This window comes from Equus przewalskii, chromosome 3, assembly GCF_037783145.1.
Source record: "Equus przewalskii isolate Varuska chromosome 3, EquPr2, whole genome shotgun sequence".
In the NCBI taxonomy this organism is placed as follows: domain Eukaryota; kingdom Metazoa; phylum Chordata; class Mammalia; order Perissodactyla; family Equidae; genus Equus; species Equus przewalskii.
In genome coordinates, this window is record NC_091833.1 from 80,877,402 (window position 1) to 81,021,580 (window position 144,179).

General features: G+C 38.4%; 2 protein-coding genes and 1 long non-coding RNA gene across 14 annotated transcripts in view; 2 read left to right on the forward strand and 1 right to left on the reverse strand.

Moving 5' to 3' along the window:
* Positions 1-4,132: 4,132 nt before the first annotated feature.
* Positions 4,133-55,675, reverse strand: LOC139082593 (uncharacterized). 2 transcript variants are annotated; one of them, XR_011538762.1, is made up of 3 exons: positions 55,448-55,675; positions 54,802-54,943; positions 4,133-4,539 (listed from the first exon to the last, which is right to left on the reverse strand). It is a non-coding gene; the product is annotated as an uncharacterized lncRNA (long non-coding RNA). The 2 variants fall into 2 exon arrangements; XR_011538761.1 differs by lacking the exon at positions 4,133-4,539 and adding an exon at positions 50,087-51,227 and having other exon boundaries at positions 55,448-55,620.
* NFXL1 (nuclear transcription factor, X-box binding like 1) lies at positions 8,167-64,146 on the forward strand. Of its 4 annotated transcripts, none has more exons than XM_070615032.1 (23): positions 8,167-8,539; positions 8,944-9,189; positions 11,639-11,812; positions 15,913-16,022; positions 18,569-18,702; positions 22,045-22,223; positions 22,461-22,622; positions 22,726-22,826; positions 26,405-26,519; positions 27,703-27,827; positions 28,539-28,661; positions 32,157-32,247; positions 37,344-37,464; positions 37,694-37,853; positions 38,594-38,685; positions 41,510-41,531; positions 41,942-42,082; positions 47,697-47,863; positions 51,022-51,091; positions 56,896-57,000; positions 60,007-60,093; positions 60,916-60,969; positions 63,023-64,146. In XM_070615032.1, the coding sequence occupies exons 2-23, from the start codon at positions 8,946-8,948 to the stop codon at positions 63,194-63,196; spliced, it is 2,751 nt and encodes a 916-aa protein (XP_070471133.1). In that variant the 5' UTR covers positions 8,167-8,539; positions 8,944-8,945; the 3' UTR covers positions 63,197-64,146. The 4 variants fall into 4 exon arrangements, with proteins under 4 accessions (XP_070471133.1, XP_070471131.1, XP_070471132.1 ...); XM_070615030.1 differs by having other exon boundaries at positions 8,444-8,539; positions 11,636-11,812; XM_070615031.1 differs by having other exon boundaries at positions 8,479-8,602.
* Positions 64,147-71,068: 6,922 nt separating this feature from the next.
* CORIN (corin, serine peptidase) overlaps positions 71,069-144,179 on the forward strand; it is a 211,759-nt gene continuing 138,648 nt past the window's right edge. For 3 of the 8 annotated variants that reach the window (XM_070615020.1, XM_070615021.1, XM_070615022.1), the window contains exons 1-4: positions 71,463-72,026; positions 102,566-102,710; positions 114,944-115,144; positions 137,591-137,798. In XM_070615020.1, the coding sequence (XP_070471121.1) occupies positions 71,463-72,026; positions 102,566-102,710; positions 114,944-115,144; positions 137,591-137,798 (1,118 nt within the window). The other 5 variants (XM_070615025.1, XM_070615028.1, XM_070615026.1 and 2 more) reach the window with 3 other exon arrangements.

The window sequence follows — 144,179 nt, forward strand, 5'->3', positions numbered from 1 at the left end:
TAACACCACTGACCTAGTCTCATTTCTATCTTTTCCTTTTTTATTTTTCTGTGTTTTGAGGAAGACTGGCCCTGAGCTAACAGCCATGCCCATCTTCCTCTACTTTACATGTGGGATGCCTGCCACAGCATGTGTAGGTCCACACCGGGGATCTGAACTGGTGAACCCTGGGCCGCTGAAGCAGAATGTGCGAACTTAACCCCTGCGCCACTGGGCCGGTGCCCCCCACCACTTTCTTTTTAAAGATTGGCACCTGAGCTAACATCTGTTGCCAATCATTTTTTTTTCTTCTTCTCCTCAAAGCCCCCTAGCACATAGTTGTGTATTCTAGTTGTATGTCCTTCTGGCTCTGCTATGTGGGATGCCACCTCAGCATGGCTTGATGAGGGGTGCTAAGTCTGTGCCCAGGATCCAAACCAGTGAAACCCCGGGCCACCCAAGCGGAGCACGCAAACTTAACCACTCGGTCATGGGGCTGGCCCCCTATTTTTTTCCTTGCCAAGGGGGCCTGCTCCCCTGGCCTCCATGCCAAACCAGCAAGGCTTTGCTTAAAGGCAGCTCAGAGAGGGTGGTCAAAAATAACTCACAAAAAAATACAAATACGTAATATAGATTAACTACATTTCAAACACTTATCTACAATCAAATATAGTACGTCATGAATATTGGCAACGTGGATTAATCATTGGCCCCCTGAGCCCAGTTAAGATCTCTCTCTTCAAATTCTATGATCCTCTCAAACTTTAAATTGTATATAAGATTTAGAACAGACATTATGCAGTAAAAGATAAAGATAAACAGATTCTCGATGTATTGATCCTGATGGGACTGGTCGTACTTAACATGTTTAAACACGATCATAAAACCAGTGGATGAGCCTCAGTATAGAGAAGTTCCACTGGGGGTAAAATAATTCCAATTATAATTTTAAGATGATTGCATCTAAGCAATCAAATGCGGAAAAGGCCTAGATAAGGAGCTTGTAATGTTTTATAGCTTGTAACGTTCCCAGTGAGGATTTACAAAAAGATCACAAAAAGACTATGTCATTAGGAAGTTTTAAGAAGAAACTTTCTTGCCTTTGTGGAAAATCATGAGGCATCCTAACTTAGAAACTTGTCCGAACTTCTGTTTAGTGAACCCTGAATATATTTCACTAGAGGTGGATGAGCTCTTAAGAATGACTAAAAGGGTGACGTGTGAATAAATGGCCGTAGGGGAAGGAGCATGGGACTCTAGTCCAGAGAGACAAAGCTGACAGAATTTCTTATGCTTAAAAAAACCCCAAACAACAACAAGCAAAGAAACCTAGATGATCATTAAGAGAATGGAAAGACTTACCACTGACTAATTCGTCTGATACTCCATCTGTAAAGTTCCCTGGGAAACTGAAAATTCCCAGACCTATCTTTGACGACTAAGAGAAAAGGAACATCTAATCTCACTGTGGAAAGACACCTAAAAGCTCATCTAGCTCTGAAGCCAAATGTGAGAAATGGAGCGATCCAGGAGCCCCTGACTTTGCTTTACTGTTTGGACTTTCCTGAGTGTTTGCTGCACTTTTAAGACACACTACAGACAACATGGTACAAAAACTGTTCTCACTGGGAGCAAATGATTCTTAAAAGCGAATATTCAGCAAAGTTTTGAAGAAAAGAAAAAAATATTATTTCTGAGCAGAGAGGACAGGTGCAATAATGAGAGTAGCTGTTTCTAGGGCAGTCTGTTCCAACTTCCTTGATTATGACCCACAGTAAATGACCCATATAAAATGCATTTTATGTGACCCAGAAAGCACACAGCTGTAACAAACCTTTCAGAAAAGAATACTTACCCTTATAACATGCAATGCACTCAGGAACTTCCTTTTTTATCTATTCTATTTTAGTTCTTTTGAAAAAATGCTTGTTGCAAACTACTAAATTGATTTAATGATTAATTAATGGGTCACTACTGGAAATTTGTAAAGAAAGCTCTTTTCCAGAGAAGGGTAAGTAGAATTGCCTAGAAGAGGAAAGAGTTCACGTTAGCCTAGGCAGAGCTGAGGGAAATCATGTAATGGGAAAGGGGAGGGGAAAATACACAAAAGTGGAGGTTGTGGCAGTCTTTTCATATGAAACATCAGGACGATAACTCCTCACAGTGCTTTTGTGGGAATGAAACACAGCTTATTTAGAGTGGTTGCTTGTTATTTCTTGAGATCATAAAGTACTGGTGAATTATTCCACTCCCAGCCAGTTATATCTTTTTTGTGTGTGTTAGGAAGACTGGCCCTGAGCTAACATCTGTTACCAATCTTCTTCTTTTTTAATTGAGGAAGATTGTCACTGAGCTAACATCTGTGGCAATCTTCCTCTATTTTTTGTATATGGGACACCACCACAGTCTGACCTGAGGAGCGGTGTGCAGGTCTGCACCTGGGATCAGAACCAGTGAAGGTGGGGCCGCCAAAGTGGAGTGTGAACTTAATCGCTATGACACCGGGCCAGCCCCTATCTTCTTCTTTTTTAAAGTGATATCTGAATGTCAATCCCACTTTGAGGGGCTTAGAGAATTTTCTTTCAACACATTCAGAAAATACTGAATCTTTTACTAGATTGCAGGTGAATGGCATGCATGTTTTTACAAGGTACGTTGAGTTTACTTGAACTAGAATTTCCCAGATTTTTTTTCTCTTCAAGAGGAAAACACAGTAATTGTGAAAATGAATGCACCTAATAACTTTAGGAGCCTTAGACACTGTTTGGGGGCAGGATCAGTCTATAGCAGGAACTAATAGGTTTCTAGTGTCACGGTTTTGAAGCAAACCCTGGAAAAATAAACATAACAGAATAATCCAATAACAATCCTAGAAAGCATCTTCAGATGTCAGGTTAACTACTGCTGAGCTCACCTGATTAATACCCAACAAAATGATGTCTAATCGATTGCAAAGATCTCCAGGAATTGAAAATTTATCACCCCCTTTAGCTAGTGATTCTATTCTCTGACAACCATCTCATTTCCTCTGAATTTTTTTTTTTTTTGAGGAAGATTAGCCCTGAGCTAACATCGGTGCCCATCTTCCTCTACTTTATGTGTGGGATGCCTACCACAGCATGGCTTTTGCCAAGTGGTGCCACTTCCGCACCCGGGATCCGAACCAGCGAACCCCGGGCTGCCGAGAAGCGGAACGTGTGAACTTAACCGCTGCACCACCAGGCCGGCCCCTCCTCTGAATTAAAAAAAAACTCTTTTAATGACATTTGATTACAGGTTTATATTATAAAATTTATTGAAAGTGAATCATTGCCTTTCTTTCCTCCACAAAACTGGATTATTTGTACTTTGTATTAGTCTAGCAGTTGGTTCATCTGCAAACAGAAGCGAATAGTGGCTTAGCAGAATTCAGGAACTGTGCTTTAAACATGATAGATCTATATTTACTACTCATGCTGACGTCCAGATGTAGGCAGACCAGGACTGCCATGACATTTTGCTCAATGAAGTCCTCGGGGATACAAGCTCCTTCTATGTGGATGCTTCAACCAGTCTGGCCTCCATTCCCTAGGCGTCCTCTCCTAAGATCACTTCATGGTCTGAGATGGCTAATCCAGCTCCTGCCGTCCCATTCACACCTTAGGCATTGGGAAAGAGAAAGGCAGGAAGAAGGAGATCCTGTCTCCCTTCAGGACACTTTCCAGAAGTCACACAACCCACTTCCACCTACATCTCACTGAGAAAAACTTACAGTGTGGTGCTGGGCTACACTCAGCAGCAAAAGAGGCTGGAACAATATGGTGTTTACTATAGGATAAATAATATATATGAGATATACATAATGCCCATAATATTAGGATAACATACATAGTATATCCAATATATAATAATACTGAAGCTGGGTCCCTGAGGCTTACAGTAAATATTCAATAAGATTAGCTTTCGACCTTGTTATGAAAAGAAGTTAATCTTGGCAATTAGCTGTTTTCCTGTTTAACCTGAGGAGTAACTCAAGGGTCACAAGGATTTATGAGCTTGTTTTACAGAAGATAAGAATGGCTTCAAGGATCGCTAGATTACCAGCCCCTCGTGATACTGAACCTGAAGTGAGTTCGCTCACCTGTTATGCAGCAAGCCAATCTCTGACACCGGGTGTGGTGGAAGAAAGTAGAAATTTTATTATTGCACAGTGCTGAGCAAGCAGAGAGGGCAGCTAACGTTGAAATCCCAAACTCCCCGAAAAGCTCAAAGGAAGGGTTTTTACTTGGGGTTTTAGGTAGGGGAGGGGGTGCATATGGCCTTGTTGGTTGGAGCTTTCCCAGCAGCCTGTATGTCCGTGGCAGGGAGGAGATAGTGAATGCAGGTGCTTGTCCTTGGTGGTGTCTGTGTCCATGGAGGATAGTGGATTCTGGAGCCAGGAAGCCAGGGAGTAAGCAGGGAATGAGTGCTTTGGTTTTAACCCCATATATGCTGGGTTTAATGTAGGGAAACTGATATCAGGGTCAGTAGGTATCACTAGCTGCCACCAATGCCCAGAAGTCAGATTGCCCAGGGGCTTATCTGGAATGAAAGAAACACGGATTACTCTTTTGTTTCTCTGAACCTCCTCCTGCCACACCCCTTAGCTCTATAAACCCCCCTGCCTTCTTCTCTTAAGGCAGATTTGAGAGAATCCATGCTCCTGCTTTCTCATCTTGGCCAATGTGAATAAACCTTTCTCTGTCTCCCAGCACTGATGTCTCAGTGTTTGCTTACTGCACATCAGGCACACGAACTTGAGATTAAGAGGTTTGGTACCAATATTAACATAAAAAATATATATTTATACATAATATATTCTATTATAATATACTAAAGTCTAGCAGAAATATCTGTCTTCTTTCTTTAGAAATAAACCCCCTGGATTTATATATATGTCCCATGTACTTTAATTATTGCTCTATTTCCAGTGCCTAGAAAGTGTCTTGGGCATAATAGAGACATAATTATAAATAGTTGTTGAGGGGCCGGCCCAGTGGCACAGCAGTTAAGTGCGCACATTCCGCTTCGGCAGCCCAGGGTTCACTGGTTCAGATCCTGGGTGTGGACAAGGCATTGCTTGGCAAGCCATGCTGTGGTAGGCGTCCCACATATAAAGTAGAGGAAGATGGACACGGATGTTAGCTCAGGGCCAGTCTTCCTCAGCAAAAAGAGGAGGATTGGCAGCAGATGTTAGCTCAACGCTAATCTTCCTCAAAAAAAATAAAAAGAAAAAAATTTAAATAAATAGTTGTTGAATGGATTAATGAATGCATGAATTTTCCAACCAATCCTGGGAAGATAAAACTCAGAGCTCAAATTAAGTTAAAGACTATGATTACTGAAATGTGATTATTTGCACATCTAAGTTTGTAAACTGAGAGTCACAGAGACTATAGTTTAATTCTAGGTAGCCATTCTCCCACAAGGCCCTTCCCAGCTCAAATTTCATTATTATTTTTACATTAATTTTCCTGAAAAACCTTGATTTATGATGTTACCTCCTTTCCCTTGTACCTCATAGTAGCTACTTACTGTCAACATTGAGATCAACATTTTCTACTTCTATTTTCAAGGCCTCTTTAACCCTGTTTATTACCTTTGCCTTGGGATTCAACAGAATTTTCTCTTTTCTGGTTCAAATATGTGCCATGTTTATTTTCACTTCTAAGCTTTGGCCCATGCAGCCCCTACGGCTTGGAACACCTCCTTCCACCCCATTCAAATATTACTCCACCCTTAACAATTTTCTCAGTTCTCAGCATCTTCATGAGCCTCTTCATCCCTATCCTGGTACTTTAGTTAGTGAACTCTTCTCATCTCTGACTATGAATGTCCGGCACTTGACAGTGTTGGGTATTTGTTAGACTCAGCTACAGATTGACGGATAGATTATTCAGTGGAATATTTGAAAACAGTTTACATTAAATATGAATAAATGTTTGGTTGACTTTGTCTCTGTTGTGAAGGTTTTCCTGAAAAAAGTAAAATGATATCCCAGTTAAAAAAATTTCTCTTTTTCATTCTCATGAAATTTGCATCATACAATACCATTTTTATCATTCAATTCTGAATATTACTAAGTAAAACAAAAAAGGAATCAGTCTCCTAAAGTTACATGCATTTTAACCTGGCTAGGAAAATCATTCTGATTGTTTAATTTTTCTAGTTCTCCTCTGCCCCACATATGGCAGAACATCATTTTTACTTATTTTGGCTGGTATATTTTACACTTTATGTTGTATCCTTTATTTTACTTAACACTTTTTCCTTTTTTTTTAGTTGCAGTCTGAGCGGGTCATACCCAGTATGCCAACTGACATATAAAATGTTTATAGCGCCTTTGTCAGTCTGGGTCAAATCAGGAATAGAAACCACACAGGGGTTTAGTTTAACAAAGAATTACTAAGCTCTCATAAAGGAATGACGATGAGGAAACAGTATATGCTACTCTAGGACTGAGGGACAGTACTCAAGGAAGGACAAACTTGGAAGGGTCCCCCTCCCCAAGGCTGGGGTTCAGATCTTATCGGAGAAGGTGAAGTTCAGCCCACTGGAGAGCAGATAACCTTACTGGTTCCTTCTGGCCGCAGCTGTTCTGCAGTCTCTCTTGAGTGGGGTGGGCGTGCAGAGGAAATGGGGCTGAGGCACAGGTGAGCTGAGCCTGGGTCTGCAGAGGGAGTGATGGCAGATGCAAGGGGCGGGGGTCAGGAAACAAGTAAGGGGCATCTCAAGGCACCAGTGTGAGCAGGCGGCCTTCGGACCAGTTTCCATGTTGAGAAGGCTGCTGGGAAGGGTGAGGCCAGGCAGGGCCAAGGCTGCAAGTTCGCTGACCCGCTGTGAACCAGCGGGAAATACCAGAACAGGGTCTTTCTTTCAGTGTCTCTCCAGCGCCCTCTGCTGAGAAAACTTCACATTGTGCTATCCGTGGAGATCTTTAAAGAAGTCCTATCCATTATCACAGAGAATATAGTGAAGGGTTAATTGGACCTGAGAGGCAATAAGTTGATAACTGGCACAGTGTTTACCTAAGTACAGATTTATTTGTCAAGGATAGATGTAATTGGGGAGTTGTGTATGGATATTCTAGCAAAAAGAATTCATATCAAGAGGTTACGTCAGTAATGGAAAAAACAATTAAATCATTTTTCAAATGACTGAACAATAGAGGCATTCAGATATCTTTTTTCTATATTTTATTTTAGAATTCTTTTCAAAATTGAGGTGTATCATACATATAGTAAATTGCACAAGTCATAAACGTGTAATTGTTGAGTTTTTACATATGTACACACAAGTGAAACTACTACCCAGATCAAGATTTCTCATGTTCTCCCCCCGCTTTTTTTTTGGATGAGGAAGATTCACCCTGAACTAACACCCATGCCAATCTTCCTGAATTTTGTACGTGGGATGCCTCCACAGCATGGCTGATGAGCAGAGTAGGTCCTGCCCAGGATCCTAACCTGCAAACTCCGGGCTGACCAAGCCACGGGCGGAACTTTAACCACTTGGCCACGCCCTCCGCCTCCCCATGTTCCCTTTTGATAAACACAAAGAACTCTTGTTTTCCTCAAATACTGTCTGAAATTTCAAAGTAGAAATAGCAGCAGTGGTAACTTTTGAAAACACATTCTCAATTTACACACCTCTACATTATGATATATATTAGCTCTCCATTACAAAACTTTACTACGATACTATCATAAATGCTCATTCAGAGAACACATAAGATTCTTTCCGATTCCAAAGTAGTATGATTCCTGATTCCCAAGGTGAAGGGTTGTATAAGCATTGTGTAGTCCCAAACACGATGACTATATTTCTCAATCCCAGACAGATTCCCACAGTTTTGAAATTTCTCTCTCTATAACTAGGTCCCTTATTGGAAAACTCAGCGAAGTGAGACGATTTAGGTCTTGGCTCTCAACTACTTTCCTTAATAAAATCTACTTTAGGGAGCTGTCGTGAGGGTAAAAATCGGCCTGCTTCAGTACAAGCATATTGTAAACTATAAAGGACTATGATAATAACAGGCGTTAGATTTATCTTCTACATTGCTTTAGCAAACCAGAAAGGGCGCTTTCTCCATCCAATTTTCCGCAACAGTATCCCAGCTTTCCCTCCCTCTTTCCCGACCCCGAAGCGTTTTCACTTTCCCGTCAGTGAGACTCCTCCTGCCACCTGAAAGCCCGAAGGCGAGGCTAGAGATGGCAGGCAGTCAATTATGGCCCTCCGGACAGAATCCTGATACCCAGCTTGGTTTAAGGTAGCCGCAGGAAACCAGAAGCACCCTCCGACATCAACAACGCTGCTGGGGCGACTCACCTTCCGCCCACTTGCGCCCTCTCTGGGCGCCGACCTCGCCTGAGCCCCAGAGCACGCCGGGAACTGTAGTTTCCGAAGGCCCGACGCAGTCAACTCACGCGCCCGGAGCCCCTCCCCCATTCCCGGATAAGGAAGCGGCCAGCGGTGCCACGCATTCTGCGGGCGGTGGACGGGGGTTTCTGGGAGTTGTAGTCGCTGGGGGCGGGCGCCGTCGGTAAGGAGACGTAGCTTTCCGTAGGGTCCGCTACTGCAGTTGGTTCCCGGCGGGGGCCGCCGGGTCAGTCTGCAGCTCTTCCCCCACCGCGGTCCCCCTGAGGCTGAGGAGGCGGTTAGCGTCTCCCCGGCTCTCCCTCTCCGGTTCCTTGGATGCTCCTTGCCCCGCAGTTCATTTCTCTGCCCAGTCCTCTCCCTCTCCCTCTCCGTCCATCTCCAGCGCCCGGACTTAGAGGGGACTCGCCCTCCGGGAGCGTAGGGCCGCGACCTGCTCAAACTCGGTCCCTGCCCTGCGGAGACCTTCCTGGTTCGGCCCTCCGACGGGCTTCCCCCACCGCCCCTCTCCCCTGCCTCGGCGCCCCTGCGCTCACGCTCCTTCCACTCCTTTTTTTTTTCCTTCTACAGGGATGGAAGCCTCCTGGCGCCAGGTGGCCGGTGGCCGAGGCCGAGCCCGAGGACGGGCCACCGCGGCCCCCTCCTCGGGAAATGGAGTCCATCTCCGCGGCGCCGGAGGAGGGCGAGAGAAGGGGTCGGTGGGCGCTGCAGGTCCTGGCCCCAGCCCCGGAGGAGCGGCGACCGCCGCGGCTGCAGGTAGCTCCGCCCGGCGCAGCCCCTCGGGACCTGGAGCCCCGCAGCCTTCCGCGGCCAATGGTGAGAATGGCTCCCGTCCTCGCTCTCACCTGCGTGCTCACCAAGGCGCTTGCCGGGCAGAGCTGCCTCCGCCCTTGCTCTCACTCACTTTTCTTCTCCTTCGGGAGTTTATCACGGGCCCCATTTCTCGCACGTTTCACGCAGCTCCTCTTTTCGGCATTCTAGGCAGATTCCCATCACACCTCTTTCATTTTAATTTTACTTCGTATTGATCTTTGTTACTTCTCAGTCTAGTCTTCTGCCTTTCCCTCTTTTTGCCTACTAAATCCCTAAACCAAAAGTTGCCAGTTGTGGCCCGGGGGTCTGATTTAGCCTATAATTTGGTTTGGTTAACACAATCCTTTGTCTGAATTGGTTGCCTGCGATTTTTTTGTTTCTTTTTAAAATCTGATAAAAATCTGGTGAGCAACTTTCCTTGTAAAAGATCTTGCGGCTTTAGTACTTTTGTGCGTGGCAACGGTCGGCTGGACTGAGGCGCAGAAATCCCCTTTAGATTGGGTTTAGGCACTCCATTTCGCATTCTCTCTCCTACTTCTGGGACCAGTTGTCATTTTGCATCTTTACCTGATTGCCTTATTTTAGTGACTTTAATTGTCTATGCCCTGTAAGCGCTTGAGCTTGTGGTGTGGTTCCTATTCACAAATTTCGCGTCCTTTCCTGGATGTAGCTGGTGTGGCCTCCTCCCGCCTGTCAATATCCTTCATCCAAGGCTGTGTGTAGTGGAGCCTAGGAGCACACAGACAGCTCTTAGTTGTCCATACTCATGGAGGAGTACATGAGGCCAAGGGGATAATCCTCGCAATCATTGTATTTTTGTTTTTGGAGTATATTTTTCAGAATATATTTTTTGGGGGAAGGAGCAAATTAAGCTTCCAGGTGTTTTCTCCTAAGCTAATTTTAAAGTTAGGTGGTATTCTTTTAGCTTGCAGTTACTGAGTTTATGTTATGGTGGTGGTAAGGTGTGCAAGTTGGAGACCTGTGAACAGTTTTGGTAGACTTTCTTGGGTTTTGTGCATAATAGAAAAGCAACCATCCTTCACCTAGATAATTGAGATTTGATTGTAAGAAATAATATGTGGGACGGTTGCTTTGTCAGTTTTCCTTAAGATGCTCTTATGTGGGTACATTGATCAGTTTATGAATGTTTTTTATTATATACGTCTAATTCAGCCATTTAAAAAGTGTATCCTTGAGCGCTAGTTTCCCAAATTAATGACGTTTATTATCTCTCTTACTGTATAAGTTTTGAGTCACATCTTATAGCCATTACTCTTCTCCTGACACTCAAAGATTCCTATGTAGGCACTGTACATTTTCCTCCACTTTTACTTGAAATACTACATAATCTCCAACCAAACTGGCTGCAACAAGAAAAGGAAAACATTTCATGAGGGAAATAAAAGATAAATTATCATTAAGTACAAATACACCACCTGAGATAAGAAACTTTATCTCGGTAATGGCTCATCAGTTTCAAGCATAAAGTGAATTTTAATTTAGTAAATTTAAAATCCTCTCAATATGGGCACTAATGAATTCAGATCAGTTCAGTGTGTTTGTGGTTCCTTTCTTAAACTATAGTTATTGTCCATAAGAGTTCATTAACACCGACTTAGTGCTTGAAGAAAATTCCCATGCTCCTGGCTCTTGAGGAGTTTGAAGTCTCATTGGGAATGTGCTATGAAATAATCTGATTCTTTTTCCGTTATTATTTAACCAAGGAACAAAATGAGAAGGACAGACAGTGCTAAAGAGCATAGTGGAAGAACTACCCAGAGCTTAGTTAACATTTCTTTTGAGAATGAATTTGTTATGAGAAGCACATTGTCCATGTGAGCAACATTTTGTGTGGATTAACATTGAATATGTATGTTTTGTGACCACGTTTTAATAAAGGCAGGAAGTCCTTGAGCTTTCTTAGAAGCAGGTTATAAACATAGTGGGTGTACGTGAATATTGTTTGTGCAGTCTTTGGTGGGCCAAGCCAGGCTGGGCTGTAGTTTGGAGGAAGGTGGTTTGAAAAAGCACGGGCCTCCACTGATTCGGAGGTGTTCTCTGCGGGCTTGTTTCCCACCCATCACTGTGTACAATTTACTGTTAAACATCCTATTGTAATTTTTGTTAATGTCCTTATTTTGAGGTTGATCACTAGTTTTTTGATACTTTTATCATACCTTTCTAATTTTCTTCATTGATTTGTTAGTCACTCTGTTTCTAAAACAATTTGCCGTGTTTAGCAGGCTATTTAACCAAAGTGAAAGATTTTATTGTGGTATTGTTTTTTAGTTGTGTAGCAAGAAATTTGAAAATACGTTTTTTCATGGTAGTAAAATAGAATGCTCCAAAGGTGACTTTTAAGTCTGTATTTTAAAGCAGTGTGTTGGTACATCATGCCTTGCTTTTTGAGAGAGTGGTGGAAATGAAGCTCAATGTTTTTTCTTTTAAGCAGAGCTCATGTCTCAAAGGAAATTTGAGGAGATCAAGAAGGCTAATCAAGCTGCAGCCAAAAAACTTGTTGAAGAACACTTTAGCTCTTCCTCCGAAGAAGAAGGGGACGAAGATTTTGAGGGAAAACGGGGGAAAATAGTTGCAAATACGTTTATAACCTACACTACTCAGACAGGTACTGTATGGTCTTGTAAATTTTAACTTTTTTGACATCAATGAAAATATATTCCTGACTTTTTAAAAACACCCTTACTCTCTATGGAATAGTTTTTGCATCATAAAAATGAACATTTTTGTGTTATAGAGTTGAACTTTAGTACATTTTACTACTTGAGTTATATGTGGTATAACACTAATCTTTCTGTAAAGCAAATAGAATAGCAGTGTCTCTCAGCCTTAGAAGTTCTCCTGTGTGTTTAATTGGCGTTCCGTTAGAGAGCTGGGAGGGGGGTGCCAGAACTCCCTGTGACATGAGTGGGGTCAAGTCATTCTGCTTATGATTTGATTGGACTTGAGGACTTTGAATACTTCTTAAATCTCTTCTTCATTTTTCTCTCTTTTACATCATGGTAAATGCATCTTGAAGTCAATTTCATTTTTTGGCTTTATTCCTTTATTTTATATCTTACAACTTCTGATTTTCATTCTTTTTTTTTTTTTAATGAAATCTTCTCAGGTTTGACATGTACCATCATATTATATGTTGTATATAATTGTATGTTGTGTATATTTGGGTTACTCTTAAAGTCACATATTTTTACGAGAGGGAGGGTCAAAGTGACGCTGCTGTGAAGGATTTGGTACTCAGTGTAAAAATAGATTATTTTATAAATATAAATGCTTTTACACTTTCCACATTTTATACTTAAAGTCATTAATTAGAAACATGCTTGCATGTATTATCAACATTAGTTAGTTGCCTGAGTATGTTGATGGCACATCGTCAAGTGGCTTTCCAAGGAGTTTACCATATCTACTGAGGAATCAAGATGAGGAAGCTTGACTAAGAAATCTGACTCAGCCAGGTAAAACTTGATAAATTAGGGTTTTCAGCTTTCTTGCTTCTAGAGGACTTCATAGAAAGTAACCTTAAGAAGTTTCCTGCCTTCAGGAGGACCTCACTTAAGCCACTCTATAGACAGGTTTTATTTTTTTTAAAGATTGGCCCTGAGCTAACATCTGTTGCCAGTCTGTTTTGTTTTCCTCCTCCCTGCGAAGCCCTCCAGTACATAGTTGTATATTCTTGTCGTAGGTTCTCCTAGTTCTGCTATGTGGGATGCCACCTCAGCATGGCTTGGTGAGTGGTGCTAGGTCCCTGAGACAGGTTTTATTTTTAAATAGGAAATTTAGTGATGTAACACAGTATTTCTTCCTATTGGTTAGAAAGCATTCATCATTTGTAAGTTTTATTAATTTTTAATCTGACTTTCATCTTAAAGTGTTAAGGCAATTTTTCTTACGCTGTTTTGTGTCAAATCCATAAATATTTTGATTCTTGCTCCTTTGTGTTCTGCACTTTGCCTATACCAAAGTAAGGAAATCTGACCACCTGATTTAAGAAAATAAATGCCAGAGTAATGAGGTGGTTCCCATCTCATGTTAGTGAATTGAACACCAGGACTTTACCAAAGCAGTTCTTTTTTTTATGAAGAAGATTGACCCTGAGCTAACATCTGTGCCAATCTTCCTCTATTTTGTATGTGAGACGCCACCACAGCATGACTTGATGAACGCTGTGTAGGTCCATGCCCAGGATCTGAACCCGTGAACCTCAGGCTGCGGAAGCAGAACACGCGAACTTAACCACTTCGCCACTGGGCCGGCACCAGCAGTTCATGCTTTTAATCTGAGCACAGCCTTTGCATGTTTGTGATCCTTCTTTCAAATTTCAGACTTGCATAGTCAACTTGCTGATGGATACCTCTGTCTTGCTGGCCCATGGCCACTTCAAACATATGTTGAAAGATAACTTATTTCTTCTCATATTTTCTTTATCTCAGTTAGCAGCACCAGAATTTTCCCAGTCACTTGCCCACGCCAGAAATCTGGGAGCAGGAATGGCACATAGATGGCCTGAGTGTGTTTCATTCAGCTCCACTCCTCCCTCTGCCAGTGGCAGACATCTCGTCAGACAGCACTCGTTCCTTCTGAATCTTGACATGAGCATTGACTTTTTTTGTTTTGTTTTATTTTTTTGAGGAAGATTAGCCCTGAGCTAACTATTGCCAATCCTCCTCTTTTTGCTGAGGAAGACTGGCCCTGAGCTAACATCCGTGCCCATCTTCCTATGCTTTATACGTGGGACACCTACCACAGCATGGCTTTTGCCAAGCAGTGCCATGTCTGCACCTGGGATCGGAACCCGTGAACCCCGGGCCGCTGAGAAGGTGAACGTACGAACTTAACCACTGTGACACCGGGCCAGCCCGGAGCATTGACTCTTGAAGGCAACGCAAGCTGATTGTCACCAAGTCCTGCTGAGTTTTGCTTCTTAAATTTCTTAAACCTCCCTCCTCCCCACGTAGTCTCATTGCCTTAATTCAGGCTGCCACAGCTGTTTAATATGTAGATTAACTCTACATAGTAACTCTGTGAGGTAGAGACTACTTTTATTATTTTAAAAATGAGAAAACTGAGACAGACACTTAGTTAACTTGCTCTAGGTCGTTTCTTGCTTTATCTGCTGTAATTACCTCTTATCCAGTACTTTATGCTTCCGGTCTTGGTCTCGTCGTACTCATTTTTCTTTAGTTGCCAGAGTGATCTTTTCAAAATGCACGACTTCAAATGCCGTGTTATCTACCATGACATCTTGGGCAGTATACTTTATTGCTGCAGCCAAACTTTAATACAATTTCCAAAGAAATCTTACATGAATTTAGTAAATACAAGGTTAGACTTTATTTTGTTAAAGCCTATTCCATCTTTTTCTTAATTTCTATTTTACATGTTAGCTGTTAAATTAGATGGAATTTAAAATGTTACGTATTTGTTAAAGCTAGCTATGCTGAAAAGCAAAATAAGCGCACACGATATGATTATTAAGTCTGCCTTGAAGGATACTCTTTAAACTTCGATGTTTATTTAAAGTAAAGCAATTATCTCTAGTGACTTTTTAATATCTTATAGTTTGGGGAGTGATTTTATCTATATTTATATCCCAAATTACATTTGTGTTTATACTATGGTAGGGCAAGTTTTTCTAAGTGCTGTATTTACATGGGTGATGTTAGAAAGTAAAGAATTATCCAAGTGTCCTATTTATTTAATTTTTCTTTTTTGGTAACTTAAAGTTTGGTTTGAACCATTGTATTGCCATGGTAAGTTCCGTATGTATGATACTGTATGCTATTAATCTACTTTTTCTTAGACACTTAGTCAAGCTCTGTTGGACAATCTTTACTAAAGGCATATAGGTTTATTTTTCCTATGCCAAAGGGACTGAGATTACAGCCCTTTTGGTGTCATGTGTGCTTTGGGGTAGTTTTTCTGCCTTTCATTTTGCTGTCACGTGTTATTTCTTGGACACTCCTGTAGTAACCCCTTGCTGTGCGTAACCTGGTGGATAAGAGGGCTCACTTTGGAGTCACACTGAAGTTACCTAATTGTTCTATGCCTGCCTTTTCTCATCTGTAAAATGAAGACAAAAATAGCTCATTTAATCCTATTGAAATACTAATAGTAGAGTGCCTAGCAGATAAATACTCAGTTATTGCTTAGAGAAAATATGATCTAGTAATTTTTCCTAAGAAGTTCATTCTACCTTTTTAAGAGAAATAGTGAGTGTGACTTAATGAAACAAGGCTGTTGTGCTGTAATGACCTCAAGATCTTTTCATTCAACAAGTTTTTATTAAGAACATTCTGTGTGTGAAACAGAAACACACACACACACGTGCAGAGCTTGACGTTCAGTTCCTTTCACTTTGCTTTTTGCTGTGCTGGCCGTGTTATTGACATCTTGCTTCTCCTGCCTGTGGCTCTGCCGCCACCACATTGCTTAAGGACCGTAACAGCAATAACACTGCTGTAATAGCGTTATACTCTGAAAGAAGGCCGTGGTACTATTTTTGAATCAAGTACGTAAGATTAATGCATGAACTTTGTGACCTCTGGGCAGCTCACTGGTTGCTTTTTTTAAAAACTTCTCATTTTTAACCTATATTTTGAGCAACTGGTATTGCTGGACACTTCTCACATAATGTGGTGCTGTTAGTGAGTTTGTGTTATTTTCAGATGTTGGTTAACGTGAAGTTTTCAATTTTTAAATTTCAAGATGGAGATATACGTGAATTAGAGCGAACAAAACAGTACGTAAATGAAGCTTTTCAAGCAGGGGCTATGACGTGCTTAATTTGTATTGCTTCAGTGAAGAGAAACCAAGCAGTAAGTTTTTTTCCTTATCTCTATTAATGTATCTTCTCAAAGTACCTTATTTTCCATTTACAGAACTTAACCATTTATTATTCTTATGCTTATTTTTGTTTAGAAATGCTTCATTTGAGAATGTTATTTACGAATTGATCATTATTTTGTAAATCTTTAATTTAAAAAATTACCTCTAAGTGAGCATTCAATATTTTTAACACTGTTAATATGACCAAAGCAAATATCTTCAGTTTTCATACATATGTCAATTTGATAAAGCATTTTTAGCATCTGTACTTTAAAGAGTCCCACAAATACTGAAATGTTGAAATGCACTGTATTTCATTACTTTCAGTAGGTTTAACAAAAGATATATGGTCCATGCTTTAAAGGACACAGAACCCAGCAGTGACACTTATGGTTTATTAGGGAGCTTCTCTTGTGTTGAAGATACTGTGGAAAGTGGCTAGGGTCACTGGGGAGAGATGGATTCAGATATAACTCATGTACTTAGAGGTGCTCTGGCCTAATGGTGAAGTTATCTACATGTAAATTTAAAAGTGCATTAATGAAGCAATTAAGGGCAAGTGATGGCTGAATGTGATAGACTCAACATTTAGACCTCAGATTAATCCACTGCTATTACTGCAGCATTAGAGCAAATTAAGCCTGAACTGTTGCTGGAGGCAAAAATGATAAAACTGAGGCTGTCTTACTTTGAGCACATCATGAGAAGGCAGAATTCTTTGGAAAGTAGAAGGCAGCAGGAAAAGAGGAAGACTGTGTATGAGATGGGTTGACTCCATAAAGGAAGCTATAGGCATGAGTCTACAGAAGCTGAGTAGGGCTGTTGAGGACAGGATGTTGTGGACACCACTCATTCATGGGGTGGCCAGGACTCGGAGCCGGCTTGACGGCGCATGACAACATTATAGCAGCATTGCCTAGAGAAAGAAAATCAGGCCAGATGAAAAGAGTTGGTCATGTAGAGTGAGTTAGAAATTGAACATACGTTGGATGGCACACGGTAGCAGATGCAGGTACCTTTGGTGCCTGGAGTCACATCTGGTTGGCTTACTCTGATTTCAGCTGCAGTGGATGAATTGTCTTTCTGCCTGTGGTTATAGTCCCACCTTAGACCTTAAACACTTACTGTGTGTGTGGATTCTTTTGCTTTTTAACCTCAGTGCGTTCTCCTTGGGAACTAAGTCAGGTAGTACACAGGTGTAGCGCAGAAGCAGAAGGGAGTTAATGCCCCTTGGGGCAACATTCCACCAGGTGGAATTGATCGTTGAGTGCTCCAGCCTCCTCTCTGCTAGGGGGTGGGGTAAGGGTAGTCCAAGGCATGAACACACATGGTTCTTCAGAGGGCCCCTAGTCGGAGTGAACTTTGGCCCTTAGTGGGTAATATACCATTTATTTGTATTCCTTCTTCCTCATCTTGGCCCCTCATTCCTGCATCCCAATTCTAATTTCAGACACTGCTTTGAGCGGAACTCAAACTAAGAAGTTGACTTCTTTTTTTTATGCTGTTGCCAGTTTATGCAGTCTACTACGTGTCTGATTTTATTAAACAGTTAGAAAATTTATAATGAAAGGAGAACTGATTTTTGTCGGTTATATCAAAGTGTGGGCAGGTTTTAAAAATTAATTTACTACTATTCCTTAAGTTTTTAAATCATATATATATTCTCAAGTTTTTTGCTCACCTAATGTTTAGAATTTAGCATTATTAAGTGCTAAATTAATAGGTTTTATATTATAAAAGAACTATATATGGATACAGGTACATATTTATGTTTCAGGATTCCTTTGTAGTGTTACTTATAATTGGAAATAATCTAAATGTCCAAGAAGATGTTGGTTAGAAAAATTATGATATATAAATCCACAGGATATACTGTATTGCTATAAACATCATATCTTATGAATGTGTTTGACAAGGGTAAATGGTTATACTATGTTAAAAGAAGAGACTATAAAGTTACATATCAGTCATGTGACCTCATTTTTTGAAAAGTATGAAATATACAAAAAAATTGGATGCCATCCAGAATGTTAGTAGTAGTTCTAAATGAATCTGGGTGATTAATAATATTTTTCTTGCAAGTGTTCTATACTTAGATAATTTTTTTTTAAAGATTGGCACCTGAGCTAACAACTGCTGCCAGTCTTCTTTTTTTTTTCTTTTCTGCTTTTTCTCCCCAAATCCCCCAAGTACATAGCTGTATATCTTAGTTGTGTGTCCTTCTAGTTGTGGTATGTGGGACGCTGCCTCAACGTGGCCTTATGAGCGGTGCCGTGTCTGCGCCTAGGATTCAAACTGATGAAACCCTGGGCTGCCAAAGCGGAGCGCGTAAACTTAACCACTTGGCCACGGGGCCGGCCTCTGAGATAAATTTTTATAAAGAATGTTTATGCTATTATAGTGGGAGGCAAGATTTTTTTCTTTACTTCTTAGCTAGCTCTTCAAAATAATTTAGTGTGATGCTCATTTTAAAGTATTGTGGAATTATCAAAGAAAACCATTGCATGCATGTTAATTTGTGATACCTCTGTCTTAGGTTTGGAGCTGTTCAGGATGTTTCTGTATATTTCACATGCCCTGTATCCAGAAGTGGGCTAAAGACAGCCAGTTTCTGATCTCTTCTCCTTTGACAGATGATGATTTTGGGAAGAGAGATTATTCCTGGCCTTGGTAACTTTTCTAATTTGGTTGGAATATTAAATTGTAAAATAAATGAAAATTATAGCTCATAAATTGTTTTATTGGCAGTTTCAGGATTCATGTTGGACCTTCAATTAATCATTTGGTTTGTGAAGTTATGGGACTTTGGTAATGGCTTCCCCCTGCCCCCAATTTGTATAACTACTTGTTCCTTTCAATAACTAATAAATCATTCAGACTTTATATTTTCCTCTGCAAAACAACTCCTTAATTATACGTTTTGGAAAAGAACTTTCATTTCTTTAAAATTCTGTAGGACTAAACTCTTCATAATTCTGGTACTTCTCTTCTGGATTTCCTATTAGTGTACATTAATTAGTATCACATTATACCAGACTGCCGTCTACCCAATTTTGATCATAGGCTTCTGAATTTTATTCTTGAACTCTCTCAAAACTGCAAGTGTGTTGTATCCAGTCTCATCAATTTTTCTACAATTATTTTGTTAGTTTGGCTTATTATTGATGAATATTTGATTGTGAACTTCTGTTATATTTCTAGAAAGAGTTGGGGAGTAGAAAAGTTGTATCTCTACTAGATAAACACAATAAAAATTTATCCGTACTGGCAGCCCAGAAGGTAGATTTATTGTCAAAGTATTGAAGTATAAATTTCAGGGGCTCTGTGTTCACATAAATATTCACTTTTGTAACTAATTTTATATTTGTAATTTTGTGTTCTTTTTCTTAACAGAGGCCCCCAAATTGTATAAGATTTAGGCATCAGAAAACCTGGATCCATATCGGACCTCCCCATATTGCCATAAATACTGATAGATTTGTAAAATTGTGATAGTGTAGTTTTTCAAAAACATTTTAGACCTACTAGTTACTTTGTAAAAATAATTCTCAGCCATCCGTGGGAGATTTTATTCTCATGTCACCAATGGGGATATTGAAGTTCGTTGAAGCAAAATGATGTCTCAGGCTTCTCTTACCCTTAAGTGGTGCTGCTAGGATTTGAAACCTAGGATTTCTGACTTCTAAATTGAGTACTTCTTCTGTTCTCCTGAGTTCTCTTATAATATTACTTTTAGAGATATTGTTGGTTTTCTTGTCATTGAATATTAGCTTCTCTGAAACCATTTAAAATTTCAGTCTTAGAGGGCCAGCCTGGTGGGGTAGTGGTTGGGTTCATGTACTCTGCTTCAGTGGGCTGGGGTTGTGGGTTTGGAGCCCTGGTGTGGACTGCTCATTAAGCCATGCTGTGCATGTGTCCCAGATGCAAAATAGAGGAAGATTGGCACAGATGTTAGCTCAGGGACAATCCTCCTCAAGCAAAAAGAGGAAGATAGGCAGTGCATGTTAGCTCAGGGCCAATCTTACCAAAAACAAATAAAATAAAAAATTTCAAAGTTTGTTTTGTTTTTCTACTGTATGTTATTTATTTGTGAGGGGTTTTAGTGTTTAATAGGACGAGAATTAAACTAGATATTCTGGTTTAATTTTAGAGATTTAAACCTACATGTACTTTTTCTCACCCTTGCTCTTCTCACTTTCTAATTTAAGTGGTCATTTTGCCATAAGGGATGGAAAGTACCAGTTAAGAGAGGAATGAACTACTACTATTTGCTTAAATCTAAAAGGAACAAAAATTCAACCTTATAGTAACTTTTGCATTCCATATTTCACGTTTTGTTTTTGTGAGGAAAATGGTAGCTGAGCTAACATCTGTGTCAGACTTCCTCTATTTTGTGTGGGATGCCACCACAGCAGGGCTTGAAGAGCGGTGCTAGGTCCATGCATGGGATCCGAACCTGTGAACCCCAGACCACCCAAGTAGAGTGTGCCAACTTAACCACTACGCCACTCAGCCGGCCCCTATATTTCACATTTTTTAAGAAAGAAAAGAAGTGGCTATTCTGGGTTTTGTTTAATCCTCATGAAGATGAAGCTAGAAGTTGATGAACATGTTAATAGTTTTAAATTAGTTGTTTTGTGAAAATCAAATATTTAAAATACATGATTTTACTAAGATAGTACTTGTTTATACAAGGTATGATGTAATTACATTTCCTTTTTGGCATTCCATTGTTTTAAATAAAACTCATGCATTTGCATGTGTTGCCCTCACCTCCCCCAGTCTCCTGGAACAGTTCAGTCTCAGTGTTGATGGGCAGTTTTAAGGTGTAGTGGGTTGCTTTTTAGCCATCTATCTAAGGTTATTTGAAGGACACATTCCCCTCCCCACTAGCTTAGAGGAATGGCAGACGTTTTTTTAGTAAAGGAAAATTTTAACTCTTCCAACAAATTTCTAGTTATTCCACATGAGACATGGTATTTTGTTTTTGATGTTAAATGACAAGAACAGCTGTCTTTTGGTTATCCTGAATATTTATGTGGTGTTTATTTGGAAACAGAACATGTTCTCAGGACAATGAAAATATATTGTATATGATACAAAAGAAATTTAAGCAATGATGTAAAACTGTTTCTCTAGTAGAGTACCCTAATGTACTCGTTTGTCTAGGAGATAGTAAGGGTTAAAGCATCTTTTGAGAATGATCTGTGATCTACAAGTGAATTTGATAGATCTGAAGGTTAACATTTCTAGGACCAAGACTGCTTTGTTTTAATCTTGCTAGGTGAAAACCTTTCTGCTTAAGCAGAGATATGAAACGTTATTTGAACTTTTCTTTGACTTAGGCCCATTTGAAATATATCTATTTTGTATTGGATGTTGAGAAATATGAAATTCTTTGTTTGCTTTCAAATGTTTTTCCCCTTAATTCTAGATTTTAGTTGTGTTTCTTGCTGCCATATTCTCTACCTATAACCTGATTCTCTCTTCCGTTTGCTGTTGCTAATATATTTTGCTTATTTGTAAACCACCCAACCAAACTTGTAAAACATTGTGCTTTATAAAAATTGGAACGAACATCTCAAGAATAAAGTTCAAGTGGTTAGTAGAAAGCTAATGTTACTTTCTTTTTGTAGCCAGCTGTGTGCTGTTTAATACAGTAGCAACTAGCCACACATGGTTATTTAACTTTTTAAAATTTATAAAATAAAAAATTTGGTTCCTTCCTCAGTTGTATGTATTAGCCACATTTCAAGTGCTCACTAGTCATGTGGCTAATGGCTACTGTACTGGACATGGTTCCATCATCTCAGGACGTTATATTGGACAGATGTTGTAGATGATTGAAACGGGTTTTAGTAAAGTCTTGTTTTTTACTAATATAAAGATGGAGCAGGGAGTGCATTAACATAAAACTGAGTATATTCTATTACTGACTATATTTATATTCCTGTCTCTCATGTCACTTTTAAAAATGAAATTTAACTCCACTAATTTCATTCTTTTTTGTAGTCCAAAATGTCGGTTTGAATACAAGCGATCTGACACACCTAGTAGGTACTATTGCTATTGTGGGAAAATAGAAGACCCACCTTTAGATCCATGGCTTGTGCCTCATTCATGCGGCCAAGTGTGTGAGAGAGAATTTAAACCTCCTTGTGGCCATAAGTGTTTACTCCTCTGTCATCCAGGTGAGTTATATATTACATTTCTAATTTCTTGTGGGTGGTTATTTCTTATGTTAAGGCGAAAAAAAAAAAATTGTGAAAGTTGAACTCGGAACTTCACTTTGCATAAGAAAATATTGGAAGGGAGTGCCTTTTAAAGTGTCAGTAAGGAGAGCTTTGGAAATTACTGGTAGGTATGGGAATTGAAAGTTTTAACTTTTAACTTCTGATTTTTTTGTTTTTTATTTCCTTGGATTCCAGGTCCCTGTCCTCCTTGTCCAAAGATGGTCACAACCACTTGTTACTGTAAGAAAGCAAAACCTATCCCTCGTAGGTGCAGTGCCAAAGAATGGTCCTGTCAGCTGCCATGTGGGCGGAAGTTGCTTTGTGGACAGCATAAATGTGAAAATCCTTGTCACGCAGGTAAAAGGTCATCCCTGTCAGGTGTTCTCACTTTACGCTAAAGTCAAAGCAGTCTCTCTTGCTTTTATAATGTTTCTGTGCTAATTTATCATTGTGATTTTAGGAAGTTGTCCACCCTGTCCACGAGTTAGTAGACAAAAGTGTGTCTGTGGCAAACAAGTAGCTGAAAGAAGCTGTGCAAGTCCATTGTGGCACTGCGACCAAGTGAGTGTGTGTGCACTTTGAGGGGTGGATATTGAAGAACATGGAAAGCCTAAACAATTAGAAATGCTACTTAGATTTAAGTAGATAAAAGGAGAGGAAAAATAGCAACTCAGATGAATTATATTCACATTTTAGGAAACTATTTCTCAATGTAATATTATTTTAATTACTGGGAGGAAATTTTTTTTCAAGTTAACAGCTATTTGTTGAATTTTGGATTCAGTACATATGTCCTCTTTTTCTTGCTAGCTCTCCCTCTCTCTTTCCCCCGTCTTCAGCTGACATACCTCCCTTCTTGAGTTGATCTGATTAAGGAGGTAGGATTGATTCGGTAGTTTGCTTGTCCTAGGATTGGCGTGGTTTTGGTAACGTTTGGAACTCTTTGGTGGATGGCCATATGAAGCTGGATGTACCCTTTTCCTTTATTATTTATATATATATGTAATGTTTTTAATTAAAATTTTTTAAAATTGTGTTTTTGTGTAAGTTTCAGATGTAAAGCTTTATAACTCGACACCTCTATACACTACAAGGCAATAACCACCACAAGTCTAGTCACCATCCGTCACCATACAGTCGACCCCTTTCACCCCTCCAAACTCCTTCCCTTTTGGTAACCATCTGTATAGAGAATTTATTTTATTTTTTATAAAATAAAATGAGTTTATTTTTGGTTTATTTGCTTTTCTTATATTCGACATATGAGTGAAATTATATGGTATTTGACTTTCTTCATCTGACTTATTTCACTTATCATTAATACCCTTAAGGTCCATCCATGTCGTAAATGGCAAGATTTCGTTCTTTTTTTATGGCTGAGTAGTATTCCATTGTGTGTGTGTGTGTGTGTGTGTGTGTGTGTGTGTTTGTGTGTATGTACACTACATCTTCTTTATTTATTCGTCCATCTTTGGACACTTAGGTTGTTTCCATATCTTGGCTATTGTAAATAATGCTGCAGTGAACATAGATGTGCATATATCTTTCAATTAGTGCTTTTGTGTTCTTTGGATAAATACCTAGAAGTGGAATTGCTAAGTCATATTTTTAATTTCTTGAGGAACCTCCATACTGTTTTGTGTAGTGGTTCACCAATTTACATTCCCACCAACAGTGCTTGAGGATTCTGTTTTCTCTACACCCTTGCCAATACTTGTCATTTCTTATCTTTTTGATAATAGCCATGCTGACAGGTATGGGGTGATATCTCATTGTGGTTTTGATTTGCATTTCCCTGATGATTAGTCATGTTGAGCATCTTTTCATGTGCCTGTTGGCCATCTATATATCTTCTTTGGAAAAATGTGTATTTAGGTCCTCTGCCCGTTTATTTTTTAATCAGCTTGTTGTTTTTTTTGATATTGAGTTGTATGAGTGCTTTCTGTATTTTGGATATTAATCCCTTATATATGATTTGCAAGTATCTTTTCGCAGTCAGTAGGTTGTCTTTTTGTTTTGTTGATGCTTTCCTTTGCTGTGCAGAAACTTTTTAGCTGGATGTAGTCCCATTTATTTATTTTTGCTTTTGTTGCCCCTGCCTGGAGACAGATCCAGAAAAATATTGCTTAGACCAATGTGAAGGAGCTTATTGCCTGTGTTTTCTTCTAGGAGTTTTATGGTTTCGGGTCTTACTCAAGTCTTTAATCCATTTTGAGTTTATTTTTGTATATGGTGTGAGACAGTGGTCTAGTTTCATTGTCGTTTGGTGAGAAAGATTGGCCCTGAACTAACATCTGTTGTCAGTTCTCCTCTTTTTGCTTGAGGAGGTTTGTCTTTGAGCTGACATCTGTGCCAATCTTCCTCTGTTTTGTATGTGGGATGCCACCACAGCATGGCTTCATGAACAGTGTGTAGGTCAGTGCCCAGGATCCGAACCCATGAACCCTGAGCTGTGGAAGCAGAGTGTACAGACTTAACCATTGTGCCACTGGGCCTAGTTTCACTCTTTTGTGTGCAGCTGTCCAGTTTTCCCAGCACCATTTATTGAAGAGACTGTCTTTTCCCCATTGTATATTCTTGTCTTCTTTGTTGTAGATTAATTGACCATATATAAGCATGGGTTTATTTCTGGGCTCTCTATTCTGTTCCATTGATCTATGTGTGTGTCTCTGCCAGTAACATACTATTTTGATTACTATAGCTTTGTAGTATAGTTTGAAATCAGGGAGTATGATTCCTCCAGCTTTGTTCTTTACTCAGATTGTTTTGTCTATTCTGGGTCTTTTGTGGTACCATACAAATTTTAGGATTGTTTGTTCTAGTTCTGTAAAAAATGCCTTTGGTATTTTCGTAGGGATTGGATTGAATCTATAGATTGCTTTGGTAGTATGGACATTTTAACAATATTAATTCTTCCAGTTCATGAGCGTGGTTTATCTTTCTATTTATTTGTGTTTCCTTCAATTTCTTTCATCAGTGTCTTACAGTTTTCAGAGTACAGTCTTTTGTGAAATTTATTGCTAGGTATTTTATGCTTTTTGATGCAATGGTAATGGGATTGTTTTCTTAATTTCTGTTTCTGATTGTTCATTATTAGTGTATAGAAATGCAACGGATTTCTTATATTAATTTTGTATCCTGCAACTTAACTGAATTCATTTATTAGTTCTAATACTTTTTTTGGTGTATTCTTTATATATAGTATCTTGTCATCTGCAAATAGTGACAGTTTTACTTCTTTCTTTCCAATTTGGATGCCTTTTCTTTTTCTTGCCTAATTGCTATGGCTGGGACTTCCAGTACTTGTTGAATAAAAGTGGTGAAAGTGGGCCTCCTTGTCTTGTTCCAGATTTTAGAAAAAAAACTTTAAGCTTTTAACTGTTGAGTATTATGTTAGCTGTGGGTTTGTCATATATGGCCTTTATTATTTTGAGGGACATTCCCTGTATGCCCAGTTTGTTGAGAGTCATCGTAAATGGATGTTGAATTTTGTCGAATGCTTTTCCTGCATCTATTGAGATGATCATATGATTTTTAGCCTTCATTTTATTAATGTGGTATATCACATTGATTGATTTGTGGATATTGAACCATCCTTGCATCCCTGGAATAAATCTCACTTGATCATGGTATATAATCCTTTTAATGTATTGTTGAATTCAGTTCGCTAATATTTTGTTGAGGACTTTTGCACAATGGTCATCAAGGGTATTAGCCTGTAGTTTTCTTTTTTTGTGGTCTCCTGGTCTGCTTTTGGTATCAAGGTAATTCTGGCTTCATAAAATACGTTTGGAAGCTTTTCCTGCTTTTTATTTTTTTGGAAGAGTTTGAAAAAGAAAGGTATTAAATCTACTTTGAATGTTTTATAGAATTTCCTGTATTATATTTTTAAGATATACTCTTTGGTGCATAGGAAATGTGTGTACACATGTACAAATGTGTGTACATGTGTGCTCATATGTGTACAGATACCAGTGTGTCTGTGTGTATGTATATGATACCTATGTAAGATGTAAAGTATAATAATATGAGGAACATAAGTTGCTTGTTTGTGATTGAAAAATGGATTATGTTGTGTACAGCGTCTCCTTTGTTAACTTTTAAGTCCTTCAGTAGTTGCTTACTGCATTTAATTTTAGGTATGTGGGAAAACACTGCCATGTGGTAATCATACATGTGAGCGAGTTTGCCATGTTGGTGTTTGTGGAGAATGTCCTCGATCTGGGAAACGGTTCTGTCCATGTCAGAAGTCAAGTAAGACTTTTTTTTTAAACCTTTAATGGGATATGATTATTTATTATGCTAACTAGAGTACTTTCCTAATTAAATTAGATTCTCTGGGAGTTGGTAATGTAATTCAATAATAATACAAATTCGATATTAGATTTCTGTACGTTTGGATGAGAGGACAATATAGCATGGTGGATTAAGAACTCAGACTTTGGAGTCAGGGATATCTGGGTTGAAATCCCACCTTCATGAGTTACGGTTTTCTCAAGTTAAATGGGGACAGTAATAGTACCTTATTTATAAGATAATTATGAGAATTAAATGATAAAATACATATAGAGTATTTAGTGTAGTGCCTAGCACATAAAGGAAACCTAATAATCATAAGCTATTGTGTATTAGGTTATAGGTGCATTTAGTTTTGGCTGCTTTGAGATAAAGGCATAGAGGGGTTGCAGTTTGAGTCCACTTCCTTGACTCCTCTGCACCAATACCAGCACACATATTTATAAGATTACTGCCAACACTTGTCATAATATGTTTATGTTAAAGGTCAGTTTCATAAGATTTTTAAGTCTACATCTTTTTTTTATCCTATGAGATTGTTAAGAGCAAATTTTTAAAAATAACTTTATATATTGTAGAATTCTTTACAGAGGTTTATGTGGTCTTACTCATTTTTTTAGATAGGTATTTCTGAAGTAGTTAGCACATGAAAATGTGCTCCTTGATGAGTGACACATGACAAGTGACCACTTCTTTTTTTGTGAGGAAGATTGGCCCTGAGCCAACATCTGTTACCAATCTTCCTCTTTTTGCTTGAGGAACATTGTCACTGAGCTAATGTCTATGCCAGTCTTCCTCTATATTATGTGGGATGCCACCACAGCATGGCCTGATGAGCAGTGCTAGGTCCATACCCAGGATCTAAACCTGCGAACCCCCCGGGCTGCTAAGGCAGAGTGTGTGAACTTAACCACTATGCCACTGGGCCGTCCCCCAAATTCTTTTTAAAAAGCATAAACTGTACAAATATTAGGGATTATTTTCGGTAAAGTTAATTTTTCTAATAATTATGTAGGTAAGTGCAAAAATTCATAGTCTGAAAGGGCTATCATTCTTTAGGGAGCCAAAAGAACACGGCCTATTGTTAGTGCTTTATAATAATGTATCTTGTTATTAACATTGACCTTTTGTCTGCTTTTAGAGTTTTCTTTGCCTTGTACAGAAGATGTACCGACTTGTGGAGACAGTTGTGACAAAGTACTTGAATGTGGGATCCATAGATGTTCACAGCGTTGTCACCGAGGTCCTTGTGAAACATGTAGACAAGTTAGTCATCTCCTGTGATGATTACTTTTAAGAGCTATCTATCATGATATATCAAATGGGATTGTTCTGTAATTGTTTTCCATTACTTAGTTTTAAAAATCTATATCATGATATGTAAGAGTTTAGTGACCTAGTATTTATGGTGAAGGAGGAGGAGAGTATGCCAGTGATCAAATCTAAAAATTACCTTTAGTTTGTTTTTGCTTAGTAAAAGTTTGGATGTTGTCATTTTTATAGTCTGGTGTGGGGTGGTTTGTTCCCAGAAGACATTCAAAGCAATGACAAATTAGACCTAGTGATGGAAAGAAACGAATGCCTAGAATTAATATTAAGGCTTTAAAGTTACATATGTCATTTTGGTTTTGACCATACTGCTAGATAATCCAATTTTCTTGTTCTCCTGGGACTAGGTGTGCAGATGTTATAGTGTAACTAGATGTGAGTGATTTTAATGTGTGGTATTGTTTTACTACTTGATAGCAAATTTTTACTAAATTTAATAATGGAAATTCTATGAAGTCCTTTTTGGAACAAAGTAAGCTACAAAGAAATACCTTAGGAAATTCAGCTTTATTTTTGGTAAAGTCTTTCATTCACAAGATTCGTAAAACTTTTCTCCTTTGTTTTTTAGCATATATTATAGAGATTGCAGTGTGAAAAAAATCATGTCAACAAAAGTCAGTTTCATTAACATTTATTTCATTCTTCCAGGAAGTAGAAAAGCAATGTCGCTGTGGAAAGCACACAAAACGAATGCCATGTCATAAGCCTTATCTGTGTGAAACTAAGTGTGTTAAGATGCGGGACTGTCAGAAGCATCAGTGTAGGAGAAAGGTATGTGTAATAAACTTGGGAAACTGGTTTAAAAATTCTCTTGAATTTTTTTGGGGGGCCCATGATAAGTGCCTCAAATGTTCAGGCATATTCATTGCTTTCCACATGAACTATTAATAAATATTCCAGATTAATTCTACTTGTTTGTATTAGTGGAAAATCTTACCAAGGCTTTTGAATGTCAAGGGTCTCTTTTTGTCCTGTGAATATTCCTTTCAACTTGATTCTTGGGCTATTTCTGTTCCCTAACTTTAAAACATCATAAGCTGTGTTAGAGTGTTAGTTCGTTTGGTGGTAGAGGCTTAACTTCTCTTGTTCAAATCTTATTTATAGACACTTGGTTCAGTATTGGGTCGACTGGAGGATATTATTGTGTCTGTAGACTTGCAGTTTTTTTGAGTTGCCTTTTATCATTTTGAATTATCCCTCTATCTCTGGTAAGATTTCTTGTTCTTAAGTGTATTGAAATACAGTGATTTCAACTTTGTTTTATTTAGTGTTAACACGGTTTATCTTTTTCCGTTATTTTACTTTTAACTTGCTTGTGTCTTTCTATTTAAAGTGGATTTTAAAAATAAATAAATAAAGTGGATTTCTTATAGACAGCATTTAGATATTATTTTATTTTATCCAAGAGGACAGTCTTTGTTGTTTAATTTGGGTGTAGATTATTTACATTTAATGTGATCCTTAATATGGTTAGATTTTAAATCTGTCATTTTACTATTTATTTTCTATTTGCCTGTCTATTCTTTGTTTGTTTTCCCAATTTTGTGTCTTCTATTTAAAGTGTTGTTTTTCAGTGATTCCATTTTAACTCCTTTATTCAATTCTCACACATTTTATGCCTATGTATTTTATAAACACCAAATACATTGCTTTTATTTTTGCTTTAACTAGTCAAGTATTTTTTAAAGCGTTTGAAAGAATAAGAAAAAGTACTCTTTTATATTTACCATCAAACTCATTATTTTTGGTGCTTTTCATCCTTTTGTATATATTCAGGTTTCTGTCTGGTTTCATTTTCTGTCTATCTGAAGGACTTCTGTTAACATTTCTCGTAGTGCTAGTCATGAATTCTTTCAACTTTTTGTAAACTATCTTTAGCCTTTGTCTGTGAAACATATTTTTACTGTGGAATTCTAGCTTGATGGTATGTTCTCCATACTTTAAAGATGTTGCTCCACTATCTTTTAGCTTGCGTTTTTTCTAACAAAGAGTGTGCTGCGATTGTTATTTTTGTTCCTCTGTATGATTTTTCTTTGGCTGTTTTTAAAGATTTTTCTCTTTATCACCAGTTTTTAGTAATTTATTTGTGGTGTTCCTTGGTATAGCTTTCTTCATGTTTCTTTAGCTTGGTGTTTGTTCGGCTTCTTGGATCTGTTTATAGTTTTCATCAAATTTGTGAAATTGTCAATCTTTATTTCTTCAAATATTGTTCCCCCACCCAATGCCTTCTGAGATTCCAATGACATGTATGTTATGCTGCTTGAAGTCCCACAGCTCACTGATGCTCCATTTATTATTCAGTCCTTTTAATTTCTGCATTTTATTTTAGCTTATATAGCTTTATCTTACTAATTTTCTTCTGCATTGCATAATCCATTGTTTTCCCGTCCTGTGTTTTCTTGTCTCAGATATTATATCTTTTAATTTTTGAGAGTTGAGTTGGGGTCTTTTTTCATATCTTCCTTGTCTCTCCTTAATGCACTCATGCTTTCCTTTATCTTCTTGAGTATGTGAATGGGCTGTACTTAGAATGCCTTTTTTAATGTGTTGTCTACTAATTCTCTTATCTGGCATTTCTGGGTCTGTTTCTGTTGATGATTTTTCTTTTCCTTTTGGGTTATATTTTCCTGCTTTTTTGCTTGCTGGGTAATTTTTGATTGGTTTCCAAACATTGTGAACTTTACATTTTTTGGTGCTGGTTTTTTTTGTATTCCTTTAAATATTTTTAAGCTTTGTTCTGGGTCAAAGTTAAGTTACTTTGAAACCATTTGGTCATTTTGCAGCTTGATTTTGTAAAGCATGGCCAGACTACTCTGTTATCTAGGGCTAATTTGGCCCTACTACTGAGGCAGTAACTCTTCTAAATACTCTGCTTGATTCCTGTGTGTTAGGAGGTTCTTCCACTCTGGCTGTAGGGAACATGAACTATTTCCAGCTTTGAATAATCTCTGGAAATTATTCTGCCTTCTCCTTCCAGCAGTTCTTTCTCAGGTTTTGGATAGTTTCCTCTCACACATGTACAGACCAGTACTCCGCTAAAGACTCAAGGGGTCTCTTCTGGAGTACTCCGGAGTTTTCTCTGTACTGCTACCCCTTCTCCACACATTCTAGCTGCGGTGGCCTCTCTGAACTGTGATTTTTATCTACTCATCTTGATGAGACCACTGGACTCTGCTTATGATCTTGTTCCTGCTGCAACCTGGAAACCTCCAGGTCTAAGCTGATGCTTCCTAGGACTTTATTTCTCTTTTCTTAGAGATTGTTGTCTTGTGCTAATTGTCTAATGTCTGAAAACTGTGGCTTCATATGTTTTGCCTGATTTCCTAATTGTTTAAAGCAGGAAAATAAATCTGGTCATTGTTATTCCATCATGGTCAGAACTGTCTTCAGGCTTATTCAAGTCATGGACCATATAACCTTTTCCCCTACTGCCACTGGCAAAATGATAAGCACATAGTCTCACTTAGTAAATATTTGTCTAATTGAATGAACTGTTTTGACTTCAGATTGTTTTCCAATAATAAGTATTTTGTTTTGAGCTATTTTTATTTACTGAAACTTGTTCTTAAGTAGGTTACAACTCTAAGTTTCTTTAAAACAATAGTAGTCTGTATTTCCTTTCCAAAGTGTGGATCAAGTCAAGGAAGGAGTTAGAATGGCAAGATGGGCTTGAAGTAGTTGCCTTGTGTTGATGAATAAAAATTGGGACAAGTCGTAGATGGCTATATTTCTCGCAGGCAGATTGGAAGTAAGGGAAGTAACTAAAGAAAGAAAGCTAGAAGCAAATAGCCTGTCTCTGCTTCTCTCCTTTAGTTGGTCTCTGATTCCATGGTTTGAAATAACTGCCAAACTAATCTGTACAATGAACTGGTTTTATTTTAATTAAATTTTAAAAATAGCCAGACTAATTGCCTGAATTGACTATAGCATTTGACCAGATCCATTCCTTTGGTTAATGTTGTCAATCTCTGCATAGATAAGTAGAAGTGAAATTATCTTATGGGAATGTTTTAAGTCATAGAATAATTAACTGAAGGCTGAGAAAATTTAGCTTGGTTTCGTTAAATTAGGTCATTGTCTTTTTAAACTAATAAGTTCTTAATAGGGTATATCTACTTAGAAGAAGAATGTTGGTACTCTTGAATACATTATTCTTATAGTGAAAGGAAGTATCTTTTGCTTTTTGTTCTGTGAATAACTAGTCATGGCATTCATATCATACATGGTTTCAAATGACCTGTTCTTTATATATTGCTTTCTCTTCAGTGTTGCCCTGGAAACTGTCCGCCTTGTGATCAAAACTGTGGACGGACATTAGGATGTAGAAACCATAAGTGTCCATCCGTCTGCCACAGAGGTAAAATTTAACAATAGCTGTAATTCTATGTTTTTATTTACAGAGTGCTTTATAGTTGATAGAGAGCTTTCACATTCATTATCTTACTTTGTCCTCTTAACAACCTTGAGAAGTTAGGGCAGTTGCCAAGAACCCTATTTTGTGGACAAGGAGGTTGAAGCTAAAGAGGGTTCAGTGACATACTCAGGAAACATCTAGTAAAATAATATAGGCCAGATTTGAACCTAGGTCTTCTGAATATAAAAGTTTTGTTCTTTCTATAACACAATGTTGTTTCTTTACTTCCTCTCAGCCTTCCCCACACAGTTTTTTTTTTTTAAAGATTTTATTTTTTCCTTTTTCTCCCCAAAGCCCCTCTGGTACATAGTTGTATATTCTTCGTTGTGGGTCCTTCTAGTTGTGGCATGTGGGACGCTGCCTCAGCGTGGCCTGATGAGCAGTGCCATGTCTGCACCCAGGATTCGAACCAACGAAACACTGGGCCGCCTGCAGTGGAGCGCGCGAACCCAACCACTCGGCCACGGGGCCAGCCCCCCCCACACAGTTTTTTAATTGATTAATATGTTCTTAGATTTTTCAGTTTTATTTTGAATTTTAGACATTTATGTGGAATTAAGTCTAGTAAGGATTGGATATATCCTAAGCCAGTGATTCTCCAGCTTTTCGGTCTCAAGACCCTTTACACTGTATTGGGACCCAAAGAGCTTTTGCTAATGTGGGTTTTGTCTATTGATGTTTTTTGTATTTGAAATTGAAATAAAGTGTATTAATATTTATTATTTTACTTAAAAACAGTAATAATAAACCCATTACATCTTAATTCAATAACTTATTTTTTGTGAAAAACAACTATATTTTGTGAAAAAAATTTAGCAGGAAGAATGGTATTGTTTTACATTTTTGCAAATGTCTTTAACGTCTAGCTTAATAGAAGATAGCTGGATTCACATCTATTGAATGCATTCAATCTGTTGTGATGTCACTTGGCACATACCTTCTGGAAAACTATACACATGAGACCTTGCAGACCCTCTGTAAGGTCTCATGGGTGGCTAAGTTATTAGACATTGAAAACTGAGTTAACTTTACCCATCTGGAGTATGTGGATATAAAATGGAATCTACTGAAAGATAGTATAGGGTAGTGGGAAGAGCACGGACTTAGGGTAACAGGTCCTGGGGCAAGCCACTTACTAACTTTATGACTTGGGACAAACTACTGTGCTGTACTGTTTTCCTGTCTTTCTTTGTGACTAGGAGGATGCTAAATATCTCAGTTCATCTCTTAATCATCTCAGATATCTCTCTCAAGGTATATGGCATTACTATTGTTTTGTATAATAAGCAAACAAGCAAAGAGACTATTGGCTCAAGGTCATAGAACTAGTTACATGGTCAGAATTTGAACCCAAACTTTAATGATATTTCTGTTATACAACATTGCCTCCCAATTAGAAAAAGTGGCAAATTCTGTCAACCCCTTAGACATTTTCCTGTGGATGTTCTCTGATTCATCAGTGTCTTTAAAATGTGAAGTTTATAACTACTTTTTCAGTTCTCACAATCACTAAAAGGATTTTATTTCCTCTTATAGTCATAATGCATCATTGACCAATTAAACTTAAAGTTCATTAACATTCTAAAGTTAGTCATTAATTCATTCGATAAATATTTTTGAGTGTCTGCTAAGTGCCAGTCACTGGGATTGCATGAGTGAAGAATATTGACAAAGTGCCTACTCTTACGGAACTTATTTTTTTACTCCCTGTCAGTTAAAATACAAGTAAAGAATATCAATCATTAACAAGTATAGAAAGAAAATTAGAGTGAAATTAAAGTTGTGATAGTAGGGATGGTAATACTATTTTATGTAGTGTGATCAGGGGAGGACTCTGAAAGGGTGATATTTGAGGGGAGTCCGGGAGTCCTGAAAGAAGTAAGGGATCAGGTCATGTGGAAATGGGGGTGGGGTAGTGTTCCAGGCAAGAAAACAGTGATTGCAAAGGCCCTGAGACAGCATTTGATGGAACAGCAAGGAGGACCAAAGTAGGTGCTCAAGGGGGATAAACAGTAGGAGATGAGGTCAAAGAGATGATGGGATAAAGGATTGCTGGGGAAAGGAGAATATGTGTAGGGCACTGTAGACCATTGTTAAAACACTGGCCTTTGAGTAGAAAACCTGGCTGGTTGTATGACCATTAAAAAAATTCAATAGTTTAGAATTTTCTCACCAAGAAAACACCAGGCCTAGTTGATTTTTACACATAACTTTTAACAAATAAACAGTTCAGGTATATATAAGTTCAGTCTCTTCGTAAACTATTTGAGAGTATATGTAAAAAAGGAATGTGCCCCAACTTATATCATCTGACAAGGAAAGTAAGAGAAAATTACAAGCCAACCTGACTCATAAATATGTTTTAGAAATATTAAAGTTTTAGCTGCTCACATGCAGCTATCCAATACTACAGTATTAGCTATCCAAAGCCGTAATCTATCATAACCAAGTTGGATTTATTCCAATAATGTATGGTTGGTTTAATATTAGTAAGTCTGGTAATGTGATTCACCACATTAACAGATTAAAGGAGAAATGAGATCATCTTAGTAAATGTCTAAAAATAGTTGATAAAATTCAACATCTGTATATGATAAAAACTTAATGAGAAATAGGAGGGAGCATCCTTAACTTGATATAGAGTTATGTGTCAAAAGGTAAGAGCAAGCATCATACTTAGTGGAGAAGTGTTGAAAGTGTATCCCTCTCTGGGATTATTTTGGAGAAAATCCCATAAATACTTCAGTATTCATCTCTGAAAGATGGATTCTTAACCTAAAAGAAGTTAATATGTTTCTTAGTATCAGCAAATATCTGGTGTTCAAATTTCTGTCTGTCTCATAAAGATCTTATTTTTTTATTTCAGTTTGTATGACTCAAAAACCTAATAAGATTGACGTTGTAATTGGTTGATGTCTCTAAAGTCTGTTAATCTATAATTTTCCTCCTCCATCTCCTTTTTTTTTTTCCTTGTCACTTATTTGTTTAAGAAACTAGGATCCTCTATTTAGTTTTACAGAGTCTGGATTTTGCAGATTGCATCTCTGTGGTATTATTTGAAATTTTCCTCTATATTTCCTGTAAATTGTTAGTGGGATTTAGAGGTTTGATCAGACCCAGGTTAAATTTTTTTTTGGCAGTGTTTATTTTTTTTTAAAGCTTATTAGCCCCTAACAAAATTTATCTTAATGGAAAGTGTGTGCAAGATGCTGTTGTGCAACTGTCACCATTTGTTTAATCCTCAGTTATGTGAGAGATATATAATTGTTATTTCATACCATTTTCCATCATTCTAGACACCTTCATAATCAAAGACGGCATCATCACTCATAGGGAGAGGGCGCTAACTGCATGTTTGTACTGTGAATATATGAAAGGTTGAGTTACAATTCTTTTAAGTTCTAGGTCATCTGTGTTTATGGTTCTGAAATTACTGGACTGATACCCCTTTTGGCTATTGACCAACTGGTCGCTATAGTTATATTCTCTATGCTGCTTTTTCACTTTAAAAATATTGTCTCTGAAGCTATTTTAGTTTATCTGTCATGCTGTACAGGTATGTGTAACAAATTTTGTTAATCAACAGGAAGACTATTCAGAGAAATTATCCCTTATTCTTAAGGTTTAATTTTTTAAAAAGGGAAAAGTGGTGCTATACTTTAGAGTGGCATAAAGGTCGTGTTTGATAAGTTCCTCTTTGAATTGCTAAAGATGAATGAAAATTATCATTGTTGAAAGATCAAAACAAAATTTGATCATGCGGGTCAGGATCGCTTGACTTATGCTACCATCAAGATAATACTTCATTTGGTTACACTTTACTTATCAAAACACCAAAGTATAAATTTGGTAATTTGTACAATACAGGTATGTTTTTTCCCTATGGTGCTTTTTACTGTTGTTTTCTTTTTCCGTGTTCAGTATTTGAATCAAAATTCTAGCTCCTGTTTGTTTTAGGGAACTATTTTGATCTTTTAAAGGCTTTAACCAGACTATTTTTCATCATTAATCTGTTTCTTATTAGGTTAACTGCTATTCATTATTTTGCTTGGTCCTGACACTAGGCAGCAGTCTCTTAAGATATTCATTCCTTAGCTGAAGCCTCTTATTCCCTTCTTACTATTTCATTTCTAGTGGGGTACCTTACTGGGAAAACTAGAGTTGGAAGAAAGCCCTTAAGATCACGTCAGAGCCTCAAGGAGAACTTTATAGCTGTTTAAAAAGGTTTTTTCATTTTTTGTGTGTGTATTTCTACCAACTTACCATAACGAAAGAAGATAAAAGCTGAAACCCAAACAACTTTTTCTTTTGGAATGTTTAGGAGTATTTGGAAATATAGGCTAAAATCAGGGTTTACAATTTAGTCTTTTTACAAAGCATGAGTAGTAGAAAATTGACTGTACGTGTTGATAACCTCATGAGAGAAGTTACTCTTATTGGGAATTTATCTAAAAATAATGTACTTGAATAGAAGTATGTATGAAAATAAGCCAAAAAGATTATTGTTAACATTAGGTTTTCCAAAGACTTAGATCCATTTTGCTTGTGTAGTGTTGAATGAGTAATGTGGTAAATTTGTTATTTAGAACAAAACTTTGGGCAAATTTTAAGTCAAATTCTAAAACTTTTCGTTGAAGTACCAGTGTAGATATAGAAAAGTATACAAATCGTAAGTGTACAGCTTGAATTTTTACACACTGAATATAACCATGTAACCAGAATTCAGATCATTAAACAGAATTTACCAGCATTTCCAAAACCCTCCTTATATCCTTTGTAACCATCATTCTGATTTTGAACATTGTAGGTTAGTTTTTGCTGCTTACTTTATGTAAATGGAATCGTGTACTACATGTTCTTTGTATCTGGCTTCTTTTGCTCAGTGTTAGGTGTGTGAAGTTCATTCATATCTTGTAGTTTCTTCATTCTCCTTGTACAGTATCCCATTGTGCAAACAGACGAAACTTACTGATTCTACTCTTGATGGACATTTGGGTAGTTAAGAACATTTCTTTTTAAGTTTCAGACTTTGTTTTCAGGTAGTTGCTATCCCTGCCCAGAAACTGTAGATGTGAAGTGCAGCTGTGGCAATACAAAGGTGACAGTGCCCTGTGGCCGAGAGCGCACCACGAGACCGCCCAAATGCAAAGAGCAATGCAGGTTGGTACGAAGCTCTGCACAAACGTACATCTGGCGTCTTACAAATTTAAGTTTGTATGACTTTTTATATTGTCAGTATTTTCAATTTTGTTTTAATGTGTTAAAATATTAGTATTCACAGTATGCTCATTCTGTATGGAATCAGAAGATATGTAAATAGATAACTGCACTTTAGATATAATTGTTCAGTGATCAAAAGTAATTTAAAAAATTGTACTTTATGATTTAGTCGACCACCAACTTGCCATCATACAAGTCAAGAAAAACATCGCTGTCACTTTGGCTCTTGTCCTCCATGTCATCAACCTTGCCAAAAAGTTTTGGAGAAATGTGGTCACTTGTGTCCTGCTCCATGTCATGATCAAGCATTAATAAAGCAAACTGGCAGGGTAAGGGAACAATATTATTAAGAGATAGTGCATTGCTGTGGGTCATATTTTCTTAATTTTACTTAGTCATTCAACAAACAGTGATTAAGTACTTATTGGGTATTAAGGACTGAGATAGGAGCTGGGGTACAAGGTAAATAAGACTTGGTCTTTTATCTTAAGAAGCTCACAATATAGAAAAGGAGAGAAATCAATAAACAAATGTGTGCTGCAAATACTGTGTGATAGGCATGTTATAATGATGATACAGATGAATTTGTCAGTCTTCCTTCATATATTGTGGTTTAGGGTTATAGATATCTCCTGGTTCCCTCAAAGATTTATTCACATGTTCAATGAATATTTATTGAGCCCTTACTGTGTATTAAGCATTCTTCTAGGTGCTGGGGATAGAACAGTGAACAAAATAATGGAGATTATGTTCTACTGGTGGAAGCTGGAATTTACATATCTGTTTCTCATTCTCCTTTTGGCTTATGAGAAGTGAAAGAGGCTACTCTGCCTTTGTTCTGAAATTTAAAAACTGGAGTCTGTCTCAATTTTTAATATCAGATGTGTGTGGAGAGGAAAATGTGATAGAATACAGATGAAATAAAATATTTCAGTGAGCACAATTCGTTGATTATTTGAAAAAATTTCAACCTGCTTGAGTGGAAGATACATGGACATATTTTCTTAGGTTCTTGTAATTGCCATATGATTTAATCTCTCTGACTTAAAATTATATATTTTACTTGTAGCACCAGCCTACAGGCCCTTGGGAACAGCCTTCTGAGCCAGCATTTATTCAGACTGCATTACCTTGTCCTCCATGCCAAGTTCCTATTCCTATGTAAGTATTAGAATTTTAGCTTTTTTAAAAAAATCTTTTGACATAGTTCAGAGCGTGTCTTAAGTCACCTTCTTCCTTTTCTCTTTGTTCAGTTTATCATTATTTCAGGCCTAGCCTGTGCACTAGCTTCTCTGTCTTCAGCCTCATTCATTTTCTGATGTATTTTACATAGTGTTGATCTGCAGATTCAATGCCATCCCTGTCAAAAGCACAGCTGGCTTTTTTTTACAGAAATTGAAAAGTTGACCCTAAAATTCATATGGAAATATGAGTGATCTGGAATAACTAAAATGGCCTTAAAAGTAAAGGTCAACGTTAGAGGGCTCACGTTTCCTGATTTTAAAATTTAGTACAAAACTACAGTAATCAAGAATGTGTGGTATTGGCATAAGGATAGACATACTGATCAATGAAATAAAATTGAGAGTCTAGAAAGAAACCCATATATTTACAGTCAATTGATTTTTTACAAGAGTGGCAAGACAATTCAATGGAGGAAAGAATGTTTTTTTTTTTCCAGTAAATGGTGCTGGGACACTGGATATTCACATGGAAAAAAATGAATTTGGATCCCTACCTCATAATATATATCAATATTAACTCAAAATGGTTCAAAGACCTACAAATAAGAGCTGAAACTGTTAAACTCTTAGAAGAAAATGTAGATGTAAATCTTTGTGCCCTAGGCAGTGGTTTGTTAGAGATGACACCTAACGAAAATTGAACTTTATAAAAATTAAGTCAAATCAGAGGGCGCTATCAAGAAATTGTGCTTCAAGAACACTGTCAAAAAATTGAAAAGACAACCCACAGAATGGGAGAAAATGTTTGTAAGTCATGTGTCTTGTAAAAGTGTGTTATCCAGAATATATATATAATTCTTAAACTCAGAAACAAAAAGACAAATAATCCAAGTGAAAAATGGGCAAAGCCTTTGAATAGACATTTCTTCAAAGAAGATCTACAAATGGCCGGTAAATACGTGTGAAAGGATGCTCATTATCATTAGTTATAAGGGAAATGCAAACCAAAACCACAATGAGATACCATTTTATTCCATTTAGGAAATTAAAAAGACATATAATAAGTGTTGGTGAAGATATGGAGAAGTCGGAACCGTCATACAATGCTGCTGGCGACATAAAATGTCGTGGCTACTTTGGAAAACAGTTTGGCAGTTCCTCAGGAAACTGAACAAAGAGTTACCTTATGACCCAGCAGTTTTACTCGTAGGTGTATACCCAAGAGAATTAAAAATATGTGTTCACAAAAAACTTGAACGTTCACAGTAGCACTATTAATAGCCAAAAAGTGGAAACAACCCAGATGTTCCTCAACTAAGGTATACATTTAAAAAAAATAGTATGTTCATACAATGGAATATTAATTGACAATAAAATTGAATGAAGTACTGATATACGCTATAACATGAATGAACCTTGAAAATATGCTAAATGGAAGAAGTCACAAAAGGTCCCATATTATATGATTCCATTTATACAAAATTTCCCAAATAGACAAATCTATAGAAACAGAAGGCAGATTAGTGTTTGCCAGGGTCTGAGGGAGGAAGAAATGGCAAGTTACTGCTATCTGTCAACTGGTGAATGGATAAACAAAATGTGGATTAGTTATACAGTGGAATATTATTCAGCCATAAAAATGCGTGACTTACTGATACATGCTGTAACATGGATAAACTTCGAAAACAGTATGCTAAGTGAAAGAAGCCAAACACAAAAAACCACGTAATGTTTGATTCCATTTATGTGCAGTGTTCAAAATTGACAAATCCATAGAGACAGAAAGTAGATTAGTGGTTGTCCCAGCAGCTAGGGGTCGAGGACCATGTGGGAGTGACTTCTAATAGTTATAGGGTTCTCTTTGGGATTATGAAAATATTCTAGAATTAGATGGTGGTGATGGTTGTATAACTTTGTGAATATATTCAAAGCCACTGAATTGTACTCTTTACAAGTATACATTTTATGGTGTACGACCCGTTCAAGTTAACTCTCATGAAAGGTGTAAAGTCTCTCTCGATTTTTTTTTTTCTGTGCAGATGTCCCTGTGTTCCAGCACCAACTACTTTTCAGAAAAGATTATTCTTTCCCCGTTCAGTTGCCTGTCTCCTTTGTCAGAGATCCACTGACTATAATTGTGTGGGTCCATTTCTGGGGACTTTATTTCTGTTCCATTGACCTGTTTTCACCAACCTGTTTTCTTCACTGTCTTGATCTCTGTAGCTTTATAGCCAGTCTTGAAGTTGGGTAGTCTCATTCCTCTGACTTCATTCTGCTTCACTACTGGATTGGGGTTTTTTGTCTCTCTGTATAGGCCTTAGAATCAGTTTATTAATATCCACAAAATAACTTGCTGGGATTTTGATTGGAATTGTATAGAATCTAGATCAAGTTGGGAAGAAGTGATATCTTAACAATATTGCACTTGCCTATTGGCAAACACGGAATATCTCCATTTATTTAGACCTTCTTTAATTTCTTTTATCAGTGTTTTGTAGTTTTCCTCATATAGATCTGTATATATTTTGTTAGCCGTATACCTAAGTATCTCATTTTTTTGTGCTAGTATAAATGGTGGTATGCTTTTAATTTCAAATTCCAGCTCGTTGCTGGTATATGGGAAAGCTCTTGCCTTTTATATATTAACTTTGTATCCTGCAGCCTTTCTATAATCACTTATTTCCATATGTGTTTATTTTTTATTCTTAATAAAACAAACTAGTGGAGTTAGCCTCTTTGGTTTAGGTATTATCTTTGAAGAATTTATAATATTTTCATTTCATTTTATTTTTCTCTTGCAGGGAATGCCTTGGGAAGCATGAGGTGAGTTATAGGCACAAGTTTTAAGTAAAGCTTGTAATCTCTACCTCTTCTCTACTAGGATTGTTAGAAATAACAAAGTTGAAGTATTAGTTTAGTGCTACAAAGGCAAGAGTTTGCTAATTTTAAAAATATACGGTGCTTTTATTTGAGACTTAGTCAATGTATATGGATTCACTACAGAATCATTACATTGAATCTCCCTTTTAGGAATAGAATGTTTTGCTTGCTGGCGTTCATTCTTTGGGTTTTTTTTGATAGGTTACTTTGGTTTTGATAATAACTGTTATAGTGAAAATGAATTAGACCTTTGTGAAACTTGTTCTCACATGATAACAGAGTCATTTTGGAAACATGGGTCCAGAAGGTTTTGTGTGTGTGTTGTGCTGATTTTCCTTTTTTTTTTTTTAAAGGTGAGTCCACTACCATGCCATGCTGTAGGACCCTACTCTTGCAAGAGAGTTTGTGGCCGAACCTTAGGTTGTCAGAATCATACGTGTATGAAGGAATGCCACAAAGTAACTGAAGTTGATGCCAGCACTGGCAAAAACAAGGTAATGTCTTTAGGTCGAATGTATATATGCTTATAGTATGCTTGAAACATTTTGTTCAATAATTATGTCTTAAATATTTTTCCATTTTGATATTAACTTCTTTCCTCTTTCTTGCCTCATCCCTTCTTCCTTTGCTTTCCTAGGAGAATTAACGCTAACAGCTTACTGTATGTGGCTCTATATCTTTGTGCTGGCTCATAACAGTATGCCTTTTAATGTGGTATTCGTTACATATTGTACCTGTGTTGTTACTGAACCAAAAGTGGGTTTGCCTCTTGGCAGAGTTAAAATCAGACTCTTGACCAGAAGTAGTTGTCACACAAAGTAGAACTTATTTGCAGCAAGTAGGAGGCCACGTGGAATCACTTCCGAAGTTGTGGCTGTCCCTGAACAAAGGAAAGCAGAGGCCTTTTATTTCCATTGGGGGATGAGTATTCAAAAGGGAGAGGTGGGTATTTGCATGCACAGGCTCAGTTGGAAAGCATGCTTCCCACATACACTGCAGGTGACGGTAATAAGGCCTAAGATCGTCCTGGAGAGATCTTAGCATTGAAAATGAGGCAGAAGTCATAGGCGTAGCTCTTCTGGTGAGGCTTGGTCTGGTTTAGGGTGGTTGGTAATTGCATCTCTTAAACAGTTAAATGCTTCCAACCCACCCTTGAGTTCCTTGGGGCAATTAGTCAGTGATGGTGCTACTACATAGGATTTGATTTTATGATAAAAGTACGGAAATTATGTATCTTGATAGTAGGTGGCAATATCACCTCTAGTTCTGTCCATTCATATTTCTGAACTTAGTCTGGAGCATTTGCTCCCAGCTATTTTTCAAACCTGACATGTATGATAGATGATGTTCACAATTTTAATAAATTCCTAATCTTTCATTGAAAGTAAGGTAAATAGCATCACAGATGTGGGGTGTGTGTATGGGTGTGTCAAATTCTGTAAAAGCATTTTATAAGCATATGAGAAATTAGCCATTCAAAGATCTCTAAAATTGCCATTTTACAAGGAAAAACAAATGCAGCGAATCAAATTTTAAATAATATTACATTCTATTTTTAAAATAATTGTTTTTCCTAAACTTCCATTCTATAGGCAATTATGATAATATTAGCAAGTGTGCATAATGAAGAATAAGTCATAAATTTTAAGCTTCATTTTTATTAAGTAAGATTAAATTTATGAATGTTTAAATTATTAGTATGAATTGTGTTACTGAAATTTTCACTTGCATTGTTAGGTTTTTTGTCTTTGATTTAGTAATTGTAATATATGACAACCTAAATGTCAGCAATATTCTTCCTCATGTGCAGACATACATGTAAATATTTTATAATTTCTTCATTGATCTGTGCCTTGATCCTCAATAAAAAGGTACTCATGATAAAATGAAAAACATATTGGAATTGTAAAATGAAACTAACAAATAATTATAATGATTCAAAACCACTTTAACTAGTTAGGGTATAGCTGCTGTACAGCTTTCCTCTAGATTTTCAGAACATCAGATGAGTAAGAAAACCTCATTTTAAGAGCTGATATCACAATGATGGAATTCTCTTGGATTATGCCACCATTGCTTCCTGGGCAGGCGATGTGGCAAGATATGGATTATAAGTATGTGCAGGTCTTCTCAGTTGAGCTACAAGTGCATTCCTGTCTCCCACTCAAGGAAGACTACTGCAGTGCAAATGAGTGAAAATTATGTTATTTGGGGGATAACTTTGCAATCACTCTAATTTATATATTAAAAGCTAAATAATTCAGAAACTTTTAAAAATTAATTCCTTACGATAACACCTCATTTGAGACCCACTGGAGAAAGGCTTCTAGTATGTATCTCTTGATCCACATGCTTCTGGAATTTGTAATACGGTTTTTAAACTTGAGTTGTAGCACAGAGCCTACAACATGGCAGGTGTTCAATAAGCATTTATTGAATTCACTGGAATCAAAGCTCTATTGCTTTTAACTCTACTCTGGTCTCCTTTCCTGGCCTTACCCTCAGATGTCGGTCCAATCAAGGCTATTGTTATGTGTGATGGCTCTGATTGCTACCATGAGCAACAGATAGCCCTATTGTCTAATTCATTGGCTGTAGTGAGTGGAACTGTGATTGATGGGTGAGGTTCAGGTGAGACTAATGGCCATTGAAATGGTGTGTGTTTCCCAGGCAAACATGGTCTCAATTTTTTTTTTTTTTTTGGTGAGGAAGAGTGGCCCTGAGCTAACATCTGTTGCCACTCTTCCTCTTTTTGCTGGAGGAAGATTGTCACTGAGCTAACATCTGTATCAGTATTCCTCTATTTTATGTGGGATGCTTCCACAGCATGGCTTGATGAATGGTGCTAGGTCTGTGCCGAGGATGAGAATCTGGGAACCCCAGGCCGCCGAAGCGGAGTGTGTGAACTTAACCACTACACCACTGGACCAGCCCCTCAAATATTTTTTGAGTCACTGAAAGAAGAAATACAGTAATGAGGATGGTCTTTTCTCTTTGGGGGAAATCTGTCACCAAAAATAAGTAAAAGGGAGAAAAAAATATATGTACATAATTACACGTACATTTACTACATAATTATGTTATAGACCCTTGCCACTCAGAATGTTGTCTGCAGACCCTCAGCACTGGCATCACCTGGAATCTTGTTAGACCTGCAAAATCTCAGGCCCCACCTAGCATTTTAACAAGATTCCCAAGTGATTAATCATGTTCAAGAATGTTTGAGAATCACTGCTAAAGGCAGTGCGTGTGATATGTCACGTTTCACTGATTTTTTAAAAAAAGAATTTCATTATTATCATCAAACTTGCTAATTATTTCAACCATTAAAAAGAAAGGATAATTCTGTAATATGATAGAAGTGCTAATTATCGCTACAATTACAATCATATTACAGTACATAAATGTATCAAATGTGTTGAGCACCTTGAATTTACACAATGTCTAATATATTTCACTAAAATGGGAAAAAAGAATTTCACTTATTAAGATTAGTTTTCCAATTTGTGATAATAACCCAAATGTTTATTCTGCTTTCCTTTCACCATCCCCTGACTCACTAGGATCTCTCTCCTCCCTGGATTTCCAGAAAGTTGAATGAATCAGAAAAAACTCATTTCAAAAACTGGTGTGACTGATTGGGGAATTATTGTGGATTATCCCAGTATTGCTCCCTGGATTGAAACTTCTGTGTTTTTTTTCAATGGAAGTAATGGTTCCTTTTTGTTTTGGTGATGAAGATTGTCCCTGAGCTAAAATCTGTTGCCAATCTTCTTTTTCTTTTTTTCCTCCCTGAAGCCCCAATATATAGTTGTACATCCTAGTTGTATGTCCTCCTAGTTCTTCTGTGTGGGATGCCTCATCAGCATGGCTTGATGAGCGGTGTGTAGGTCTGCATCCAGGATTCAAACTGGCAAATCCAGGGCTGACAAAGTGGAGCATGAGAATGTAACCACTATGCCAGTGGGCCAGCCCGTGTTTTTTTTTTTTTTTATGAGAACTGCATAAGATACTTGACAGCCAGACTTACTGTATTTCCTAGTTAAGATAGTCTCTCCTAGAGGATAGAAGTTGATATTGGAAGTTATCCAGGAAGATAGTTTAGCAAGTACAGATTCAGTGATTTTTTTTTAATAGCTGGAAGAAGTTTCATATCATTAGTATAAATCTTGTTTTGCTGATAGGGAAACTGAACCTTGTCTAGTAATGTGTCCATGATTACACAACAAGAGAGTAGCAATTCGGAGATTAGTATTGCTGATGTCCTAACTCCCAGCCCAGTAAGCTCTTCTACTCATGTTATTTAAATGGAGGTTATTGCAGATGTACCACATAGCCAGGAAGAAACAAATGGAATAGACTGTGTTATCTTTGGTTACGTTTGTGTATTTTGTAACTCATTGCCTATCCTTCCAGTCTTTCTCGTTTCAGAAGGTTGTATCACCATTTTTACCCAGTTGTGCGGATTAAAGACATAGGAACATTGCTTGATTTCTTTGTCTTCATTGTCCTTGTCCCACACAAATCTTGTTAGGTTTATCTTCAAAATAGGTCCCGAATCTCACCATTTCTTATAACTTCTGTTGCTAACATCTTCATCTAAGCCACCATCACCTCTTGCCTAGATTTCTCCAATATTTTCCCAGCCAACCTTTCTACTCCCTCTTTTGTCTTATCACATCAGGCAGATTCATCTTTTAAGAATGTGAGCCAGTGTCGTCTCCCCGCTCAAAACCCTTCAGTAGCTTTCAGTCACTCTGAGAGTAGAATCCAAGGGCCTTACGATGGTCTATAAGGCTTTATAATGACCCTGCTCCAGACTACCTTCCCCACCTCTTCACTCATCACTCCCTTGCTTGCTGACTTCTACTTCTGTTCTTGCTATTTTTTGAGCATCCCAAGTTTATTCTTACCTCACAGCCTTTGCACTTACTTATTCCTTTTCTCTGAAGCTCCATATTCTTATGGCTCTCTCCCTTACTTAACTCAATTTCTGTTCAACTGTGCCCTTTATCAGACAGGCTTCCTTCTTGTTGCTACTATCACTCTCTCTTATCCTGTTTTGTCTTTTTTCAGAGTATTTATGAAGACAATTCTATTATGTTCTTTACCTTCCCCACTTAAATGAAGTTCCTTCCTTAGGTCAGGGATCTCTCCCATCTTGCATATTCCCAGTGTGTGCAACAGTGCCTGGCACATAAATGCTGAATAAGGATTTGTGGAATGAATGAATATACTTTTTAAAATTAAAAAAATAAAAATTACTCATAGAAGAATGTTTTCATAATTTTAAACACTTTTTTTAATCCCATGTGTCAAAAATAGCTAAAATTTTATTGATTTAATAATTCTTTTGTACTCATGGCTGTACTTAGGAATAATAAAAGATGTTTAACATTTAAGATCTAAGCGTCCATGTCTATAGCTCTCTTATTTTACCTCATGTATGACGTGAAAATAAACAATATCCTGCAATAAAAATTTAACCTTCTTTAGTAGATAGATACTTAAATTATTAAATTACTAAAGCAGCGAGGTGCCTTATTAATTACACACTTTGAGCTTCCTTTATTTGTAAATGTAATTTAATTTTGGTTCATTGAAGTGCATAAAAAATGAATTAAACTGCTGGTCATTGTCCTTTTTGCCCTCTATATGTGTTTCTCTTTGGGAGGATGAGATTAATATCTTCAGAACATTGAGTACTTTGGGAATCTTTATTGATCCCTTAACTGTGTTGATTTCTTTAGTTTGGTGATGATCATTCTTATCAGGTGGAAGTGAATTGGTAACTTTTTACTGTTTTTTTCCTGCCACTGACTATTCTTTAGGAAGTAATTTACATTTTTAGTAGGGATACTTCATATAATCAAGTTCATTTTAAAGGTGACGCAGTTTGATTTAATGAGTTTTGTGGACAAAAATCTTTGTGAATAAGGGTCATATTGGTTTTCTTGCTGTTCTTCATTTTGAATATTTTTAAAATGAGTGAAAGCATGTACCATTTTGTTGACTGTGTTTCTAATATATATATAAATTTTAGAACTTTAACATATAAAAATGTTAGACTTCTGTACTTAGGTGCTCTATTTTCTTGCTGTTTATCAGGCTGGCCCAGAATGCCTGCAGTGTGAAGAAGGGTGCTCTAAGTCACGGCCGCCAGGCTGTCCTCACCCGTGTGTTTTGCCATGTCACCCTGGAGAATGTCCTCCTTGTGTTCAGATGCTTAGAATAAAATGTCACTGCAAGATCACAAGCCTGTATGTGGAATGTAGGTAAGTGGACTGAGGAAATATTCTTGTTTTACTACAGTTAGTTTAATTGGTGTGCTTTTATAATTCAGGACCCACTACTGTATACTTTAAGGAATAGTTGTCAGTATGCTTCTTAGACTCAGGAGGACCACGTTTTCCCATAGAGACCTGGAAGGAAGACATATAGAAAACTTCACCTTCTAGGTACTTCACCCGAATTTCAATGAGGGCAATTCTGCTTTCTTCCATTTGGGGATTTTGTATAAGATTTTGTTAGGAAAAAAGTCGTATCACTGCTTTTAAAAAAAAATAGGAGAGAGCCAGCGCTGGTGGCCTAGTGGTTAAGTTTAGCATGCTCCACTTCAGTGGCCCAGGCCCCGCTCTTGGGCATGGACCTACACTCCTCTGTCAATGGCCATGCTGTGTTGGCAGCCCATATACTGAAAAATAGAGGAAGATTGGCATGTGTGTTAGGTCAGAGCAAATCTTCCTCTGAGAAAAAAAGAAAGAAAAAGAAAAAAAATAGGAGAAACACTCCTGTAACAGATCATTCAAATAACAGTGTCAAACTAGAATTTTCTTGGATCGAAAATTGACTTGCACATAGTTACTTAGACATAGTTTTTAAATTATAGATTTAAAAGATAGGGTTTTGCTTATTAAAAATGTTGCTGTTATAGCATTTATCATATGAGGGTATGACCTCTATATTTTCCTTACTTAAAAAAATGCAAATTTTTGCTTGTGGATTATGTGGAGGGAAAAAAATTCACATTTTTTTTCTATTTAATCATGGTCTAACACAATTTACCTAACTTGTTCAGCTCCATTTCATGCAAGTCTATAAAGTGGGCTTTTTGTAAGTATATTTTACTCAAGTTAAATTTGGGAATATGACTTCATTTCTGACTTTTTGAGCATAAGTACTTCTGGAAAAATGTCTGTTAATATTATCTTAAATTTGTGTTTGCCACTTAACACTGTAGACTTATGCTTTGTTCGCTTGTAAAAGTCAAATTTTATTCTTTTTAAATATTAAAATTATTTCATTGAAGGTTTAAAAATAAAATGTTAAAACTAAACTAGCTTTAGGGGGCTGGCCCCGTGACCAAGTGGTTAAGTTCACCCACTCCACTTCGGTGGCCTGGGGCTTTGCAGATTTGGATCCTGGACGCGGACATGACACTGCTCATCAGGCCATGCTGAGGCAGCATCTCACATAGCACAACCGGCGGGACCTCCAACTAGAGTATGCAACTATGTGCTGGGGGGCTTTGGGGAGAAGAAGACGGGGAAAAGAAGATTGGCAACCTATGTTAGCTCAGGTGCCAATCTTTAAAAATAAAAATAGCTTTAGAAGGTTTTTAGGGAGAGTTAAGAGGGCAGTTTTGCTATATTAATGGGGGATACTGACAAAAAGAGGTGGTTTTGTTTGGTCTTGCAGAGTCCTAAATTTCCCCCTCTCGCTTCTTTTTCTCTTTATCCTGTACTCTCCAAAGGCCGTCTTTCCCTTTGTACCTTCTTCCCGGAGTGCTGCCTTTCCAAGATTGGTTCCTTAATTCTTGTGCACTTTTAATAGTCTCTGCCCTTTAGCTAGTGCTCTGATCAGCTGAAACTTTTCGGTATTTTCACACTTAGGGTGGGCTTTCTTTTTCTGGTGTGATTTTAGCTCTGCCCCTCTTCTTTTTTCTGCTTAGCTTTTCCAGAACTTCACTAGCTCTCTCATAGCACTTACTATGGGAGCTTGAGAAATATCTCTGCTAGGAATTGATATTTATTTTTCTACTTAAAGGTAATTTGAAGTTTGTGGAAATTTTGATCTTCTAATTATGCCGAGGTCTTGGGATTTGAGTGATTTTATTTGTTATTGATCAGCTGAATGGTTTTTGCGGGTTGTGTGGATACATTTGGATTGAGCTGGCTTCCGTTACCGCAGCTGTCCAGAGTTCCTTTTTCCTTTTCTTGAATACATATTTAATGTGCATGTTTTCATGCAGAATTCTTCAGTCTCAGTATTTGTTCTGATAATTTCATTTGCTTTAATTCAGTGAGTTATTTCATAAGTCATCTTGTCCTTTTAGTCCTTTTCTGCTGCATGTAACTATGTTTTATAGAAATTAGGTATAAAAGATATAGGCCTTGAAAAGTAATTAATTTATTCCTAATTACAGAGTAACAGGAACAAAATGATATTAACGCAAGTTCAGAAGTGAGTGCCATACTTGTAAGAATGAAAATATACAATTTTTAGTACAGCCAGCATAAAAAAGTCTGTGATATTGTTAAGTGAAATTTTGCCAAGAAAAGTGCATGTTATCTTAGAGTACATTTACAACGAATTTGTTACAAATACTTAAGATAATAATTTTGAGGTTAATGAGGCTAAGCTTATGGTATGTTTTGGCAGTTGTGTCTGGAAGGGAAATAGAAGCAGGAAAAGAAAGTATCAAGGAAAGAGAAGGAAGGTAATGGGGAAGAGGAAAAGGAGGTCCATGTGATAGGGGTTTTTAGATTGTCCCTAGCTGCTGACTCATGCGGTGTCTGGTGGTTCTGTTCAACTACCTGTTGGAAAGTAGTTTTATTCCTTGGTGTTTGTGACTTTTTCTGAATTACCTACCTACTGGGTCAGAGAGAAAAGCACAGACTGATCTAAAATGATCTAATCTGAAATGAATGAACTTCCAACGTTAATAGATGGCTTATCCAAAAATGACTGGAAAAAAGCTTTTCTAATAAGCTTACTTCATTTCCCACTGACTACCTTCAATTTGAAGAAACATATTAAAGCACTAGTTTTTAATCTTTTATGAAGAGCCTCTAAGAAGAACTGTAATTGTGAATAATGATTGAGCTATAGGGAAAGATAGTACAGGAACTGTTAAAGAGAGGCCGGGCACAGGTGCTATTTCATGTGTGTTTTGTACTTCTTGCAGTCTTGCCCTTTTGGCATTTAATTTGTTGATAGTTGATAAAGGGCTGGATGGCTTGATTTATCAGAATGGTTAAGTAATTTGAAGGTAATTGTCATGGAGACACACTTAAAAATATTTTTCAGGAGAAAATGAAATAAGTAAGATAATTTTATGGATATGCTTGAGATTGTGAAATATTTTTGGAAACTTATGCTTTAAAATGGACTTTGGTTTAAATGTTATCAAAACTTCCTCTCCTGTTTTTAGAAAAATAACCACAGCTGATGTAAATGAAAAGAACCTTCTCAGTTGTTGCAAAAATCAGTGTCCTAAAGAGGTAAGTTTTAATAGACCCTTTTAAGTTGTATTTCTTGGGCATTGCTTCTCTTGGGTTTTCTATTTTCTTCTTTGGTCATCCTGTTTCAGGTCTTTCACTGGAAATGTGGGTCCAGAAAGAAAAATGTGATTGATCTCTGTAAAAGTGTAATACATATAGTTAGGGTAGATGCACATCTCTTTATGAAATTTGGGGATATTAAGGATAGGAATGACCCTTAGAAGATTTTTTTTTTAAGCATTTTAAAGGTACCTTGTATACTTTATACACTAAAATTTTGACCTAATGCTTACCCCTCCCCAGAATGTGATTCAGACTTAAAATATAGATAGATCAAGAACTGTGTGGGTCATAAGCAGTTAGACAGTAAATCCATAGTAGGTTTTTAAAAAAACAAATACGTCTCTATGTGTATGTGTGAACTTGAAAGTTCATTGTTATTTTGAATTAATTAGTATAAAGCATTCATATGGTGTAAAGTTTTGTTTTTAAAGATTCTGATGGTTGTATATGCATTGTATTCAAACTAAAATTATCAAAAGTGGTTTAAAAAAATTGTTCAGAGTAAAAAGGTAAAAACTCACTAGTGATTTATCATGACAATACTTTGAGAAACCAAAGTTGTGCATCTGTATTTGGCCAATCTAAAAGTAAGGGTGCCCCGTTTTTTTTGGTTGGGGGTAGGGCAGTGACAATTATTTGGTATGGGTGGACATTTATAAAGGAATCCTTTTGATTTATAGACTTATTAATAGTACCTCTTTTCTTTTCATTCTTGGTCTTTATACACTTATCTAAGTGTCTCTCATCCTATTTAGAGTCAGGAAGAGACGGCAACAGTCTTCAATATAGTAGTCTCTTTGGTTAAATAAAAACAGAAATCAATGCATGATAGGCCTTTTTGTTAACAATGCATATTTCCTTTTAACTAAAACTTGGGACTTTTTATGATTTCTGTTTAAGAAGTGTTGGAATAAGAACCTGGGAATGTCAAAATTTATGTAAGATTATATAAAGGAGACCATTTCAAGCAATAAATGATTATTTTAATAATCCTGTCTTTGTTAATATAAGTAAAACTAGGGGCAGAGAATATTTCAAATTTAATTTTCTGAATTCTTCAAATCTTGAGTTTTCCCTTGTTAAAATAAATTTTCTTCTGTCCGAGTTCGGATCCTAGTAATAGGTCGTTGAGAGTTTTATTTTTAATCTGACACAGTAACTTGGCATGATATTATAGTTAAAAATAAGATAATTTAATTGTCTTAAGGATAATTTGCAATTCAGCATTGCCTTGGCTGTGATTCAGTTGTGATGCTGTTATGACATTTGGTGGGACTAGATGAATGGGCACTGTTTATTTAAAAATTTGTCTATGCTCATGATTTAGGATTCTGGGCCATTCTGGAGCTCCTGGTATTGCTAGAGTCTTCTTGGGCTTTCTTGAAAAATATATCTGTAGGCTGGGAACAATCCAAATGCTTATTATAGTTTGGAGTAACCTAGGAATGGACAGGTGAATTTCATTGTGTCCAGTAGAACTCATCCTAGTTTATGGCCTCTTGATATTGGTAAGGCTACAGCAGTGTTCTCAAACGTCAGTGCACATCAGAATCACTTCAAGGGCTTGTTAAAACATTGATGGGCCCCACCCTAGAGTTTCTGATTTTGTGGGCCTGGAATGGGGCCCAAGAATTTGCGTTTCTAATAAGCTCTTATGTAACAGTGACACTGTTAGTCTGGGACCACACTTTGAGAACCACTAGGCTACAGAATCAAGAACTGTGTCAGCCAAGACCTGTGTTCCTTTAAGCTGCTGTAGATATCTTGTGCTCAGAATTAAAGTGTGGGATTCTGATACGTTCTGATGTACTGATAAATTTGTGTTTACTTTCTCCTCCCCTCCCCATGCTGTAGATTTCTTTTGGGCAGGGACTGTGTGGGCAGGTGTCATGTTTATCTTTGTATGCAGTTGCTGGTTCCCTGGTTGTACATATTAGGCAGTGGGTAATGTTTATGGAATGTGAATGAAAGTGAACTGTGGGAATGGCACAGGCACATCCTTCCAGCTTCACTGCTTCTCTAATATACACTCCGTGTGTCTTCTGGGCTGTTTAATTAGGTTTGGAGTTAACTAAAAGAAAATATAAAGATACCATTAAGAACTCCAACTTGAAACTGTTGCCCACATACACATTTCTACTTTTAAATTTTTTTCTGAATTTGGTTTTATCATTCCCATGCAAACTTTTCTACTTTTTACTTGGGCAAATTATTTAACCTCTCTGTAACTCAAATTGTTCATATGTAAAATGGAGGCAATAATAATAGCCAGTTCAGAGTGTTGTCTGAGTCTTAAATGAGTTAGTAACATGTAAAGGTCTTAGAATATGGTAAGTGCTATATATGTGTAGCCCTGGTGATGATGGTATGGTTATTTATCCACAAACAATGTTGTTTTGTAAGCTTTCTTTAATTATTTTTAAAGAGAGCTTTTTTAATTGTTGAAATTAAAATGGAGCATTTTGAACTAGACGTTGGCTACTAGTTATTGGTAAGCCATTTGATATGACTTACTGAAGTGCCAGCAGAATGATGTTAGGGGTGAGTAGGGTTCAAGAAAACCATCACACTTTGAGTACAATGGGGAGGGCATCTCATCTTCAAAGTGAGCATCAGGGTCAGACGTTTTAGAAAAACCGCTATTTTTTGCTGTGAAATCTATAATGAAGATTCAGTCACTATATATTAGGCATTCTGATCAGTTTTCTTTGTGACTACTTTTCAGCTTTTAAAGAATATAACCTGGCTTTTGAGATGACACGTACTTGTACATCTAACAGGGAAATTGTCAAATGATTTGATTTTTTAAAACAATGAAATATCACATACTGAAAAGAACGTTAACACATATATGTACAGTTTAACAAGTAGCTAAACAGTGAACACCCTTTAACTCCTCCCAGGTCAAAAAGTACAGCATTATTCCATTTCTCAAGTCTACTAGAGTCCCCGTCTGACTACATTTCCCTCCCTTTATCCTGTATGTTACCACCATCTGCCATTTGAAGTAATTATTTCCTTGATTTTATTCTAGTTTTTACTACCTGTATGTGTATCCGGAAACAGTATTGATGGTTTGCCTCATTTTATATTGAGTTCAAAAGTTTGAACTTCTGTGACTTGCTTAGTTTGCTCTCTATTATGTTTGTCATTTCTATTGCATGTGGCTGTCATTTATTCCATCGTATACTAGTGTTTGTTTGTTTTACTGTGGATAGTAAATTGTTTGTTTAAAATTGTTTATTTCCAATTTGAGTTGTTATCAAAAATACTGCTATGGACATTCTTATTTGTGCATCCTGGTATGTTACCCACAGATTTCTCCAGGCATATAGTAGAGCAATTGCTTAGTCATAGGGAATGTATAATTTCGACTTTCATAAATAGTGTCATATTGATTTCAAGTTATAGAAATCACTTTTGGCTAATTTATCGCCAAAAAAGATATATTTGGAGGATGTCAGGGGACAGTTCACAGAATCTGAAGGAAATGCCGTACAGCCAACCTTTTGGCAGGGCGAGATCTGGGCAGCTCCCAGGGGCTTGGCAACAGGAGCTCACGGGGCTCGGTAGTGAGATGATTTTGTTCAAACCACCACCTCTCTCAAGTTTTCACATTATCAGGAGAGGAAATCTGATTGGCCTACCTGGGTCCAGGGCCTCCCTTGGCACAGGCAGCAACAGACAGGGTGCCGGAACAGGCAGCATAGCCGTGGCCGTGGCTCCTGAGGGAGTTGTGGTGAGCCAGGCAGCCTTCCCAGTGTATGTCTTCTACAACTTCTGCCAGCACTGTATGTGAAAGGCAAAGAGATTCATGGAATGATAGTTAGATGCGGTGACAGGATCCAATGAAGTCTTTAGAGAAAGGACATACGTGTTGAAGGCAGAAGACCCAGCCAGAGAAAAGAGAGATTTTTAAGCTGTTGGTGAAATTGTGAAGCGTGAGCATGAGGTCTTTTAGGAGGCAGAAAGATAAAACATCTACACTAATGTTTTTTGACCTTTCATCAACTCGCAACACATTGAAGAGAGAGAACACTGATTAGTAAGAAGCCACACTATAACCAGGCTTCTTTGTAATTTCAAAAAGGTCTTCCTTTATTGATTCTGATATGCTTCCCTGTTCACTTTCCCCTTTAGAATCATTGATTTAAAGCTAGAGTAGAGTGGTTAGTTACTTTTAGAGAAATGACTGCTGTCATTGCCTCACAGATTAAGGAAAGAACAAGAGGCAATAGAGACATATTTTGAGGGGGAGAGAAGATGGGTGGTGAGCTAATTCCAAATGCCTACCTTCTCTATGAAGTCAGGCTAGAGGCACCGGCAGGAATGAAGGTAAGAGTGAAGTTAAGTAATTATAAAGCCTTGAAACAACCACTGTGAGGCAAGTATTTGATAACGAATAAATGTTGAGCTTGTTAAGCAGTGTTCCAGGCCTAGCATTAGCTGTAGGGAAAAACAGAACCGAAATGGTCCAGGAATGCCTAATGTGAAACTCATTCTAGCAGCACTCCGCCCTGTGAGAGCATTAGTGAAAACGTACAGTGGGAGTGATCCAAACTTAGTCTGGCGTGAATGTCTCAGTCGAAAATTAAAGAGCAAGGAACTCAGTTGCACACCAGAGAGAGATTAAAGACAATGGAAAAGGATTCTGAATTTTTTAAATTGAGTGGAGTTAATACTTTGAAGGATCATTCTGGTGAGTCATAAAGATCAGAATTTGGAGAATTCAAATGTTTATTGAGGTATCTACTATTTGTAAGTTGTCTTTGTTAGTGATTATGAGAGAGACAAAGAAATATAAGACGTTTGCCCTCAACTAAGTGGTAATTACTTTTATTATAATGCCTAACTATACTGAGCACATTTAATCCTCACAAGAGCTTTATAAAGTACTATTACTCTTCCCAGTTCTACATGTGAAGCACAGAAAAGTCAGGTGACTTGCCTAAGGTCCCACAGTTAGTAAACAGGGAATCTGTGATTCAGGCAATCTAACTTTGGAATTTGACCACTAACCAATGGTGTCTTATTTACATTCCGGTTGGAGAGACAGAAATATATGAAGTACCTAAAAAGAATTTTTTGAATTCAAAGCAGTGCAAGCAATGTCACAACAATTTAGAAATAGATTTTTACATAATTATCATTATTTATTCAAATGTAGGCAAACTCATATCATGCTTATATGGTGATTTAAGCCCTCTCTCAAAGTTTGGATAAGATTTGAATAGAAAGGAGAGAATGTTTCCTCTGAAAGCTTGATAAGAAAGTAGATAATTAAAGACAGGGAGCACATACACATCATGGCAATTACTGAGTTGGGTTGGCCAGCTATAGTGGCAAAAATAAATGTTTCCGAGTTTCCGTTATTGCTCTAGATGTCATTTCCAGCACATTGGGAAGGGAAGAACATGAATGTGCCTTCTTGAAATGCTTTCAGGCACAGAACACTTAAATGCGTCCATTCCATTGGCCAGAACTTAGTCACATGGCTATAACGAGCTATAAGACTGATGTAAGATGTACTCTTGGAGTAGAATCGGAGAGAATATTTAAAATTTCTGTATAATTAAGGTAATTTATATCTAAAAGAAAAAAGTTGAAAAATTAGCCAATTATCCAGTATTGAGTGACCCTATTGTGATGGACTCCTTCTTAACATAGTTGTTGGGGGGAGCGGGAGGTAGAGTATGACTAAAATATAAATATATAATTGCTTTATTCTGGCTTTATTTTAGCTTCCTTGTGGTCACAGATGCAAAGAGATGTGCCATCCTGGTGAATGTCCCTTTAATTGCAACCAGAAGGTAAAGCTTAGATGTCCTTGTAAAAGAATTAAAAAGGTAAATATTTTGTTATTAAAAATACTTTTCTATGTAAATTTTTGTTTGTTTTTTTGGTGTTTTGGTAGTTCTTTGGCTTTATTTTTTGCCTTTTAATTTTAGGGTCTTATTTCCTAGAATGTTTTTATCCCATCCGAGAATCTTTTTAGCCCATCTATTTCTGTAAATGCTTATTTTAAAAATCAACTTTGGCAGTTTAGTTTTCAGCAATTTGATGGTAAAAGGTTATTTTGTGTTGGAACCAAGTTCAGTGCCCTTTTTTGGGCAGAATCAATTCCCTCTAGATTCTTGCACAAGGAACACAATGTGAGTAATAAAATGAGTTTCATGGTTTAAGAAATAGTCTGGAATTAACCTTTGTTGCTCTCACAAAATTGTGTTTTGCCATCAGTATTATGTTTTGAAAATGTTGCCTTAAAAAAACCTCACATGCACAGCCTTATAAAAGTATAAAATAACATTCAAACTTGGAGAGAACTCATTTTAAGATAAGATAGTGGTAATGGAGAAGTAAAAGGACAAAAGCTAAAGACTGGAAAGCTCGAGGAACAAACTACCTCCCATTCAGTAAAACTTAGGGAGGAAGAGTCGCGAGTTCTCAGATGCGGGGGCTGAGAGGTCTCTTTCCACTCTTCGCCTTGCTCTCCCTGTTGACACTGTTGACTCCTGAAGCTTGCTGCTTTCTTGACCTCTGATTTTCCCTATCTCAGAGTTGTAACTCCTTTTTTCTTCATGTTCTTATGGTTATTTCCTAAAGCTAGTCTCCTTTTCTGCTCTTTAAATTCATTCTTTTCTTTATCCATTCACCAAATAATTTATTGAGAATCTTTTGCTTTTATTGAGGATCTTTGCATTTATTTCACAGCTCCTCCTATTGTTTCCTAGGGCAGATAAGTCCTGAATTTAAATTTCTAGGCTTGACCTCTTCTGGCATTGAATCCTTAAGTTTTAGATGTTTAAATTGGACCACCTTTACATGAAAATCAATTCTTAGTCAAGCCACTTTCAGTCTGGAATGTCTCAGATTTTCTCTCAAATCTCATGTTATTAGCCAAGCACAATTTATCACTCATTAGAACTTGGCAACAACTCATTCTTGGATTTTGACAACAGCTTTGTAACAGATTTCCTTGCCTCTAATCATAATCTTTCACTGTATCTGAGTCCTTCACTGATTCTTCATTCATGGGAAAACAGTATGCTTTTTCTAAGAAATAATGTATGTATATGTAGACCCAGTGTACATGCTTGTTCACTTTCATCCTTTAGCAGTCACCTCTGTGAATCTGTTACTTAAGTGTCCTGCCGTATGTTATACTCCCTTTTAATTTGTGGCAGTATAAACATTCCTTCTTCTGTGCAAAATACAATGTTTTTTTTCCTTTACCACTCTGCTTACTAGACTCCTGGTAATACTCAGTGTAAGCATTTCCCTGTTTGGGAAGGTCTTCCTTCCCCTGAATCCCTTGGGTAGACTTAGGTACTCCTTCCTCTTGGCTTTCTTTGTCTTAGGCTTATGACTAAGAGCTTTGTGATTCTAGGGACGTCGGTAACCTTGTTTCCTCATCTATGGAATAGAGTTCATACGTAGATTTATTGAAAGGAATAAAAGAGGTAATGCTTCTATAGCATTCAGCACAATGACTGCTATGTTCAGTAGTAGCTGCTAACTATTATTATTAGTTTAGCACTTACCATATTATTATACACTTTTCCTTATTGTGTCCCCTGTTTCTAACACAGTGCTTGGCATGTAATAAGCACTCTATAAGTACCTTTTGAATGAGAAAAGATTCCTTCTTCCAGGCTGATAGACTTAATGTCTACAAACACACAGTATTTATTTTTGTCTCTAATATGTGTTCATGTTATTTTTCCTTTTTCTGGACTATCCTTGGAGGACAAGACTGTATTTATCACCAACCTCAGCCAAAAATGAAGACTAAAGGGGAGGAAAAATCCCTTTAAGTAATAAAATTCCATGCTATAAAGGGCTTTCAGTAAAGTACAGTACATATGCACTTTACTCACAGGATTTGATGATCTCCTTTCTTAACTCTGGTAGATTTGAACTGAAAAACTAGAGTCTGAGAGTGTGGTAAGAAAGGGGAAATTGATAGAAATAGCTACATTTAGAGCAAGAGTGACATCTGTCAGCAAGAAATAGGGAATGAATAAAAGGTTGATCAGAGATCTACAAAAGGAAAGTCTAAGACTGTTTAAAATAAGGACCACTTACTATAGCGTAGTACACAAATTGATCATAATATTGGTGTCACATCGTCAAGAAAAGAGTAGATTGGTTTTTTATTTTATTAGGAGGCAGTGAAATGCAAATATAAACTGTGGAGCAATTTTCATGTAAACTTTTTAAAAATTTACTAGTTGAGAGAAAAATTTGTAGCTCTCCAGAAAACTGTCTAGAATTGCACTGTCTAATTTGGTGGCCACTAGCCACATGTAGCTATTTAAGTTTGAATTTTAATAAATCAATATTAAATAATATTGAGCATTCATTTCCTCGATTATCACTAGCCACATTTTTAGGGCTAAGTAGCCACATGTGGTTCGTGCTAATCTATTGGGTAGTGCAGACTGAGAACATTTCCATGATCTCAGAAAGCTGTGTTGGATGTTGCTGCTCTCGACCATTTTATTCCCTGGAAGTTTTAGAAGAATAACAAGAAACAAAAGAAAAGTAAAGAATAAAAATAAGATTGAAGCCAAGTTGATAGTGGTACTTAGTAAATAATTGTTAAATGGATAATTTTAATTTTATGGTATTTGCTTTTTTGCAGTTAGGAGAAAATAAAGTAATAATCACTCTTTGACCCAAGACATTTAATGCTTGTAACCATATCATCATTAAATATTAATGAACATGACTGTTAAATAGGGTGCATAACCTAAGCTGTTAGAGAAATTTTGCTTTTTTATGGCATATAGTTAGGACTTTGAGGGAAAAAACTTTTAAAATGTGAAATTTAAAAAAAATTTTATTTGTAGGAATTGCAGTGCAACAAAGTGCGTGAAAATCAGATTTCAATAGAATGTGACACAACATGCAAGGAAATGAAGCGGAAAGCATCTGAGGTAATGTCAGGTTAAATATTTTTAACGTGCTAGTGGCCTTTCCCTGTTTATTTTGTGCATTTCTTTATGTGCTTATTACAAACAAATCAAAATCTCATCTTCTTTGCTTTTGAAATAAAAGCCTGGTTTTATAGGCCTGTTTTGAATCCTCAGATGTGCTTTTTATTGTCTAGTGTGTACTAAATTTTTCCGTGCGCTGTACCAGTTAGTTATGTGCTATGGGACATGGTCATTCATCTTAATGTTAGGGTAAGCCTCCTGAAAATTAGCTTAAAATAATACAAAATAAAGTTTTGGGATTCTTTGCTCTTTGATTTATCTCTGGTGTCACTGTTTCCCACCGTCAACCTAATCAATGAATAAACTCTTGATTTTTTTTGCAACTAAGGATTTCCTTCCAGATAGGGCATTTGAGGCAAATGGTCAATTTCAACTGTAGACAAAGAGTGGTATTTAACCATTAATTATAGATTCTGAGTATGGCAGCTCAAGAGAAAAAAGTCTAGTTTTAAAAGCATTTCCGTTTACAATGATGTAACTCTTTGAATCGTGACCTAATATGTATTTTAGTTATGAAGCTGAAATGTTTATATAAGTATGACTCCACCTCCCCTCAACCCCTAATCTGTTAGTGCCTTGGGAATACTTTTCAGTATAACATTTGCATTTTTTAAAGTAACTTCCAATATAAAGCCCCCAAAGTTGTTATGGGTTGGTGGAGTCTCAGTGGGAAGAGTTAGTATAGAGTTATATAGAATGTTAAAATTCTACATAAGATTTGATGATTACAATGTTAGTTTACTTGCAAATGTCTGTAAACAGATAAAAGAAGCGGAAGCCAAAGCTGCTCTTGAAGAGGAAAAACGAAGACAACAGGTAACTGAACAAAATACCCAGATTTACGTCTCTTGGCATCGCGGTTAGTTTTTATGCAAACACAAGGTATATTCCGAGTACAGACTAGGAGCTAATCATCTCTATTCTGGACAGAAAATAGTTTAGTTCCTACAGAACAAAAACTAGCCATTCACTTACTTCAATCCAGTTATACTAAACCTCTGAAGAAGCGTGAGACCACATATAGTCCCAGATATCTTGTATATTCCCAATTTACTTCCTTGCCAATTCCATCCATTCTCCAGCCATGAGAGTTTTCTCTCTTCCTTTGGTTGAGGGGTGAGGGTTGGGATATGCTGGCCTCCATTTTAAGGCATTTCCTGGAGCCCGTGTCTTCACTCATTTAAAGTTATGTGGGTTCTAGTTTACTGAGTTATAGATTATCTGTAAAAAATAAGTGCTGTTTACTAACCAATACATTTGTTTTAGTAATACATTCCCCTATTTCCCTATTAGATTCTTAAATGCAGGATTCTTATCTTGTCTTTGTTGTTACCTAGATAACAAGTACATTCCTGATACTTCTTGTTTGCTCAAATACTGCATTGATCATATACTCCAAAGAGTGGCTTAACTTTCTGACAAGGACATGTAATTATTTGTCAGTTTGCATTTTGAGATGCTTTATACTTATCACGTAGGGTATGTCATATGCTAAACTTCTGCCTTTGTGAATGAGAATGTTGAAACTTGCATGACTTGAGGGAAAACATTAGAAACAATTCATGTAGTAAATAAAGGTGGCCAGAATGACCTTTGATATTTTTTGGGATATAAAGTTGATTTGCTTAATATTCTGGTTTCTCTTCAGATCGCATAAATCTTTCGCCTTTTTTAATATCCCAAAATAACTTGTCAGAACTAATACAGTAAAACGTGGGTTGTCTGAAATCCTGGGAGATTAAATTATTAAGAATAGTTTGGGATGTCCCATCCCCATTATGGATGGAGATCTTAAATATATTCCCTATTTACTGACCTTTTAAACAGAGTATGTAGAACATAATTTAAGCTATACCTGATGACTGTGGGCCGTCATCAAAGCATCAGTTATTTTACTGTGTCAGTAGTTCTCAAGTTTGGCTGCTTTTAATATATTTTGACCTTTTTTCTATATATCAGCAACCACTTGACAGTATTCTGACATTTTGGTTTATTGAAAAATGCCGCTTTGTATTAAATTAAGGATATGATTAGGTCATCTTCAAATGTGGTTTATGGGCAAAGTAATGAATATTTTAACTGAAGTTTGTATTTCCTTTTGTTAAACAGTTACAGAATTTTGCGTGGATATTACATATATATTTTAGTTAATAACACATTTTAGTTAATAGTGCAATGTAGTATATCATGTGACATTATCATATATTAAAGTTTAATAAGTTCTAACAGTAGAATAAAAATTTACCTTTTATAGTAAGTGTCATTGTTATCCTTTTTTAGAACCATCTTTTTAGAATTCTGCTTTCTAAAATACTCATTCTGATTTAAAGCATGAAGCATTTTTCCCCTGAAGAATAAATGTATTTGATAAAGAGAAGGATCAGTTTCTGGTGGCTTTTTTCTCTTGACATTACTTGAATTTCTTCCATACAAGCTGCCAATGTTTATTACCAGCATTGTAAAAAAACTAGAATTACAAGTATCTTTATTCTCACTCAGCATCTCTTAGCACTTGCTAGAAGTTGTATATTGTAGAGCCCCGGTAGATTAACGGTGTTGAAGTATAAAACTGATGTCTTTATTTTAGGGCACCCTGATTTAATCAAACGTTTCTATATTTAGTGTCAAAGTCAGGCCTATGGTCTGAAATACTTTTATTACTCCCCAGTTCCCTTTCTTACCTAAACTCTGAATTTGTTGAATATAATCAATAGTGGAGAGAAGTTTTTTAAAAAAAAATCAAGTCAATATGTTTATTATATTCCATTACTATTAAGACATTTCCCAAATTGTTTATTTTCATCTAAGTGGAAAATTTCAAATCAGTGTATGTATTGAATTTAATAAAAATGATATTGTTTTGATTTAGGCCGAACTGGAGGCTTTTGAGAACAGACTGAAGGGTCGTCGGAAGAAGAACAGAAAAAGAGATGAAGTGGCAGTTGAGCTAACGCTGTGGCAAAAATACAGATACTGTCTCCTTCCATTGGGTGCAGTTGTGGTTCTAGTGTTTGCATGGTACATAGCCTATGATGTGGATTAAAACATTTTGATGTGTTAATATACCTCAGACTGGATTTCAATAAGTTGTTAAATTTGGAATATTAGAGAGTGTATATAGTAGAACATGCTATAGGTTCACATTCATCTCTGTATTCTCTTCCAGCTCTTGTTAGAAGGGCAGAGTGTTAAGCTTTATCTTCGTTAGCATACTAGAAGTGGCAGGATAACATTGTTTGATAGTAAAAGCATGACTGAAATTGTAAAGTATTTCAACAGGCAGAGCTCGTGGCAGAGTAACATATTATTGTTTGTTGTGCTTCCTTCTATTAACATAGTTGTTTCATTTACTATTTCAAACCCACATTTTTTTTTTTTTTGCAAAATTAAGATGAAACTGAGCCGTATGTGCAGTAAGAGGAATATTTCACAATGTTTTGGTTACTTATTAAAAGGTACTTTTCTTGATTATGTAACTTTCTACTTTTTAAAAAAAAATGATTCTCTAAAAGACCTCTGAAATTGTAGCATGAAGCTATATAATTAGATTCCAGAAATCAGTTTATTAGTGACGAATTTTTATCAGTTATTGAAATAAATTTTTATGTAGTATGTTCCTCCAAAATACTGTTTTCAGAAAATGTCAGGCTAGATTCCTCATATGTGGCTATTTCTTATGTAAGAAGCTCTTAACTGAAGTTGGCATGTTTTGTAAAACTTATGTGTCTTTTCAAAGTAATAATAAAAGAAAAATTAATATTTATGAGCACTATGTGCTGAGCACAGGGCTTATGAGCTTTATGTACTTTATTCTCATTTCTTGTTACCATGATCGTCCTATCAGTAGATTTCGGCTGAAAATAATCAGTTGTTATGAAAACAAGCTGATAAATATCAGTAAGCCAAATCTGTTTGAATTGTAAGTCATTTTAAATGGTTTTGCTATTTAATTTTTGTATGATTAATGTTTTCATTAAAATTTTTCATACCGAATTTGTAATCTAGAATATTTACTATTATCTAAAATATTCAGGAGCCTATAATTTTAGGATAGGCATTCGTATCAATGTTTAAAACTCCAAAACTTGAAGCAAAAGATAGTAATTGATCTAAAAAGTGGTAGAAGTATGTTTTAAACAGAAGTACAAAGAAGTGTTTTTAAATTTTGCTAAATTTAACTCATCTTTTTAATGTCATGCTCATTAACCAAGTATTAGCTGGTGTCTGAAATTAAAGGGCAGTCATGCCTTTCCTTATGAACTTTGTGTTTTGATTTTAGATTTTTTTTTTAACCTTTCCCAATGATAGAGTTACTGTGTTGATGCTTTTCAGAAGCTCTAAATTAGAGCTGCTCCAGTCAAGTCATTACCTTACTGTGCTCTAAAATGAATATGGAAGGATATGAATGACTAGGTGTCTGCCTGGGCAGCTGTTTTCATGTATTTCAGAATCTTGGCCTGTTAAACAAGCCTGAAGCCTAATTCATGTCTGTTTGTTGGGCTTCTGTCCTTGCTAAGGTTTCTTTCTCTTATGTGGGAAAGAATTTAGTGAGTGGAGGAAGAAGATTGAATGAATAATAAATTAAACTGTTTGCTGTTTTTTATTTGCTTGGCTAGTTGCTCAGAGCTTATAATTAATCTTACCAAAGTCACACAACTATTCATTCATTTCTTCAGTCAGCAGATCTGTTTCCTCTGTGACAGATACTTTCTAGATACTAGAGATAGTGGTGAACTTTCTCTTGGGGAGCTGCTCATGAGTGCAGAGAGCAGGCAGGAAATAGACACACGAAAAATGAGCATGATTTAATGTGTAATAAGTAGTGTTAAAATATGAGAAATGGTACAGAAAGTGGTGAAAGTGGGGGGTGAAAGGACACTAGCTACTTGAGATGGGGAAAGCCCCTCTTGAGATGGGGACATTTGAGCTGTGACCTGCATGGCCTTCATTTGAAGATCTGAGGGAAAAGTCTGTGAGGGAGGGAAAGCAGCAAGTACCAAGTCCCTGAACTGGAAGAAGCTGGCCTGGCCCAGGAACAGAAAGAAGGGCTGGCGTGGCTGGAACTTGATGAATGAGAGGGAGAGAGAGCGCTGGGCCAGCTCGTGTGGTGCTTGATAGACCATGGTAAGAAATTGGGGTGGTGTTCTAGTTGCCGTGGGCAGCATTGGAAGGTTTCATGGGGGAATATTTTTGTTTTTACTTTTTGGAGATTTCTGGCTGCTGTGTGGAGAAAAGATTGTAAGGGAACAAGGGTAAAAGCCCTGGGTGGAGGTGCTGGTGGTGCTGAAACAGCCATGCGCACCTCCAGTTCCCCCCATCGCCCTCAGTGAGTGGCAGGACGAGGCCCCGGAAACCGCTGCATGATGAGCGGAAGGGGAATGAAGGAAACGGGATAGAGGATACAAACAAGTTCTTTAAGGTCAAAAGAAGTTAAATTTGGTCTAAATACCTACACTAATTTGTCCTAAGGGAAATAAAGCAGTACATGTTGTCCTTTTTGCTTCAATCTGAGCGAATGAGAGAAGGAATGGAAAAAGGAGTAGCCACTAAGAATGGCATAGATAAAACTGTGAATGTGATGGCCCTGTTTTCCTATTTACTTTGTGTTATTATAGAAGTTTATTAGCTACTATTTGAAATTTATGGAATATTTATATTGAAATCATCAAAGTTTTTCAGTTTAAACACTTTCAGGGATTGACCAACACCTAGAGTTTGTATTTCAGTTAATTTCACTCTTCAAGTGTAAATTAAATTCAAATAATCTCAGATAAATTGGTATTATCTTTGCTGGAATTGCCAAAGGAACTTTACTGAAGCAAAACATTGAAAATGTTTGGTTTTTGCGAAGAAGTCTGATGCTTGAACTTCATGGCTGTGAGTGTGAAAAATTTTAAACACAGATAAGTATTTGTAGTAGTGTTTAAAGATGACCTCTAAGAATTTTTTGGCTCTTCATGTTACTGCAAATGACCCAGGTGACTCCGCCAGGTGTTACGTTTGCCCATTCTTGGGTGTTGGGAAGTGAGACAGATGTTTAAGCTCTGGAGCTGGAGTTGACATAGGGTAGCTATGACTCTTCTCTGGTCTGTGGAGGTTGCCATCTTTATTGAGGGCGATGATTAGATCACCCTAACCCTTGAGCCTTAGGGTCTATGCATGAGGTTGGTGAGCTTCACAGAGGGAGGATGCAGCAAAAGGAGGAAGGAGCAAAAGTACTGGTATTACCTTCTAGAAGAGATGTAAATGTGGGAGGGACAGGAGGAGCTGGGAACTCTCCCATTTCCAGAAACTCTTAAGGGAGGAGAAAGACCAGGTGTCCATCTGAGAAACCATTTTCATATATTTCAGAATCTTGGTCTCTTGAGCAAGTTTAGGTCTGTTGATTGCTGAGCTTCTGTTCTTGCTAAGTTTTCTTTCCAATTAATGTAGGGGCACAAATTTAAATAGCATTACCCACGTCCAGCCTGAAATTCCATAGTCCAGATTTATTTGAGTTACAACACCTCTAGAGAGATTCCCTAACCACCCTTATCACCCTCATCTGGACGTCCTCTAGCTTCTTACAGTATTTTTTTCTCGGAGCACCACAGTACTGTCATTGTATTATGTGTTTCTTTGTCGTCTATCTCCTTCACTAGAGTGTAAGCTCTGTGAGGGCAGGGGTGCAGTTTTTATTTTTTTTGAGGAAGATTAGCCCTGAGCTGGCATCTGCCACCAATCCTCCTCTTTTTGCTGAGGAAGACTGGCCCTGAGCTAACATCTTTGCCCATCTTCCTCTGCTTTATATGTGGGACGCCTACCACAGCATGGCTTGCCAAGTGGTGCCATGTCTGCACCCAGGATCCGAACCAGCGAACCCCAGGCCACTGAAGGGGAACGTGCGCACCTAACCGCTGCGCCACCGGGCCAGCCTCAGGGGTGCAGTTTTGTTTACTGCTGTAACTCCAGAGTGGGGAACCATGCCTAGCCACAGCGTAGATACTGGTAGTAGTTTCCTAGGGTTGCCGTAACAAATTACCACAAACAGAGGGGCTTGAAACAGATGAAATTTATTCTCTCACAGTTCAAGAGGCCAGAAGTCCAAAATCAAAGTGTCAGCAGAATTGGTTCCTTCTGGAAACTCTGAAGGAGAAACTGTTCCAGGCTTCTCTGCTGCTTCTGGTCGTGGGTGTCAGTCCTTGGTGTTTCTTGGCTTATAGACACATAACTCTAATCTCACCTCCATTTTCACAAGACCTTCTTCTCCACGTCTCTGTCCTTTTCTGTCTCATACAAGGACACTCTGTATTTAGGGCCCACCCTTTTGAGTATAATCTCATTTTAAATAATTACATCTGCAAAGACCCTATTTCTAAATAAGGAAGATTGCATTCTTAGGTTCGGGGTGGACATTAATTTTGGGGAGGGACACTATTCAACCCACTACAGTGTTCAATAAATATTTGATGGACAAATGAATTCACAGTGTCATTCTGGGCCGTAGACTCCTTGGGCATTTTTCTTACTGTCTTAATAATTGTGCTATGGAAGGTGGGGGTTAAGAGTTCAGTCTAGTTCCAGATTGCTCGGGCTCCAGTTCCGGTTCTGCCACTTCCTAGTTTTGAGATCTTGGACTAATAATTATGTAACTTCTGTCAGTCTCAGTTTCTTCCTCTTCTGTAAAATTGTAACAAGGAGAAATGATAGTAAGTACCAAATAGATGTTAGCTATTATTATGTGTCTGCAACTGTAAAGCACTCTACATATTTATTTAATCCCCATAACAGCCCATGAGGTGGTTCTGTTACTATTCTTATTTTGCAACAAAGGAAACTGGGTTTGTATCAAGACTTAAAACTGAGAAAATATACTTGTCACTTTGTCAGGTGCCTGGCACACAGTGCTTGGAAATTCTTAGCTAAAGTAATATAGATAAATGTGACAATCTCATAACTTTAAGACTTCTTACAAATTGATTCACAAATCAGAAAAAAAATTGTGAACTGAGGCACCTCAGGTTTTGCTCATTTGCATTGAGGGGTCACTGTCCCTGGGAAGACTAGGCAGGATGCTGGCCAAAGGTAGGGGCATTTGGGCAACCAAATTGCTGTGGGGCAGAAACTAGCACTAGGTGTGAGGGTGCTAGAAATAAAATTTATTTGAAACTTTCTTTTTCTTTTTTGTCTTTGCTAAGGAAGATTTGCCCTGAACTAACATCCACTGCCAATCTTCCTCTTTTTGTATGTGAGCTACCACCACAGCATGGCCCTATCAGATCAGTGGTGTATGTCTGTGCCTGGGAGCGGAACTCAGGCCACCAAAGCAGAGCGTGCTGAACTTAACCACTGGGCCACTGGGGCTGCCCCTCTTTGAAACTTTTTATGGGCCAGTTCTTTTTACCTTCTTCTCAATGACTCCTCTGCTGTATTAGAGTAAGAGATTGATGTCCAGAAATGTTATATACAGCAAACAGAATGTCTGCACAGGCTACTTTGATCATATATAGAATGTTTCAATACATTACTGCCGATGTGGGTATGTTGTTTTCCCCTTTTAATTCAAATAAACTCTCCCCTGCAACAGGTAAATGTCTAGTTTGCCTGTTTTTTGCTCTATTCTTTAATTTTTTTTATTTTATAAAGGTTTTGCATCTTTAGATCTCAGCTAAAAATATCACTTTCTAATTCCCTAAAACTAGTCCCACATTATTTTCAAGTGTTTTTCCATAGTTTACATATTTGTATGTTTAACATATTTATTCCACTAGACTGAAAATTCTGTGAGGGCAGGAACTCTATTTTGTTCACCTGGCAGCTAGCAAGTCCTAAATGAGTATTATTTGATTGAATGGCTAAATAGATAAGCCATGGGGTGGCAGATCTGTTTTAGCCACTGCTTGCCTGTTACCATCCTGGGATGCTGGCTGCTTCTCTAAGCTCTTTCTTGTTCTCAAATTGCCTTATTTGTAGTACTAAGCACTAAATTGGTCTGTAATATGATCTGTGACCAAAGTTTGATCTGTAAAATCACCCTTTGCAGAGATATATTCACTACTTTTCAGTTAATTTTTTCATAGATCTCTTTAATGTTTGTTTTTTTCTTTTAAATCATCTAAATAGTTGGATATATGCTTGAAATGCTAGACAATAAAAATTTCAAAAGTCTAGAAATATTTCTTTTGTAGAATGAAAGTATTTTAAAAACTAGATGGTTGTCACTTTAAAACAAGTTGAAAAGCAAATGTGTCAACCTTTTCTAACGGAATAATTCCAATAGGTCAGAGATTACTGTGAGCTCTCTGCATATTTAAATTAGTTCAAATATGTTATGAGACTTCTAACATTTTTATGATTTCTCACATTATAAAAGTTTGTTACAAAGCATATAAAAATAGCTGTTTACCCTCATGCAAAGAATACCTCAAGTATCCACTCTGATGCCATTGGTAACTAGACTGGTTGGGTTTTCTTGCTAAAAGGGTTTAAGGAATGCTTATGTTACACCATCAGTGCAATCAGCTTTAGTTTTCAGAAGAACACAATGTAGTAGTGGAAGAGAAAGGGAGACATCCACCCTGGCTCTCTCAAAGTCACATTTAGCTACTTTAATGTCATAGTTCCTGCAGCACCTCCACCAGAGGGCACAAAGTGAAAGAGAACGGGGGTGAAGTGGAAAGTCATACCTGGCTTCAGAATGCCTGTAGAAACCTTGAGGATTGAATCCAACCCTTATTTAATAAACCGAGTTAACTGTGGCCCAGGAAGACTGCGTGATTTGCTCAGTAGAGCTGACTGTTCGCGCCTAGGCTCTTGATTCGCAGGCTGGGTCCCTGCGCTGCTGACGTGGAATGAGGCAGTATCTTAGCAAGAAGAACGGAGTCCTGAAATTACACTGCCTCCGGAGAATCCCAGCTCAGCACTTGCTGGCTGTGTCAACTCAGGCTGGTTACTTCGACTTGATAAATCTTTCTCATTTCTAAAACAATAGTAGTACCTACCCCATAAAGTGGTTGCTGGAACTGAGAGAATGCATGTGAAGTGTTTTGTACAAAGCCTGCCACATGCTAACACCTTAATTTTTGTGAATTGTGATAAACTTGTCAGATACGGGATTCTAAGTCTGACACTTGGAACACTGATGGAATCAACGTTTCCACTACTGTACTATATACATAAAATATTTTCTAGTTTCTCATTTCGTTGCAGAAACAACAAAAGAGAGATCCTCCCCCCCCCCCCCCCCGTTTTTTACAAATTACGTTTTCCCCTCAGCTATAATGTTCAAGGAACAGGTGCCTGATACAATTTTGTTGACCATGCATGGCCTCCTCCAGAATGTTGGAGAGAGATTTATTCAAAAGCCTCATGAGTAATTTTTGAAATTTCCATTAGATCTTGACTGAAGTTGGATGAAAAAAAATTTCTGAGAAAAGCGCAGTGTAGTCCTTTTTTTTTTTTTCTTTTTCTGCCAAACATTTCACGACTGTCCTGGGTTTCAAAGGGTAAGGTAGTTTGGACCTTTATAAATACCTGTAGTGCCCTCCTTGACGCTGCCGAGAAAGAGCGGCTGCTAGCGAAGGACGGAAGGGCACAGGGTTGCCGGGCCCTGCGGTCCAGCCCGAGGATGCCCTCCGCGGGCAACCGCGGGCTGCGTTTATGGATTCAGGCTGGAAACTCCCGCGTCCCTGCAGCTGCAGCAAACTCTCAGGCAGTCTGGCAAAAGCAGTTCCCTCACTAAACATATAACAGAAAACAAGTTTCCATTTGCCTAATGCAAATAATGCTCGCCCTCGAAACATTACGTCTTTCTGAGATAATAAATTTGACCTTTCGTTGCCAGTGCCTGCAGTTATTTTGATTTTTCCTTGGCTATGCTCTGGCTATACGAAAATGGTCTAAGGTTTGATAAGGAGATTTCGGAGTGCCCAGAAGTGACTCCTTTGCTCCCGAATACTCTCCCACCGCGCAGATTTTCGGGGCTCCTTCTCGTCGCGCTGCCGTCGCGGGGTGTAAGTTTGAGATGGGGGAACCAGCAGTCAGTGGCTTGCCGTCCGCCCCTGAAGAGTAACCTCTTGGAATGCAAAGAGGTGGGGCTGCGGAGGACCTGTCATTAAAGGTTCGTATGGGTGGGACCGAGAGACGGGAGTGAGGGGAGGGAGTGGTCCGCGGGTGGGATCTGTCGAGCAGACAAAATGTGGGGCCCCTGTCCTTGAGGGTCAACTCGCCTCTTCCTGAGTGAGCAGCAAGGCATCCGTGGTGACCCTCCCAGGGGCGCGCGGAGGAGAGAAAAGCGACCAAGATAAGAGTGGACAGGAAAAAAGCGAGACATGTTCTCCTCGAAACAGTCCCCTGCCCTCGCTCGGGAAGAGCGCTACCGCACAGCCGGGGCCCCGGAGCGGGTAAGATCCACGAATCGCGCTCTGCCGGCAAACAGGTCGAATGACCTCTCGGTCGGGATGAATTCAGGGTCAACCCTTCCTGCCCCCGCCCCCTCTTCCCCTCGGGAGCCACCTTTTTTCCCTGCCGTCGGTGAGCGTCGACTTCCCCAGCCCCGCGCTCAGCCCCCTGCGGCCAGTCCCCCAGCGCACGAGTCGCCCAAGGTCCGGGACCCTCCCAGGGTCATGGGGAGGATTTCCTTTGGCGTTCGAGTCGGGTCGGTCCGGAGACCCCGCTCTCCTTGCCGGGGACGATGCCACGTCTCCTGCAGAGTCCCTCCTCCGCTCGGCGCCCTCTACGCATCAAGTGGACTCGGCGGCGCGAGGGCGCCTGGGGAGGCTGCAGAAGGAGCTGTCGGCACCAGCCCCTCTGGGACCCACGGCTTCCTGTCTGCGCCAGCCTCGCCGACGCCCGGCATCTGGAAGGACTGCGCAGCAGCCTTGCCTGCCCCAGACGTAAGCCTCCTTTCCCAAAGGCGCGCGCCTTGGTCTCCGTCCGGCTTAAACCCAGGACTCACGCTCGCTTCCCCTGCGGTCGGCTGGTGCCCGGAGATCTTTGGACCATTCTGAGAGTTCGCATCTCAGAACCGGCCCACTTGTACGGTGCTGGGAACTCCTGCGTCCCCTGCGCGCAAACTTTGTCTCCGGCGCATTCCCTCCTGGGCACATCAGACGCCGGGGACCGGCCGCCGGGGGGCGCAGGTTCTGAGCTGCTCCGGATTTGGCGGGCTCCGATCCTGTCCTTGGAAGGGACAGCGTTGCCCTTCGCTGGGGAGAGGAAAGCTAGGGAAGAGCACCACGGACAGTCCTCCCCGGCCTGAGTCCCCAGGAACCAGGTCTAATTTGCGGCTGCCGTTCTCTCTCGGTGTCAGGAGCTTTCCGGAATCCACTGTGGCGGGCCCGGCTGCGCGCAGTGGGGGACCAGTGACCGCTCTTTGCGGGCAGGGACGGAGGGCTGCACGGGTTGGAGGAAGGTGGTGTTGTGTCAAATCTTGCTGGGTCTCTTCCCCAGCTCCGGTGGCGGGCGCCTCACTCCGGGTGCCACCTGCTCGGGGTCGGTGGATGGCGATGTAGGCGCTTTTTGCACAGCTCGTCATTCCCGGGACCGAACCCTGGTCGTTCCGAGCTGCGAGCTCGTCAGGGAAGCGGCCGGGCTGGGCATTCCCAGGGAAGCTGTCCCAGCAGTTCATAAAGGAGGGCTTTCCTCCTGTGAGAAACTTCTGAGAACAATGCACTATAAGGACTACGGCGACTTCTATATGCACATATGTAATTTGCATTTTTTTTTTTTTGGTAAGGCTATTAACTGACGGAAGTAAAACTGTGCAAAGGAATATCCGACTGCTACCCGAAAGGGAGATAAGTCAGGACTTACTGATCATTATCCAAACACACACATTTTAGCTGAAGCTGTTGAAATGAAAGATCCTTGAAAACATTAATTTTTGGCATAACTCGAAGACAATGAGAAGAAACAGTGCATTTTTTAAAAGTTATAAAACCAATTTTTGTCACTGTCACAACACAACATTCAACAGCTTGTTTGTATTATTTGGTCTCAATAGTTTTGTTGTGTGAAATTAGGCCAAGAATCAGTCCCCAAAGCCCGCTCCTGGGGATTGAGAGGTTAGACTAGATGTCTGTGTAGACATGTGGGAGTGCTGGCCTGGGCAGTCAGGGTTTCCACAGAATCCTTTCCAGGACACCAAGAGTTGCACTAGGATGAACTATTTTTAGAGTTATTTGGGTGTGGAATCACATAAACCTCAAAACCTCAAGATGCTGTAAAGCTTTATTTAGGGGAAAAGGGCTCTTCCCAGAAGGTTCCTTGCAGGATAGGATTACAATACAATGATGAAAGACTCGGTTAACCTTCCAGGAGGTTAAAGAGACAAATAAGAATTGCTTTATTGACCTCATCAAGTATATTTCCAGGCATAGTAAAGCTTTTTAAAAAGGTGCAAAATTACTCCCATCAGAAACCTTCCTCGTAATGCTGCAGAAATCTTAATAGCCATAGCACAGAAGGCAGTGGGGCTTCCACCACAGACCAGCTGTGGTTTTATTTTGATGGGGCCATGTTTCCCACCATAGCTTCATCTGGATTTCGGCACTTGCTGCTCTATTGCCCTTCTGCATTGCCCTCAGTTCCCCTTCTCCATTGTTGGGAGCAAACGAGCGGTTGGGGAGAAGCTGCGCAGCCCAGTATCTCCAGAGAGTCAGCACCATCTCTCTCTGAAACCTGTATGTTCAAATCTCCATACTGTTAACAAGATACCCTGCTGATCGTTTTTTCTCTTTCCCTTACCTCTAGCCTCCCTTGATGACTTAAAGACCGTAGCCTTAGGGTTTCTGAGTGTCTCTACTGTTGGGGGAATGGGAGCACACTTGGACCAGGAAAGCTGTGAAATAGCTATGTTTCAGCTGTGAAACATTTGCTGAGTGTGTCCAAGGGAGACGGGTTTATTGACTGTGCCACTCTGGCCTTATTAAGTTAGTCAACAGGTATGCGTTCATGCATCCTGTTTGCTCCATCACCGTTCTTGGCATTCCACTTTGCCTGACCAAGTGGAAAATGGGGCTGGTTGGCTAAAGGATACTGACCTGTAGAATACTAGATCCACACTAAGCCCTCAAGTAACCCCCAGACTTACCTGTTCTGCAAAATCTACTCAGACACACACATGTACACACATACACACACCCCCCTTTCTGGGTTTTAGAGTCTTCAGCGTGGGTGGGAATGGAAGAAACTTCAAGTGAAAGGTGCCATGGATGGTGCCTTGCTGGGTAGAGTATGGATTTTGGTGTCAAAGCTAAATTCAAATCTCTGGCTCTACCCCTAAAAAGCAGCAAGGCCATGGGCAAGTCAACTAATCTTGTTGAACCTTGATTTCCCATCCAGCAAATGGAGATGATGCTACTGACCATCTGTAAGGGGCACTGTGAGGATTAAGGAAATAAATATGTCTCAGAAATACTATACAGAATAGTTGTACATTCTATGAAGTTTCCCTAACATGTGTTTACTTACAGAGCTGGCCCCATCTCAGACTCAATGAGTCTCTGAGGCCTTTCTCCACTGCCAGCCTTCTGTGATTCTGGAGCTGTGCTCTCCAATAGAGTAGCTGCTGGCCACCTGTGGTTATTTAGTTAATGTGGTTATTTAAATTAATCAAAATTAAATCAAATTAAGAATTCAGTTCTTCAGTTTCACTGGCCACATTTCAAGTGCTCAATAATCACATGCACCGTACTAGACAGTGTAGACAGAACATCTCCTTCATTGCAGAATGTTCTCTTAGACAGATCTAGAGCTTTCTTTTGCTTGAGTGATAATTTAGTGAGACTCTTGGATGATCAAAATTTTCCTGTCCAGCACCTTGCTTTGCTTCTGTTTCTCTCAAGGAGTGGTTTTGTATAGCTGAATCACTTCTGTTTGGTTGAGGTCTTTTACTCTGCCGGGCATTTGTGGAATGGCAAATGAGTGGATTCATTCATAAATCACCCAACAAGTGTGTATTAGTCACAAAGTCCTTGGGAATTCTCCCCTCAGCCTTGACGATTTTGGATAACGTTTTATTGTTTTCCCTTCACGTTGAGCTTTATGACTGATAGTTTTCCTGGTGTTAGAGCAGAAACTCTGATATGATAGAAACTGTGATATAATAACTCTGATATAATAATAGCTCTTCTCTCCCCATATACCTTTATGTGTTGTACCGCTTTTCACAAGAATGACAAGACTAGAATACTGGGTTCAATGTTTGGATCAAAATCCACTGAGAGTGTTCAATTTATTCAGATTTGAAACTAATGCTCCACCTCACTCTGTAGGACCCCTTACTGAACTTCTCACCCTTTGACAGACTACATATTGTACTTTTTTTGATTATTTTCTGTCTCCTGTTACTCTAAGATATAAGATCCACAGAGACAGAGATTTTTCTATGTTTTTGCTCTTTGTCAGAATAGTGTCTGGGACATAGTGGGTGCTTACTATTTGTCAATAAAAGACTATACAGAGATATATTTGGAACTAGCTAAGATAGATAGATACTGTATTAGTGTCCTAGGGCCGTTGTAACAATTTACCACAAACTGGGTGGCTTAAAACAACTGAGATTTATTCACTCACAGTTCTGGTGGCTACAAGTCCAAAATCAAGATGTCGGCAGGGCCACGTCTCTAGGGAAGAATCCTTCCTTCCCCTCTTTCTAGCTTCTGGTGGTTGCCAGCAATCCTTGGCATTCCTTGGCTTATAGTTGCATCACTCCAATCTCTGCTTCCATAGTCACATGTCTATCTTCCCTGTTTCTTTGTGTCCTCTCTTCTTATTATAAGGATACCAGTCATATTGGATTTAGGGCTCACCCTAATCCAGTATGACCTCACCCTAACTAATTACAAAGGCTAAGACTCTATTTCCAAGTAAGGTCACATTCTGAGGTTCCACTGGATGTGAATTTGGTGGTGGTGGGGGAGGGGACACTATTCAAGCCAGAACAGATGCATAGATAAGTAATCCTTCCCCTGCCTTGATTCTTTACCCCCCTGGGAGTTTATTCTGTTTCTGGGACTTTGCTAAATCTGCTTTAGAGCAAGTATAGTCCATAATGTTTATTATTCTTACAGACAGACAATCACGGTGCGGTCTGGGAGATTATGTGTGCTTTCCATGTGGGTGTGGAGTATGTGGGATGGCTCACCTTTGGGTTGCTGAATCAGCTGCCCTTTCCTGAGCCTGTCACCATCCCTGTCTCCAGTCTCTACTTCTTTTTCTTTGCTCGAAAGGAGCCCCTGTTGTCCTAGAGCACTGGCTTGTCTATCTGCCTCTCCCTGAGCATTCTGCAGCAGTGTTTGCTCAGCTCTGAGCTCTGCTGGAGGGTGCCTGTGAATTATGCTTTCCTCTCAGCCTGCTGGCAGTTGCCCCCATCAGCTCACCTTACAGCAGCTGTTTGAATATTCTCCTGCGGTACATTGCTACATGTCCAAACCATCAGAGCTGGTGGTGACAAGCGCAGTGTCAGTGTTAGATAGGGCTGGTTGGGGATCCAGGGTGGTCCTGTAGGTGTTCCATCTTGCCATTCAATATCAGTGCTGAAGCTCTGTAAGCAGCTCGGGAGGACATCTGTGAAGAAGGGCCAGTCAGCTTACAGGCTGGGTTAGGAGTAGGGCAGAAAATACAGGGGTGAGCTGTGAAGACCATTTTGGTGCCACTATTCTGTGCTTAGTCCAGGGCCCCTTTGAGCCTTTAGTTGACAGCATTTGAAGAGTACCTTTTGTTTCCAGTACTTGGGAGAGTTTTAAAGAACAGTCCTTGTGCAACTGTGAAAGTAAATGGTGTCAGTCTCTCCAAAGCCATGAGCATCATTCTGCTAAAGTGTCACAGCAGCATATTAAAGGTTGATAGCACCAGGAAATCTTAACCTGGGGCTCCATGAACCCCATGAGTAGTGGAAAATCTCTATGAACAGTTCAGTGTGAGTTTTTCTGGCTAGGGCACCAGAATACCCCAAGAGTTGAGAGCCATGTGCTAGACCTAAATAACTTCAACTTATGAGAATTCAACTAGACAGCCTGGACAAAAAGACGAACAGAGTTATCCATTTATTCAGCAAAACTTGATGTACCAGGCACAGGACCCGTACTTGGGATACACCAGTGAACTAAACAGATAAAGGTCTGTGCACGTGTGACGCTTAGCTTCTAACTTAGCAGTAAACATGAAGTCAGGAGTCAGGGAAGGGAAATAACTGTTGAAATAGTATGAGTCACTTTGCCTGTCATTCTCTTCAGTGCCCTGGAGTGAAAGCATCAGATAAGAGAAGGGAATCTCTGTTAGTTTAGAGCCCTGGTGCCTTTTTTTTGTATCCATCTTGCAGTTTTACCTGTGAAGCTGTGTTTAAAGATCCGTGCCTTTTTGTTCCCTAACCTCAAGCCAATTAATCTGGTACTCCACTGATGAGCCTGTCCCATCTCTGGAAAAACTGACCATCAGGGATTTATTGGTAGAAGTTATATTGATCTCCACTGTGGCACTTTCCTAAGGATTTTCAAGGATTATTTTGACTATCTGATTTTTCACCTTTGTGTGCCTATGTCAGAGCCTCATCCTGCAAGCAAGATGCCGCTCCTCTGTAGTGTGGTTTGCAAATCAAGGCTACATTATTTTACTTAATAGTTTTCGGTCATCCTTTAAAACAATTTTGTCCAAGTTGAACAAAATCAGAAATGGGAGTTCCAGTCTTTATCTGATACTAAATTGCTATGAGACTTTACAGAAGTCAGTTAACCTTTTGGATCCTGGTTTCCTCATGTGTAAAATGAGGTCTTTGTACTAGACACCGTCTAAGGGCCTTGCTAGATCTCGAAGCTGAAATTTTAACATGGCAGAGAAAACGAGCAGCCCGTTGTCCTCTTCTACTTGTTTTCTCTCTCTTCTCTTTCCGACAGTTGAGAAGCACTGCCTGGCTAAGGGGCAGCCTAGAGGACCTGGAAGTCTGCTTCCCTCTTTGTGGATCTTTGCTAATTCTTCTTACAGTGACTTCCTGCCAAAGTGCAAAATTGCCTGTTTGATCCCAAGGAAGACCGATCAGAGGAAATCTGATCACCAGAGCCCAGGTTTGCCTGAGGGTAGTTCTCTGGTTTCGGTCAGAACTGAGCATTTCACCTATGCATACAGCTTGTGGGTGGTGGAAGAATGGGGAGAGCCAGTCAATGGAGGCCTTCCAACAGATGGCCCACGATCAAGTTGGGAGCCAGGTACACCTCCGGGTGCAGCCGGGGAGGAGTTTGACACAGGAGAAAAATCCTGTTCCTTAAATAACTAGCAGGATGGACACCCCTCTGCATTCAGTTAGGAAATAAAAAATAATAAAAATGTGTTCAGAGTAGCAAAGGAACAAAATTTTCAGGTAAAGAGGGAGAATTCTGGGATCTCTGAAATTTAGGAAGTTTGGATATGAAATAATTCAGAAAGTAGAGTGAGCCTGCTGAAATCATTAAAGCCAAGCCAGGAAATAAACTTCAGGCAGCCCTGGGCACTGAGGCCTGCAGACCTGGCTGGGGTTCTTGCTCATCACTTATTAGCTGGGTGCTCCTCCAGCAAGTAAATTTCCCTTAGGCTCAGTTTCCTTCTCTGCAAAATGGTAACAATATCCCTTTTATAGGATTGTGATGGAAGATTCAGTGAAATAATGCTTTATAAAAGTGCTTTGTAAGAATACAAGTTGCTAGATAAACGTGGGCTTTTTTTTTTTTTTTGGTTACTGTTTTCCAGTGGAGAATTTAGTTGTGCGTGTCCCTACATAATATCCTTCTTGATTTGAAATCTCAATTCTATGTAGTCGGTTGCTCTCCCTAGAGAAGGTTGAAAGAAGAAATATTGCTTTCAAAGGCTAGGCTTTCTTATAAGCATGAGCAAGACAAAAATAGGACAATTGAAATTTTTTTTTTTTTTAAAGATTTTATTTTTCCTTTTTCTCCCCAAAGCCCCCCAGTACATAGTTGTGTATTCTTCGTTGTGGGTCCTTCTAGTTGTGGCATGTGGGACGCTGCCTCAGCGTGGTTTGATGAGCAGTGCCATGTCCGCGCCCAGGATTCGAACCAACGAAAGCCCAGGATTCAAACCAACGAAACACTGGGCCGCCTGCAGTGGAGCGCACAAACTTAACCACTCGGCCACGGGGCCAGCCCCAGGACAATTGAAATTTAACATCATCCTGCTTCCTTTGTGGTCTATAGCAGCACTGCCCAATAGAAATATAATATTGGCCACATGTATAATTTAAAACTGTCTAGTAGCTACATTTGAAAAAGCAAAAAAGAAATAGATTAATTTTAATAATATATTTTATATTACTCACTATATCCAAGATTTTATCATTTTAAGATGGAACCAATATAAAAATTATTAATGAAATATATTACCTTATTTTTTCCATAATAAGTCTTCAAATTTCAATACTCTTACAGTACATCTCAATTCAATGGGTTGCATTTCAAGCGCTCAATAACCACATGTGGCTAGTGTCTGGTGTATTGGATAGTACAGGGCCATCTGGAGGTTGAATGATGGCTCCTCAAATATATCCATGTTCCAATCCCTGGGACCTGTGAATGCCACCTTATATGGCAAAAGGGACTTTGCAGGTGTGATTAGTTAAGATTTTGAGATGGGGAGATTATTGTGGACTATCTGGGAGGACCTGATGTAATCACAATGTCCTTATAAGAGGAAGGTGGGAGGGTCGGAGTCAGAGGAGAAGGCAATGAGATGATGGATGTAGAGATTGCAGAGATGTACTTTCAAGATGCGGGAAGGGCCACTAGCCAAGAAATACAGACAGGCAGCCACTAACCTGAAAAAGGCAAGGAAACAGATCCTCCCCTCAGAGCCTTCAGAAGGAAGCCGCCCTGACGACGTCTTGACTTCAGCTCAGTGAAACTGATTTCAGACTTCCGACCTCCAGAATTACAAGAGAATAAATTTGTGTTGTTGTGATCCACTATGGTAATTTGTTACAGCAGCTGTAGGAAACTAATTCATTGCGAATACTCTAATATTAACATCATTTCCAAGACTGTTTTGAGAGGGCGTTCCCCTGGCTACATCATCTTAGACAATTGCAATTGGCTTCATCCCAGCTTGGCCTAAGGTACCCATGTCCAGTCGTTCCTAGGGTTGGTGTGCATCACTGCCATCCTTGCTGAGCACTGGGATCTGTTTCCTACTCTGACTCGATCGCAGCCTTTGATAGCAAAACTCAGCTGGTGTCTTAACACTGCCCTTGAGGATGAACAGGGGAGAAAGGTTTTTCACATTAGGGCACAGTACATAGGAGAAAAAAGGTTTAGAAAAGATTACAGTTTCTCTACTATCTGCTCAATGTTGTCATAAATCTGAAAATGTGCTAAAACATAATGTCTGCTAATTTTTTAAAAATGTGCTCTATGTGGGTTTGGTAAGGATAAAGTTTCACTCTTATACCTTTATCTATGAATGGTAGTGAATGTATGATGAGGCCAGTACTTCTCAAAGTTTAGTGTGCATGAGAATCACCTGGAGGGTAACACAGATGTTACCTAACCAGGTTCCTTTTTGCCGGCTGCCGGGAAGGCCAAACACCAAGCCAAGGAGATTGCAGCAGAGAGGGGGTTTTAATTACAAGGCAGCCAGGGGAGGAAGAGAGAGCCTGAGTCTCAAATCCACTTCCCTGAAAATAGGGACTCAGGGATGTTTATGAGGTAGGGGGGCAAGGTGGTCTGAAATGTGGAGATAGATGATTGGAGGTGAGGAGAGGTGAGGTAATTGATGATCTGTGCAAGCGTGGTTGGACTTCACGGCCCTTCATAGGACGCGTGTTCACAAATTGGTGGCATTAGCATGACCTGAGGGTGGAGTTTTTAGCCTCTTGACATCAAAAGGTCACTTATCATAGGAACTTCTGCATGGGCCCAGTTGATGGGTTGGTGGTCTCAACTGGCCTGAAATAGACAAGGGCTTCTAACTCCTGAAAAACAGCTCAAACACCCACTACCGTGGTAATCCAGGCTCCAGGGAGATGTCATCTATAGGAACCTAGTGGGAGTCATATTGCCTAAACAGCACAGTTAACAATGGGTGGGTAAACAGCTAAATGCTATAATCACCAATTGCAAAAAGGAAAAAAACTTTAGTTCCTAGCTACTTAATCATCAATGGCTAACTTTGCCAGTTTCACAGAGCGCTGCGTCCCACCGCCAGTTTCTAACTTAGTAGGTCTGGGGTGGGGCCCAAGTAACAAGTTCCAGGTGATGCAAATGCAGCAGGCAGGCAGGTGGGCAGGTAGGTATTGGGAGAGCCCCTCTGAATACCTGGCCTGCAGAAGGGACTCCCAGGTCTTGTCTCCACTGGGAGGGTGCAGCCCTATCGCTGGGAAGACCCACAGGCAGGCCTTCCCTCCCCCACCAGGGCACACACAGACTCCTCTCCCAACAACAAGCTCAGCGGTCGTTGCTAAGGCACTCCAGAGTCCACACCGATCCTCTTGCTTGGCTCTGTTTTGTGTCTCCCACCCTGAGGTCTAAAGTGGATGACAATCCTGAGATCCCCGAGTCTCAGCTAAAAATACCTCATTTGCCACAGGCCAGCTGACTTCTCAGATATCCCAGCTGGAGTGAATCCCCCAGACCTGGGGCTGCCCCAGTGGAAAGTCTATAAGCAGAAAATAGCGGGTTAAAAATAGCCCTGGGGAGGCCCCTCAAAGCTCTCACACCCAGCTGCCCACTTGGGGTGACCAGTTCCCGGCGTGGGGGTGGAGGTGGGAGGATCAAGCCAGGAATGGCTAAAGGACAGCCCAGCTGTGTCCAGTTTCATTGTGTAGAAGACAAGACAAACTTCAGAGACTAGCTCCCTCTCTTCCTGGGTCTTTGTGGTTTTTTAACATAATTTCTGTGCTTGGTAACTATAGTCCTAAACCTGGCCTATGGTGATTTATTTTTATTCTGCTTTCTTCTGCATAACAATAAAGCTGAGCTTCCCAAACTTTCTGAACTATAAGTGTTTCCAAAGGTGTCCTTGGTGAGAAATGAAGTGGCTCCCTGGAAGGACCTGCAAGAGCTGTGTTGTATGTGCCGTCATCCATGGTCTGGGTCACCTTGTGACAACCTCAGCTCGTGTACTTGACTCTCTCCTGATCTCACCAACAGTTTCCCTCTATTATCTGAATGTCAGTAAGAGGAACAAAAATGCTCTCTGGATAAGAAATATATATTCCTATCTAACAATACTCTCCAAGCATTTTGTGTCAGAAACTCCTAAAAGCGGGCAACTTTCCCCTTCTTCCTTGGAAAGAGCTCTCCCAACAGTTGAGAAATATCTTCTTTTCAGAAAAACTGTTTATTCTCCCTAATGGAAGTAAACAAAATGCATGGGATACTTTAATTTTTTAATTAAAATAAAAATATTTTAATTTATTATCACTTTTTTAAGTTTTAAAAGCAGGCTTTTCTTTTAAAATGTTGTTTCTCCACTCATTTCTCAAAGACAAAGGAAAAATATAACAAATTATCCAACTTGGCCTTTTTACCCTTAATAAAGTATTGAATGCTCTGCAGTGAGGTCTGGAAATAGTTCAACTCTGATAGGAAGTAATGAATGCAGAGCTTCTGTGATGGTCTGGCTGCTCTAGCATAAAACATTAAACAGGACCCATGCACTCACAACCTACTGACTTAAAAATAGCTGAGGAGGCTGAAGCATCCAGATCTTGTCCTTTTATTCCTCTTAAATTTATATGGGTTCTAAGTGAAAAAAGGAATAACATTGATTGCTTTCTATAGACTTCAAATCTTTGGTTGGATTTTCCATTTCCTCACCCCTTGATGAACAACCGAGTCCTGAATTTGTTCAGTGGGCAGAGAAGGCCGGTTCTGAGGTGCCTGGAGGAGCAGCACAGTGGCCTGGAGCCTGCAGGGTGAGCAGAGCATCCGATGGAGGGGTGGCTAGCAGGACGTGTCAGAACCCAAGTAGGGTAAGGAGGCTGTTTGTGGGGTTGGCCTAGGATGCCAGTTCAGAGCCTGAGCAGGAGGAGGAAGGCATCCGCTTGAGGGGAGTCCCGGGCAGGATGTGGGAGCTCGGACAGGATGAGCCAGGCCCCCATGTGGGAGATGCGGCTGGGACAATGGGAGATTCCTTACAGACTAGGGGACTGATCCATTAAACTAAGAATAAGCCAAGTTTCTTGCTGTTGGAAAAAGGTTTCTTGCTGTTTCTATATCTATAAAGATATAGAAAGGTGGAAAACTAGATCCAGAACCCTATGATATGGGATTGGACTTGCAGACAGGGTTGTAAATGTATGTTTTCAACGTATTAAGATAGATATAGAAATAAATATAGATGTAAAAGTGTGTATGTGTAGACACAGGTGAGTGCACACACTATATAAATACAGTTCCCCTCTAGCTCTGCCTGCTGAGAGAGACTGGAAACAGCCACAACCTAAGAGCAATGAATACCAAGGGACACCCAGATCTTGGTTTTTAAATACCATTTTCCACCAAAGAAACTAGGCTTCTTGGAGAAATGGCTGATTCCAAGGGTGAGGCAAGGAAAGTACAAAATGAGTCTGAAACATCTTGTTCCAGAAAGCTAGGAAGTCCTCAAAGAATGATGGGTGTATGTTCAAAGGACACAGAGGCCAGCTTGAAGGGGCTCTCACTGGCAAGTGGAGGGCAATTTGAGCATAAAAATAAATAATGATGGTAACAGAGTATAAGCCATTGAATAAAACAGGAAATCAAGAGTCCATGCATATGTCAATAAATAAGGATAAACTAGAAGTTTGAAGGGATGGGATATTTACATAATTTCAATACCTCACCACAAAGTGCTTATTGATCACACAAGTGTGGAGGGAGGAGGAGAGGAATATTGCAGTAGGGAGAGGTGGCAGACACTGTCTTTGTCACGTGATCGATGTGATTATCATTAAAGGCTGATAGGATGCAATGAGAAGAATGTAGTAACACTTTTGTGCCTCTATTTCTGCTAAAGATGTCTGAATTTAATCTGAAACCACAATTAAGGAACATTCTACAAAATAACGGGCCTGTAATTTACAAAAGTGTCGACATCACGGAAGTCAAGGGAAGACTGAAGGAGACTAAAGAGACATGAAAATTAAGTATCACATGTGGTTCTAAATTAGACTCTTTTGGTATAAGGGGTGTTATTGGGACAACTAGCCAAACTCGAGTGGGTTCTGAGAATTAGACGGTAGCAGTATATCAGTATAATTTCCTGGTTTTGATGGCTGTCTTGTGGTTATGTAGGAGAATGTCCTTGTTTGTAGGAAATACCCACTAACATATTCCAGAGTGATAGGGCATTCAATTAACAACTTAGTATCAGATGGTTCAGAAAAAAAGTTCTTTGTATTGTACTTCCAACCTTTCTATAAATATGTGGTTGTTTCCAACTTTTTTAAAAAGTAAATAAATTTTGTTTTATAATTTCAGGAGTTTTTTTTACTTTTATGTTTGTATCTACTCTAAGACATTCTTATTTGTAATCTTCGTAATCATGGCAACCTTTTTTTTAAAAAGCAATTTAGAAGGCTGTTAATATACAATTTAATGTTGTATTTCCAAAAGGAAAGTTTTTTTCTAACTTCTTCAACTGAAAACAGGATTATTAATAATCACTAATTCACAGTCATAATTCTTAATTGCATTTTTTTTTTGGAAAGGATAAAAGTCAATACATCAAGGTTAGGCAATTATTAAATATTTAAAAAATATCTTTTTCATTATTTTAGTCTGTCTTAATTTGGATCCAGGGGTTTGCCTTTTCATAAGCATGTTAGATACATACATAATATTGTACATATTTTAAAACATTTATCATTTATAAGTTTGGTTTTCTTTCAAAGCGCAGACAACTTCAGCGCTGGAAAGAAACTCAAGAGAATTGACAGGTGTTATTCTTTGTGAAATACTGTATTATGATTTTTAAAATGTTTTATTACTTGGGAATACTAACTGTGGAAAGATGTCAAAACAAAATTAAAAAATATGATGGATGGACCAATGAGATCTATACTCTCAAAAGCCTTCTTTTCCTTTTATTATCAACTTCTTATAATTTTTGGAAATGTGATTCTCAGTACTTTGGGGTCTCTGATCATAAATATTAAACATTCAGCACAGTTTATACTGTAAATATGTATTATATTAAAGAACATTTGAAACCATTAGTGGACAGAAGCTTGGAAGGTAAACTATTTAATTATGGCTGAAATCATAATTCTAGTAGTTCAATTTTGAGTGCTTATTGGTAAATATTCGTTAATATTCCTTGTCACTGAAGTATTTTCAATAGACTGGTGTCTGTTGTAGTTGAGTTGAACATACTAGGTTTTAATAAAAAGATGGAAGTTGGTTTTATAAGTTCATTTTTCACATTACCGCAAATTATTTGCCCAGTACTTACTCTTTTAGGACTTACTGAAATTGTAATTAAATGAATGTTTATATAACTATTTACTCTCTTTCTCTACTGATAGATTGTATGTTCCATGAATATTATTCTCAGGAGCTGCTTGGCATAGGTTCAGTCTTCAAGGCATGGTTTCCTAATTGTTCTTGCAGTGAACTGTCTATCTGTAGCTTTAAGAAGGCAGTGTTCGGTTCTGTTCAGTAATTTCCCAGTCCTTGCCTCCTTGGAGGCAGTCAATTCATTTGTTCTTTGAGATCTTGCCCCTCCTCCTTTGTTTGATTTCTTTGGGTTCCAGCCATACATTATTATCTAGCAGCCACCAAAAACATCTCTCCCTTTCTAATAGCCTCTTTGAGAGTATTAAATCTGGTGCAACTCTTTGCCCTCCTCCATCTGTCTGTCTAGACCTTCAGAGTCACATTTTCTTCTTCCTATCTGCTCTGCCTATCAGCTCAAAGCTCAGCCTTCCTCTTAAGGAAATCGATCTCTTCCTCCAGCTTCACCAGTTTGCTGTTTTGAAAATAAGACTGATGTATGATTTTCAAACCATTCCACGTCTCCTCTGACTTCCTGAGTTAAACTGATTCTATCAAGACGGAATGTTCAATGCATGGGCCTTTTAAATTGCCTTTTTAGCCTTGCACTTGCAAAAATTTTACTGAATTGTGTTCCTGTTTCACCTCAAGGAGATGTACTACACTATGATAAAGCTGTCCATTCATTTTTTTTGAGGAAGATTTGCCCTGAGCTAACATCTGTTACCAATCTTCCTCTATTTTGTACGTGGGTTGCTGCCACAGCACAGTGGCTGATGAGTGTTGTAGGTCCATACCCGGGAACTGAACCTGGGCCACCAAAGTTGAGTGTGCTAAGCTTAACCAGTAGGCCATGGAACTGGCCCCTGTCCATTCTTTTTTTTGTTTTGAAAAAGAATCTGCCACCTTTCTCTGACTGAATCCATGAATTAGGTTTCTAAAATCTAAAGTCATGATCAGAGGTTATTTAATTAACAAATCCAGAGTGAATTAGGACCATATAATGGAGGACAGCTGAAACTTATGAACAAGCCTCATGCATCTGAGGTGTTGGCACCTCCACTTGTTGATTTCTTTCCATGGGCCTGAATGCAATTTAAAACAACATAATAAAGAATGGAATTTGGGGCAACCTTTCTTTAATACCTGTTCTAAGACTGACACAAATAATCAAGTCTAGAAATTCATGTCTGCTCCTGGAGAGCTAAAAGATCTCAGCTGTTTTGTGGTTTTCAGGCAGCATTTTGTTCTGCTCACCTCCAGGACCTACAAAGCTTTGATCCTACCTCAGCCTTAACTTGACTCACTGGACCAAGCTACACGTGTGTAGCTTGGGGACAGAGGCTGCATAGATTGCCGAAAGTCTAAAATGTACTTTGGTCCAGAGACTACATGGACCACGCTTGGTACAGGTCCCTCAAAGCTTTAAGCTCATGCCCTTCCTGCCCTAGAAATAATCACTGTTGTGTATTTTTCTTCCCAAATACGGCTCCTAACTCTTCCTGAAGATTCCTGGTTCAATGTAGTAGGTGTTAGGTTTTGCAGGACCTAATAAATTATGCCTCTCCTCTTTGATTGATGTTGACATTAAAATTCTGTGTTCTTTTATGTGCCATATAGAGTGATGGTCACAATGAAAAGGCACAATGTTTGATCTCAGAAAATATACCATCTCTTTGTAGAGAAAAGGCATAAACTCTCAGTGTTTACTCAGAGACCTAATGTTAGTTAATGCCTGGAGAAGGTGGGAACAGTTTGCTTACTTAGAACTGTGCCTTACGTCCAGATCGTAGAGCTGACCATGCAGTATGTGTTTAATAGATGCTTGCTGAATAGCCTAAGTGCTTCTCAACCAGGAAAGGTGGTGCCCTGGGGGACATTTGGAAATATGGAGGACTTCTTGTGGGTCACGATGCCTGGGTTGAGGGAGAGTTACTGCTGGCATTTCTTAGGTGATGCCTAGGGATGCCAAATGTCCTAGAGAATCCTGTCAGTGAAAAGCTGTCCTGCTCTAAATGTCTATTATGTTGCTTCCCTTTGGCCTTGCTCCTCCCTCAACCAACACACACACATACTTTGAGACGCGTGGGAATGAATGCTCAGGAAATACTGTTGTTTCATCTTGGTGCAAAAGTAAGAATTTCTCTTTCTTTCTGACCATGCCCTCATTCCCTCTGCCCCTATGGTTGACTTGTGTTAGTCCTTTCTACATATCTGCATTACTGTCCTTCACAGGGTTTTAAGTTGCCCATGAAGTTGTGTATCTCCTGGGAGGGAGGTTGTCAATCCCAGAGGGCAGGGACTGTCTTTCTCATCTTTATATTCCCGTATCCCAGCTGTGCACAGAATAGGTGCTAAATAAGCATGAGAGGAATACACCAAATTAGTGAGATTATAACATGTACCATAGACATGTTTTGTAATGGAACTTCAACTCAGAACTTCTCTGTATTTTCCAACTAGAATATTCATGAAATATAGGAAAACATGATGAACGTAAAGTTTGGAATGCATCCTTTTGCTCCAGGTATTCAGAAAGAAATTGCTGCTTCATCTAACACGTAAAATCCTTATTGTCCTTCTTTTACTGCAGGATTCCCTTCAGCAGGTAAGTTCAGTAGGTTAACTGTTTTCAACATCTGTTTATGCTTTACTTTGCATTGAAATGCCTGAAATGGATTGTTGCAGAGCATAAAATCCATTTTGTCTTGTATGCATTTCCTGATTATTTTCAGCTGTAGAAAGTCAATATTTTTGTTCTCTACTCACTTTGCCAATCTGTTTCAATTTCTAAAAGTCAGAACATTTCCATTGTTATAGGATCAGCGAGTCAATTAGGTGTCTAAGATTTGCACAAATTCAACAGCTTCCTTTGTGCTGCATGAAAAATAGGTTTGGCTTCATTTGGCAATACGTTAGGCTTCTCTGGGTTTAGCCATAGCTTCCTTAGAAATGTCGTAACTTATAATCAGGATGTGAAACTTAAAACACTTTTATGAATAAATGTCAAATATTTAATTTCCTGACGGATGGATAACCCAACCCTCCTTTTTTCCCCTGTAGCCTCCATTGTTTCCAAAAAAATATAGTGAAAAAATGACCTTTAAGACTCTTCAATCTATGCAGAAAGAGTTCTGATATTGTATCAGCTTTAAAAGGAATCTTTTATTACTTTAACATTTGTATCTGCCATAAAATGATAACACTGACATGTTTGAGATTGGGAGCAAAGTCATCTTGAAACAGGACACAGGGTCCTATTTGTCCATCTTGTCTAGATATGGAGTTGCCTGCTGTTTCTTGCCAAGATCATCTCCCGTAACTGTCACAGAAATGTGACCTTCCCACCTTGCTCTAAAGAAAATGCAGTTTCCTTAAAAGTTTCTCCTTTTGCCTCTGAAGACATCTCACATGAATAAAGATTATAACTTTCCTCTAGGGAGACTGAATTGAGCAAACTCCATGTTATGCGTTCAAGAGAGAAATCAGGACTCTTACAACTTTTTGAACTTGAAAGAAACATTATTATTATTATTATTATTAATTTTCTTTTGCTTTACCAATTTCAGTTTATTTTTGGAATATTTGTGGTTGGAGCAAGACATTCATTTTCTACGCCTTATTTGCGGATATGGAAGTATGGTTAGGACAGGGTGATGACTTTATAAGGTCACCTAGATTGTCAGTGGTGGAGACAATATTGTACAAGTTGCCTCTGAAACATTCCAATCTTCTCTCTCATATGTCAGACTTCAGCTAAACAATGCTACCCTCAAAATGAAACGCTCAAGTGATACACTGCCTGGGGACTGGATTATTATTATCTGGTCTCCGCAACAGGAAAAATATTTTGTCGGTATTTAGTCTCCATACTGAAATCCATCCTGGGATGTGTGAATGTGAAGCTTAGGGAAGGACTATCTGGTGCTGTTGTTATGATGTTAATTTTCAAAGGAGAAAATGTGGGCCGAGTTGGCTTGCAGAACCATGTGTTCTGGTGTGAACTGAAAAATTTCGTTTTGAGAGAGTGCATGAGTTATTTGAACTTTGTCTGCTTCAATTAAATGCCAGAACATGGGATGAAAAGACTTACTGAAAAGCAGATGCCTGTTCTTCACGCCTCTTGGGATGTTAGAAGCAGACATCACAATGAGAGACATTTGGGTTTGGCATAATTCACTGATGGATGGTTTTGGAGGCATTTTGCTTATTGGTAGAATGGGAGCTAATATTATGGAGAATTGGCAGATGCCTGGTTTGAGAAGTATCTAAATCATTGATCTCTCATTCCGTAAAATCTACTTTTAATTCATGTGGGGAATGCTTTCACAGTTCATTGAGAACAGAGAGGAAAACATCTAGCACTGGCAGATTATCTTCTTAAATAAGTGGGTAACAATTGGCTCGTTTTTTGCTCAGTGGACAGAGTGGAGGCGAGTTGGAGAAGCTCCATCTTAACACTGAAAAAACAATTCATATCGCATTTTGGAGTGATGGTTGTGCAGGACAGTGTTCCAAGTCAAATATCTAGCAGCTAGGGAAGACTTCTGTCTGCATTTTTTCAGGACTGCGAGTCTATTAACATGTGACAGCATAATATCCCCACGGAGTTGAGAGGGAGCTTCCATGTCCTGTTCAAGCCGCACCAGTTGGAACAACCTTGTCATCCTTGCAGGCTGTTCTCTGCTCCACTGAAACAGCAAAGTGTGAATGCATTTGCAGTTCAACACCTTCCTGCCTAGAGAACTAAGGTGCTAAATTAGTCTCAAACCAATACATAGTGTTGATTTCGGAAGGATTTTTCTTTTTAATTGCTTTTAACATTGTAATAAAATCTTTTGTGGTAGGGCAGATGGTCACTGAATTCCGCCACAATTTTGCATACAATCCCATCTGCTAGCATGTATGCTGTCATTTTGGTTTAAAAATATTTCTATATTTTGACTTGGTCATAGCATAAACTTCAAAGCAATAAACAGAATTTTACTAAATTCACCAAATTGACATATGAATTAGGACAACCTTTGAATAGTGATATTTGTGCACCTAAAATTCATAGACTGTGTTGACTAACCATCCTGTATTAACTAAGTCTACATAATTTCATAATTGTATTTAAGAATATAATCATTTTGGTATTTCAAAAAATCCGTAGTGTAGTGTCACATTATGAAAGTAGAATTAACCCTCACATCTCAGAATGCACTGTTAGTCAGAAACAGTTTATATACTACTTCAAGTTTGCCTGATCTTTGGTTATAATATAAACCAATCCTATTTGAAATAAAAATATGAACATATTTCTATGTCCGATGCTGCACCTTAAAAGCTGATTTAATCTCCTTGTAGACAGGAGGTTTAAGTGAACGTTATCACTTCCAGAGCTGTTGTAGGCCAAGAATGGTATATGTTTAGCAAAAGTTTGGAATGGTCAGGGAATAGGGTTTTTTGTTATTGTTGTTAGGTTTTTGATGTATTAAATAGGAACGTGAACCTTCTTTCTATTTTAATCTTTGCTATTGAAAATGATGTTTCTTATGTTATCTACGTGTACTAAGCAGAACGGCATCCACATCTTTGAAAAGTGATGATCGAGGCCAATACCTGCATGGCATTCTCAAGGCAAAATATTCTAACCTATAGAAATTGTAGAAGATCCCACATTTTCCAGAATTCCATGTCATTCTCTGGTAATATTTTATAAATTTAATTCTTGATAATTTGCTTATTTTCTTATGATTTTCCATTTCTCTAAAAGATAGAGAATAGAATATTTCTGAAACTAAAGAGTCCTGGTAATTAAAGTTTTATCATACAATTGGCTTAATGTTTTTAAGATAATTGTGAAAAGTGAGCTCTAGAAAAAAATTGAAAAATACCACAGAGAGGCCATTTCTAAAATGTATCTTGTTGTCCAGCTGCAGTGAGGTGGTAATCCTCCATTATGTCCTGTCTGACCTGGAAGGAGCCACAGAAGCATGGAGACTCAGGAAAAAGTCTATTTCTTACCCCTAAAAGGGCAGCGATATTGAGGAGTGGATGGTTTTGAAACTCTTATGTTGAATGCTACGAGATATGGTCCTTCATAGGCTTTGGGGCATCCATGGTCAGCTCTGCATGACTCAGTGGGAGCTTTCAAGCTTTGTCTATCTTTGTAGAAACAGAGCTGGAGAGTGCATAGTGTGTTCCAGGAAGCTCTGAAAGTTATGGTGCCGAATTAAGGCTAAAAACCATGGGATCTCTAGTCACCTACTGGATTTCAGAAAAGGAAATTGAATATCACTTTAGATCCTTTTTGTCCGTGTGTGTGTGTGAGGAACATGTGCTAACATCCATTGCCAATATTCCCCTTTTCGCTGAGGAAGATTAGCCCTGAGCTAACATTGCATCCATCTTCCTCTATTTTGTATATGGGATGCTGCCACAGCATGGCCTGATAAACAGTGGGGAAGTCCGTGCCCAGGATCTGAACCTGTGAAACCCAGGCCGCTGAAGCGGAGCATGCGAAGTTAACCAGTACACCACTGGGCCGACCCCTAGATTCTGCGTTTTTTGTTGATTGTCTTGAAATATTTTTATTAAGTTACTCACAAAGAGCCTCAAATTTCTCATCTGTAAGTGGGTATGCATCCACCTAGTAGAGCTGTTTTGAGGATTAAGAGCATTTCTCTATGCAACAAGTTTAGAGGAGTTCCTGGCCCACAGGAAACGTGCAGTGGGTTTCTTGCTGCATTGCTATCATTACTATTATGGTTATGAGTGTAGCAATTATTCACACATGGAGCAGCATTCAATTCTTTGTGTTTCTAAGACTCTACTGACAATGGGAAGGCATATTTAGTTGAGTTTATTGACACATTATTTTAATATTTTTATAGAATGCCTACTACAAGCCAGGCCCTTTTTAAGTAGTGGGGCTACAACGGTGAGCAAAACCCAACATGGTGCCTGCCTGGTGGTGTAGTGGTTAAGTGTGTGCACTCCACTTTGGTGGCCTGGGGTTCACAGGTTTGGATTCTGGGTGTGGACCTACACACTGCTCATCAAACCATACTGTGGCGGCATCTCTTATAGAAAATAGAGGAAGATTGGCACCAATGTTAGCTCAGAGCTAATCTTCCTCAGCAGAAAGAGAGAGATTGGCAACAGATGTTAGCTCAGGCCAATCTTCCTCACCAGAAACAAAACAAAAAACCCAACATGGTCCCTGACCTCATGGAGCCCAGAGTGTGGCAGAAATAACCAACATAATCTCATAATCACACAAATACCTATAAATTATAACTGGGATAAAGGGCAGAAAGACCAGAACTAGTCATGGGTCATGAGTTGATGTATAAAGGGTGAGTCCTGAGTGACTCTGGCAGGTTGGGAGTTGGAGGGAGGCCATTCCAGGCAGACAGTACTTATAAGGACCTGAGAAGAGCCGGGTGGCAGGAGCATAGAGAGGGGGCGGGTTGGGTCCAGGAGTGGTGTGCAATGAGCCTGGTATAGGCTGGGCAGATCTAGAAGATCCTGCTACTCAAAGTGTGGTCCTCAGGCCACCAGCATCAGCATCATCTGGGAGCTGGTAAGGAATGCAGAGTCTCAGGCCCCACCCTAGGCCTACAGGATCAGCCTCTCCCCACACGAAGGACTCTCCTTCACAGGCACATTGAAGTTTGAGAAGCGTTGTCTTCTATATCATGTTAGGGAAGTCTTTGTCTCTCAAGTCTCTGGAGAGTTTTAAGCTGGGAGGTGATATATCCAAATGAGCATTTTGAAAAGGTGATGTGGGCTACAGTGTGGAGGTTGAAAGGGACAGGTGAGGATATGGGGAAACCAGTAGGAGATTGCTGAAGTAGGTAGAGAATGCGGGGTCTCTGCGGGGACTGCTAGAGGACCTGGTCCAGTGACTGTCTGCATTTCGACCAACTTACTTTTGATTGTTTGCTCCCTATTAATCACTGTTTGAAAACATTTGGGCTATCACACTGTACTTAGAAATTTGTAACTGAAAATTGCTAGGTTGTAATTTACTCAGTTGTAAATTTTTTCTTCTGAGTTTATCCTGATCGAAGACATATAAATGACCCCAGGCTTCTGATTAACAGGAGATGATCCTCTGTGGCTGCACTGAGTTGCTGTTAATTATGGTCAAAAATAAACAAACTCGAGAGTTACATTGCTTAGCATGAAAAGCCTAGAGGTATGGTGTTTAAATGGTTCTTTCCTTCCTTCCATCAAAAGTAAGTATATTAAAAACCCAAAACTTTCTTGGGAAATTTTGCTGGCCTTTAATTGTGAATTATTCATTTACTTGAGAGAATGTATATTTATTTTGATCCTGCTATATACTAGATACTTAATAGTTGACTAAGGGATAAAAATAATGTTCTGGGTACATGGTATAGCTATTTGTTGAATGAATTAAACACAGCTCTTTACATCCTGAAATTACAGTTCAGTAATTTTAGTATGTAAATACATGGCCATTATATGAAGTAGAAAGCGGTAAGTGCCATAGTTCAGTTAAAATTGCTTCAGCTGCAAGTGATAGAATTTTCAGATTGACATGTAAATGTAGTCTGAGAGTAAGCAGTTCAGGGCTAACAGGGCAGCTTTACTGATCCATCAGGGATCCAGTTTCCCTCTTTCTTGCTACTCAGTCATCCTCTGCGTATAGCTTTCATTTCTGGGTCTAAGATGGTTGCTGGAGCTCCAGCTGTTGCATCCATATTCCAGCCAGCAGGAAAAAGGAAGGACAATACCCCTCTCATGGAGAACACTTCCTGGAAATCACATTTACCACTTCCAATTTCATCCCATGGTCAAGAACTCAGTCACATGGTCTCAGACAGCTGCAAGAGAAGCCAGGAAATGCTGTATTTATTCTAAGTGGCTGTCATATTTTGGTCCAGCTGAAATTTCGGGTTCTGTTTCTAAAATCAAAGGAAAGAACAGATGCTGGGACCCAATAGTCTCTGCCACATACCAGAAATTCAGATGAGGCAGAGAGAGATCACTTCTGTCCGGGTAATCAAGGAAGGCTTTCTGAATGAGGTGAAATACGAGTTACTTCTTTAAGGATTTGGACTCATGCAGATGGATGTGGGAGAAATAAATAGTCTAGAACCATGATTTCCAAACTGTGTGCTGAGGTACCCCAAGACACTGTGGTGACTCACAGAGGCTCTGCCATTTCTTTACAATTTTTAAGGGAAATCCAGCAATACTTGACATTTGTTGGTTACCAGATAAAATACTGGCTTGTGGTGGTGGACAGTTTCAACATTAGATTGTGCTGTATTCCTTATGATGTCATTCTGTCTTCATAAAGCTAGTTTCTTGGTGGTTGCTGTGTGAAAAGTCGTACCATGCAAAAATCCATGTGGATGGGGCCGGCCCAGTGGTGTAGTGGTTAAGTTTGCAAGCTCTGCTTGGCAGCCCGGGGTTCACAGATTCAGATCCTGGGTGCAGACCTACACACCACTGGTCAAGCCATGCTGTGGCAGCATCCCACATACAAAATAGAGGAAGATGGGCACAGATGTTAGCTCAGGGCCACTCTTCCTCAAGCAAAAATAGGAAGGGTGGCAACCGATGTTAGCTCAGGGCAGGTCTTACTCACCAAAAAAAAAAAAAGAACCCATGTGGGACAGGCAATGAGTGGTGGTGGTTTCCACTCTGATTCCAAGGTTTGAGATGTTGTGCACTGCCCAACAGGTGCACATGTCCCATTAGTAAGTAATTGTGGGTATTTAAGAAAGACATGAAAATATTTTTTATTTTAATTTGTGTGTAGTATTTTTTCAAGTGGCTACTAAATTTTTAGGATATAAATACTTATAAAATTGTTGGACCAAGCTACTTAATAAATGAAACTCTTAGGCATTTCTTTTGGACTAGGATCACTGAAGAAATTACCTGGACACTGAAGGTGCTGTGAACCAAGAATGTCTTGGGATCTCTGATTTAGGGGTTCAATGGAGTTACAGGCCACTTCTTTTCATGTTCTCAACATAGGTGGTGGTTAAAAATTTTTGTCTATAATAAAATCCATGACAATTTGCTTTTTGAAACACAAAATGTTCTGGCTTCAAAGCTCACAATAGGAAATGTGAATATGGAATTGTATTAATAGTTCTAGTAAAAACTTATTTTATTAATTTTAGTATATTTTCCATGAAAGGGTAATATTTTTACTTTTTTTTTAAAAATAGATTTTTCTCCTCTAAATATTTTTGGATGATTCAGGAATAGACTTTTTAAGGCATATATCATTTAAAAGAGAAGCAGTGATTTGCTTAATTACATACAGAGCAATTTTTGTTTAGATGACTTAACTAATTCACTTGTTTAACAGTATTAATCCATTCCTGACTGTTCAGGTGCTGTTCTAGATGCTGGGCGTACACCGACAAGAAAAGGGCAATATTTGCATATATACATAGAGAGAGAGAGACAGCTGAATTACTGTTATTTATGCTATGATTATGTTTTTACAGAAGGAGAAATAAATTTGTACTTTCTAGCTCTATAATCTTACAAGTATTTGTTGGTTCCTATAGTTTACAATGCATGTTGTAGGACTGTTTCAGTTTGAATATTTCTGAAACTTGTGCTTTTCTTTCTTCTAATATAACACATATAGTCTTTTTTTCTTTTTTAAAGATTGACACCTGAGCTAACAACTCTTGCCAATCTTCTTTTTTTTTTGTTTCTGATTTTTCTCCCTGAATCCCCCAAGTACATAGTTGTATATTTTAGCTGTGGGTCCTTCTAGTTGTGGCCTGTGGGATGCCACCTCAGCATGGCCTGAAGAGCAGTGCCATGTCTGCACCCAGGATCCGAACCAGTGAAACCCTGGGCTGCTGAAGCAGAGCGTGCAAACTCAACCACTCGGCCGTGGGGCTGGCCCCAAACACATGTAGTCTTGATACTTTTTTTTTCCTATTTTGAAGACTGTTTTTATCTTTGAAACCTTTGGGGAGTAACCATGTATTACAGCAACAATTAGGCAGTTTTGTCTGCCAGTTTGCCACTTGTACAATTATATTAGGTTTCACTATAAATATTTTATATCAGGGGTTGGCAAACTTTTTCTGTAAAGGGCCAGACGGTAAATATTTTAGGCCTTGTGGGCCATATGGCTCTGTTGCAACTACTTAGTGCTGATGTAGCCGGAAAGCAGCTATAGACAATATATAAACAAATGAACGTGGCTGTCTGCCAATAAACTTGGTGTACAACAACAGGCAGTGGGCTGGGTTTGGCCCGTGGGCTGTACTTTGCTGAGCCCTGCTTTATATATTTAAAATGTAAGATTTATTATGTGGGAGGGTCCAACTGATTAAAAAATAGTTCTTACATAACCCAACCTAAGAGTGAGGGGCCAGTCTGGACAGCCCCCCAGCCACTTACCCAACTCTGAATGTGGGGAGTTATGAGGGGGGTAAGGCTGTTACCCTTAAGAAGGCAAGTGGGCCCTTCTGGGCTGAACTTCTGCTTTATTGTGACCTATTGTTGGCACATATTTCCTTCTCTGGAATTCTCTGGGTGAACCTACCTAGCGGGGCAACTGATATCCCCAGTCAGATATTTCTGGTTCAGTGGATCTTTGGTAAGTCCTGGCCCTGGCCTCAGGAGAGCATCTTCCATCTGAGGAATCAGCGGGCTGGTGTCTCCTTGTTCTCAAGCAGTTTCTGCCATTTACAGCTGTGGAAATACTCCCAAGAATGTACCACGTGTTAATAAAGTCAAATGCTGCGGGGAGGTAGAATAGGATAAAGGTTAATGTAACTGAAATACCAGCCCTGGTCTCCTTGAGCTTTGAAATCTTAATGAAATGGACTTGAAACCCCATACACCCCTGTGGAAATCCAAAGTCCTTCCGAAATCTCTGCCAATCCACTGGGCACATAGTTCTCTGGATCCAGGCTCTGAATCTCCTGAACTAGTTCAGTTTGGAGATCACTTTTCACGTTGCCTTTTCTTGTCATCCAGTGACATACAGCCTCTTTCTCACTCTGGCTACAGTGTGGAGAACAAATCAGGGAGGGCAGGAATGGATATAGGTAAACCAGATGGGAGGAGGCGTTTGCGGTATTCCAGGTGAGACATGATGGTAGTTTTCACTAGAATGGAGGATCTATGAGGCTGGAGATTTTTGCTTTGCACAGCGATATATCCAAAGTGCCCCAACAGTGCCTGGCACATGATAGGTGCTCAGTTACCTTTTCCTGAGATAAAAAACCCTGGAAGAACACCAGATATGGGAATGAAGATAATTTATTTGGTTTCAGACATGCTGGGTTTGAGGTGTTTTTGCAACATCCAGTGAGGAGATGTCAAATGGCCAGTTGGATACAAAGGTCTGGAGCTCAGAGGGAAGATCTATGCTTACCATTTAAAGATGTAAGTCACACATGCAGGGCTGGCATTGATGCTGTTTGTTTAGGCGATATTTCCTGGAGAGAGTGAATGTGATAAAAGAGTTTACAGAAAGAGAAGCAATGACCAGAGAGGTAGGAGAAAGAGAAACCAAAGGAAGAAAGTGCTTGAAGAAGACGGGAGTGGCTAACTGAGAATTTGATCTCTCAAATGATACTGAGATGTCATTAAAATGATGGCTGAAAAATATCACTTGGATATAGCAACATTCAGGTCATTGGTGACAATTGCAAAAGCTCTTTTGGTACAGTGACAGAAAAGGGTGCCAAATTGTAGTGGCCACAAGAGTAAACAGTGAGTGAGGAAATTTGGACAACAAATATTAACAACTCGTAGAGCATTTTGGACGAGAAGGAAAAAGACAGACAGGACAGTGGCTGAAGTGGGATATAGACTTCAGGATGGATAAAAAAATAACCAGGAGAGACCTAAAAATGATAAAAAGCTGATGGCAGTGATATGGGAGACACGGGGGGGGGGGGAGATATGGATAGATTGTGGGTATATGATTAAATGGAGAATTAAGATGTAAAATCCCCGAGAAGGGAGAAGGAGATGGAGTCTGTAACAAAATAAGGAGGATTAGTCCTAAAAAGGAGGAGTCTTAAATAACTTCTCTATCGTAACAGGAGAGAAGGATGTGTAAATGGGCAGGAGTGTAGGTTTAGATTTAGGTAGGTGAGGCAATTCCCATTTGATGGCTTTTATTTTCTCTGCAAGATGAGAAGTGGAGTGGGTCCTCTTTTAATAGTGAGGGCAGAAGAGTGGGAAGAGGTAGTTAGAGGAGAATGGAGAGTAGATTGTTGGATTCATCTGGTGTTGGCTTTTACAGGGTGAGTGAGAAGAAAATCTGGAGGGATAAGAGGGTTCAGGGCGTTAGCAAGAGTATTATTTAAATAATAGTCCAAACATTCTAAATAAGACATGTAAGGAAATGATAAAAGGAGAGAGTTGATAGACTGGGAGGAGATAGAGGGATCAATGGCCAGTAGGTTCCAAAAGAGAAGGAGAATGGCTGTTGTGAAAATAGTTGAATCAGTAAGCTGGGAGGAGTTAAGAATGTAGACGAAGGATGAGAAGGCCTCCCAATGGAACCAAATTGACTCAAGAAAATATTCTAGTTAGGTAGATTGTATCCATACATATTACATAAACCAACATGACAGCTTTTAAAATAAATGTAGTTCGTAAGATACAAGAAGTGAGTTTTCACCAACAGGATTAATAAAACATAAGAATTACATATTTGAAATACGTGCAGGTCAATCAGGTGCATCCTTCCCTAGCCGCACCATGGAATGCTGTGCCTGGGCTTGGCTGACAGTTTCAAGCAATGTGGAGGGTAGATTCTGGAAGAGGGTGCCATCTGGAAAGAGGGTTGTTCAGTCCGCTGAAATGAAGCTTAGGAATTGTCCTACCAGTTTATCTCATGTGGCATTGTTCACTCAATAGCAAAGTCAGAGTTGCCTTATATTCAGAGGAACATCAAAGGGCCTCTGAATAATGCAACATTTGCAGCCACAGCCCTCTGGCCATGCAAGCAAGAGGAAAGCTCTGCACTTGAACAAAGTGCTGAAATTTCTCCTAAGTCTTTCTTAGTGCTGAATTTCTTCTAAGTATTTCTTTCTCTTCTCCCCTTGATAAAGCAAACAATTTCCTAGTCACTGGGGAAAATAACTGCACTAATCATGAATATGGTTTCTGGAGGTCAAGAACTTGTTGATATATTCTTACATGATCTATTAAAATGAACTTCCAGCACTTTCTCCACTGACTCTTCACTTACGGATACTCAATGGCATGTATTTAGCCACTCAAGCAGATAGCACTGAAGCCATTGTGAATTTGCCACCCAAGAAGATTATCCCTATAATGTTCCTGTGACCACCTTAACAAAAAATCTTTTCCATTGTTGTAGAAGCCAGACAAAGTGGCATAATTCCTTGTCTCTCTGGATGTGTTTTACCACTCTTTTTTTTAACTGTAACAGGGCTTCTCAGGGGTACTTTTCACAGAGTTATGTCTAGTTCAAGCGCTGGTTCCTTACAATGTCTTACCTGGTTCTCCAGCAAGAGATCCTATTCCCATCTTTTGCATTCCTATGGCACTTTAGCTATAAGTTTCATGGTGCTTATCGTTTGCTACCTTGAAATGTAGTTATATTATTTGTGTACATATCTCTTCCACAAGAATGTGAGCTTTTGAGGGACAGTTAGTCTGAAATCATTGTTATATCCATCACTATGCTTATCATAATTAGTAGGTGTTTACTAACTAATTGTTGAGTAAATGAAATAAAAATTTGATTGTAATGCTGTCTCCATTGGGCTGCAATCCCACACTTGCTTTTTACAGGTATACGTTATCTCCAGACCTGAAAGGGTACCATCTACCCAATGTTGGTGTTGTAATCAATGTGCTATTGCAGATCTTATATTATATTATGTCAGTGTGTGGTTTGCAAATGTGGGAATTTCCCAGGTAAAATCTGAAACTGGCCGCTGCACACGGAGGGCAAGGAGATACTGAAGAAAGAGGCGGACCATTCTAGATTGGTAGGTAGCAGGTTTAATAAACAAGGGAATTACGTATGAGGCTTGTCTTGGGTGGCTGCAAGAGGAGTAGATTTCCACACCTACCTGCCAGAATCCTAAAAGTTTACGTAGAGGCCTTAACTAGGTTCAGTTACGTGTGCTGTCCAGATGGTCTCAACAACGCATTACTCTCTCAAGGCTGCATCCTTGAAAAAGGCTCCAGCTGTGAGAACAGTGGGCCGAATATACATTCCAAGGACACGGGAGGAGGTGAGGAGTCAGGTACAGCTCGAGGGTCAACTAGCAGCCACGTCCTTTCGATGACCTCCTCCAATACAGTGCCATGTCTTCTTGCAGATCAAATTGTAAATTAACTCTGAATGATCTCACATTGGCTGGTAGATTAAACCAGTTGCAGAGGAAATGGGTCAGCAAAGACATTAACCTGGGAAATCAAGCCATTCTCAAGCTAACATATGTTCTTTCAAATGATGTCTCTCACAGAGAATTCTTAAAATTCTTAAAAGAGGGTGTCATCACATCACAGTGTATGTAGTGAACACTGCTTGCAATATGTGTTAGTGAGCAAGAATTGATTCTGATACGGGGGAATAAAGCAGAAATGGAGAATCACATATGCTTCACAATTTAGAAGAACCCAGCAAAGTTGCCTTTTTATCCTTGGGAAATTATCAGGTGCTGGTTATGTACTGGAAATGATCAAGTACAGGACCTTTCTGTTAAAACAACTTTTTTTTTACGTTAAGGCTCTATCTCAAAGGTCATTCATTTTTCAAAATTAGATATTTCTTATAGGGGAAGAACCAATAAGACCCGGCCATGCATGGCGTGAGAGCAGGATGGAGAAGTGAGGAGTCTTGGGGTTATTGGAATAGTGGAGTTTCTGTCAGCACAAATACAGAAGTCAGGAAAGAAGTAGTTTGAAGGTGGGGATAGAAAAGGAGATAGTTTGGTTTTGGACGTGTTGAGAAGAGATGTTGCTAAGTACTAGGCACTGGAAATATATACTATAACTTAAAAGGAAGTTCAGGGCTCAGAGAGATTGAGCAGATAGTTGCACAGAGGTTGTAGTTAAACTCTGAAACTGTCAGAGGAGAAAGTGCAAGGAAAGTCAGAAGTCCAGAGAGAATCATGAGAAATGCCTTTGTTAATGGGATCAGAAGAGTGGCTCATAGTGAGTGACTCAGATCACTTTTAATTCTATCTCAGACTCCTACTGAAAAAGTCACTGCCTTAAGCTAGCCATTTGCAATAAATGAATTTCCAGACATCATTTCTGGAAGGAGATTGAACTAAGCAAAATTTAAAGTATTTGAAGACAAGAACTTTATCTGAGCCATCACATTGCACCTCGTCATCCTCTTGCAAATGGATGGGCTGCAGGGGCAGTGCAGACAGCAGAGGATGTCCTGAGAGATCGTCAATGTCTAACTGGCCAAGGGGACAGGCTCTTTATTGTTCAACTTGTCACTAAATACATGGTCAGTGATATTTAACTTTGATGAATTATTAATGGCTGAAAACTTATTTTATCCAGATTCATGCAGATTTGGGTTAGGACTAACGAGACAATAGTGAAGTCTGGATAATGTCTTGTCTACACCTACTCACCAATATTTTATCACAGTATTAGGCAGTCTTTGCTTATAACTCTGGACCAATGTGAGTTCTTGCCATGGTAATTCATAGCGCTTTGGAATAGCTCAAATTGGCAAATATGTTTAAAAAATCAGGATGGAATATCATTAAAAGTTTATGTACTCCTGAAAAACGTTTCAGAAATAGGTCATTTGCTCTGCCCTGAATGTGGTTTGTTCATTTATTAGCGTGATTTGGTGACTAACCTCATTTCATGCCCTAAAGTACACACAGTAAAATCTCTCAGAATGCTGCTGCTCTGAATGGACAGCTGTACTCTAAAATTTCATGCCATGTATTGAATTGCTTTGTAATATTAAAACCATATTTTATCTTCCTCTTTTACTTTAGGTCTTGAGAGCCGATGACGGTAGCATGGGTGACGGCTGCTCGCAGAAGCTGGCGACTGCTAATATTCTCCGTTTCCTGTTGCTGGTCCTGATTCCATGTATCTGTGCTCTTATTGTCCTGCTGGTGGTTCTGCTTTGCTTTGTTGGTGAGTGATGCCATTATTACAGAAAAATGAAGTCGAAATTAAAATTAGCATGATTTATAAGGGTGATTTCTACTTAGTACTTATTTATCCTAAAGTGTCAACTCATTAAGAGGGTTGTCTGTTGATTATCTTATGCAGATTTGTAGCTTCAGCCTCTGTAATCACTTGACTAGTTATTATTATTAATATTAATTAATAGATTAATTAATTCAAAGCTTTTAAGGAGTGATTACTAGGTATCAAGCACTTTGAAAGTCCCTGAGAACTTAAGGATGGTTAAATTAGTCCTGCTTTCTTAGGAACTCACAGTTGAGAGGACGAGATGATTATTGTGCAACACAGGTTGATGATGGAGGTACGTACAAGGTGCTTCGGGGGAGTCAAAGGCTTTATGGAGCATTAGCATTTTGACCTTCGGAATAGTTAGTAGAAATTCAGGTTAGAAGGCAGTTGTACCTGGGTCTGGCAGAGAAAATAGAAAGTGCAAGAGTAGAACCACATGAAAGATGGAGATGGACTTAGGAAAATGGGTGAAATTTTGGCAGTTGTTTGAAATGCAGCTAGACTGAGAGATGAGGTCCAAATGACGCAGAATCTAGGATTCCTCCTAAGAGGTTTGGGCTTTAGCACCTAGGTCATTGGTTTTCAAACTCTATTCTATGGAACCAAGATTCTGAGGAGGGACTCAAGGATTGCCCAAATGTGCGCTTGGACTTTCTAATATAAAAAATAGATCCTGAGCACACACTCTAACTAAATATTACATACCGATTTTTAAGCTAGCAGAGACCAGCAACCAAGTAATCTATGCTGACAGATTAATTCACTTGTATTTGGATCTTGCTATCTTTCTTTAAGTGAACAATATCCTAAGTTTAAAAGGTGAGCTGTTGGGGGGCGGAAAACCCTCAAAATATTACCATTGGTGGTTACCTATTGCTATGAATCAGGATTTTTTGAAATTGCGCAATCAAATAAAATAGAGAAATAAATATCAAGATGATTCTGATCTAATTGCATTAGCAATGATTTCGATTTTTTTAATTTCAGCAAAACTACTTTATTTTCTCATTGATTGGTTTTTAATAAGTTATACATTTACAACAAAGTAAATTAATCTCAATAAACTACAGCTCATATCTATTTGTGATATTAGGATCTTATATGATATTTACTTGAAAATAATATTTGTCTGCTGCAAAAATGCTTGAAAACTACTGTTATGGGTGGTGGTTTACATTGGATCTTTCCAAGTAAGGAGAAATCTAGTGATATTTGCATTTGCAAAAGACAATAGACCTGGATACACTACAGAGGATTAGAGTCAGAAAGAAGTGAAGGCAAGCAGACCAATTTGGGACTTTGGTTATGGTCTAAGTAAAAGATAAGGGCTTGAATTAAGGCATTTGGTGCATTAAAATCAATAGAAATCAAGCCGACTGGGTTTTGGTGTGTGAGAGAAGGAGGCGTCATTGTTGACTCCCGGATTTCTGGCTTGGGCAACCAGGTTGATTTTGGTGCCATCTATTCATGCAGGAAGTAAAGGTGGAAGAGTAGGTCGTAGGTAGATGGAGGGTGGGTTGGAGGTTTGGTTTGGACATGTTAAGTTAGATCATTGTGGGACAAGCAAATACAGTCTGATTCTCATAATACTGTGTTCAATGGCTCACATACAATGAAGAATATTCCCTTTCATTTTCAGGGTAGAATGCTAATATGATTCTAAAACACACTTCTAAGTATTTCAGTGCTTAGAGGCCTCTGAGCAGAGGGGAGGTGCTGTTAAAACAGTGCTTTAAGTGGGTTATTTTTATTTTTTTATACCTTTATTGAAATATGATTCACGAAGCATACAATTCACCCATTTGAAGTGTGCAATTCAACAATTTTTAGTATATTCACAGATAAGGGCAACCATCAACACAGTTAACTTTGGAAACTTTTCATCACCTTAAGAAGAAACTCTACTCCCTTTAGCTATCTGTCCCCTGCTATCATTCTGTCTTCCCCCTGCCCCAGCCCTAAGCAACCACCAATCTATTTTCTGTCTCTATAGATTCCCCTATTCTGGAGATTTCGTATGACCATATGTGGTTTTTGTGACTGGCGTCTTTCACTTAGCATAATATTTTCAAGGTTCATCCATGTTGTAGTATGTATCAGCACTTCATTCCTTCTTATAGCCAAATAATATTGCATTGTATGGATTTACCGTATTTCGTTTATCCATTTGTCAATGGATGGACATTTTAGTTGTTTCCATCTTTTGGCTATTGTGAATAATATTGCTCTGCACATTCACGTACAAGATTTTGTGTGGACATATGTTTTCATTTCTCTTGAGTTTATAACTAGGAGTGGAAGTGTTTTTATTGTTTATGTATGGGATCAGGAAGTGTACCGATTTGTAGCCACTTCTAAAGTGCTATTTTGGCTTATGTGTAGGTAACCTTTTAGAAAGTGAGGGTTTCCCAGACATTTTCTTCAAAACCTTTCAAAAGCATTTCATAGGTTTTGTACCAGATGGTTTGATGCAGACATATTAAGTAATATCTGCCCAAATAAACGTTTCCCATTTTATAACTGAGATGTTTGTTGTTGTAATGAGCAATAAAACCATTTTATAGCTTTGTTTAAAAAACTCATTAAATTCTGCTTTTAAAAATGTCCTGTTTGGTTTGAGTTTATAACTCCATGCTCTTTCAAAGTTTTATAGTTATTTCTGGGTCCATAAGTGTTGCTAAGGGATGCTGGAATGCCAATTGTGTTTAAATAACAGGAGCTCTGTCTTCAAAAGACAGATAGTAGTGAGAGCATTATTGATCAGGAAAAGATAATAAAAACCTTATGCTAACAAACACAGATGCGCTATGTGTCTCTCATTTTGTCTGTTTGGGTTTCTCTCATGTGTAAAGTCAAGATGGTAAAAAGATTTCTGAAGATAAGCGAGTTGGACTTTCTGAATAATTATTTCAGCAGCAGGTTACAGAAGAGAGCAGTAACAAATTATTTTTCTTCTGCTCCCGTTAACTGAAGCTAGGGTATAAAGGTTTGGTTTAGTTTAGCTGAGTTTAGTATTTCTAAAATCAGCAGATAGTCTGAGTTGTCCTTATGGTTCCAAAATTTAGACTCTAAAATAAAGATTCAGGTTTTTGAATAAAGTTGAAAATTGAAGAGTGAGCAAGATACAATGTTATACCTAGGTTTTTATTTCTTCAATTATAATCTAATCTGAAGGTCCATGTAACATATAAGAAAGAATTTTAACTTGACACTAGGAGGTCTGGGTTTAGCGACTTAGTCCTCCATTTACTGGGTGTGTGACTTTTGGTCAAATGCTTTACCTTCTTTGTGAGATGAGGAATATAATTCTTATTCATTTCACAGAATTGTTATGGAAGTCAAATGAAATACTATTTATGAAAGTATTTTTATAAATGACAAAGTTCATTATGAAAGTAAATAATTGTTTTTTCTAATGAATATTATTAATATCAGATAAAATGTTAGTAAATAGTCTTGTTAAACTCAGAAATTGACTAAAAATTGTTTATCTCATTTTAACTCAATCCATAAGAACTAAAATCTTTGTACTATGATCCATTGTCATAGTAATCCCGTAATCCATAACCACATAACCACACAACCAAGCCATTGCCACAGTATATTTTAATTGTTGATAAAGTAGCTAGAAAGGATTAAAGTTGACTGACTGTTGTATTTGCAATATGATAGCAAGTTTCTCGTGACTTTTATGCTTCGGCCTGAGAGTTACCTTCAGAGGCTAATTCCTTTCTTATAAGAACTAAACTGGCAGCAGGTTGTACTGTCATCACATGACTAGAAGAGTCAGCTTATGCGACAGAATACTTTATCAGAGATTGAATGGATCCCTGCATGAAATTATGTATAAATATGTAAATAATATATAAACATATATATGCAACATTTATCATGAAATTATTTTGATATGTGGAGAAACATGTAACAGAAATAGAATTGTAGATATAATTCGATACTGTTCATTTCTTTAACAAGCATTTATTGAGTGCCTGTTATGTGCAAAGCAGTGTACTACAGCCATTGGGCACAGCCTTGAATAAAATCTACCCTCGTGGACTCCACAGTTCAGTGAAGGAGAGAGGCATCAAAAATAATCACACAATTAATTAATTATGGCAGAGGTAACTCCTATGTCGGAAGAGACGGTTGCTATGAGAGCTTATGACAGGGGACCAAACCTGGTCTGAGCTGAGGTAGGCTTCCCTGATGGAGTGGCACTTGAAACATGAGCTCCACAGTGAGGATGTCGGAGTAATTGAGGTGACATTGGTTTATAATTTATAATTTATATGTAAGTTATATATACTTTATAGTCATATAGTTTTGATTTTAGGTGTGCATCATTATGTTTTGACTTCTGGGTAGACTACATCATGTTCACCACCAAAAATCTAGTTGCCATCTGTCACCGTACAAATGTACGCCTTTACCCCTTTCACCCTCCCCACACCCCCTTCCCCTCTGGTAGCTACCAATTTATTCTCTGTGTCTATGTGTTTGTTTGTTGTTGTTGTTTTATCTTCCATATATGAGTGAAATCATATGGTATTTGGCTTTTTCCATCTGACTCATTTCATTTAGCATAATACTCTCAGGGTCTATCCATGTTGTCACAAATGGCAAAATTTCCTCTTTTTTATGGCTGAGTAGTATTCTACTGTGGTTGAGGTTTTTAAAAGATGCCACTGGCAGTTGTGTGGAGAGAGGGTTGAAGTGGGTAGAATATGTAGCAGAGAGAAAAAATGGGAGGTTATTGCAAGAGTCCTACAAATGTGCTGCTTTGGGGCATGGTCTGCACTGATTTTTGCAAACTATCGTTCATCTCAATTTAATTTTACCAATGTTATGGTCCAAAAAAATCTCATTAGAATACTTCTTACTTGTTCCTTCCCAGGCTTTTGAAAACTGGGTTTCACAGGCTCTTGTACTCATCCACATCTAAAACAAATTTGCTTTGTTTTAGCCACAAGCTTATGAAGAACAGCCTAAAGTGATCTTCTTAATTTTCTTAAATGATGAAAAGTCTATGGGTGGCCAGTTAATTTTTTATTTTTGCCATGCAAGGAAGAAGAAAGAAAAATTATAGTAGTGGAGGGTATAGGAAATATGGTAAACTATCCATTTTTTCTTGAACTCAAGAGAAGTACTCCTCTACAAAATGACTTTCCTTTTCAAAAATGCTAGATGAGGTAGAGATCATTGAATTTAAATATAGTTTTTCTCTTAGCAAATTTCTTAGAAGCTTGTGGCTTTTACAAGAATTTGGAATTATAAGAATCTTAACTTCCTAACTTGTAATGTTGTATTTTGAATATCATTTTAAAATGGAAAACCTCCAGATCCTTATTTCCTTACAACAAAAATTTAAGATTCTCTATGATTTTTTATAACCTGACTCCACCTTACTTATTTAAATCTCCAAGTTCCTTTAATAACTTTTGCCTTCTGGGGCAGATTCATCAAGAGAGGGTTCTAAAACTTGAGAATAGTTTTTCTTTAACATTGAGGCTGATGTTTTACTTAATTATTTACTTAATGTCTAAAGTTTTTTCTTTCTTTCTTTCTTTCTTTTTTTGGTGAGGAAGATTGCCCCTGAGCTAACATCTATTGTCAGTCTTCCTCTATTTTGTATGTGAGATGCTGCCACAGCATGACCTGATGAGAGGTGTGTAGGTCCACACTTGGGATCTGAACCTGCAACCCTCAGACTGCCAAAGCTGAGCACACGAACCCAATCACTATACCACTAGACCAGGCCCTAAAGCTTTTTGAAATGATAATCTAAAACCTTGTATTCAAAGTATAGTCTGTGGAGTAGCAGCATCAGCATCTCTTGGGAGTTTGTGTGAAATGCAAAATCTGGAATCTGGGGCCCCACTCCAGACCTGCTGAATTTTCAATCTAACAAGATCCCCAGATGATTTCTATCCTTTCTCCACTACTCAACTCACTGCAATCGGATCTTTCCCTCTTTTTCTTCTTTTCATGCTACTAAATCTGTTCTTACCAAGTCTGCCAATGTCTTTTTATCCAACATGCAACATTTGAAACTAATGTGTGATTGAACGAGACTTTAAAGTGAAGAACCTATTCTTTCTCTCTGTGTTTGTTTACACCAATTCAGAAGGAGCATGTTCCTTGTCAGTCAGTGCCTGCAATGCTTTCTTCCATTCAGGGGTGACACCCAGATAGGATCTTGCTCAGTCTTGATTACTCGTTTCTTCTCGAAATGCTCTTCTGCTTTGCCTGCATATTATCACTTCTGCTTTTCCTTCTATTTCTGGCTGCTCTTTCTCCAGCTCCTTAAGCTCACCTTTCTTTACCTATCCATTAAATGTTAGAGCGTCTGTCCTAAGCTCTCTTCTCACTTTACACCCATACTTCTCTTGGCAATGTCATCACTCCCATGACTTCCTTCATCATTCATACATTCGAAAAAGATTTATTGAGGCCTACACAGGCGCCAAGCATTCTGCTGGGTGCTTGAGAGGCAGACATGCATAAAATACCTTCAAACAAGAAAACAGACAATTCCACTTGAGAGTATATGTGATATAAGCAGTGTGTGCTCTAGGAACACAAAGATACAAATTTTGGGGAGTAGTCTGGCAAGGCATTCTGGAGGAAATATTTAGATTGTTCCAGATTTAGACATTTTCTCCTTAATGTTTCACATGCATTTTTTTTTCTATTTTTTTTTAAAGATTGGCACCTGAGCTAACAACCGTTGCCAATCTTCTTCTTCCTTTTTTTTTTTCTGCTTTATCTCTCCCCTCCTCCCCCCCGTATATAGTTGTATATCTTAGCTGCAGGTCCTTCTAGGTGTGGGATGTGGGACGCCACCTCAATGTGGCCTGACGAGCAGTGCCATGTCTGCGCCCAGGATCCGAACCCTGGGCGGCTGCAGGGGAGTGCGTGAACTTAACCACTCGGTCACGGAGCCGGCCCCCTCACATGCATTTTATACTCAATGCATTTACACCAATAACAATAACAAAAGTAAGTTCCTGCAGATTCTCTTTTTCATTCTCTATTTTCTGTTGTGTCAGTTGGAACAGTCTATGCTATACTGTGTAACAAAAATAATCCCCAAATACTAGTGGTTTAAAAACAACAAAGATCAATTTCTCACTCATACTATACGTCCTTTGCAAGATGGCACGGCAGCTGTGCTCACTGAGTCCTTCAGAGACTAAACTGATGGACCAGCCATCATCTTGAACCTTTGTGATTATGGTGCCAGAGAGAAAGAAAAAGAGCACTAGAGGCTCTTTTTTTAAAAAAAGTATGTAATACAGTATTGTTAACAATAATCACCATGCTTTACATTAGATCCCCAGAACTTATTCATCTTATACCTGGAGATTTGTACGCATTGACTGACATCAAAGATGTCAAGCGACAGAGAATGAGACCCAAGAATGTAACCCAAGCGTGTGTCCTGGTAGAATGGGAGAGAATTGAAAATATATGATGAATAGCACTGCCTACCACCCTGTCTCAGTTGGGAGTACCTTCATTTACCCAGTAATCCACATCAAAAACCTTGAAGGGACCTCTGACTCTTTCCCTTATATTCTCACAATTTTACCCCTGAGAGCTCCCTCAAAACCTTCCATTTGTCCTCACTGCTTTTGCCGTGGGTCAGGCCTTACTCTTTTTCCCCTTGGACTACTTCAATAGCCTTCTAACAGTCCTCTAGACTTGACCCCTTTCCAGCTGCCAGAGTGACCATTCTTACGTTCCACCCTGTGTAAGACCCTTCAGAAGTGCTCCATCACAACAAGATCAATTCCAAATCTTTAACAGGAAGTGCCCTTCCCAGTCTGGCTTCTACTCGCTTTCCAGCCCTTTCTCTGGCCAGTCTCCTGTGTGTTCGCTATGTTTAATTACTTGCTGCTAGGCTTTTGTGTATCTTCCCCCCTGTGTGCTGTCTAGAAAGTTCTCCATTCTCTGTTACCACACCTCCCTCTTCCCCACAAATATTTGCTCAACCTAAGAAAATCCCTAATCATCTTTTAAGATTCACATTGAAGATCGTTCTCCCCTAAGTAACTTTTCCTGACTTTCTCAAATGGAATGACAGCTACTTCTCTACTTTTTGTCACCAGATTGTCCTATGGATTTCATTCTCAAAGCACTTGTAGCATGGTTCCTATTTTTCGACTGCATGCCTGTCTCTCTCAACTAATCTGTAGACATGCGATGATAAGAACTGCTTACTAAATTTTGTGATCTCAGCAGAGAGTAGATACAAAGTTGCTGGCACATAGAAAATGCAAAGTAAATGTGTTACCACATGGTTCGAGATATAAAGACAAGGAATCAATTTTAAACTCACATCATAAGAAGATAGTTTTTTTACGTGCTTATGATGATTGATTTTTTTTAACCTGTATACCTTGTCCAAAGTGAGAAGTGGATGTGGGTGTGGGTGTATGTGTCATGTCCCAATTCAATTACTGGATAACTTCAGTAACTCTTGTAAGCTTCAGTTTCCTTCTCTCTGAAACTCCATACAGAAGAGTTAATAACAGCCCCTGTGTTCATAGGATTTTTGGAAGGCTAACTCAGTAGATGCCTTTAGTGAGGATACTTAACAAGACGCCTGTATTAGTTTCTTATCGCTGCTGTAACAAGTAATCACAAACTTGGTAGCTTAAAGCAGCACAAATATATTACCTCAGAGTTTTGGAGGTCAGAAGTCCAAAGTAGATCTCACTGGCTGAAAGTAAGGTGTTGGCAGTGCTGTATTCCTTCTGGAGACGCTAGGGGACAATCTGTTTCTTGCCTTTTCCAGCTTCTCAAGGCTTCTCGCATTCCTTGGCTTGTGGCCTCTTTCTATCTTCAAAATGAGCCCATTGAGTCTTTCTCACACTGCATGACTCTGATACACCCTCTCTCACCTCCCTCTTCTGCTTATAAGGACCCTGTTGCTACCTTGGCTCACTTGAATAATCAAAGATAATTCCCCCATCTCAAATTCCTTAATTTACTCACATTTGCAACATCCATTTTACCATGTAAGGTTTGTAAGGTGACATATTCACAGGTTCACAGTCACAGGTTCTGACTGGATGTGAACATTTTTGGGGGAGCATTATTTTGCCTACTTTGGTGTTCAACCCACTCATTGTAAGTGATCAGTAAAGCTTGGCTACTATTATTGGAATTATGGACTATTTCTCAAACATTGCTAAATCGAGCTGTGTGATAGAGCTGAAACACTTTTGAGCCATACAACCTTGATACAGTGTGGCCTGTTCTTATTAACGTAGCATGAAAGAGCCACCATTCTTTCATTCTAAAAGTGGATAAAGTGACTTACTTTTGAAAATTTCCTTAGCCGTTTTGATGGCTGAGTTGCACTTATAGTAAAAGAAAATTGGTATTTATTTAAAAGTACCTTAGTAGCCCCAAGGAAGACAATTTGATTTTCATTGCTATCAGTGTGTAGTAATGACTGACATTGAGAACTTACTGTATGCCAGAAACTGTTCCAAGTGTTTATGTACGTATTGACTAATTTGATCCTGATGGCCACCCCCATAAGGGAGGTACTTTTATTTTCCTTATTTTATGGATGTTGAGAGTTGCCTGAAGTTTCAGGGTTGGCAAGTACTAGAGATGGGATCTAAACTCAGGTGGTCAGGCTGCAGAACCTGCACTTTTTAAAAAATTTCTTTTTGAGGAGGAAGATTGGCCCTGAGCTAACATCTGTGCCAGTCTTCCTCTACTTTATATGTAGGACGCTGCCACAGATGGCTTGACAAGTGGTGTGTAGATCTCTGCCTGGGATCCCAACCTGCCAATCCTGGGCTACCAAAGTGAAGCACGCAAACTTAACCACTACACCATCAGGCCGGCCCCAGAACCTGCACTTTTAACTACAGCACTACAAAAATAGGAATGTGGAAAAAGATGGGGCAACACTGGAAGAATGAACACTCTACTTCAGACTAATAACTCTCAGCATTTTTATAGCTGGTCATGGTGTAGCTGGAGAGTATTTAGTCTTATTGAGTTCTAATTTTGTGCTTTTTAAAAAATGCATAACAGATGAACAACTGTGAGTTGAGAGTTGATCAGTTTCCAGAGATGCCTGAAAACAAATTGTTTAGTGAATTCAGGCTTTTAAAGACACATCCTTTAGGTTTGTTCCCGCTCTCTGTCAATCTGTCTGTCTATCTCTCAAAAATATACTTTAGGGACTTTAGCTCCAGCAGCTATCATATATCATTTATTGTCTTTATCTCTATTCTGCCAACTTGCTTTGATATGTAGAGTTTAAGAGCAGGAAGCTGCCTTTTTTCTAGGAAATTGTTGCATGAGTCAGAGTTTCCTAAGAAAGTCAGTGTTTCAAAGGACTTCTTAGAGCCAACAGATGTTATTAACACTTTCACCACCGTGCTTAGGTGAAAAAGATAAAGGAAAGAGTGTTAATAAGGCTAACCATTACAAATGAAATGTTAAGAACAACTGTTGGAATGTATTATACAAGGATCCTCTTTTGAGTGAATTACTCAGGGCTATCACTGTGAGGAATTGGCATTTGCTAAAAGTCTGTTGACAGAGCCAGATGCTCACTCACAGAGTTAGCATGATAAATAAATCAACTTTCTGCTCCTTATATACTCATTCCAGCCACATTAGTGGAAATAACATGTTATATGAAAAGTCTCTTTATGCCAAAATAAAGAAAGAAGAGACCAACTAACAAATGGGTGAAAATAAAATTATATCCAATTGATTAGATTATATCTAACCGATATTAGTAAACTTTTCTGTATGAATGAAGTATGTATTATATAGTAATCAAATCTATCACATACATTTATTTTGATCTAGGATAAATTCTAAATCATTTTAAAACTCAAAACCAATGAAATGAAGTCTTTTATTTCACCTTCTGCATTTGATATTTACTCATAATCACACAGACAGTTTGGAGAGGGTGTTACCTGTACCACATGGTCACGATTTAGCTTTTACGCTCCCCTGTTTTATTTAGAATCCTTTGGCAGATGAAACTGTTGACCTTAGCTAGAAAACAGCTGCTTTTCTATTTTGATTTGTAGTTAATATTTTCCAAGTGTCAAGCACATGTAGAGAAATTTTTTCCATAGACTGATATTAAACATTTTATTTATATTTCTTTTATTTTTAATGGTCCATGGCTGTTTGGAAATCTGAGAGCCAATTACAGCATTCACTGTAAGTGCTTTTAGAAAAAAGATCTCCCTTGAGTATTTCTATAATGGATCAATATCACACTCATTTATTTTAGTGACATACTCAACTTCAGGGCTGTATTTTGGAAACAGTCGGTTGTCTATTCTGACTGAGTTAAAAATACACCATCTCTTTCGAAGTTTTTAAAAGTTTTTGCCTAAAGCTAAAGCTAGCTGATTCCCAATAATCTTAGGTTTGACTATTTTGTCAATGAATGAATACCTTGAAAGTGACCAGTTGATAATATTAGTTGAATGACTATTTCTTATTTCCTATAATTATATTTTATAGCTTCTAGTCAAACATGAAAACAATGTAGTTTCTTCTTTTAGTTTTGCTGGAATTAGAGTTTTACTTTATTTTGGTTTCTATGAAATAAGTCTAGGTAAATTTATGAGCCCTGTTATTTCTATTTTTCCGTTATGCATAGTTTACTGAAATTCAGTGCAAAATGTGGAGAAATATAAGACTGAAGCTAAGCAGACACTATTGTGTCCTTTGGTGGCAGATAGAGAGATGCAGAGAGTGTATGTTATGTCCTGAGTACTGAGTAGCATAAAGTGATGGGTGAAATTGAGAAACAGAAAGCGGGGAGGAAACACTGTAAGATTCACCACATTTTATTTATTTCTGGTGAGTCTCAGGCGCGGTGGAATTGCCCTAAATTCTTTGGACACACAGAACCTAGACGGGAGACTCAGTTTCTATCAGCTCTTGAGAAAGCAATAGTTTCTTCACAGGGTTATGTGATTTGTGGTAGAGGAGACACTCTCCTGGCTGTCCCAGTGAAGTGGGTCGTTGTGCTCGCCATCATCCTTTTCTTTGTGTTTGCCTGGATAGAATAAGACTTTGGAAAGTAGCTCTAGAGTTTTCTTAATAAGTTTTTTAAAATAAATGCTTTTAGTAGTGTTTTAAAATATATATTTTTTTGTCTTTAGGAACATTAAAAAAGGCCTATTTTAAATCAAATGGGAGTGAACCTTTGGTCACTGATGGTGAAGTCCAAGTGTCTGATGTTATTCTTACAAACACAGTTTATAACGAGAGCCCTGTGACATCCACTGCACATCCCAGCCAACACATTCCAGCCTGGACCACGGATGCTTCTTTCCCAGAGGACCACAACCACAGGAACACAAGTAAGTCTGAAGGTGCTGAATGCGAGCGTCCTTTGATGTCTGTGGAACCCAGAGGTAGATTTTTAAGTGTGGCAACCGATGCTCTTAATTCACAATCTTATTGGTCACTCAGGCAAAGCTCCACTCTGCTATCTGACCAGTCTAGCTGAGTGCCCTGTTCCTAAATATGAAATGGCGTCGGCTCAGCTGTTCAGATAGGGACACAAGTAAGTAATGAAAATGTGTCAATGTCATTTAACATTTCTGAGGCATGAAAATTTAGGCTGCTTGCCCCAATCTAGCGGGGTTGATTTTGTGGTGGTTCACCTCTGAAAGTGTGCTTCTGTTTTGAAGTTTTAAGTTACTTATTTTGAGATGGTTAAACTAATAAGTAAGTTACTTATTCTGTCACTAGGGGTGGGAGGGCTCCCAGTTCTACAATAGAATGCCAAGTGATTTAACAGGAGCTGTCCTCCCGGGTGCTTTGGAAGTATCCATGTGTTCTTTTCTCCTTACTTCCCTCTTCTCCCTCGTTTATTTGGTGTACAATTTATTTTACGTGTTGGTGGCTGACAATAAGCACACCGTGAGGAAAGTGGCATGTGTGAAACTTCTGCACGAGGACAAATGGAACGATTTGTCAGTTATTCCAAAAAAAGAGCTGGGAGAGAGCAAGAAGACAGAAAATGTGGAGATGGGGCCAGTTAGATGGTGGCAGACAATATGCTCTGGCATGTGACTCCATCCCTCGATACTCCTCAGGTTTTTAGTCAAGTTGTTAAACTTCCAGAGTGCTGGTGGGGGTGGATTTGTGTGGAAAGTGACAAAGAGCTTCCGCTCTGATCCAGTTAGCACTGATGAAATGTGATCAGAGCAGTCACTGTAAGACCTTTCTCTGCAGTTGTCGATTTTTATTTTCTACTTCCTAAAACAAGCTTATGTGATTGAAATTATACAAAGCCCATCCATCCATGATCATTTTCTTATTTGTTCCTCCCTCTTTCATGAAAACCCACAAAGGGAAATCACATCGTAGGTCTAAGACAGAGTATTTATTTTCATTCTGGGCCAGGAAGGGAAGGATTAAGCTGATTCTTAGCTATCACAGTACACGTTTGCCAGTGTCTGAAGAAAAGCAGGATTATTCTATTTCTCTAGCCCCAAAGAGACAGATTGTTTGGATTCCATTGTTTCACACAGTACCTATAGGTATTAACTGTTTCTTAAGGCTTGGTGTTCACCAGTGATTCATACGGATTCATGTTCATTACGTGACAGTAATACTGCAAACCTGAATTACGCCAAGTAAAATTAATTTTCCTCATGAGTTTAATTTTGAGGTTTTTAATATTTTAGTCATATCTTAAGCACTTCATTATTCTTAAGGGCAATGTTTTTCATCAGAAGTGCATAAGTAATTTAAGCAAAAATTCAGTTCAGTTGATGTGGCTGCCGTTACAGCAGTTGTTATTTTCTTTTACTAAGTGGATTTGTCTCTATTTTGAAAGTTCTGTCATTTAAGATTCAAGTAGAGGTGACAAACACATACCCTGAAGAGTAAAGAAACATATGGTACTTGTTGCCCATTTTGGAAGTTTGATGGAAATCTGTTTGACTCATTTTTTCTTCCTATGGTTGGAACATTGCTTGAGAATATGAATGTAATTTGACAAGGAAAGGAAATCCAGGTGAAATTAGAATGATTAAATGAAGAAAAGTCAAAACCTTTGAATGTGTGTCATTCTATGTTGTTAATGTACTTGACAGTTAGCACTGAGCTTTACCATCTGACCACACAGATCTGCAGGAGATGGTCTATATTAACTAAAATTATTTGTTGAAGGGATTTGATAGTTGTTCATACATTTCAGTAATATTACTAGCCTGTCATTATAGAGCTTTTGGTAGTTTTCAGGGCATAATTTGAATATTTTCTCTGCGGTCCTTATAATATACTGATGAGGTATGCAGGACAGGTAATATACACCATTTTTCAAGGTATGAAATTGAGGCTTAGAGAAATTAAGTTGACATATCCAATACCATTTGTCTAGTAATCAGTAGACATGGAATAGAGATTCAGATCTTGCGACTCCTAGATACTCTTTCAAGTATTTCACCTTCCTCATTTAATTTTATTGTTCTTTTTGCAGTAGCAGGAGCATTACTGAGCAAATTTCAAGCTCCAGGACAGTAAGGAGAGAAGTCTATTTTGTTTACTGCTGTATAGCCAGGGCTCAATAAAATATTTGTTGAATGAATAAATAAATGAACTATGGTCATTTCAAAAATTTAATGTCTCATTACTTTTGGTTGGTGATGCCTAATCATACTTCTGCACTTGATATTTGTGTAATCAATTTTACTTAAAGTATCATTGAATGTCTTGTATCTGTACCAACACCTGGCAGAGAATTTGTTTTTATCTCTCTTTTTTATTATTCTCTAGTTAAAATGTCATTTTAAATTCCTGGCATGTGTAAAAGCTATTTAAGTCCACTGCAGTCCAAAAATAAAGTGGCCAGACGTTCTGTCCTACCCAAATATCCTGGGTAGGAAACCAAAGGGAGAACTCCTGGCAAAAGGTACCGGGAAATCGCCTTCCTTTAAGACCTTTCCTCCTAGGGGTCCTTAAGATCATGCTAAAGCGTAGAATACTGCAGTTTGGAACAAATTCCTCCATATTACACTCTGTGGCAGAGCTGGGCTCTGTAAATGTGGAATAGGCTTTATGTGACATCTGTTACTTCTGGAGTTTCATTAGTTGTGTTCTGAAAACTAATTGTAATATGGAAAGGGAAAAGATCCATAGTTAGCTTTCATGCTATATTTCAGCAAGGGATTTTTCTAGGTTGCATTCTGCATTTGGGTTTTTATTTTCACGTTTTCTCTTCATATATTTTATGTGTTCAAACATAAATTAAATTTTAAGGAAAGGGAAAAACTCTTTGACCAACCAAGAGCATTTGAGTTAAAAATAATATAGCACACAATAAAATAACCTAGAAACTCTGATCAGGAATTAAAATGACAACAGAGTAGATTAATTTGCTGAAAGCTTAAAGTGTTTTGTTCTCTCATTATGCTCTTTGGTAACCAGCTCCTAAATATTCTATGTCAGATGAAAATGCATCAGACCTCACTTTTACTTAAAAAACCCCCACTTTTTGAGATATAATCTACATACCATAAAATTCACCCTCTAATATGTACAATTCAGTATTTTTAATATATATTCACAGAGTTGTGTAACCATTACCACTAACTAATTTTAGAACATTTTCATCCCTGCAAAAAGAAATGTTGTATCCATTATTCCTCATTTCCTCTTTTCCTCAGCCTGTGTCTAAAACTAATGTATTTTCTGTCTTTGTGGATTTGTCTGTTCTGAACACTTCATATAAAGGACATCAAACAATGAATATACGGCTTCTGTGACTGGCTTCTCATATCTTTCTTGGATATGGGCACAGCCCTGGCCTTCTAGATCCCATGGAATATGTCAGAGCCTGTCAAAGGCCCCTTTGAACATCTCTTTCTCCAGTTTTTCCTTTTAAGTGTTTTGGTCAGCCTCTCATTTCCAACAGGTATTCTTGCCTTGGGTAGCTGTGATGTTAAACAACTGCCACAGGTTGTTTTTGACAAGTTTCCTGGAATAGAACTGTTTGCATAGAGAAAGTGCTGAGTCAAGTCAAATAAAGACAAACTGTGAGAATGGATCCCTTCCAGGAGCTTCCAGATAGGTTGAATGGTGACAATTCTCTGGGGATGCCTTTTGGGGGAGCTTCAAACCGTTTCTTCCCCCTCTATCATCTCCTAGGTGTCTAGTTTTCATAGCTACCATGGTTGCAAGGCCATTGGTTTTCAGGGCCACAACAGAAGTAGGGAGAGGGTGTTAGGAAGAGGACAAGTTAAAATGCTGCAAAGGCATAGTTCTCCTTGTGATTCAGTCATTTTTTCTTGAATAAATGTTCCTCTGATGCAAGCCTTTGGTTAAATTCCTAAGTTCTGAAAAATTTGATTCTGATAATTTTTTTCCAGTGTTTTTACTACTTTTATGGAGGAACATATTTTTGGAGGATCTTACTGTGCCATTTGGAAGTGCTTCCTACCTCTCAATCACTTGTACCTTCCTTATTTACTCTAATGTTTCTTTTTCATTTCCTCCAACATTGGGAGTTGATTTTTCTTCCTTTTATAATACATAAATATTATTATATTGTATATATTATTTTAAAATAGAAGTCTTCTTTTTTTTTCATAAATCACTTTATCCTTTCTCCTTCCTTTTGCATCATATTACCCTATTCCTGTCCACAGTTAACCCATGTTAACAACCTAGAGTGTGTAATTTTATAGTTTTCTTCATGCCATACAATCATATATAAACATGTATACACATGTATGCACACAGAATAACATACATATAGAGGTATTTTTGTCGTTGTTTGTTTTTCAAAAAATGGAATCACGTTTATTACATATATTTTTCAACATAATGTTTTTCTCCTTCATGAATACTTCATGTAAATATCTCTAATTCATTGTTACAATGACTGAATAATATTCCATGTTGTCATTATACCATCATTTATTTCAGCCATTCTCCTAATAATGTGCATTCACCTTATATTTCATTTTTTTCCTCAGTGAACTATACAGAGTCTCTCTTCTGAAAGTAAAATGACTTGGATCATGACAGTGAAGCTGTCTAAAAAGCAGTGATTTCTTAGCACTGATAACTCTGTACCAAAATGCCCTAAACGCATACTTAAAATTTGCTGAGTGTAGAAAGCTAATACACCAGTCCGAAACCCTAAGGTTCTTCTTTCTTCATAGCTCTGTGTTTTTAACATGGTATTTCTATTAGTTTGAAAGTGAACTCTGCATCCCACAACTAGAAGGACCTGCAACTAAGATATACAACTGTGTACGGGGTGGGGGTGGGGTTGGGGAAATAAAGCAGAAAAAAAAAAAAGATTGGCAGCAGTGGTTAGCCCAGGTGCCAATCTTTAAAAAAAAAAAAGAAAGTGAACTCTGCAAGAACATGAAGCTAAGAGGATCAGAGCAAGTCTTGTAGTTTTACCCGGATTACTATTCATCAGGAAACTATCCAAGGGGGTATTTTGGAAGAGGGGTCTAATTAGACATCTGAAATCAGGTAAAGGCTCTTCTCCTTTTTTCTTGACATTTTTTAATCCTGTTGGGAATGGAACCCTGGATGTCTTCATTATATTCTTCAAAAGTCATTTCTACTGCCCTCAGGGTCGTGTACCCACTTCTGTAGATTATTGACTATAGATTATTATGTGTTTTGGAGTGGGAGTCTGTCTTTCTATGTGTAAGTGTGGATGGGCAAATGGCTTAGACGTGCATGAGAGTTGTATCCTTGTCATTCCTATTGTGCTATTAGATAGTATTTCTCCATGTGCAGTCTGAGGGGCCTCAGATGTGTTCTGGGGAATCCAAGAATTCTCTATAAGAATTTCTTAGGGGCTGGCCCAGTGGTGCAGTGGTTAAGTTCGCACGTTCTGTTTCTCTGCGGCCCGGGGTTCACTGGGTCAGATCCTGGTTGTGGACATGGCACTGCTTAGCAAAAGCCATGCTGTGGTAGGTGTCCCATGTATTAAGTAGAGGAAGATGGGCACAGGTGTTAGCTCAGGGCCAGTCTTCCTCAGCAAAAAGAGGAGGATTGGCAGTAGTTAGCTCAGGGCTAATCTTCCTCAAAAAAAAAAAAAAATTTATTAAACGTATGCTTTCATTTCAATGATAATAATAAATAATTAATAACCTGGATAACCATCTTACAACAAGCACTGATTTGCAATTTTGGTGCCCGTGTTTGAATTTCTATTTGTGATTATGTTACTGCTAAGCTATATTGCTTAGACTGTTAAAAAATGATTAAAGAAGACGATTTAGGTGATACATGTAAACTTCAACACTTCATGACATGGGCAGTCTCCTTTTGAAGACCTGCAAAGTGGGGCAGCAGGCAGAAGCTTTTATAGGATAAAGAATAAAGAACAGAAAGAGAAAAATGGAAAATATCTGATTGACTGGGATCACATAGTCAGCCTTGTTTGGAGTGAGAAGGAACAAGGAAATACATATAGAGCCTAGAGTTGGCTTGGCGTTTGGGAATTGGTGGACTGGATATTTGCACTGCATTTCTGGTCAATCGGAGCATTTACAGCAACATGCACATTATCTAAGATTCAGTTTACTGACATGACATCTTAGGAAGGAGCAGGTCCATCTTGGGCCTAGAGTTATTTCAGCAGACATTTGCCAGCCATCAAGAAAGGAACAGAGGCCAACTTGATAGATATTCTTCTCAATCCCGGAACAAAGTATGTACTGGCATATGATACAAAGGATGTCTCTGTGGCAGTTCAAATAGAGAAAAATGGTGACTGACACACTCAGCTGGACACATGGTGATAATATAAGCTTCCCAGATGCAGAAGAACTTGTACCTCATGGTGTTTTATCAGAACAATGTCAATATTAATTCATTAATATAATTAATTTAAATTTTATTAGCTTTGTAGTTTTGTTTGTATTTAATTTATACATATTAATTTTATAGTCATGTTAAATCTATAGACACAAGGGGATTTATATCTGATTTTATGGATCCCTCCATAACTTTCTTCCTGTGAAAAAACCTGTACAATTCTTCAGCTTGAGGAATACTGCGTTAGGGTACGTGAGTTCTAGCCATTTGTGTCACATCCACAGAAAATGCAGCAATGCTCTGTACAGAGCTCCTTAACTTTTTTTGTGCCGAGGATTCCTTTGGCAATCTGATGAAGCCTATAGATGCTTTCTCAGAAGAAGGTTTTGGTGCTTAACATAAATTAATCAGAATCGCAAAAGAAAGCAATTATATTAAAATCAGATCAAAATATTAGAAACATAAATTCATGAGGTAGTAATACATGTACTATTTATTACAGTAAATAATGATATCTAGCACTAGGTCAGTAACTGTAACTTTATAACAGAGATGAGCATAAATAATATTTTGAAATGTCTACAATAACTCTATGTTTATATGAAAATAGCTATGATTTCTAAATTTTTTCTACATTTGTTGCCTATATTGATAATTTAATTATGCTAAATTTCAGTTGGAGGTTAATGGAAATAGAGATGCAATTTTTCTCTCATTCAAGTTCATAAACAGCCTAAATTCTGTGTATGGGCTCACGGGTCTTTGGATTATGATTAAGAACACCTACTCTAGAGGAAAAGAATATTTTGGGGGGAGAGTCTGAGGCCTGCCTAAGCCTCATTAGGAATTTGCCACTCCAAAATTTACTGTAGTCATGTCCCTGGACACCACCCCTCATATGCTCTGCTGGACACCAGTGAGGGACTCCAACGTGCAAGTCCAGTCGGTTGCTTTCTCCTATATGTTAAATCATATTCTTCAGGCTTAAAGAACAGTTATGAGATTTAGACATGGGCTTCTGGCTAACATCAGCATCTAAGCAAGAACAAGAGAAGCATTTAAATAATTGTTGCATGCTTGTCTGGTTAGCATGGTGGCATTCTAGTAAAGACCTGCACAATTCTTGGGAGAGAGGGAAAGGAAACTTGAAGGTTGGAATGGACTCTCTTTCTCTTTTCTCCCACTCTCCTTTCCTTCCTCCTCATTCCATCTTTAGATGACTCTGTCCCTGGGATGTATTGGGTTCCTCCCAGAGAGAGCAGACTCAATCATTTGCAGAGCTGGGTTTTTGAAAGGGATAATGGAACAGTGCCTATTTCACTTTTCTTTGGCTACCGTCCCATTCCTCCCTTCTCAGAGATTTCTGGGTATGACTTCCTGACCCTCTCTCTGAAATGAATCCTGCCACAGCCCACAGGCGACGTGTGCTCCCAAAGGTAATGTGCCCATAACACAGTAATAGAGCAAATACAGTCAGAGATAAATCATCATGCCAACAAGGCTCATGGCTCAAAATTTTCCTCTCTAGATTCATTATCACAGTTTCCTCTTCAGGAAGAACAGCCCAGTACTACTGATCCACGTGGAGGAAAAAAGAGTAGCATGCTGATAACAGCATTGCAGAAACAGTGCTGATCAAATTCAAGGACAAAAATGATCTTTTAAAAGCCAGAGTCTCAGATAAAAGTTAAAAAAAACCACCAAACTGTTACTTACTTTACTCTCTGGTTCTGAAAGAAAATTGGCACTGTATATACTCTTTTGCCTGAATCATTCAATTTGCTGTCTGTCTCAGGTTTTTGGTCTTTGTACAATTTTATGTTGAGAGCAAAAATCCCACCAGTGGGATCTGTTTGCTGTTACTCGTGCCTTTGGAGAATATGCCTTTTCCCTTACTTGTAGTTGAAATGAGTATGCTAATGAGTTTTCCAAGCCAAAAGCTTTGCATCAATTCACGTTTAATGCAAACCATTCCTTGTCCCTTAGTGTTAACATATTTTATTTTTTCATTTTGCTGCTCTGCATCACTAACCTAATATTCACGTGTGGTGTTTGAATTGATGAGACTTACGTACTTGTTTATAACTATGTTAATTAGTGTAAATTCATTCTGATGAATGAAGTCATCATTCTGATGCCTATGTAATCTTCCAAGCTTTATGAGACATCTCAGTCCCTGAGAGTCTAGATTCCTATTCTGGGAAGCACCATTCGTTCATCAGCAGCTATTTATTGGGTGCCAAGCTCTGGCCTTTGGCTATGACCAGTATAAAGATGGATCAGATAGAAATCCTGTTCCCCAAGTAGCCAATTGTCTAGTAACTGCCTTAAGACATGAGCATATTATTTACAGCTTAAGAAATTCTATAAGAGAGGTTCAGAGATGGAAGAAAACAAGATCCATTTCAATTCTTATTTCTTTAAAAGACAAGACTGCTAATTCATACCATTTTAATGCTATAATAAATACATCATTTTTCCAAACATTGTAAAGTTTTATTTACAATTATAAAAGTAAATTTTAGTTTAAAGGTCTGTCCTGGAGTTTCCATTTTTAATCAGATTATACTGTTTTATTCTTAAATTTAAAAACTTATTTATAGTATAATTGTCTTAGATAAATTGAACAGTGCCTTTGGGTTTCAATTTTATCTATAGAATATGGGAGGGCCAATTTTGCTTTTATAGATATTAACAAGAATTTTACCACTTCAAGAAGTGCGAAGTCTAGAATTCTACAATTCTCTCCTTGGAATTACTTTCTAATTCTCCCATTGTTCATTAAGTAATCAAGCTCAGAGAGTTTGTTTCTGCTTTCGTTATATGTTTGTAAATATGCACTGGACAAAGGCCTTTAGGATATGCATTTCAGGAGACTGATTTGTGATGACCTGATGGCTGTTAAGCCACAGTGACTATGCTATCATATTATGTGTCCTTTAAAGTCAACAAAAAAATTTAAAAATAAATAATATGGGAGGGTTGCCATGGGGAAGAAATGAAGACCTTAAATCAAAAGTCTTTGCTTGTTCTAGAGGTTGAGGATTGGCCAGGTGGCCACATTACAGCTAATCATGAGAGTCAGTGAAGAGGTAACGTGTAGGAACACACCAAGTACTGTCCATGTTCACATAGGGACCCATCACCTTTCCTTCTTTCCTGTTTCTCCCTTTTGGAATGGGAATGTCTATCCTATGCCTGTCTTACCATTGTATTTTGGAATCACATAACTTGTCTAGTTCATAGGTTCACAGCTGGAGAGGAATTTTGCCCTCAGGGAGAATCATACCTTGTGTCTTACCCATATCTAATTTAGATGATATTTAGATGAGACTTTGGACTTTAGAGTTGATGCTGGAATGACTTAAGACTTTTGGGGTGTTGTGATAGAATGGATATATTCTGCATGTGAGAAGGACATGAATTTTGGGGGACGAGGGGTAGAATGTTAAGTGGTTAAGTTCTCGAGTTCTGTTTTGGTGGCCTGGGGCTCACCGGTTTGGATCCTGGGTGTGGACCTACACAGTTTCAGCCTAAGTTCTTGAAGAATTCTTCTATTAAGCTTACTGACATGAACAGTTATATCTTGATGTCCATCATTCTGATGTCATAATGAAGTATGGTTGCCCTTTGCATATGCAGACTCATTTATTCCTTCATTTCAGGAAAATCTTTTTTCCTTATAGCATCTTTCAGTACTTTTCTACTTTTTGGGTTCTCAGTTCAGAAGCATGTATTTTGTTGACTTGTTCTCTTCCTTATAATATGTGCATCTTTTTTTTCTAAAGATTGGCACCTGAGCTAACAACAGTGGCCAATCTTCTTTTTTTTTTTTTTCTGCTTTATCTCCCCAAATCCCCCCGGCACATAGTTGTATATCTTAGTTGCAGGTCCTTCTAGTTGTGGCATATGGGATACCACCTCAAGGTGGCCTGACGAGCAGTGCCATGTCCGCGCCCAGGATCTGAACCAGCGAAACATGGGCTGCTGCAGCGGAGCGCGCAAACTTAACCACTTGGCCACGGGGCCGGCCTCCCATATGTGCATCTTTTTTTTTTTTTTTTTTTTTTTAAAGATTTTATTATTTCCTTTTTCTCCCCAAAGCCCCCCGGTACATAGTTGTATATTCTTCGTTGTGGGTTCTTCTAGTTGTGGCATGTGGGACGCTGCCTCAGCGTGGTCTGATGAGCAGTGCCATGTCCGCGCCCAGGATTCGAACCAACGAAACACTGGGCCGCCTGCAGCGGAGTGCGCGAACTTAACCACTCGGCCACGGGGCCAGCCCCCATATGTACATCTTTTTAAACGTGCTCATAATGGTTACCCTAAGCCTCTTCAATTCTTAATTTATTTTTAAATACTTTTAGTGTTAAGTTAATATTTTTAGTGGTATAGTCTTAATTTTCTTTTAGTATATTTTTTTCTTTTGTCTTTGAGTTCTTGTTTTTTAAACTCATTTTTTTTCTTATGATATGGGATTTATAAAGATTTTGTTTTTTTCTGTTTCTGGGCTGTATTTTCTTTCTTATGGGTTTTTAATCAGTCTTTTATTCTTCTTCACCCTCTGTCTCTTAATCCATCATATGATGGGTAAAGGTGCAACCATTGAAAATAATGCTGTGGAAGAATACTTACTGATATGTAGAAATATTAGTGAGTGAATAAGCAGGCTACTAAATAATATGTACACTGTATATGTACAATGAATTGTAATGCTAAATATATTCATGTTATGTTAAGTAATATACAGTGTATCTTTTGGAAGAAAAAAAGACCAGCAAAATAATGAATCAAATTTATTGTGTGCCAAGTATTGCGCTATATACCTTAGATGAAAACTCTATTAAGTAGATACTATTAATATCCCCATGTTACAGTAAAAAAAATGATGTTCAGAGAGTTTAAGTATGATCGATGAAGTTAGTGAGTAAGGAATCTGGAAGTTGTGTCGAGGTCATTTGACTTCAATAATGACATATATCCAAATGCTTACAATGATCACCTCTGAGTCATAGTCCTATAGGTAACTTTTATATTTTTCTTTGCGTATTCTGTATTTCCCACATCTTTTATCTTTCACAAGTACTTTGTATAGTTTTGTAATAAAATAAATATTAAAAATTCTAAACAATAAAATGTACAGATTTAATAATGATATCACCATTGTAATTGTTTTTAAAAAAATTCCCGCTTCTGCTTACCTCATTTTACTGCTAAATTACATAGATAATTTTGCACATTTTATGGTAGTAGGGACTTAATTCAAATCTACATAGGATATGGAAATATAGACAACAAATATATGGTTTAAAGTTCTGAAATTAGAATAATTCAATAATATGATTTAATTTAACATATATCATATTCTCTGTTTCTTTGTGCATCCAAGGTATAGTGTTTTCTTTTTTTTAAAACTTCAAAATTTGAGGGATGCTTTATAAGTCTTTGTTTTTGAGCAAGCAAGGCAGTAAGCCCTAGGTTTAAAGAGATAAATAAGTAGCCAGTGCAACTCAACTTCCAAAATTTTGAGGCAATTTAAAGAAGCCTTTATTTATTAATTTTTTTTTTTGAGGAAGATTAGCACTGAGCTAACTATTGCCAATCCTCCTCTTTTTGCTGAGAAAGACTGGCCCTGAGCTAACATCCATGTCCATCTTCCTCTACTTTATATGTGGGACACCTGCCACAGCATGGCTTTTGCCAAGTGGTGCCATGTTTGCACCCAGGATCTGAACCGGCGAACACTGGGCCGCTGAGAAGCAGAACGTGCGAACTTAACTGCTGTGCCACCAGGCCGGCCCCTAAAGAAGCCTTTAAACAGAGGTGGCTCTTGCACTCTTTTTCAATATTATGAAAGATTTCAAGTACACATAATATAATAATCACTGTTACTTCTTGAGTCTGTTTCTTCCTTCTGGGTTAAATTCTCTCCTGAATTAAATATTCCTTGGGAGTTCCTTCAGCAGAAACTATTTCAATTTTTGTTTTTCTAAAAATATGTTTATTTTCCCCTCAATATGGCATGATTGTTTATCTAGGTATAGAATTATAGGTTGATAGGTTTTTTCTCTTAATTTAAAAATTTTATTTCACATTTTTCTGGACTCTTGTGTTGCTGTATTAGAAACTTTAATGCCAATTTAATTTTTATTCCCTTGTAGGCAACTGGCACTTTGTCTTTGGATGCTTTAAGCTTTTTATTTTTTGCCTTTGCTGGTTTCACTATAATGCATATATAATGAATATGGATTTCTTTTTGTATCTCTTGTCTAGAAGATGTGCTTTTTGAATCTGAAGATTGAGGTCTTTCTTTCTTTTCTTTTTTTTTTTTGAGGAAGATTAGCCCTGAGCTAACATCTGTGCCCATCTTCCTCCATTTTCTATGTGGGACGCCTACCACAGCATGGCTTGCCAAGCTGTGCCATGTCCGTAACCAGGATCCGAACTGGCGAACCCCAGGCCGCCGAAGTGTAAAGTGCAAACTTAGCCGCTGTGCCACCGGGCTGGCCCCAAGGTCTTTCTTCAATTTTGGAAAGTTCTCAGCTATTAACCCTGTGAATATAACCTCCCTTCTGAGCTCCCTATTCTCTCTTTTTGGGACTCTAATTACTCTTAGGTTGAACATTCTCATCCATCCTCTGTAAATCTCTGTGCTGAATTCCGATGTGTTTTCTCAGATTTGTCTTTTAATTCCCTAATTCTCTTTTCAGCAGATTCTAATCTTCTGTTTTAATCTAGTCACAGAGTTTTAAATTTCAGTGCTGATGTATGTTTTTCATTTCTAGAGGGTCTATTTGATTTCTTTTCGAGTCTTCCAGTTCTTTATTTATTGTGTGCCATACTTTTCAAAAGATTTTAATTACTACATTTTTGTCTTTAGTTGTTTCATTCATAATTGTTTGATAGCCCCTGTCAGATTGTCAGTTGTCTGAAGTTCTCAGACTTCTAACACTGCTGCTGGTTATGACTAATGACTTCTTATTCTTTCTCCTATTGGATTAGTTTCCTGTTTCTTTTATGACTTTGGATTTTAAACTTCCTTGGATTCAGCACACGTCCGTCACTCTAGGACAATTTTGTGTTTGATTTGACTAAGCACTCCAAGGTGTCACTGTCCCAGGACCAATTTTTATGTTAATTTTTGGCTTGTGGGGAGGTTCCTGGATCACACATATAGTTGTAAATTCAAACCCTGGGGAGGTCAGGGCTGTGGTAAGAAGCACCCAAAGAAAGCTTTTTGTTTGAAACTAGAGTCTAGGCAGAGTCAGACAAGCTTCCTCATCATACGCCTGAGCTACCCAGGTCCTTGCTTTTTTTGAGGGTCTCAGTTCCTCTTTGTACTTCCTGTGGATTCAAGGCCTTATCTCTTTATTGAGACTGACAACTTCCTCCAAGACAGGCCCACAGCCACATCAGCTCATGGGATATCCGTCCATGTGATGTTCACTCCTGTGACGTCATCTCATGTACTCACTCCTTGCTCTTGTTTTCCGTTTACTGCTGCTTTTCTGGAATCTTGAGATTTCCTTTTCTTTATGGAGAGTTCAGCTATTTACACAAAAGAAGTTTTATTTTACAAAATATTTCTGGATGTTTATGATGGGTGGGCTTTCAGTTAATTTAGTCCACAATATTTCAGAATCTTTTCTTTTAAAACATCTTTTTACATAGAAGTTTTTAACCACACACAAAAGTAGAGTGAATAGTACAATGAATGCCCACAGGCCCTCACCCTGCTTATCAACATTTTATAAATTTTCTCAGGATCTTTTTTAAAGCATTTTTTTTCTAGTGCCTCTTGTAGTAAGTTTAAACTTGCTCCCATAATTGAATTGGGATGTCCTCTGTATTGTTTGCACAGAGGAATTTTTATATTAGTTAGTTTTTAATTAAAATACTCTATTTCATAGTTTTAAGAAATCACCTGGAGAAAGTAAAGGCTTTATAGAGAAATAGGTTAAACCTATATTAATATCTAACTCATCATTATTAAGATTCATATTCCAAAATTTTCCAATTATAGGAAAAATTATAATGTCCCTGGAAACAAAATTGACTTGACACTCCCATCTTGGATTTTTTGTGTTGACTATTCCATGCATTCCACTGCACCCTTCACATCTTCATCTCTCTAGGTTAGCACTCTACTTACCCATTTGAATCTGGGCAGTCTCACTAATTTTGACTCTGCTTCTTTGTGATTCCAACTCCATACATTCATTTCTATGTTTAAAATTCCCAAGTTTCTCTTTTTTGGCTTTATTATCCGAGACTTCCATAACATCTCTTGGGCAACAGATTCATCGTCCTCATCCTAATGTGAAAAAGGCAGGGGTAGAAGGGTTTCAGAAGTTTTCAAGGCCAGGTTTCACACAGAGTCCTTTTTTTTTTTTGTCATCTGAGAAGTGAATGGACGTTATCTACAATAGTTGGTAGCAAGTTGGAGAAAAATATGCCAAGATTTCCTGTTCATATCTTCCTGATAAAGAAAAAACACTTTTCTTAGTGCCCAACAAATACCTTCAATTACAATTTGGTCCAATTCCTCTAATCTGTCCTTAGTAGACATGTAGTATAGCCATTAATATTTTCTTGAGAAACTCCCTATGTATCAAAAACTCAAGCTGACTGACTCACAGCGGACTGGCCTTACTGTGGACACTCTAATTTAGAAGCAGGTATCAGGCAGCAAACATTTCAGCACAATAGTGGAACACTGGACTATGTTTTCTTTCCCGACTAAACTTGGGAGAGAAGTGGCTGCGTACAAGGACAGGTCAGGGACTCCTCATCAGTCCCAACTGTGAGCAGTTTCCCTGGAGAAATGTGACTCTCCAAGCTGGGGTTGAAATGCAGTGTGCAGACACATCTGGTTTCCCAGGGAGACACACGACTTTTATGTAATGTTTGAATGGGCAGACAAAGCCGGGGATTCCTGTGTGTTTGGTTATCTCTGCCCCGGTACGTTAAAGTCATATAAAAAGACAGAAGTCCTCTGACTGAATTGGAGGCCCCAACAGCTCTTAAACTGGTCATCTTTAGTTGTTACCTAATGTTATGGAGCAATCCTGGGACTGCTGCTCAAATATCCCGATGTGGAGAGTTATAGAGGTTCCTGGAGGGAGATCTCCTTCTCTAATCATCGGCCGGCTTCATAAGCACGCCAACCTGTGTGGTTGCAGGGATCCCTGAGCATAGAAGGACTCCACACTTTGTTTAATGCTCTGTTGTCGCCTTGTTGAAGTTATTAATAATAATATAAATAAATATGTGTTATGAATAACAATATAATTAAATAAAATAATATAAATATACTTTTTTAACAAGGGCCCTACATCTTTTATTTTACCTTGGGTGCGCCAAATTTTGTAGCCCGTTCTGCTCCTGGGTTTTACTGTGATTGGACCACCTTCAGTCTCTGTCTGCCCTTGAACTAAGCACAGTGCCAGGCAATGCCGTGAGCTGCTTGTCGTGGGCCCGTCAGGACCATACCTGGAGCGGGGGGTAGGGAAAGCCTCCCAAACTTCATGGCTGCTCTTTAGTGAGGGGTCTGGGGAGTTAATGCTGAGGATACATCCAGCGAGAATTATTCCATGCCCCCTCCTTTTTTTGGTTGAGTGGTTGCTCATGTTTTGTTTTGCTTTCTAATCTGACATTGCCTTGTAATAAGATAAAAGTCATATTTACTAAAAAGAAAGAAATAGTATTCGTATGCATTCCAAAAAATTATACTAGAAACTTATTTGAATATTTCCTTTTGAGTGTGTAGAGCATGCCTTCGTGTACAGTCTTCCTCCCTGTAATACCTTCCTTTGTAAATTCAGAGAGTAAAAAGGTAAATATCAGCTCAGCTTGAGGCTGACTTAGAACAGATTTTAAATTCAGAGAATTCTTATTTAAGGAAGGTTATCTGAACGAGCACTTTGCAACAGGAAACACATTACCTGGCTGGAATAATCCAGACCTTAGTATGCAGGTCTGCTCTGTCATTTCTTCTTCCACTACTTAAATCTTGACTATTATTAACCTAAAATGGGATTCCCAATAAAACTACACAGAGCTGGGAAGTCCGCTGAAATCTCATTGCCTTTGTGAGCAGCAAAGTTTAAAACTAACTGCAAGTGAGATATTGATTTTACGATAAATCCTACCCTCAATGAACACGATGTGCCACTAAGTAATTTCTTAAACTCTCATCATTATACAATGTATCTTCACCATTGTAGGCATGAAAAAACAAGTAATTTTCATATGTATTAAAGTACATTTTGGCTAAATAAATAAAATGTGATCTAATTTCAGTTTCTTATTTTTTAATTCTACAGCACCAAGCCCAGTGCCTTTATTTAATACGGACTTAATAAATATTTCTCAATGAATAACGAATGTTTTTAAACATTTAGTGAGTGTTTTAAAAAAAGATATAACATCCGGCATTGTTTTATTTTACAAGTAAGCAAAACTAACTAATAAAACTTTTAATTTTGATCCTATATATATATATATTAATAGTTATTTCCTCTACAAATGGATTCATCATGGAATTCAAAGGAGAAAGGCAGAATGAAAATTTACCATCTCTGCCTCAGTTTTGCTACCTACATAACATGGATACAAACATCTCTTCTGTCTAGTTCACAGAGTTTTTGAGAGTCACAAATGAAATAATAATAGTAGCAAAAACTTTTATAGCTTATTGTATGTGCTCATGATAGGCATTGTGTAGACATCATTTAATGCTGACAATAACCCCGTAACACAGATATTATTATCCCCATTTTACAGATGACAAAACTGATAAACAGAGAAGTTCAGTAATTTACCAAAAGCCACATAAATATAGAATAATACAGGCAGGATTTGAATCAGACTGTGGAACCACCATACTATGTACGGGAAAAGTTTTTACAAACTTGAAAGCACCATCTAAATGTGAATTATTGTTCTTACTCAATCATTCATAATTCTAAAGTAGATGATTATATGGGAACAAGATGTAGTTCTTCTAAAATTGATGAAAAATGACAGATGAAGATGTGACAGCTGAAATGCTACAGCTTACTTAGTACTATGGAATGTGAATAATTAATTTACAATAAAATAATTACCCTTCACTGGTTTAGAGTCTTGCCACAGTAGATTTTTTTTGAATGAATGAATTGCATTAGCTTATGAAGATTTAGCTACTATTTAAACATCTTAGAAACAAGTAGTATGGATGTGTGTGTATGAATAAGGATAGGAGAGAATGACCTAGTTGTATATATGTGCGTGTAGGATGTGAAAGCTTGAAGCTTGACAAGAGACTTTACCAAGAGACTTGACGTTGCATTAACATGTTAAGTCTGGAAAATATGTCATTAATATACAAGATATTAAACCCCAAACCTCACGTTTTTCCTTGTAAGAGTAGCTAGCTCTCACTTAACTCTGATAGTTTACACAGCATTGCACTAGGCAGTTAAGTATGCATTTTTTGCATAAATTAGCAAGATATTGGCTTACCTTGACTATGTCTATAAAGACTTTTTACAAATGTCACAATTGACTCCTTAAGAAAATGCGCCTTACTTTTGTCTCCTTAATTTTCTCTTATGAGAAGTAAAATAGTTAAGTTCAACGTTTGGGTTCAGACATGTTTACAGAGTTAGTTAGGAAGCCAGGATCTTCATAGAGAGGCCCTTTCATTAGCTTCCTGTTCCTTCTTATCTAATTGTAACCCTCTTGCGCATCTTCCTAAGTACACAATAACCTTTCAAATTGATTTGTTCCAGAAATCATTCTGGCAAAATGTTGCTTTTCCTGTGAGTTATCTAGAATAGAGACCAGCCTCCATTATTCCACGCTGCTGCTGTAGTGCTGACCCGGGTTGACTTTGTGGTACAGCCAGAAATAGACACTAAGCATTCCCAATCCACTTGGTCCCTCCGTGAAGAAGGGTAAACGATTTTTAATAGAAGATTCATTATTTTCTTTGAGCAGGCTTAGTTTTTACCATCTCAGAGAAGCAGCTCATTGCTAGGATCCCTCGAGGTTCATCAAATCATTACCATGAATGAAGTAAATTTACAATGTGTGAAGTGGTATAGTATTTTTGACAGAATGATACAGTGGAAAAGAGTAGGCTATGGGATCAGAAAGACCTGGTTTCAATTTCAACTCTACCATTTAACATCGTATGACCTTGAATACTTTCACACCCTCATTGAATCTGTCTCATCATCTGTAAAATGGGAGTAAAAACAGCTTTTTCATAGGATTGCAGGAGGGTTAAATAAAGTGCTGTATAAAAAGTACCTAGCAAACATCTAATCTGGAAGTTACTTAAGGATCTTTTATCTTCTCCCATATCTTTGAATTGTTTTATTTCACTATAAAACAATAAATGGAAATGAAATTTAAAATATCTTTCATATTAAGAGACAACTTAACTAGATACTAATGGTTTATTTAGGCTTTTATTACAAAGCAAACATCTCCTTCTGTCTTTCCTTGTACTGTATATTTTTCTTGCTGAAGCTACCAACGCTGTTGGAACATCAGTTGATCATCAGCAGTATGAAGGCATTAAGTTCTTTACCTCTGTTGACAAATTTGATCCTCACAACCCTATGATTAACATTATTACTGTTTTGACTTTACAGATTAGGAGGTTTTAAGAGAATAAGTCATTGCTTCAAGGTCACACAGCCTTGTGGGCCTGGAGTTGGGACCCAGGCTCGGTGGAGCCTCCTGGCTTCTGTTGCTCAGTCTTGGAGTAGCTGGCTTCGACTTTGAAAATTTACAATGTCCTACTCTTGCCAGCTACAGCTATCATTTTTACCTCCATTCTCCTCAGAGCTGCTCATCTATTCCTTTTTCTCCAGCCTTTATAACTTGTAAGCACATCCACCTTTTTTCTCTACTATGGTGAGGTCTCATGCTAAAAGCAATTGAGCATGCTTAATGATAGCAGAAGGTATAACTATTAGAGGAGAACACTTCCTCTTTTTTTACATTTAGTTCTGCACTGTAGTCCAGAGGGGAGTTCAAGATAGGAATTAATCTGGTGGAGGAAATGGGAAGACTGGCTATTGCCATGGTAAGTTCCAGGAAACAGATTATTAAAAACTATAGTAGCAATATTAGCCATCAACATTAGTGCCCACGGGTCTCAGATATATTGGCTTTTTCATATCTGCTTCTTTCTTCTTCAGTAAGAAATCTTTCAGTGTGAAGACTTTGTTCTGTTTAATCTCCTCATTCATTCAGTGACTAACTATTGGATGTCTACTATTTGGTAACCCGGTGATTTCTAGCGACAAGACAAAGTCTCTACTCTGATGTGGGAGAATACTAGGAATAAATAAGTAAATAAACAAGATCCTATTCGGTAGTCCTAATGCCGTAATGAAAATAAAACAGGATGATGTTATAAAGAGATGTAGGAGCCTTTTGGATGGGATGCTTACGGAAAATTTTGCTGTCCTCTGAGAAGGCTGGTTCTCTGAAGCAGGCCTCTGCTGTGGCTCCCTGCCCCTGGAGAGCAATTTAGCTGCTATGATTGATGTACTGGTGACAAGGGAGTTACTTCCCTTTGATGTTTTTATTTGATGGCTGTGAATCCTCAGTAAATATAAAATGCTGACAACTTAAATGTTATAGCAGGAACAATGCAGACAGGATACAACAAGCAAAATCCTTGAGCATGAATATGAATTGTTGAAAAATCATCTTACGTATCTTAAGAACTGTTTTTAACACAATAACCCCCTTTGTGTTAGTCTAAGGTGGCTCCAAGTGGAAGTTACTCAGAAAACATAGGTTAGAAGATCTGGAATTTCCACGTGATAGCTAGGCAGTCCTGGGCAGCTGTCTTAGGCTTTCTGAAATTGAGTTTCCTCGTGTATAAGATAAATATATCACTTTACTGGGTTGTGAAAAGGAGACATTTGTGAATGAAGGAATCTGAGTACCTGTTTTAGTGCCCACCACAAGGTTGGTTTTCAATAAATATTTTCTTGACACTGAACTATGATTTCATAGTTTTGATGGAGAAAAAATGTACTCTTACTTCTTATAAGGAAGCATCTCTGCTTTTAGCACAGTACATGCAACTGTGTCATTTTGAAGTCCACTGTCTCTCTGTTCTCCCTGCCTGTAATGCTGTCCCACACGGAAATGTATTTTAACTTCTCTGGTTAAATGACTTGGGTATTATACTCATGAAATTTGCCCAGAACTTCCCACCTCAGCACTCATGTGAAGCTGAATTCATGTATATATGTATCTATCTGAATATTTTAATTAGGATTTTCTTCCTCTCTAATTCCTTTCTTTCCCATTTAGTATTTTGAGTTTGATGAGGTCCAGAAAAAGTGTTGCACCCTTAAATTTTTTGCCATGTGTATCCTAGGTCTAGCGTACAGCAAAATTCTGCATGTCACTGGTTGCCTTTGAAAGTGGAAATCATGTTTTGATCATGCCCCAATGAGCTCAGCACATTTTGGGTGATCAATAACTATTATCTAACAATGGAGAATTGTGTCTTTTCATGAAGTGTGAGGGCTAATGCCTACAATCTGATCATTTGGGGAAAGACTTCCTACAGGGCTTGGGTGGTTTTCAGAGAGGTTTGAAAGAAAATTGAGATCAGGAAGTGTACCTAGAAGTAGACTGGAGAAGACAGTGAGAAGATGAGAAGTGAAGACTCTGAGGTGCTCTATCTGAATGAATGAAGCAGAAAAGGGGGTTGGGAACCCTTCTGTGATAGGGTATATTATTCTGTGTTACAGATCAAAGAGTTAGTTTGGCCATTTTGTCAGAGAGGAAGCCTTATTTTTTAACATTATTTTTAATGAAATGGAGTTAGCCTTAGATCTGGAGAGGTTTTCCTCTTCATTTCTTTGGCTGAGAATTATATAGTGATCAGAAGAAATGTTTCCATTCTTGTTGAACTTCTTTCCCTGCTTACTTACTCCCCCCAACATAACCAGAATTAATACTTCCACTGCATTTCCAAAGCCTGAAGATTCTGTTTTTAAATAGCTTGCTTAAACTATAACCAAAATTTTAATCATCTCCTTTTTTTTTAATAAAAGTAATCAATCTTTATATAAACCAATAAAGGAATATAGAATAAAAAAAGAAAAATCTAACAGTCTCCTAAAATCCCATCACATGGTCCCATATTAATATTTTGATTTATATCAGACCAACCATGCAAATTATGGAATGAAGGAGAAGGAAAGGCCATGGAGGTGATAGTGCCCAGGAGAGGAGCCAGCTCTGAAAGAAAATGAAATCAGAGGCTCTGAGCTGACCCTGAGCAGCTGACATAGACATATGTATATACCTTATATAATCATGTATTTTTAAAAACAGAGTCATTGTATACAAATTATTTTGTGACTTGCTATTTTTATTTATTATGTTGTAAGCATCAGTCTATATGATTAAATAGTCTTCTAAAGCATCTTTCATATAGCTAAGTATTCTGTTGTTTGTTCCACAATATTTTAAACCAATTCTCTTTGTTGAATGTTTAGGTGATTTCCATCTCTTAAAAATTATAAACTATGTAGACATGAAGATCCAAGTAGATAAATCCACATTCACAACCATCATCATTTCCTTAGGATAAATTTTTAGAAATTATATTACAATGTCAAAGGATATGCATGTTTAAAAGATTTTTTTGATACATATTGCCCTGCCCAGCTGTGATCTAAAAGAGTGATTGCCAATTTATATGCCCACTGGCTAGGTGTGAGAGTGTATTTTTCCACACATTTGCCCAGGACACAGATGCTATCCCTCTGTGAATATTAGTAGCTTGGTGTCATTATCATACACACATACATACACTCATATGTATGTATCTATGTGTCTGGTTGTATATCTATAATCATCCTTACTTACAGAATATGTTTTATCTTATGAACATGTTAACCTATTGTGTCAAATGAGTTTGTAAACATACACTTCTGATATGTCTGCCCCTAAATGTAATTATCTTGGCTTCTTAGGTGCCTGCACGAGAATCACCCACAGCCAGTGTCAGATGCTGCCCTACCGCACCACGCTAACACCTCTCCTCTCAATTATCAAAAACATGGAAATGGAGAAGTTCCTCAAGTTCTTCACATACCTCCAGCGCCTCAGTTGCTATCAACATATCATGCTTTTCGGCTGTAGCCTCGCCTTCCCTGAGTGCATCGGTGATGGTGATGACAGGTATTTTGGAACCAAAATCATTCAGTGATAAGAGTCAGTTGTAGCAGAAGTGTCTGACAGGGACAGAATCATCCCAGGCTATCACTTTTTGTTTTTGTTGTTGTTAAGGGAGAAAAAAACCCACACCACTCATAGCCAGTGGTAATTCGTTTAAACCAGAAATTTTTTGAAAACCTGGAATAATTTTATTTATGGGAGGAAATTATTCAGGCTATTAGATGGAGGCGGTCAGTTGGGATCCTCAATAGCTGTTTCAGTGAGAGTCTGGCAGAAGACAACACACTCAAAGGGGTGACTGAAAAGACTTTATTGAAGAGAAGATTTATGGGGATATGGGCAGGGTTAAGAGAACAAATAAGTGATGGAAGGCACTGGGATCTCACCATAGGCCATAGGAGATAGGAGATTAGTTCTACCACCCAAGACTTGAAGGGGGAAAGGGCGAGCATCACCTGGAGAGAGTTGTAGCTACGGGCAACGTCTCCCAACAGGCCAAGTTCTGCACAACTCTGGGCAGAGGAACAGAGTCTCTGCCAGCCCTTCAGTCCTACCAGGAGACCGAAGAAGGAATAAACACCCTGACCTCACTCTCCTCCTGCTCTCCCATTTCCCAGAGCCTCCCACCAACTGAACTCACCCACAACCATTGGGTAAGGGTGTGCAATCCCTGTGAGCTCAATAGATGAGACCCCAAATCTCATCTAAGTATCATCAGCTCAAACGTCCCTCTAAATCAGGTATGGGTGAGATGCTGGGAGGTTCGTATGGCCCACACTAAAACCCAGAGCAGGCTGAGGAGGATGAAGTGTAGATGCAGAGGGACAAACAGAGACCATCCAGCACAGTATCAAATAGGATTAGAAAAAATCTTAAATAAGAATAAATCAGTGAAAAGTATGTCATGGAATACTTGAAACACTATGAATACAGTTTTTTAAAAATTTCACAGCATGTGTTAACTATATAACCACATCAATTATTTTCTGAATTAAAATGTTACGAATTTTTCTGAACTGTAATGTTAGAATGAATTGCATTTTCAAGTGCCAATATGTTCCATGTTGTTGACCTTAATTTTATTAGGGCATAAAATAAATTTTGAATAGGGCAAAGGCATTTATTATTTTAACTGGAGAAAGCCTGCGTTGCCATAGAATAAACCTAGATAGAAGAGAAACAGTAAATTCTGAATTGTGGAAGTAAGTAAAGAACTATTAGCAGACACAGCATTCAGGAAAACATTTGTCAGAAAGAATCATTGACAGAGGGTGCTTTCACGGGAAAAGAAAGGAGAAACTCTACCAGATCTCTCTCGTGAGTTAAGAGATGGTAGTGAAGCGGCCCTTTATATTCCTAGGATGGTGGTCGTGTAATGCTGGTTGTACTAGTTTCCTAGGGCTTTTGTAACAATTACTACAAGCTGGAGGCTTAAACAAGAGAAATTTATTCTCTCACAGTTCCAGAAGCTAAAGTCCAAAATCTGGCAGCGCCGTGCTCCCTCTGGGGGTTCTGGGAGGAGAACTCATTTCCCTCCTTTACCAGCTTCTGGTGGTTTTGGGCATTCCTTGAGTCGTATCCACACCCCACAGTCTCTGCTGCCATCTTCACATTGCCTTCTCCTCTGTGTGTCTGTGTCTTCTCTTCTGTCTCTGCTGAGGATGCTTGTCTTTGGATTAGGGCCCTTCCAGATAACCCAAGATGATCCCATCATCTCAAGGTCCTTAACTTAATCTTATCTGCAAAGACCTTTTTTCCAAATAAAGTAAAATTCATGGATTCCAGAAGTTAGAACATGGACACATTTTTGGGGGAGTCACCATTCAACACACTACAGTGGCTATGGAGCCACGTCTCAGCCCTCTCCTCGGTAAAACAGAGATAATAGTTGTATTTACTCTACAATGTTCAGGTGAGAATTAAATGACAGAGAGAGCTTGGAACAGTGCCTGGCTTTTACACAGAGCTCAGTAAGCGTCAGCAAATAGTGGATTGAAAGGGAGAGGTGGTACCAGTGCAACTGAAAGAGCACAGAAAACTATTTCTAACATATACTAAATATTGCAGGATTGCCAAAAAAGTGTAAAATACTGTATAGATTAAAGGAAAATTAGGTAGAATACTTAAGGCAGCTGAAATTGTATTCTAGTTCCATTTCTCCTTAATTTCAAACAATTTCACTCACATCTCTTTGCTTTAATTTCTCTGTAGACTCATGTGGGTGCATAAATAAGACAGTGAAGAGAATGCATTCAGCCTCCAGGAGGTTCTTAATTCGTGTTGATCATCCTTATTATAATTCAATCTCTGCTGTCAGTTAAATCAGTTGTAAAATTCTAGTTAAACTGCTCATAGTCTTCGGGGAACTCTTAGGTAAAATTTTTTTTCCTCCTAATCTGGTCCATGCCAAAAAATGCTCTCATATGAGAGTTTTCGATTTTCTATTATAATGGATAATAATTTATAGTTAGTTTTCAGATATCCTTTGGGGACGTATCCTATTCTTTTTTTTTTGGAGAGGAAGATTATCCCTTAGCCAACATCTCTGCCAATATTCCCCTATTTTGTATGTGGGATGCCACCACAGCATGGCTTGATGAGTGGTGCATAGGCCTGTGCCGGGATCCAAATCCGTGAACCCTGGGCTGCCAAAGCAGAGCATGCGAACTTAACCACTACACCACTGGGCCAACCCCCTATTTTTTATTATTACATTTATTATCGTCTTTAATTTTATAATTACACTTTCAGACTGGTGCTTCCTGGTGTCATTTACTATGTGCTTGGGAACTGCAAGCTAAATTTAATAAGCCAAGTAAGTCCAGAAAGGTAAAATGTATTGTGGAAAATAATTCTAAAGTCAAACATATTTTTCTATAGAGGAAGGGATTGGGAGGGCAAAAGGGATGATTAGGCTTACATATGGGGGGATGGACTATAATTAGTTTTTGCGTGGTGAACATGATGTAATCTACACAGAATTCGAAATATATTACGATGTACACCTGAAAGCTATATAATGTTATAATCCAATGTTACTGCAATTAAAAAAAACCCAAACATATTTTTCTTAGGTTCCACTATTTTGTATCACCCATTATACTAATTTTCCCTAATATTCAAATTATGGAGAATTGCTTATATTCCACCCTAGAGAAAGCAGCCACTTTACATTTAAAATTTAATTTAAAAAGATCTAGTGGGATATACAAATGGTATAGTTTTCAACCTGATTCCATTAAGATCTCAAATACTCATTAGCTTTATTATATAATAATGAACTTTAGCAGTTTCTACTTTAGACTAGGCTTGCTTTTAATAAATGTGTGTATCATGTACTATAACACAGACTCATTGAAGTGGACTATAATTTGTATGGATTCAGTAAAATATGTCTCAAAATATAGAGATTGAGCTGATAAACCATTTGGGTAGCCCTAAAAACATGTGAATTAGAAGGAATAGCTTAAAAATATCAGTGAGTAGCTAGAGAGAAATTCACAGTTCCCAGGCCTGAGAATAACAGGTGCTTCTGGATGACATTTGATAGACAATGTACACTTATGGTCTCTGAGTTTGGAAGAGGAAGCAGGCATTGCAGCCACATGCTTTTGATGGATAACCATCACTCTTTCCCACCTCGTTTAAATAATAGGCCTATAACTTTATCAAAACTGGAGGCAGATTAATTGGCCTGGAGCGTCCGTCCTTGGCTTTGCTTTTAGAAGACACCCGGGAGACCCTGCTGATGGTCATCACCCCATTGAGAGAAACTCAGTGCTCGTGAAATGAGTTCTTAACATTAAGAACTTGACATATTTGCTATTGATTTTTTCCTTTGGAACACTGATTTGCCACTAAATCCTTAGCAGAAATTCTTCATATCTGTGGAAATGAACCTAAAATTCTTCATCCAGCTAGATGACTAGAGATTAAAGATTATATCTCAAACCTGGGAACTGCAGGACAGTTTTCTGTAGGTACTCAATTCCTATAAGGATTGCGGTGTGAAGATCAAATGAGCCCCCTCAAAGGAGCTTCTTCAAAAGCGCTATACTTTTCCCAAATAAGTACGTTCACTGGAGATTAGAGAATTTAATCTGGTAACTGCAGAGCATGACCTTGAAAGTTTGGGGCAGATGAAATCTGATTCAAACTATAGCTCTGTCAATTGCCAGTTATAAGACCCTGGGCACTTGCTGACCCTCAGTTTCCTCATTATTGAGAGTAATAATACCTACTTCATGGGGTTTGTTTCTGTGTGTTAAACAGAGTGATTTATATGAAGTGCTCATACATGGTCTACACTATCTGATACACAGTAACTGCTCCATAAATAGTTACTACTTTTACTGATATGGTGGTCAAAGATGGTATGTGAGTTTCTAGGAGAGTGTAAACTTCATCACTTCTTTCAGATAGGCAAGATTTGCATATTTTTCACATTCTTCCCACCTTCTAATCCATTTCCCACTTATCTGCCAAAGTGATAATTTAAAAACACAAATTAGATGATGTCATTTCCCTGCCTCTCCTCTTTCTGGGGCGTTCCATTAGACTTAGGTTACAAGCTAAATCCCTCGCCATGGCTTTTGAAGCCTTCCTTCCTTCTATAGTGTCATCAACCCTGTCCTGGCTGCATCAACCTTTCTATTTCTCGTAAATGCCAACCTCTTTCCAACTTCCTTTGCACATACTGTTCCCTTTACCTGGAAGCATCTGTCCCCTTGCACCAAGCCCTCTGCTCAAAAGACATCTCTGCAGAGAAAACTTTAGCTCAGGGCTAATCTTCCTCAAAAAAAAAAAAAAAAAAAAAAAAGACTTTAGGTCAACTCTAGTTGAAAATCTTAGACTTAGGGTTTATAGAAAAAGCACAAACAAAACAATAATAAAAATGCCTAGAGGATAATGACCAGGATGGTGATTCAGAGTCTTTTCATGTGAAGAACAGTTGAGGGACCTTGAGATGCGTAATCCTGTGGGTGCACCATGGCCATCTTCACATGTTTCTGGGCCATGGCCTGGAAGAAGGAGCACACTTCTGTATGCTTCGACAGGGCATGGATAGAACCAGTAGTTGAAAATCATAGAGAAGTAAGTTCTAACATAACTAAAGTAAGAACTTATGGATATATATACAACTTTATTGTTGTCTCAGGAAATGGAGAGTTGGTATTGATGGAGGTGTTTAGATCAATTGATGGAGAGCTTACTGGAGACACTGTCGCAAGGAATCTAGCATCCTATAATAAATTAATTTCCCATTGGATTAAGGAGTAAGTCCATTCATAGTGGCCCATGGCACTGATGAAAAACATCATGTGAAAAACATGTGAAAAAAGATGTGAAAAAAGATGAAGAAAATTAAATTTACCATCACTTTTTTCAGGAACCCTTTTATATTTGTTTTGGGAATAATAATGAGAGAATCCGGTTGGGATCTTTGTGGGGCATCGTGTTGACACCCCATAGGGCATACCCAGTAACAACAGATGGTCACCTAACTGCCTTTGGAAAGAGTGGGCTGAGTTAACTGCAAGACTTCTGCTTTGCCAAGTAGGGTTTGCAAATTGGGACCCTGCCACCTGAAGCCCTCTTTCTCTCCATTGCAGCCCTCAGGTTCTCACCTAAATAAAAGTTAAACAAATCTTTAAAGTGTATCACCTTGGGGAGGTGCTAAATTATCTGCTTGGAACACCTCTGTGTCTTGGGTGTCTTGGCTCTTGCTCAGAGTTAAACAATCATGGTAGAAAATAGAACTTCTGACTCCAGGTATTAAGCTCTGCCCCCTCATCACCCTGCTTCTCACACTTGATTTTGTGAGTTTTGCTTCTAAAATCTTGATAAATCAAGATTGGAATTCTGCTATGTTTCTATCTTCCATTCACCTTACGTTCACTTTTTAAGCTTTTGCTAAAATCCTAGGTAGGTTAATGAAAGTCCTGGGCATATTTTTGTTTCAGTGACTAGGGAGGAATAAAAAAAAATGTTAAAATAGGCGCTGGCCCTCTGGCCGAGTGGTTAAGTTTGCGCGCTCAGCATTGGCAGCCCAGGGTTTAGCCAGTTCGGACCCTGGGCGCAGACATGGCACCGCTCATCAGGCCATGCTGAGGCAGCAGCCCACATGCCACAACTAGAAAGACTCACAACTAAAATATACAACTATGTACTAGGGGGATTTGGGGAGAAAAAGCAAAATAAGTGAAAAGAAGACTGACAACAGTTGTTAGCTCAGGTGCCAGTCTGTAACAACAACAAAAAAATGTTAAAAGAAACAAGAGAGTTTGAAAATTTCCTTTTTGGAAGGCACAATTTGTTCATTTCTTATAAATGCCAAGACTTCCTTTTGAAGCGGCGGAGTTCCCTGGAAAAATGAGCCTGTGT

Coding starts and splice junctions, on each gene's coding strand:
- NFXL1 (XM_070615030.1), top strand. CDS start 8,946: ATGGAAGCCTCCTGGCGCCAGGTGGCCGGTGGCCGAGGCCGAGCCCGA. Junction 22,827..26,404: donor CATTGTGGCACTGCGACCAA/GTGAGTGTGTGT, acceptor ATTTAATTTTAG/GTATGTGGGAAAACACTGCC. Junction 37,465..37,693: donor AAATGCAAAGAGCAATGCAG/GTTGGTACGAAG, acceptor TTTATGATTTAG/TCGACCACCAACTTGCCATC.